The 144179-nt window shown below is 36.8% G+C and overlaps 2 protein-coding genes across 13 annotated transcripts; one reads left to right on the forward strand and one right to left on the reverse strand.

Annotated features, from left to right (window-relative positions):
* Window positions 1-5700: 5700 nt before the first annotated feature.
* CDC40 (cell division cycle 40) lies at window positions 5701-49181 on the reverse strand. Of its 2 annotated transcripts, none has more exons than XM_019735041.3 (15): window positions 48932-49181; window positions 39775-39861; window positions 33240-33369; window positions 27411-27494; window positions 26398-26537; window positions 25214-25310; window positions 23761-23900; window positions 22864-22938; window positions 20818-20863; window positions 18639-18740; window positions 17524-17639; window positions 17132-17265; window positions 9820-9896; window positions 8213-8357; window positions 5701-7249 (listed from the first exon to the last, which is right to left on the reverse strand). In XM_019735041.3, the coding sequence occupies exons 1-15, from the start codon at window positions 49118-49120 to the stop codon at window positions 7072-7074; spliced, it is 1740 nt and encodes a 579-aa protein (XP_019590600.1). In that variant the 5' UTR covers window positions 49121-49181; the 3' UTR covers window positions 5701-7071. The 2 variants fall into 2 exon arrangements, with proteins under 2 accessions (XP_019590600.1, XP_019590601.1); XM_019735042.3 differs by lacking the exon at window positions 48932-49181 and adding an exon at window positions 33922-33980.
* A 465-nt stretch (window positions 49182-49646) lies between these two features.
* Window positions 49647-99233, forward strand: WASF1 (WASP family member 1). 11 transcript variants are annotated; one of them, XM_019735043.3, is made up of 11 exons: window positions 49678-50123; window positions 50835-50975; window positions 51741-51822; window positions 81507-81667; window positions 86203-86337; window positions 90622-90775; window positions 91865-92009; window positions 93546-93718; window positions 95348-95527; window positions 96883-97511; window positions 98364-99233. In XM_019735043.3, exons 4-11 carry the CDS (start codon window positions 81535-81537, stop codon window positions 98519-98521), a joined length of 1707 nt encoding a protein of 568 aa, XP_019590602.1. In that variant the 5' UTR covers window positions 49678-50123; window positions 50835-50975; window positions 51741-51822; window positions 81507-81534; the 3' UTR covers window positions 98522-99233. The 11 variants fall into 11 exon arrangements, with proteins under 11 accessions (XP_019590603.1, XP_019590602.1, XP_019590607.1 ...); XM_019735048.3 differs by having other exon boundaries at window positions 91865-91982; XM_074333425.2 differs by lacking the exon at window positions 49678-50123 and adding an exon at window positions 50189-50401 and having other exon boundaries at window positions 91865-91982.
* The last annotated feature ends 44946 nt before the right edge of the window (window positions 99234-144179 follow it).

Raw genomic sequence — 144179 nt, forward strand, 5'->3', positions numbered from 1 at the left:
ATTGACTCTGATAGTTTTCCAAGAAAGTGTGCAGTGAGGGAGGGGATGGCTGCTCATGGAGAAAGTGCCTCTGGCAGTGCACGAATTGGGTGGTGCAGGTTCCCAGCTGAATCAGGAGAGTGGAGCAGTGGAACTCACCAGACCAATCAGATTCAGATTTGGCCTATGGGGGTGGGCTCAACACAGCAAAGATGGCGCCTGCCTGCCAGTTGCATGGAAGACCTCTCACCAGGAAAATGCTGACTGTCCTCCAGCCCTTCCCCCAAAGCCACATACCTCAGTCTGCCCCCCAGATTGTGTCTGAGGCCTCGCCCCCAGTCACCGTCCCTCCGCTGGAGCCCAAGGTGAGTGCCTGTGAGCGAGTGAGTGTATGCGCGTCAGTTTAAGTGGTCGTCTGCATTTCCCGCAGCCTTCCTTCCCCCACCTGAATGGTGGGAATCCCGTTTTTCACAGCCAGATGTTGTGGGGGCTCCTCTTCCTGGCATCAGTACCCTGGGCTGGGGAGTTTGGTGTAGGGGGGTCCATTCCTCCTATGAGTCTCAACATGGCTGCTTTATATTTTTAGTTATAGGATTTCTGTTCGGCTAGACTTTAGATGGTTCTCCAGGTTGATTTTTCTATAATTTAGTTGTAATTTTAATGTGTTCACAGAAGGACACAGGCACAGTGTTTATCTACTCTGCCATCTTGGATCTCTCTCTACCCTTTTCTTGACATGGTCGTTTATTGGCATGGTTGTTTTTGCTAAGCTGGAGATCTTTCTTGACCTTGGGGACTTGAGAACTATATAATAATTGAATTGAACAATAATAATTGAAGGCTCAACGTTTACTAGAAGATATCCTAGGATATTAAACATCAATCTTTGCTTCTCATCTCTCATTGTTCTTCCTTTGTACCATTTCCCAGAAAACAAACGTTTTAGTCATTGTGTAAAAACCATACTTCACAGAATATTTTTAAGAATATTTATGAGAGGAGGAAGATATGATGTGAAGCTATTTCTGCCGAAGATAGGGGTTGGTAGTTCTACAAAAATTATTAAAACAGTTGTTGTTCAAAAGTAAAAGCCAGAGAAAAGTTATTGTGTTCTCAAGACTATTTGGCTGAAGTATGACCAGGTAACACCCGTGTGAACAGTTATGAGGTGATGGGGCCCAACTCTAACAGAAGAGGCCATGAGAATGTCTTTAGCTATAGGTTGTTTTACTAAAGGATGAAATATACATGATCTAAATAGGTGTTTCTTTTAAATCACCTAACTCAGAGCAAGCTGGAAGCAACAAAGATTTCACCAACCTGACAGTTTAAAAATAGACAACTAAGTGGCATTATGTAGAGGAGGCAGGATAGTAGGATGAAAAGAGAAAGATTTTAATACTGCTGCTAACCAGCTGCACAATACCAAGCAAGTCATCACCTTTCTTGGCCTATTTCTTTACTTAGGTTGGAATATTAAATTTCTAAGGTTACTTTCTTCTAGATTGAAAATTTCATTGTTCTGAGATTTCATGATTAGAGAAGGCTTAGACAGTGGTAGTGCAATTTCTTGTTTTGTATGCTATTAAGGGAAGTCTTAGGATAAATTCAGAACCCAAATGATGTGCTTATTCGGAAAAAAAAAAGCTCAAAGATGAATCCATTATGATGGCTCTCTGTCATTAAGTGAAGTGCTCTCAGGAAAAATACCGTTTTGGATAACACATTTAAGCCCCCATGGTTCTAAAAACTGGAATGTTTCCAACTACACTAGTTGATACTTGTTTTCAGACTGTCCTAACAAAGTGACAATATCTGAATACACTAGATTAAGTAACTATATCTATGGTGATCCTTCTGTGTGTATTTGTGCATGAGAATATATATGTATGCAGACATATTTAGATACAAAGAGCTCAGAGAGAGCCTACAGGCAGAGGTAGAGCAGGAACCTCCATGCAGTAGTGCCAGGAATTCAGTGTGAGAGTGATGGCGAGAGGCCTGAATCCCTAGAGAGTAAAGGATTGGGACTGAGCCACCTGCAGCAGTGGGACCCTTGAAGGGCTACAATCTTAGTGGAAGAGGGTCCCTAAAAATCTACTCCCCCAGCAGAAGGTAGCCTATTCTTGATGTAGCTCTGGGAGAAAATAAGTTTTTCATGAGAATTTGAAACCTCTGGCCTGTTAAAGGACTTGAATTTACACTAATTGTGAGGAAAATCATATGCTGAGAAACTAAGATTAAAAAGCTGGTCCTAGTGGGTGATACCTCAGGGATACGTGGCAGAAGCAAATGTAAAACCATGGGGGTTAAACTCAGGCTACAAAGGATTTCCTCAAATAAAACAAGACCCACTTAAGATAAGTGGGTCCTAATAAAAAATTACAACTGAAAAGGAAATGGCCCACAATGAGGTAGAGGGAACAGATACGATAAACACTGGGATTTTCAGCCCAAGAATGTGAGATAACAGAATAGCGATCATAAAGAAAGTGTAATATAAATTATTTAAAATGCATGATAGAATATATACAAACCAGAAGAAAACAAGACATTTGAAGAACAGGTAGATATTAAAAACACAAATAAACCTTCCATAAAGAAAAATGTCATTGGAAGAAGTTTAATGAATTAAACAGATTAGACACAGATGAAGATAGTAAAGTGAACTGGAAGATAAACCTGAAGCAACTACCCAGAAAAATATAATCATTTATATTCTATACATGAGATATCTTACGAATTATTTGAACCTGAGCATACCTTTCAGAAGACGAAGCAGTAAAGTTGACTATCTGAGCTAATGTGTGTAAAAAGTCGTAGTAGAGCTTACATGCACTATGGCAGCTGTTAGTCACATATTGCTATTGAGCACTTAGAATGCGGTTAGAGTGACCGAGAGACTGAATTTTAAAATATATTTACTTTTAATTACTTTAAGTTTAAAAACTTCTATTTGATTCAATTATTAGAAAACTCTTAGGTATGTTGGGAACAACTCAGGCATGAAACTACATTCTTTGAAACAGATAAAAGTATTTGATGAAAATTTAGTGTCTGAATTGAAATGTGCTGTTAAGTGTAAAACATACACCAGATTTCAAACACTTAGTATGAGAAAAATAATAATTTTAAAAATAATTGAATGTTGAAATATTTTGGATGCATTATTATATAAAATATTAAGATCAATATCCCCTGGGTTTCTTAAAAATGTGGCCATTAGAAATTTAAAAATTACATATACGGCTCACATATTTCTATTAGACAGCACTATACTAGAACATATACTTAAACCCAAAATTTTTGAGACTTAAGTTAGTCCTTTAGATCTCAAATGCCAAAGGTTGGAGAGTTGGGAGGAGGAGCTAAATAATTCATTTGAAGACAGCTATTGCAATTATAGGAAGCTGAACATGCAAAGCAGTTATCTTTTTCTCTGTCACTAAAAATAAAACCATTCTAAGGACTCTGGCTGCAAGTCATGACTTCTTTTCCCTTAAGTTCCAGATAATGCATTTTGCAGTGTTCAGGTTGAGAAAGTTGTTCGTACAATTTATTAAAGTGACTATGAATATGCAAAGTATACATATACAGATGGTGCCAAAAAAATGTATCCACGTTTTAAGAAAGGAAAAAACTATATTAAAATTGTAATACTCAATATTTACTGATAACAAAAGATCAATCCAAGTCACAATTGACTTCTGCAATTACAAGAGGTGCTCAAAGTGGTTACCATCAGCCTTATTTTAATAGTTTTTTCCTTTCTTAAAACGTGGATACATTTTTTTGGCACCCTCTGTATATAAAATGTATATACATACATACATACATACATGCATACACACATACATGCATACACACACATGCATGCATGTGTATGTATTTTTAGTTAGCTAAATTTTGGAGTTTACATGTACTAAACAGTGTAGTTTCTGAAATACTCAAGATAAACTCAGACTCGACTAAACTGATTCTCATCCTTAGTGTGCCTATCATCTGAGGATATTGCTAGACCTGTTGAATTTAACCCAGTGAATGAATATGTTTTTAAAATTTCAGTCTTTTGTTAGTCCATTCATTTTATTTACCCATTGATCAAATAAAAATTGGTAACATGAATTTCGAGCCAACTGCTGTGACAGAACCTTCTTTCCATTGATTGGATCTTCTCTCCTCCTTCTTAGATCTTAGTACTTGCCTTGTTTGTACTATATTTAATCAATTATTTTATGATCTACTAAGAAGGAATGCTGTCACTTAAACTATGACGCAACACTGATTTGAAGATGTAGCTCCATTTAAAACGTACGGCAACTACGCATCTGTGATGCAATATCACAGTAACGTTCCGTAGGTCTTACTTTGAGACCCAAACTTTATACTACAGATGGTATCTTGACCCGGATGTCACTTCACACTTCTCTTCCCCATACCAGAATTCATTATGGGCCCCCCAAGTAACCTCTACTTTCTTCTGAATTCTCGATCTCAGGAAGCAACACCATCTCCAGGTGATTATGATGCAGGTGGTTCTCAGTCCACATGCTGAGAAACACTCTGCTCTTCAAAGAGAGCCTCTGTGATTGCTGCTATTTCACTGCCAATGTTTTCTTTCAGGTAACTTACAAAATCTGTACATTTTTACAAACATCTGGGGACATCAACCAGCCTCACAATGCACCCTCAAGACTTACTCTATACTTTTCTACAGAAGTGTCTGTTTGATACTACTTCCTGTTCCTTATCTTAAAACTGTCTCCTTGTTTAAGACAAAATGTTCCCAGCTTGTGCTTCAGTATTTAAATATTCATTCAATTAAAATTTCACTAAAGCATCACTTTTAGTTTGACTTTTAGGAAGGAAATATGTCCTGGGTACGACAAAAAAGGTTGCAGTAAGGAAAAGGAGTCAGTTGGTAACCACTTAATTTCAGTAACATAATTGAGACTTGTTTATGCTGGAAAAGAACCCCACTCACTTGTGCACTCTAAAATGAGAGCAATCACGACACTGCCACCACTAAGTGAATATGGAATGTGTTAAACTTAATCTGTATGCTCTGAGGGCTATATCCTATATTTTATTATTTAAGTAGAATAAGCCCATTAATATACCATAATTAATATACCACACCCACCTCTAAAGCCTCATTTCTCTCCATAAAATCTAAATGACCCATTTAAAATCTGTCAATGGTTTAATTTGGTGGCTCATCAGAATTAAGACTTAAAAGGAGACTAAGAATGAAAATTCTGATAACATTTTCTATAAAAAAACACTTTATTTAAAAATATGATTTTTTTAAAAAAAGACTTTTATATACAGTTGCTTAGTTTAGAAACAGTCAAAAAACACAATAAAATAAACTCAGATTTAGAAATTATGATTTGTAGCATACAAAATACTGGTGCTGAACAAAACAGTTAAATATATGATTAATCCTTTCATTACTAACCAAATGTGATTAATTCACATTTGTTAAACCCAGTGGTTGGGACTAAAGGAAAGGTCTTATCTGAATTCTTTCCCCTTCAGGGAATGGCAGCCACCCTTTCTTGCAGGTACAGAAACAGCAGCATCTAGGCAGTGTATTCTTATTTCTTTGAGTGCCTCTGTGTCCAAAAACATAGCTCTACCACTTATATTTTGTTTTTCTATTTTCTCCTTTGAAATTTATTTATATGTGGCTATAGCACCTGGTCATCTATGCCAGGCTTTTTTTTTTTTTTTTTTTTTTTTAATTTTCTAAAATGGATGTTCTTAAGGACAAGAAGCATGAGCTGCTATTGATAGCATAGGACTCAGAGCTAATGCCCTTAGGATATGAACACTCAACATGATTTTTGGCTCCAAGTCAGCAGCTATGAGCCAATCTTTTGTAGCACGGTACTGACATATTTCACACCACATTCAAACATCTGATACAGATTTGCAATCAAACAGGAGAAATGGCTTGTCAAACTAAAGTGCTATTAGCTACTATGTTCAAGAGGCTATCTTGACTTCACAATCCAAAGTTTAAAAAAAGTTTTTTAAAAAGTCACTGCTTCTCAAACTGGGGAACCCTAGTCATTTTCCTGGAATGTCAATTTTACTCAAAGATTTGGAAAGAAGTTTAAGTTTCTAGTAAATTCTGTCAAATACATTCACAAGCCAAATCAGAATTATAAAACATACAACTTCAAAGAAATTGCAAGTTAATATTTTGAACTATGCCCTCATACCCTATCTCCTATGAGGAGTATTTCAGTAGTAACATTTGTGAAGCAATGACCTAAGAGACCCTGATTTCTGAAAGTGTATCAGGTCCTTACCGATAGTAAATACAAATAATACGCAAAGTCGTGAGTTCTCTTGAGTTCCATCTTCAAAAATAACATAATTCTCTGATTACAAATAGTCCTGACTATACTGATCAGGAACAAAGTCAAGGAAAGAACTCTGGACTGATTTGTATTTTACATTGTTTAATAATTAGTGGAATGCTACAGTCAAAGGTTGCTGGCTTACAACTAAAAATACACAACATGTGTCATAAAAAATAGTGGAACTCCTGAATCCAATAGATTAGAACTTGACCCACTGGAAATAATGAAAGCAGTAATTATGGGTGGTGTTACCCTTCTTTCAGAGTCACATTAAATTATATCATCCCTGTTCCTTACCTCTTTTTGTTGAAGAGGTCTAAGTACATGGTACCTTTCTGAGTTATTTGTCTTTAATTATATTACCTCCTTTAGAACCCCCAAATCCACTAGGGATTCTCTCGACTCCAGAGGGATCCTTTTAGTATGTCACGGGGGTAAGCCCAAACTGCCTGCCAATAGTAACTACTTGTCTAATAGGAAGTCGATGGTCATTCTCTGTATAAATAATATCTATAAAGAACAAAATAAAGTTGCCAATGAAATCATATGAGCCAAACTTACAGCTTTTTTTTTTTTTTTTCAAAACAAGGTGTCAACTTTGTAAGGCCATGTAAGGAAATGATAATCTGTAAATCAAGTTGCCATCCAACACATTTAATAATTAAATAGTTAAATATGATAGTGGATCAAAACGATCCTAGTTTAAGGATTAATCTCATTAATCCCACAATTTAATGAGACCATCCCAACCACATGTTATGACTTTAGATGTTTCATGAGGATGCCACACGGCTCCTATACACACTTTTTCATGAGCTTTAAACCGACTGTAGAGTTTTGTGGTCTTCCAGTCCCAGATGTTTAATTTTCCATTTCCATCTCCTGAAATCACATAGCTAAAATAGGAAGAAAAATTCAAATTATTCATACACTTTACACTGAGGAAGCAGAGGAAGAACAGAGAAAAATCAGTGTGACTATATAACACTCAGAAGAACAAAGTAGAGCATGAAGCAGTCTATAATTTAAACTTCTACCAAAAACCATCCCCATTGAGCACCAATCTAAAAGTGAAAAATTATTTTTAACTTGGAAGCCTGGGAGACCTAGGGGCCACATCACAATCGCTCTCTAGACAGTCAGAAACAGTGCAGGGGAACCAATTTCATACAGAGCCAGCAAACACATTTAGACCCTTTTTACTATATTAGACTCTACCACCTTCATAACTACTTTTTGGCTCCAATATCTTTTGAATGCGTCTAAAACGACTCAGAAGAAGGAGTCTAGGGCCCAATTACCAGACCAAACATACAAGGTTACAGGGATTTCTGAATTACTTATACCTATATAGTTGAGCAAAGAATAGGGGGAATAGATGCAGAGTTTCGCTATTAGACTCTAGATTTCACAAATCTAGTGTGACCTAGAAATATTCAGAAGCTGGGTTTGAGATTTCAGCACAGAAAGGCTATAGTGAACTTGTTAACTTCAACAATGCAATACAGAATTAATTCTTCTGGGGCTCATTCAATTACAGCAATATAGTGGTTATACTCCTCTAAGCCTTGCTTAAAAAAGCAGAGAGAAAATAAGGCATTGCCTATGGAGACAGGGATTTGTATGTGGTGAAAGGGCACAGGACTAAGTAATATAAGGAGATGTACTAAAGAACTTAAAAAATGTCAAAGGTAGTTTTCATAACTTTTTATTGCCCTTTTATTTGGCATTTTGACAATCTGGGTAGTTCTCACATAATTACATATGTGAAAGTGATATGTAAAGTGTTACTATTTGTACAATAGTAGTTTACATCATCATATTTAAATATGAGAGTACATGAGAAAATTTAAACTTACCTCATGTCTGGTGAAAAGTCCACCTGACAAGCATAGCCTGCAACCATATGGCCCTTAAAAATTTTTTTCTTATTTAATCTAAATCTGTTCTGTGCTCCAAAAATTAAGATTTGGTTGTCCATTGATTGGCATGCTAGCCATTTCCCTGTAAATTCAATAAAGGAGGTATTTTAGAAAAAGACAACATTTTAAAAAGACTTTTCATTTTAAATACATTCCATCATTAATATATTTTGTTCCCAACTACTTTGTAAGAGTAGGAAAGTAAATTTATCATACCACCTATAAAGTATTACAAATTTGTTGCTGGGAAAAGGTATTTATACATATGTAAAATTACATGAGCAAAATCTATTATTTTATCATTGAGCACTTTTCATATAAAAACATTTTGTTTAAATATAAGGATATACAGAAATTCTGAGTTTAATGTTAATAGAACTAAACTAAAATTTTATGAAATGAAATTAATATGTAGTATTATAGACAATAGAATAGGGAGAAAAGAGTTATCTATGTTAATTATGGAAAAAGGAAAGATCAACTTTAGGTTAAGAAAACCTAGGATTATTAACTAAAACTATACAAAAAAAATATGATTAAAAAAATTTCAGTAACTGTTGTTGAAAGGCCACATTGGTTTTATCCACCCAGAATTCACCAAAATCCTTCGAGCCTAAACTAAACTGCAGTGTCTTCTTGTGTCCTATATACCTGTGGACATTAGCTAAGGGAATGATACTAACAAGTCTGAGTGGGTGAATGGCCTCGTTCAAGATGGGCACAATATTTGGAATGAATGGTTTAAAAATACAGTATACGAAATGTAGATGCTGTGACAAAGTATGCAACATGGTGATAATCAAAATAGACCCAGTTGGGTTGCTCCTCTCAAAAATCCTAGGGCATCTGACAAGATCACCGACTTGCCTATGGCAGATAGCCTGATGGAAGAGCAAACGACTTCTTCCCCTCCCTTCCTTGCCCTGCACTCCTAGTAGCATGTGTGCTAACAGTGGCCTGGACGGCAGTGGTGCCCAAACGTGAAATTCTCCACTTTAATTCTCTCATGCAGAGCTCCAATTATATTAGTGTGCTGTCAGTACCCCAGCAGTACAAATTACCTGTACTTGAAAGGCAATGCGTTACTGAACAGAAAACAGTATTAGACTTATCTTTCGTATGTTTGCCTGAGAAAATCTTTTATAGTGAATTGCTAAGGTGTTCTCATTATGGGGAAACAGACCAAAATTTTATGTACCCTGAAAGAAAAAGAGCTCACAATAAACCACTACATGAGTTGTTGAGCAGGATTCTGTTGGAAGGAGAATTATTTTTAAAAACTTTCTCAGATGGAAATCCTTAGACGCTCAGTCAACATTAATTGCAAATTATTATTATTATTATTATTTTTTAAAAAACAAGAGACTGGGTGAGGATTCACCTATGAAAACCAATGATTATTTCTAATAGTTAAAAGATTTCCTTATACAAGTATGGCACTGTGACAGACTTCTCCTTGGAGGGAATGGCCAAGTTTCTTTTGAACAGAAATCACACCATGTCTTAGAAAGTAATTTAAAAACACATTCTGTCTACTAACTCACCATTTGGAGACAAAGTCACTGCAGGCATTGAGTGCATACTGGGTTCTGCTATATACTTGAAATCCACAGGGATATCCCTAAAAATTAAAAATAACATATCAGAATAAGTAACTTTAAAAAGTACCTTTAGAAGAATTGTCTCTGAAACAAAAGAGATACTCTTGAAATGATATAGTTAATAAACCTTTCATGAAACTTCCTGGGGGAAGGAAAATCACAAAATGACATTCTATTGCTTAATATAAATCTTTTAGTTCACAAATGATTTTGTGATAATTATAACAGTGTCAATGATTTACTTTTTTTAACTCTATTTGATTTAAACTTTGGTCTTTATGTTTAAAAAAATCTGTTACTGAATGTCCCTTAATAATGAGCTCATCTAAAAATGTACTATGGTAGGCAGAAGCAAGATGTCTGAAGAAAGCCTACAGGGAAACATTCTTATTCTACCTGCCAGTCAGCTTTAACTTTCCCTGCAAGCAGGTGAGGGTGCTAAGGCGCCTTCAGCAATGTTACTGAAGGGTAAGCAAAGCTCAATAGGAATCTGCCAGCAGGTCGAGCCCCTCCAGAAATGATGAGATTTCAGGAAAGGTAAGGGAGATTAAGTGCTTGGTATCTGGATAGCTTCTGTTTTCAAAAGTTACAGGTAAAATACTCCAACAAATGTGTAGGTGCAAGAGAAAAAGCATTAAAAAAATTCTCTTATGAATGATACACAGGATAAAACAAAAAATCTAAAACCTAGTTGCCTAAATCTAGAATCATCAAAAGTTCAAAGTGCCTTTTCATTTTTAATGTTCTCTATGATAAAAAAGTCTTTAGTAATTTTGAAGGATTTGTCTTGTTGCTTTTCATGATACACCAAAAAATGTTTTTTACAAAGTGTGTGTAAGAAATGTAATCTGATGTTATCGCAGAATATAAAGCAGCAATTTCCATTTCAAACTATGGTTCAAGTTCCAAGACTTTGATTAAATGGAAAATATAATACCAACAATAATAACTTGCCTTTAAGTAAGGATTTTCTCTATTCATTTATCTATCCATCCAGAAGAAGAAAATGATTAGAAAAAAACTCTACCAGGGTCTTCGTAAGAGGAAAACATTTTAGGTTTAACCTGGGGAACAGTATCGTTGATCAAATCTCCAACCATTTACACATCTAAGGTAAAAAAACCTGACATTCGGAATGACCCAATTGTATTGAAAAGAGCCTCAATCTGAAAAAGGTTCAACTGTTTGTCCCTCCTCATACTTATTATTAGTGGCTAAGTGCATTTTCATAAGTGCATTATTAAAAGTGCATTTTCTAAAGTAAATTACCCATAATCCAGTTTCATATCAATGAAAGTAAAAAAAATTTAAACAGATCCCTTATTTCAAGAACTCTTGGTACAATGAGCTCTAGAACAAGAGATGAATCTGAATACTTTGTGAACTTAATTATTATTAGTAAAAATGTCTACTAGACAGTTTTATTTAATAAACAACACTATTTTCTAATTATAACAGAAACTGTAATTCAGTATAATAAACTGAATTTGTAACTTATATCTTACAAATAATCTTCAGTCTGGAAATGCAATCACTGAAAGTACTCTAATAAAAATCTGTGAAAATTTAAAGCTAAAAGATAAATAGTATCAACCTCTGTAAAATTTTCTTTTAAAAATACTTACTATTGGGAGAAAACATGTCAATGACATCTTATGAATTCAGTCAATTAGAATACTACAGGCTGCTCAATATCTAATTATAATCTCTTATTCGCCTTTAAAACTACTTAGTAATCCCGTGTTTTCCTGAAAGTAAGACCTAGCCGGACCATGAGATCTAATGCGTCTTTTGGAGCAAAAATTAATATAACACCCAGTCTTATTTTAATATAATATAAATATGATATATAATATATATAATATAATACTGGATATAATATAATACTGGGTCTTATATTAATTTTTGCTCCAAAAGACGCATTAGAGCTGATGCTCTGGCTAGGTCTTATTTTCGGGGAAACACGGTCTTAGTTTGGATAGCATTCAGAAAACCAAGTTTCCTTTGGTTTGTTTTGTTGTATCATTGTGCTACTCTAAGCAGATCTAGTGTATAAAAGTTTGACAAATAACACTTGTCTGAAGGTCTCAGTGATAATTTTCCTACTGTTGGAGTCAGTTTTCACTTTGAGGTGGTCAGAGACTCCCCTTCTCTCCCAACCAAGGTGCCAGTATCACTAGTAATTGATCTCAGGGATGGCTGTATGTAGTGAAGACAGTTCCAGGGATCCTCAGGTAGTTTTGCTTCCTACTTGTCTTGATAGCAAGACTGATCCTCACATTTATTGCTTACTGACTAATTAATCAATCGAGATACAAGTTATCTTCTCTCCCCACCAGACCCTTCATTCATCTAATTAACCATCCACACGATTAAGAACTCAAGTTCTGGATGGTTAATGTAAGCGTCGTGGTGTCCACAAAGCAAAAACCTATAATAGAAACACAAAAGATAAAGAGACAGGAATCAAAGCATACAACTACAGAAAATCATCAAGTCACAAAGAGAGGAAGAAACAAAGGAACTATAAAACAACCACAAAACAACAAAATCTTAAGTCCATACCCATCAATAATTACTTTAAATGTAAATGGACTAAATTCTCCAAAAGACATAGAGTGGCTCAATGGATATAAAACAAGAACCAACTCTATGCTGCCTATGAGACTCACTTCAGTTTTAAGGACTCACATAGATTGAAAGTGAAGGGTCAAAGATACTCCATGTAAATGGAAACCAAAAGAAAGCAGGAATGACTATACTTATATCAAACAAGAGAAACTTTACCCAAAAACTGTAATAAGAGACAAAGAAGGTCATTATATAATGATAAAAGGGTCAATTCATCAAAAGGATGTAACAGTTGTAAATATTTATGTACCCAACATCAAAGCATCTAAATATATAATGCAAATATTAATAGATCTGAAGGGAGAAATAAATAGCAATACAATAATAGTAAGGGACTTCAAGACCCCACTTTCAACAATGGATAGATCAGAAAATCAGTAAGAAAATCAATAAGGGAACATTGGACTTAAATGACATGTTAGACCAGATGGACCTAACTCTCATATATATATACAACATTCCACCCAACAGCAGCACAAGACACATTACTCTCAAATATACAAGGGCATTCTTCAGGACAGGTCATATATTAGGTCACAAAATAAGAATAAGTAAATTTAAGAAGTTGAACTCATATCAAGCATCATTTCTGACCACAATGGTATGACACTAGAAACCAATTACGAGAAGAAAACAGGAAAATTCACAAATATGTGGAAGTTAAACAACATGCTACTGAACAAGAAATGGGTCAAAGAAGAAATCAAAAGGGAAATAAAAAAATTTTGAGACAAATGAAAACAGAAACACAACATACCAAAACTATGGGATGCAGCAAAAGCAATTCAAAGAGGGAAGCTTATAGTGATAAACACCTACATTAGAAGGGAAGATCTCAAATAAACAACCTAACTTTACACTTCAAGGAAGTAGAAAAGGAAGACAAATAGCCTAAAATTAGCAGAAGGAAGGAAGGAAAGATCAGAGAGCAAATAAATGAAACAGACTAAAAAGATAATAGAAAAGATCAATAAAACTAAGACCTTTTTTAAAAAAAGATAAACAAAATGGACAAAAATCTGGCTAGACTAACAAAAAAGGACAAACGACTTGAATAAATAAAATCAGAAATGAAAGAGACATTACAACTGATAATATAGAAACACTAAGGATCACAGGAATACTATGAACAATTTATATGCCAACACATTAAGTAACCTATAAGAAAAGGAAAATACGTAGAAATATACAACCTACCAAGACTGAATCATGAGAAACAGATTATCTGAGCAGATCAGTAATGACGAAGGAGACGGTCAAACTGATAAACTTTTCAACAAAAAAAAGTACAGGACTAGATGGCTTCACTAGTGAATTACACCAAACATTCATAAAATTAGTATCAATCCTTAAACTCTTCCAAAAAACAGAAGACGAAGGAATACTTCCAAAGTCATTTTTAAGAGGCCAGCATTACAAGCCAACATCCCTGATGACCACAGATGCAAAACATTCAACAAAATATTAGCTAACCAAATTCAACAGTACATTAATAGTATTATATACTCTGACCAAGTGGGATTTTCCTCTGGCATGCAAGGACACCTTTGAATATATGCAAATCAATATATGTGATACACCACAATAACAAAATGAAGGATAAAAATCATATGATCATGTGAATAAATGGAGAAAAAATAATGGACAAAATTCAACATCCTTTCATGATAAAAAGTCTCAACAAACTAGGTATAGAGGAAACATACCCATACGTGACAAGCCCACAGCTAACATCACACTCAGTAGTGAAAAGATGAAAGTTTTTCCTCTCAGATCGGGAAACAGACAATGTTATCCACTTTTACCACTTTTATTCAACATAGTATTGGAAGTCTTAGCCAGAACAGTAGGCAAGAAAAAAGAAATAAAAGGCATCTAAATCAAAAAGGATGAGATAAAATTGTCTCTGTTTGCAGATGACATGTTATATATAGAAAATCCTAAAGGGTCTGCCATAGAACTGTTAGAATTAATAAATAAATTCATTAAAGTTGCAGGATGCAAAATCAATATACAAAAATCATTTGCATTTCTATACACTAACAGTGAACCACTGGAAAGAAAAATTAAGAAAACAATCCCATTTACAAAAGCATAAAAACAATAAAATATCTAAGAATAAATTAAACCAAGGAGATGAAAAATCTGTACATTGAAAACTATAAGTTATCTGTTGATGGATGAATGGATAAAGTGTATTTATATATACAATGGAACATTATCCAGCCTTTAAAACAGGAAATCTTGCCATTTGTGACAACATGGATGAACCTGGAGAGCATTAGGCTAAGTGAAATAAGCTAGACAGAGAAAGATAAATAATGCTATTACTACAAAAAAAAAGACAAATTCATAGAAGCAGAAAATAGAATGGTGGCTGCCAGGGGCTGGGAGGATAGGGGAAAAACTAAGGCTAGTAAAAGGGTACAAACATTTAGTTGTAAGATAAATAAGGCCTGAGGATCTAATGTATAACATGGTGATTATGGTTGATTGGTTCATACTGTACTGTATGAAATTTTCTGAGAGTAGAACCTAAGTGCTCTCACCAAAAAAAAAAAAAAAAAAAAAAAAAAGGTAAATATGTGAGGTGAGGGATGTGTTAATGAACTTAGTGGGAATCCTTTCAAAATGTGTATATGTATATCAAATCATGTTATACATTTTAAACATATTATGCTTTTGTTTGTCAATTATACAGTAATAATCCTGAAAAAAAAAAGTACTCAAAGTCTGGAATCATTTTGATCTGATCCAAAATGCCTACTGTGCCTGGCACATAGTAAGGGCTCAATAAATGTAACATCATTAATAATTCTAATGATAATGATTTCCTTAGATATTGAGTGCCTACTATGTGCCAGGCGTGCTGGTGCTGGGGACAGATGAAGAGTAGACGCAGGTCTTTTTCTCATGGTTAAGACCTTGTCAGGGAAAAGGAACAAATAAGCAAGTGCTAAAAAGCAATGGGAAGCAAAGGGTTGTGTGGGACGAGAGAGAAGAGGCACCCATTGTCATGTGAGGATTGGTTAGGAAGATTCCAACACCAAGTGAGGACTCAACTGAAATGTAAAGAATGCCATCATTTATAAGGACACAGTGTTGACTCTTAGGAGTATTTCTTAGCTCTGAAAAGGAAAAATGACCCTGCTAACATCACCCCTTAATTTAATCAAAATACGCTGCTGGCCAATGCTCTAATTTAGAATACATACATGTGTTCTTAAAGCCCTGTAACTGGTATGTTACTGAAATATTTACCAATTTCTTGAATACCACTCCATATTTTAAAATGGAGCTAAAATACCATTTAAAGATAGCAACGTCTAAAAGTTCAAGTATAATCAAATTGCTAAAGTATATCAACTAAACAAGTATATGCATGTTTATTCTCCAGAGTATTGTGCAAATTGGTCTAAGGGGACTCAGATCTTAGTTATAAGGTAGGCTCAACTCATGGACCTTAAGGATGATGTGAAGACTACATATAATATATAGTCAACTCTTCCTTTATTGGGGGTAATTTGGAGGGGTGTTCTGGTGGTGAGTGTGGAGAAAAATGCAGTTAAATTAAATTTTCAATTACCCAAATTGCCCTGACAATGGCTAGGGACTTGCCCAGCTCCACAGAGGAATTCAGTTTCGGGAGGAAACTACTGGCTGTAGTTCAAGGCTTCCTACTTCTTGAAGCAGAACAAATTCTGGGGGTGGGAAGACATATTTTCTACTCCCTGCAAGGCTGTAATCACAACTGAACTGTGCTTCATAACTGACTATCAAGACAAGCTGGGTTCCATTCAAACATTCATTTTAACAAATTATGCATTTCTTTGGAAATAAATTATAAAACATCATCTATGACACTAAGTGAAATTAGCTTTTAATATTTCTTGACTTTTTAAAGTAGTTTTCTTTTTCTTTAGGAAAGCAAAATTAATCAGTATATTCTGATTGTGTTCTACAAGTAAAAAAACATTTGTTTTCTCTCATATGCACTATAAGTGACAGGGCACAAGCGTGATGAAATGGGGTAATTTTCAATATTGAGGAGTCAAAATGTAGACACTGAAAAAATTCAGAGATTTTTCAGTGTTTTCTTTGGGTTGGTTCTGAGGCCAGGATCTTATGCTCAAACTCTAGTGTAACCAATATAGTCATACATTCGTGGCCCCTACGTTGGTCATTTTGCAAAGATGAATAAGACACCTAATAAAGAATGTAAGATTGCACTATACAAACTTTTCCCCAGAAAAACGACTCAAAATACATACTGTGTTTCCCCGAAAATAAGACTGGGTCTTATATTAATTTTTGCTCCAAAAGATGCATTAGGGCTTATGTTCAGGTGATGGCATCCTGAAAAATCATGCTAGAGCTTATTTTCCGGTTAGGTCTTATTTTCGGGGAAACATGGTATCCTTTAGATAGATTATCCAAAGACTAAGAAAAATAGCATGTTTAAATTTTTATTTCCATATTCTGGATACTCCAATCGTTATTTGATGGGCAAAATCACAGTTGTGAAAATATTCAAATGGCTGCATGTTATTGGGCTTTGTCATTGGTCACAAACTTTTAAATTGCTTGCTTTATATAATCAGATATTCTACTGATAGAAACTCACCATTCCCAAACTCTCAGGCTCTTGTCATCAGATGTGCTCACAAACCTCCTGTTCTCATCAACAAAAACAATGGTGTTGACAGCTCCCAAATGCCGATCATATTCTTGCACAATTTCTCCACTTCGAATATCCCACTGTATATCAAACAAGAGAAGAGGTAAAGACAGAAGTGGAGCAGATTTATGAAAACAAAGATTATAATTATGGAAAGTAGAGAGAGGAAAAGATTTCCAACATCATCTTTTTATGAATTTATTGTTTTCTACCGAGAATAGAACAGCAGCAGTCCCTAAAAGTAGCAAACATTACACAAGCTGATATTTCTTATTCCATTCCCTGATACAACACAAAGTTCATGAATCTTTAAAAATATTGTGAAAAGACTTACTTACTTGCACAATCTTTTTATCAGACATCCCAGCCACAAAGAGGTTTTGCTTATCTTCATCAGGATTAAATTTGACACAATAGGGTACTTTTCGGTTTGTAAATCTTGATATACACTGCCCTAAAACCAAAGACCCAAGTTAAACTAGGCAAAATAAATCTGACCACTTAAAGACAACTCAGGGATTAAGATCTAGAGATAATCAGCTTAATAAATTATGAGGAAAGGCAGCCTATTGCTTGCTCTTTATTGTAAACCACATTGTTCCTTTTCATGGGGATTTTATGATTAAAAATTTTTTCAAAAGTAAATCTGTAAAATCAATTGCAGAATAGATACAACTCTCCAGTTGATTATGACGTGCAGCCAGAGCTGAGGACCGACTGCTAAAGAATTTATGAGAAAGGGCTTTGGCATTAGAGACCTTGGTATGAACCACTGGGCCATTTACTAGCTGTGTAACCCTACAACACTTATCACTTTAAGCCTCAGTTTCCTCATCTATAACAATAACAGTACTTATCTCATAGGGATATTTTAAGGATTGAATAAGATACTGCATATAAGCACTTAGCATAATGCCTGGTAAACAGTAAGTGTTCAATAAATATTAGTTATAATCATTACTCTTAAAACTCAGCAAGATGAAAGATGGTTTTCTAATTACATAAAATTATACTAGCCAAAACATACTGATGCAATATATGTTTGTAAATATATAAAACCAACTGGACCTTGGAAGTTTAGACCTACATTTTAATCAGTTTGGGCAATTAAATTTAATTCTGTTCATCAGACATGTATTGTGCTTCTATTATGTGCAGTGCAATGTGCTAGGTGACTTAGGGGTACAAAAAGATCAATTAAACAGTCTAGAAGATTTCAAATTTCCTTATCTATCAATATGTCTGCTTTATCAATTGCATTTAGTGGAAACAAAGTTTCACAGTCAAAGAGCTATTCATATAGCTGAGTTTCAACTCTACAAACATTTTGTGATATAGGCTAATGGTCAAGCATACGAGAATTAGCAGTTAGAGAAGGTACCCTTTTGCCACGTTTCATTTAAAAATGCAAATGTGTAAGATACATATGTATTAAGTATAAGTGAGCTCTTACCTGTCTCAGTGTCCCACAGCTTAAGATACCTGTCATAGGCTGCGCTGAGGAACTGCGTTCCTGCAGTATTAAAGCAGATGTCCCTAACAGCTTTACTGTGACCTAAAGGCAGAGACAATGGAAATGGAGTATCTTCTTGTAAAACACAAACACCATAAGGAAAACAGCATTAAACAAGTGTTTTTCAAGCCACACCGTGAGTCCAAATCACTGGAACCCAATCCCCTGAATTTACTGACTCAGAATAGGTTATGCGTGGGTGTGGGAATCTAGGTGGTTTCCACCCTGCTCCTCCTGCAAAAAGCTCCTCAGGTAATTCTGATGCATGACATTTAGGTAAGAACCAAGAGAAAAGATCTAACTTTTTTATTTTCAAGTCTGTTATGGCAATCTCTTAATATGTATAACTGATGACCAAACAGCTAAGAATTTAAAGAAACAATAGGCCAATGAAAGAGAAACGACTGGTGACATTTTGGAGGTTCTCTCAGATTACTCACAAGCTTGAAGTAAAAACAGTGACCTACACCTAACATTCATGAAAACTGTTCATTAGTTGTGTTATTTGTGTGATCACATTACCAAATTACACAGAATCTCAGAGACAAAGCCTTTCTGAAAACAAATATTAACTTCTATTTTGTTTCAAGATGGCATTTTGACAAATTAACTTTAAGGTGCAAGTCTGAAATCAATCCTGCCAATCAACTCTTTTGAAAAGTACAGAGACAAATAAAACGTGGCTAAATAAAAGCAGAAACTTTCCTGTTTTTCACTCCACCATGACCAAGACTGCCAAAGTACAATTAATTGTGTGAAACATGCAGGGCACAAATGGTGAACCGTATACAGCCGCCCTGAGCCAGCACCACCCATCGACTCTAGGCAGGCACTATGTGCCGTGGCAATTAGGCCCTTATTCTATAGCAGGAGTCCTAGTCAGAGTTGCTATCATCTTCTTCAGGAGGAAATTTTCAGTTTTCCACTGAAAAACTGTCTGCCACTGCAGAGGAGACAAATGGGGACCAAATCCACTACATCTGCAGCAGACATGTTGTTTCCCTATGTGCTGCTGAGAGCCTTCCCATAAGTCTTTCCTTAGGCTGCTCCAGCATCTTGGGCAGTATTTATTTGTGCACTGAGGTCCTAAAATCATAAAACACTACAGAACAGACTCCCACTTTGATCTAAAAACAGAGGCACAAAGATTCACACAAATAGTGTTTCAACACAGTACAGTTAAATTTGGAAATGTAACTAGCTTTCACATGAAATCTGACGAAGACAATAAACTATTCTCTATGAAAAAGGCTAGATTAGCCCAAAGCAGTCCTTTCTGGTGCTCTTCTTTCCTTCAAGGAGTTCTATCAATCTCTTCCTTTCCTATGCTTTAGTTGCCAATTCCCAGCCTCTCTTTGAAGCTTAATATCTGGCTACCTAATTGCTTACTGGACATTTTCATCTCAATATCCGAAAGGCAGCTCAAATTCAACGAGTCTGAAACCTCACCATCCTCTTCTGTTCCCTCTCTTGGTGAATGACACCACCATTCATGCAGCCACCTGGAAGTCACCCTAGATTCCTCCTCACCCTTATCACTCTCATCCAGTTACCAAGACCCACTGATTTTAACTCTTGATTAATCCTTCCCCTCTATCTCTGTGGCCTTAGTTCAGGCTCTCACCATCTCTAACCCAGGCCAATGGAGTAACCTGGTAATTCATTCCTCTGCCTCCAGGCCTGCCCCATCAAACACCCACCACACTGTAGCTGTGATCTTTGTAAACTTCAAATCTGATCATGTTGCTTTTCTGCAAGAGCTGTTTAATGGTTACTTCCCAGCATCGTCAGGATAGAGTCTAAAGTCCTTTATTAATGGCACACAAGGGCCTCCATACTCTGATCCCCCTTCTATTGCTTTTCTTACTTTCACCTCTCACCATATCCCTCACACTGGCAGTTCTGGAATATATGTGGTTCCCGCAAAGCAGCATGCTTTCTCATACAACTTCTACCTTTGCTTCTGCTGCTCTCTCTTCCCCGTTCTCTTTTTTTATCTGTGACTAAAGCCAATGAGACTTTATTTCATATTAGTGTAGTAAAATTATGGTCAATGATGTTAAAAAGTTTAAAAAGTCTTTCCAAACAGATTTACAGTCAGGGAAAAAAGAAATATTACCAATAAATGTTCGCAGACAGCGCCTGTCTCCATAAACCTCCCATAGCTAGGGAAAAAACACATAGAAATATTAAATTTAATATAAGACTTTGATAAAATGACAACTTTCAATCAGTACCAACAGTCATAAGCTATGTGTATGCATACCTGTGTACAGGGGATTTAAGCAAAGGCATTACACGTCATTAAATATACTGCTTGGCACTGCTAGTCTGTGTTGCACTATTTGGGCTCATGGACGGATGGATACACACACGGACACACACACACACACACACACACACACACACACACACATACACACACACACACTTTAAAGCTAAACTTTGAAACCTGATACTGAAAGATACATCAAAATATCACTAGGACTTAGAGCTAATACAGGTGATTTTTATTTTCTTCTTGTTCTTTTCTGTATTTAACACATTTTCTATGATAAAAGTTTCTACTTAAAGAATACTGTGAACTACTTTTAAAAGAATTAAATACTATTAAAAATGCCATGGTTATAACATTTTGGTACTGCAAGTTTTTTGTGTTTTTTTTTTTAACTTTTCTAAAGTAACAAGTATTATAGAAGCTGTATTATGAAAATGAGGATCTAGACTACATGTAACAGGCTCATTATTCTCATCCTATCTAAAGTGAATTAAGACGACAGCTTTAAAACTACCTTTATTCTTGCCAGCCTCACATCTAATCCTCAACAGTGTTGCTAGTCCTCTAAAATAGAAAGCATTTCCTGGCCACCCCGCATCAACGAGATCATCTCAGTTCCCACAGCACACCAGGCACGGACTTCTGGGTGCTGGTCCTTTTCCTGTGATTGTAGTAGTTCTTTTGTGTCTCAGATGTTAGACTCCAGCCACCGTAAAACTTGTAGTTTCAGCACACACCATGCTAATTAATGTACTCACTCTTCTCAGACATACGCTACTCTCTAAGCCCCTTTACCCAGTTACCTTCCTAGTGAGGTATACTTCCTCTTTGAAACCAGAACACCTGCCTCCATAACCATCATTCACATCATAATGAAAATGCTAATTAAGGGACAGTGCCTTAATAATTTTTTTATTCTCAGCCCCTTGAACATAACAGATACCTGACAAATGTTTATAGAAGTGAACTAAACTGAATTCTATGCTTTTTTTAATTGGTCAAAGAGACCTTAATCTCAATTAACATAGTATGTATAAAGTAAAAGTTAAAGGAAATAAGGACTTTTACTCCAAACTGTTGGCCTGTCATCTTAAGCTAGTACTAAGTACAAATGCCTAAATGACTGTTCTCATAAAAAAAGAAAAAAGAGGTCTTTATATATTGTTAATATCCATGAATTAATTTACAAAGGATAAAATCTTAACGATTCAACTTTCCAAGCCCCAAGAACACTATAGGGTTGCTATTTATTGACCATCATAATGATCAAGAGATATGAAACACAAAACAGAAAAGAACTATTATTTCAGATTTAAGGTTTTTTAAAAGGCTTTCCCCGTATTTAAGTTGACGTGCATTGGCAACTGAAATTTTCCTACCACATACTCTACAGCTGAACATCACCTAGAGGTGAAGCTTCCTGAGATTATAAAACATGGGAGAAGAGTCTGGGAGCATTCCTGCCACTTGGTGTCTACTAGCATTTATAAGGAAAAGGATGAATTACATTATCTACCCTCTAAAAGTCGTACCTCTATGTGTCCTCTCTACCTCATAAGGTTCTGAGAAATGAATGAAATTTACATATACAAAAGCCTCAAAAATTCATTGTTAATGAGTAAACATTTACGTATCTAAAGCCAAAGTGATTGATTACATTCTAATCAGTTATCTAAGCTCACTAAAGAGCCTCGCCAACTGGACCATAGAGCCATATTTGAAACAACTGGTTTGGAAGCAGTTCCTAAATTGTTGCATTCACAGGGCCTAAGAGAAAACAATTAGCCTCTAATTACCTAACAAACCCAAATTTATTTATAATTAACCAAACAGACTTAACCAAAGCACTAGCTTTGTAGCACTCTGACTCTATTACTGCACACTCACCTTAATTTTACAGTCCATGGAACAAGACAGCAATAAATGGCCAGAGAGGGGAAACAATCTGACTGCACTGACGCCCTATAAAAAGGTATTACAGTTATCAATCAGAAGCACTCTAAAACCAGCTAAAATTAAACATAAGGAAAGGACAGTATATTTTTAAGCAACCTAATTTACTATTTTTCCTCATTCCAAAAATCATGCCTCAGAATGATCTTCATTAGTATTCCAAGAGCAGCCCTACTGACACTTAGCTTCTGAAGATTTTTTAACCTTTAATATTGACTTCCTCACCCAAGGGAATCCTTAGTCAATCAGGCTGCGAACGCCCCATTCCTCTCCCTTCTTTCACTCAGTCCCTTTGTTCTTTGCTAAGAGCTAGACACTGTCAGTTGGACTAGTGCAGATGACAATGATTATTAACATCAAACGTTCTCAATATCTTGTCTCTGCATTACTTTAAATACTATCATAGTTTATAAACCAGGGAATATCTAATCTTTGAAGAGTTATAACCTCAAGGGCTAAGGCAAAATTACTGAAGCTCTGGTGCCAGTACAAGCACATTACTCACTGACTTGGTGCCCACAAGGAAGCAGGTTGTGGCAGGAACTTAGAGGGAAAGGCCAGGGCTACCATAAGGGGATAGGACACCAAATCCTAAATTCTTATGACATTGCCAATCCAGGGGACCTTGAAGACCAGGTCATCACTTGTGACTAATAGGTGTGGGTACCTCCAAAGCCTATCTCAGGTTTATCTTCAGTTCACCTTCTCTGCTCTATCCTGACTTCCCTACACCTTTACCTGAAATAGTAAATGTTGCACATCAATAGCTGAAACTTTATGTTAGCTACATTATTCTACATCACAACAAACAAAAACCAGGGGTTTGCTTACCTTTGTGTGTCCGGACCACACATGGATTTGCTTTTTGGGAAGATAACACTTCTCAGGTGGCACAGTTGACCTCAGGTTAACACCAACATCCTGAGGTATGTGAAGATAGGACCTGCCTTGATAGTCATACATTTCTTTAACTGAAACAAGAAGGCAAAGGAAAGCAATGAATACAAGCCATAGCCATGAAACCTATAGCGTTAAAATGACAACAAACATTTGTTCATAGAGGTATTATTCCACGTTAAGATTTAGGAAATAACACTCTGATGCTAAGACCAAGACTGGCTAAAATTTAGTTGCCTGAAATCATTGCTATTGTTACAATCAGAGGTAGTGTTTTTGAATTCCTAAATACCCAGAGAATATTAGACCTCTGGATAAGATCTATACTTCTTTTACCCAGTTACAGATTTTACTGATTATAAGACTTTACTGTAGTATAATTACAGTGAGGGAAGAAAAAGAAATACTTGGGCCTTGTAAGTCACAGGTAAAGAATCAGAAGCAAAACAGCATAAGAAGGAAGTTAAAATAAAACAAAAAACATCAGCTATTCTTTTTCCCTGCTTTCCTCTTTTATGCCCTTCTGGGCTCCTTTTCCATTCTCCTTCCCACTGATTTTACAATCAAGTCACTTGTGGGAACTAAATGACATAGTGTAAATAAAGCATTTAGTAGCATGCCTGGCACAGAGTACTAAATAAATGTTGGCTGTTTATTGTTATTATGGCTGCAAACACCACAGTACTAAATGGACTCCTTGGAGATAGAACTGGAGCTTGAGAAACCAAGTAGAGCTTCATCAAACCTAAATATTTGATATGTGATATAACATTAGAATAATCAATACTATCAGTACTGAATTATTCTTTGTAGTTTCAGATAATCACTACATAACTTCCTAAACATAACTAATTATTAATGAACCACGTGCATTCTAGAATATTTATAATTTATTTTGGTATATATGCATTTCCTTCCATAAATCAAAATAAACATGAGTCTTAATGTCCAATTTATTCACATGGAAAACAAAGTTTATTCTTTTAAAGTATAATCCAGTAACTGTAAGGAAAACTGGAGAATATTTGATTTGGGTTAAAAAAAAAGGTTAAAATGACTTGGGTAGTATTGACACACCAAAAAGGGTCAACTCTGTCTTAGGAAATAGCATGTCGAACATTCAGATTTCTTTTTTATCATTTTTAAAAACTCATCAACACCAAAAAAATTATCTGTGGCTATTACTAATCATGCTAATTTTTCTCCCTTATTAGAACATAGAAGAGTTTGTTGTAATTTCTTAGAGATGTAAATTGTCCAATACGATTCTTAATACAATTAATTGTAGCAGCTGATTAATAAGGGCAATCAATATTATATGAACAGAGAACAGAGTAAATATCTTTAAGTTTATCGTAAAAATGAAGAATCATAAAAAATATATTACCATGTAAGATTGTCTTTTCCTCCCCAGGTTTCTCTTCTTCCTGTTTGCCTTTTTTCTGCCTCTTTGCTGTGATTTCATCTAATTCTTTTTGTTCCTCCTAAGGAAAGTAAGGCGTGAACTTTGAAATGCATGCTCTAGAACCCCATCACAGCCAAGTTGGTTATAAACACTTTATAAATGAGGTCCACTTTTTGGTGAAGCAATAGCTTCAAGTACGTCTCCCAGGATAACGTTCTCAATGCTTCAACTGATTACAAAATAATAATAAACACATAATGGGTACTAGTTAATACTTTTAAACTCCTTTTATACAAAACCCATCCTTTGAAACATGGAGAAATATATTTAACATATTATGCTAATTACACAAGTGAAAGGACAAAGCAATTAGAAAATCTAGTACCAGAAGGAAACTGAGTTTCAGCACACAATGTTGTTCTTCAGTAAATAGCTTTTACACAGTCAGAAGGATATAAGCAATGACAATAGATTTGTGAACAACTTTTATAGGAGGAGCAGTGGAAGGGAGGTGGGATAGTAGCAAATCTTTGTAATAATGAATAAGTCAACAGATGATGTCTAAAATAAATAAATAGCATATATATTATTGAGATATATGGATGTAAGATACAGCTAGAATATAAGCTTCATGAGGATAGAATTCTCTTGATCTAGTCCATTACTGTATCCCGAAGATCTGGAACAGTGACTGGCTCATGAAACAGTGGGATTAGGAGGTGGGGAGGATCAGGGTAGGGGTCTGTAGTCTTACTTTATAAATTTCATAGGTTAATTAAAAAAAAAACCACACAATATAGATATATTACTTTAAAAATTTTAAATAAATTAATAAATAAATAAAACCTATATCATTTCTACAATCATAGTAAAGCTGATTCTTTAGGTACTAACTGAACATCTGATATCGGAAGAGCAGCTACCATGGCAGCCTTTTATGAAAAACTGTTCAATATTGAACTGTAATGAGAAAGTATGGAAGAAAATAAATACAAGTAAAAATATTCCAAAGGAAAACAAAGAAACTATTTTCTCAATTAATCAAGGCAGAGAAATTTTGATGAGTCATTTGGTTCTCTAAGGAAATCTAAAGTTTATTAATATAGATATCCTTCATAAAGATATAGCATATATCTGAACTGACAATGAAAGACATCAAAGCTTACTTCTGAAGGTTTGGCCACATCTTTTTCATCCACATATTTTGCCCAAGGTCCCAAGAAACCATCAATATTAGATGCATCATTTTCTTTGAACTTTTTCCTCTTTTCTATTTTCTTTTGACCAGTTTCAAACACAGTTAAACCTATATTTAAAAAAAAAAAGACATCTCAGATACAGATCTTTATCTAATGAAATAGCAGCATATCTATAATTTTACTTTATATGGTTAAAAAGGTGATTGCTCATGTGACTAAAGATTTACTTAAAAATACAAAATAAAATCTGTATGCCTATGCCAGATACAACTCATGTTATACAAAAAGGGATTCAACCTTCTAGACAAAGTGTTCCACCACTATTATATTTTGCAAATTCTAATACATGTAAAGAAAAGACCCAATAGGCCAATGAGCTTTGTGACAAGATAGCATTTAGATATAAGACTTTGCCTAATAATAATAAAAAACACAAAATGAGTATGAACACAAACATGTATTTTGAAACATATTCAAAAACTCAGCCTTCCAAGCAAACCTTGGAAGACAGTCTCCACAGACATGAATGACATTTTTCTGCTGTTAAAATGTAGCTTTACATTCGTGTTGAGAAATAAATTGCTAAAAATAGCTACACATTAATAATTTACTTAATGATTTCTACAGGGTTGGCACTGTGCCAAATACTTGTAACAATTCCCCCAAATAAGTACAATTGTCTTCCCTACAAGGTTGTAAACCTAATAAGTGGCAAAAGCAAGCTGTAAAACTAATAGTTCTAAACTATATTGTTCTAAACTGTATCACTATTGGGAGCATTTGAGATCTTGCTTCCTGGCCTGTTGTCAGTGTGGGCTCAAATAAACTTTTATAAAAACAAATAAATAAACAAAGAATCACTGTTGTCTCAACTTAAAAAAAAAAATCAAGGCTAAATAGAGTATTAGTTTTTTCCTATTGTCTAAAGTCACTTTTCAAGATAGTAATTATAGGTATATATGCCATTTCAAATAAATTACCTTGATTTTTTTCAGCTTCTTCTACAGAACCTATATACTTAGTAGCCATTTGATGAGTATCTAATGAAGGGTCCAATGCATAACCTGAAAGGAAAGAAGCACAAATTACTGACTCCATTTTTTCCCATTTACAATTCATTTTAATTCTATACATACTCCTTTCATCCCAAGGTGTTGAAAATAGTCCCTAACTTAGGACAAATCCTTCTTTCCTGAGCTATGTTTCTCTTTAGCACAATTAACGCAAATCTCAGGCTACACCATGAATGACTTAGCAGAATAAGAAGTATGCTAATGACTTTAGCATACTGACATTATAGTACTAAAAGCCTCTCTGGCCAAGCTATCACATGGCTGTCTTAAACTTTGTAAGAGCTTAAAAATATACGTATACCATACATTCAGAAGTTCAGAAACTCTTTCTTTTTAGTGACAAATAATACATGGCTTAGTTTATCAAATTATATAAACTCCTACTGTGTTTCCCCCAAAATAAGGCTTAGCTGGACCGTCAGCTCTAATGAGTCTTTTGGAGCAAAAATTAATATAAGACCCGGTCTTATTTTAGTATATATATAATATAAAACTGGGTCTTATATTAATTTTTGCTCCAAAAAACTCATTATAGCTGATGGTCCAGCTAGGTCTTATTTTCGGGGAAACACGGTAATTAATTAAAAAATAAGAAGAATCACATAAAATCTAGCTGTTATTTTGAAAATCCCATTCCCAGTAAAGACAGTCTGCCCTTCCAGTTTTGAAATAATATATTTCTACTTTATAAATCATTATTTATATTGCCATGGTAATAAAAGTAAGTAGGGATATCTACTAGCATATAAATATACTCCTTCAACTAGCGTATGTAGTTACATGTAAACGTGGTCTCTAGTGGTCTATGGAAACTTAAGGAAAATCTGTATTAAATCAGTTTTTTCTCAAGTGGGGGTGCTAACACGATAAATGCTTGGTAAAATCAGTTTGAATAATAATCTAGCGTATTCACAAAAAGAACTAGACCGTTAATCAGTGTATGGTCTACAACTCACGTGAACAACCACGGAATACATAAAAGTATGGGCCTGTTTTCTGTTTTAAGGGCACATCTTAGTGGATGCTATTAACATTTTAATTTTCCAGCTAAAGATTAAAAGGAACTGCTTTGGGGAAACAGAAAACAGTTTGTCATCAAACATAATTTTGAAACAAGCTAAGGATGTAAGTGCCCAACTCACCCTCATGATATGCTTAGAACCAACAACCTGGCTACTAACTCATTTGCATATAGTATTTTTCAATATTTAAAACATGTTCTTAGCCAGAGAAGAGAGGCTGACAGCAGAACAACATCTTTGGAATAGAATCTCTGAAATCATAGGTTCAAACCCCATGAGTCATTTTATCTTTCATCTTTTTGATGTACAGAACAGTGTTCTGTAAATGATATTTTTAAAAAATGAGACTATATAAGGCTCATATAAAATTCAGACAACATACCATAATTAAAAATCCCCATCTCAACCATAATGTATCTAGAATATAATTCTATCTTGAAGGAGATTTATGTCTATATAAATGACACTACATTACATGTTTGGAGGGATGGAGTAGGAGGCAGAGAGGGAAGGGAGATCCCTGGCCCTTCCTGTTAACTGTATAAGCACCAATCCCCAAACTCTCTGGCCACAGTCTTGTTTCTGAGAGGAACTTTTTCTCATCTCCTTTCCACATCCTCTGTGGTAAAATCTTTACTGGTACTATCACCATTACCACCACTGCCTCCCACCCTAGGTAATTAGGGCATAATATTATTTCCTTTTATGAATAAGAGAAGTTAAAATATTTAGCTCTACGTCTTACTAGAAGTCCGCCAGTGACAGAATAAGATATGACTCTAACATTACAAAACTTCAGTCCAATCCGTTTTCTACTATCCTAAGTCTCAAATAAATGGATATACCTGTATTTCAGTTCTGAAATATTCTCATTCATCTTTCTGAACCTATTTTCCATTTTATCTTGTTAATGGAGTTAATGTTTACTTTCTTCATTTGTAGTCTTATTTGAAATGGCTATCAATTTTATTTTTTTTATCCTTAAGATTATTAATACTAATATCCAAATAGGTGAATCGGAAGAGATTATAAACAATTTGCAAAAGAATGGTCACAAATACAGGCATACCTTGAAGATAGTATAGGTTTGGTTCCGGACCACCGAAATAAAGTGAGTTGTAATCTTTTTGCTGATGGAGGGTCTTGCCTTTAATTTGTAAAAAATGCAACATTTATGAAGCGCAATAAAGTGAAGCGCAATAAATGAGGTATGCCTTTATATAGGTTGAAAAACCTTCAACCTCACTAGTAATCCAAAAGAATAAAATTTAAACAAAGATAAATAATATTTTGTTTATGAAATAAAGGAAAAACAAAGATAAATAATATTTTGTTTATGAAATAAAGGAAAAAACAATCATGGGTCTTAGGTAAGGAGAAATAAGACTTTCATACATAGTGGTGACAGTAGAAGTTGGGAGAATTCTTTTGGAAAGCAATTTCACAACACATAACAAAAGATTAAAAAATTTTATATTCTTAGACCTACTTCTGGGAATTCATCTTAAGAAAATAATGAAAAGCACTCAAAGTTTTATGCACAGATATTCAGCACATTACAAAAAGCATTTTACTGCAGTTTAATATATACATCATCACATTTTTAACAGTGAAAACTGGAACCAACTTGAAATCTAAATGATACAAGGAACTTTTACATAAATTATGATATCTTCATTCAGAGTACTAAAATCATTTAAAAAGGTTAATAAAGAGTTTCTAATATTGAAGTAACTTAGTTCCTAAGTTACTAGGAACTATAGTGAAACTAAAAGTATTTACTTTAAATTCTATTCCATAGACTGGTGTAGAGAAAATTCTGGGTGAAAGGAGAACAAAGAGAGGAAATCTCATTGAGAAGCCCCAAATAAGACCAGCAAGGGAGCAAGCAGGCCAGGAATCTCAGAGAAAAAGGGAGGAAAACAGGACAAAAGGATTCACACAAACCACTGAAAGACTGAGAAGTCAAGAGAAATACCATAAATAGGCGCTAAGAGCAAAACTGTGTAAGTAAAATGGGACGATACGACAAATGAGACTGAGACCATCTTCACCGATAAGGAGTCTACAGGTGGGTTCTGTGATACACTAAATGTAGTATACAATAGAAACTTCCAGAAATAATATACTTTGATTATAACATTGCTACAACTATTTAAAAATGGGGAGGGAGGGATAGTAGGATTAATATTTGTTCTATATCCCAGCAGAGTTATAGTGATAAATATGAGACTTAGGTAAACTGAATTCATGTGCCATCTCCTTTATGTCTCGTAGATAACACCAGTGTAAGACTGAAGGTTTGCTCCCTGGTACTTTGCAAATGAGGGAAGGTAACACAGAGTTCTCATAGCCTGACATTCCATGTACCTGAGTGAAAGAAAACTCTTTCTCATTATCTGAACGGAATCACTTTCTGAAGTTAGACAAGAACTTTCTATGAGAAAATTATAAAACTTTTAAATTAACAAGCTATACTTGCTTAATACTTGGGGGTGAAAAAAAGAGAGACTGCTAAAACTGAAGTTGATTAACTAGTTTATTAATTTAAGTTCAAACAAATTGCTCTCAGTTCTAAGATTATTATAAGGGAGACAGACCACAATTTTCTTAGTTTTGCAACTGGCCACTCCCTCTATTCCAGGTTGCCTAATATAGCATAGCCCGGCACTCATTTTTTTGTCTTTAATTCACAAAATACTTTCAACCTGTATTCTAACCCATCCACCCTCCTAATGGGAGAGGCAAAAAACACAAGTTATTAAAAAAACAAAAGAAGTCCATTTCTGAACCCAGGTCTAAAACCAACTGAATAATTTTAAATGCTTATTCTTTTCTGTAGGATAATTTAAGAAGGAAAGTAGGTACCAGCATAAGCTTAATCGGACTTTTTCCCCCTTTTGTTTTAAAGGAGATTTAAGCTATCTAAATTATTGCTTAAGGCCCTTCTAAAGTCTAAGAAAACAAGCAAAGTCTTTAAATCTGTTTTATTGTAAGCTAAAATATAATAAATTCATGATGCAATAAAGTTGACTGATTTTAATGTGCTCCATATATATTTACATGGGATCCCTTATACAATTAATGGGTTCAATGCACTTACAACCTTTTTATTTCAGTGAAGTCTTTTAGGTGATTTTAGAGGTGTAGTCTTAGTTGTGATGTTTTGCACACAATGATAACCTTGCAGAGGTGAAATAATTATCTAATAAATGACAATCGTTTTATAACTAGTTTCTAAGAATATATTGTGATAAATAATTAAACCTCTAAAGTAATTTTTACAGTAAGTCTGTTTGCATTGCTCACTAAACATTACAAGAGTAGCCTTCCAACATGAGAATAATATAAATTATGATACAACCAATCAATAGATATTACATAGCTTTCAAAACTGTTAAGCTTTGAGACTATACTGAAAAACGCTTATGATAAAATATTGAATAAAAAAGTGAGATGCAAAATTTTCAATTTAGAAAGATTAAGCTCTGTAATACAAACATGAATAGGAAAGAAGACTTGGAGGGATAAAGACCACAATGCTGAGAGTAGACATTTTAGTTTAGTGGGATTGTAGGTAAACTTTTTCTTCTCTTTCCTAAATGTTTAAAATTTGTTTATATTACTTTGTAATGAAAATAACTGTTACTAAAAAGCATCAGTGAAAACATAATATTGTCTTAACTTTTTTTGTCTAATGGTTAATGGTTAATGGAAGTTAATGGTTAATAGGACAGAAAAATTTGTTTAGAACTTTAAAAAAATTCTACCATAAGAAATAAAAGAAGGAGGTATTAGAATTCTAACTGCAAAAAAAATTTAAAAAGAGACAATATTGCTGATGTCTAAAATGATTATTAAATCTATTGTAAAAATAATTCAGTTTTCTTTTTCAATTATTCTTTTGGGAAAGAAACATCAGCACAAGTGATTAATTCATAAAGACGATGACTACTACCACAGGCATTAAAAACATTCTCATTTACTTTGCTCATCCACCCCTACCAAAAAAACTCTTTAAAGCAGATGATCAGTGTGTCTGTCAATTTATATAGATTATAGGAAAAGAAAAGATTATAGGAAAGGCACTACCAAACATGGACAAATCTGATAAAAGTGACAGGGACCTATGATCTGTGGAACTTTCAACAAGGGCATTACAAAGACCATATTCTTTTAGAGGGGATTCTCAGCCTTGCATATACATTTTCTTATGTCCTGCTATTGATAGGACGTAATTATTTTACACAATAAATTTGTGGCCATTCTATTTCCTGATGCCCTTCGGTGATTAATAGAATACTTTTCAGTGGTACGATCTAAGAAACAGAGTAAGGTCAACAAGTGTATACAATAAAAAAAAATGCAACCTCTTAATCTATCCTGTTATTTACTAACTTCAATGGAAATCTGTGTATAATGGATATTTAGTAATAAATGTTCATTATCAAGTACAACAGAGAGAATATTCTATTTTTAAGACCACAGAATATTTTTAGTACTCAGAAATCATAACAGATTTAGAATGACAGCTAAAAATTATTTACCTTCCCATTTATATATTTATAGATGTGTATAAGAAAACACACTACCCTTTTTAAAGGAACCCAGATTAACAAATTTAAAAAGTTAGATGATACAATAGATTATCTCACATACACACAAACACTTCTAACAAAGCCAAACCTGAAACTGTTAAGTCTAATCATCTTACCATATGTGGCAAAAGTTCTTCTTTGCTGTTCAAACATAAAATCATTGATATGAGCTGGTTCAGCATATCCAGAAAGCATATTTCTAGGGGCAGCCATTTGCTGTGTCCTAAAGGGATTTTCTGGTCCAAACTGCAGTGTTGTAAGAAAAAAGAGAGGGGGGGGGGGGGAGAGAAAAACTTAAAATTCTGAATGTGTAAGGCTAAAATTACTAGAATAATATACAACATACAATATATTTTCAACTCTAAATCATCAGGGTCTATTAACCTATTTGGGAACACACTCACTTCACTTAGCTCAGTACAATTGGATGATGGCTGATTAGGACTGCTTATCAGCCCCTAGGACAGAAGGAGGGGAATGTATAATAGCTCACCCCAGTCTACAGGTGGTTATTTAAATTTAAGTTTATCTAAATATTCAGTTCTTCAGTCACATTAACCACATTTCAAGAGCTCAATAACCACCTATGGTTACTGGCTACTATACTGCCATCATGGGAGGAAGCGCTACTTGACAGTGTTGCTCTAGATAATTGAGATTTACTATAGTTTGGTCTAAACAATGATTTGGGGAATTTTGGGTGACTTATACTGATAATGGTACCATGATGTAATTAAAAAATATATATTTTTCCTCTACTTTCTTCAAAGGTGGAGACCTAGAATCCTCAATACTTACCATAGTGCCTGGCATATAGAAAGCAGTAAGCAGTATTGAAGAAAAGATTAATCAGAATCCTATGGGGGGCAAAAGATAGTAAAATAGACAATAAAAGTAAAGTGCTTGAAAAAGTCCGTAGGAAAAGACATTATAAATGTAAATAAAATTTCTCCACTCTGAAATGTCACACTGTAAGTCCTACACAAAATAGCACCATTATTATCTATTGTTTACTATGCTTTGAGCTTCTAGAATGGCTTTCCAAATGTTATTGGATTTGTACAAAAATCCTGGAAAGTTAAAAAAGAGAGGTATTTATTTTCTTTCATATGCTAGAAATGAAGAAAAAAGCCGAAGATGAGGTATTTTACCTGCTTTAGAGTCAATAGTTTTATTAACTTGTAGAATCAAGGCTAGAATAAATCCTAATCTAGCATTCTATTACGTAATATTCCTTAAATTATACAGTCATAGACTCTAACTTTTAAAAAAATTGGGTAAAAAAGCACCTAGAATATATTCTGTCAAGTGCTATTAACTTAATGCTTTTATTAAAAGTATTGGGAAAATCCAACTCCTTTCTTTTTTGTTTTAAAATAAAAAATAAAATGAACTTCTCACTTTGGAAATAGTGGAATTAGACTGAATATTTTTATTTGAACTCTGGAAGGTCTGCTGTCATGATGAAACATTTTGACATTAGAACATCTTATGTCACTACCATTAGAAACCACCTTTTCTATGATAGGTTTCCAGAGCCTAAATATAAATTATTGATCTTCTCTTAACCAGAATGTTGCCATCTCTAAATATCTACATTATATTATGCACTAAAATCTGAATTTAAATTATGTTAGATTTACCTTAAAGTTTTTTCTGCTTTAGAAGAAAATAAATTACAAAATTTCTTTTTTTTGAGAGCTTCCATTTCTATCTTTTAAATAAATTCAATCTTAAAAAATCTGATTTATATATAAGGCTTTTATTACTATTTATTCTAAATTATAATAAAGGATAGTACAAGACTTTGCAGCCCATATTAGTTCTTCCTTTGCTGATGGGTGGAAACAAAGGGGAAAAATCTAGTTTGCTGAATGCTGGAATTTACAGTTAACTTCATTCAGTCATCAAATTTATTACAAAACGAGAAACACCTATAAAATTAAAGATAATAAAATGATGTAAAAGTTTCCTAGATGCTCTGCCTGCTATAGTCAGCTACCATTGGCAAAGCAGCATGTGATTATTTCTGGGGAGAAAAAAAATCCAAAATGATAAAAATCCCCATTGTTCTCATTGTTACTCCTATCATGTCTAATAAATTACCAATTGTGCTTTTAATTTCCAATTTAAAAAAGGAAAACACAATCTCCATCGTCTTGTCTTATTAAGATTTTACAAAAAGAGAACAATTCTCCAATAGGCCACACATATCAAACTGGCTCCATCTTTTAAAGAAAAATTCTCAGTGTTAAAGAACTTTGATTTCTATATAAATACAGATCCATATATTACAGTTAAGTATATGTCACATGTGTTGCTATTCTTAACTCAGTCTAAAAATTTAAATATGCTTATGTTGTATACATATTTAAGCTGAGACAACAGAAAAAAATCTCCTAATGATATAGGAAGCTGCCTGGGGGAGGATCCATCTGTATGTCTGGCTCACCTAACTGCCTGCTTACTGGCAGTTATCGAAGCTGACCTTAAAGACATTATGAAATGTCAACAGACAAAGGCAGAGAATGTGATTTAGTAGGACTCAGCTCTTCCCAATTGCCCAAAAAGTGTCTCCCAGATGTTTCTGGTCTCTGTGAATATGCACCTCTTTTAATTCTGGGTTAACCATTAAAAACAAAACAAAGCATATAAAAAACACACAAAACTAATTTCTAAATACTCTTTTCAACTTCTGGTAGTTAACTAAGTTCAAGCATAAATTTGTATTCAAATGATTAAAAAATATATATTCAAGTTAATTAGGTATGAGTATTTAACAGTTTTTAGCTAAGACAATATTAAAGTACAATTACAATTGTAATCTTTCATATAAAAATATACACATTTAAGTATTAATTCAAATCACTACACCCAAAAGAATACATGATTTTCCTGGGAGAGGTATCTTTAAATCTTTCACTTGAGTGAAGTAAAGATTTTATTAGAGTTGGAAGAAAAGTATTTTTAATTTGTGAAGGCACTGGTTGATAAATCTAAGAGATCTGCATATTATGAGGCAGTGATTCTCTAAATTCTTCAGTAGGTACAATATTTGAGGATCAATGTCTTAGCAGTATATCATAGCATTACAGGAATTAAGAAAATTTATACTAGTGAAAACTGATGAGTATATGAAATCATAATCGTAAGTTCTCATAGAAAAATAAAACCCAAGTTAATTGAACTAATAATCACACTTAAGATTGTTGTTAAATTTTTCATTAATTTTTATTGCAGTCATCAATGTTTAAAATATTCATAAACAAATTTTAAGGTGAGAAGAGTCTGTTGATTAACTGTTTTCTACAAATTTAGAAAAGATCACCACAATGCAATTTTACTGATTGAATACCTCAATCTTGTAAGACATAAGCACAATTTAAATATTATTAGTATAAGAATATTTTATTAGGGCTGGTTCTATAAGCTTGGGCTTTAGCTCCCTCATCTATAAAATAAAAGAGCTGAGCAATATGATTTTTAAAGTTCATTCTAACATTTACAGGCACCCACACAGCCAAATTTTTAACAGTAACTGTCATTTTTTCCCTATTAAATAACTTTTACATTTTTTCTGTTCCTAAAAGTACTATTATTTTAAGTCTGAAAATTTCCCTGAAGCTTATGGGTTTAATATGAGTCTAGAGAAGCTAATAAATACACTTTTCTCTAAGTAGATAAAAAAACGGATTGAGTGAAATGAAGAAAATGATTAGACTAAAACAATGGCTACTGTCTTCAAGTTCTATCTATAAATTTGAGAAAGCTTATCTAGATAACTAGGTAGATACTTTAGGAAAAGTCCATGTAAGGGAGAAGCGGTATTCTATAAAATAAAATAGCCAATTCAGTTAATTTACTGACCTAGCAGAATCAAAGGCATAGGGGTATACCCTGCAAACCCCACAATGGCCTTCAAACTGGTCTTCCAGTTATAGAGCAATTGTTAAGTGATCAGGACTCAAATCTGCAAATCTGCGTATGTCACTTGCTGGTTGTATAATCTGAGACTTGGTTTCCTTGCTATAAAACAGGGATTAGGTTCATAGGGTTGTAGTGAAGACTAAAGGAGGTAAGTTATATGAATATATAAATCCCTCAGCATGGTACCTGGTATAAAGTAATAAATGGTAGTTTTATCTCATTAGCTTCTATCCCTGTTCTTTTCCATCATGCAAACCCTTACCAAATGAACCCTTCCACAAGTTCAGCTTTAATTATGCCACTTCATTAAAAAATCTTACAACTCTATTTATCATCTATTAAATTAAGACAAACTCTTACCTTGGCCCCCTGAGAGCGCTGTGCAGTATTACATAAACTATCATTCTAGTCTTATGTCCCTGTTCTCCTCTACTGATAACGATTAAAACACTCCTGTTCTTTAGATCTTTTATGATTTGGCTCATGCGGTTCTCTTCTGCCTGGAATCTTTCCTCATAAAAGCTTCCCTAGCCATCAATGCTAATAATAGTAATATAAATAACTATTTATTAAATGCTTACTCTGTGCCAGTTTCCTAAGCATATCATACATTATCTCATTTATCCATATAACTCAGTAAAGTAGAAACTATCTTCATTTTACCTGTGAGAAACTTAAGATAATCCAAAATCACACAAGATGTAAAAAGAGGTCTCTTTAATTCCAAATCTCAGGTTCTTAACCTGGATTGTATTGCTTACTTTAAATACCATTTCTTTCAGGGAACTTTTCCTAATCTTTACAATCAGATGCAATCTCTCCTTAAATCTGAATAGTACTTTAGAAGCACTATTGGAAATAGTCTGCTTTCTTTTAAAAAAATATACGTAGCATATCATCTCTGATAAACACTAGCTTGAGGAGAGGGGTTATCTTGTTTCTAACAGTGGATTCTCCAATATGGGAAGTTGAATTTCATCTAGCAAAGTTCCTCATAACACCTTTCCAGACTTTGCCCAGTTATACAGACCCTAGTCATAAAATTCAAAGTTAACAATATGTTATGTCACAGACAATTCATTTGGCAACCAGGAAAAATTGTAATTTTTCACTTTTCAGTCTCATCATACTTTTCTTAAAATTGTTGATGAGCATTGAGGTGTTTCTAACATAAACTAATGTGTGTATTTAATGTGACGCTTCCTAACATGAAAAAAGCCTAGCATATTAAAGGATTGATAATCCCACAAAGAGAACAGGCCTACTGCCTTGTCATATCACCACAAAATAATCTTGACATTTTAAATTTTCTTGAATTTTTGAAAACTAATTACATAACAGTATTATTAGTTACACATAGGACCTAAAAATTTAAGAAAAACAAACTTTATAGAAAATACATACACTGACATAGGAATGTTACACACATTACTTCCAAATCTTCTCATTTTCTGAATTCAGTGGCCCTATTTCATTGAAGTACTTTTCATTTAAAAAAATCATAAAGCATATATGTAATACGTAACCTCTCTTCAATGTGCTGGCTAAAATGGTGCCAAAGAATACAGGGCTGCCTGTAGTTCAACAGAATAGAAGGATTTAAGAAATAATGAAATAAAATGTAAAATGTACCACATTTCGGAGCATAAGAATGAGATTTTTCTTACACCTAGAGAATGGCTAGGGCACTGTCTAAATACTAGCACTGACATCGTTGGCTGTGTTACACATTTCAATTGCCATATTTTAAGTGACTACAGAAATCTAAGTAGGCAAATTATGTGAAACAGCTTTATGACTCTGCTTTATCAAAAAACCCCAAAAAAACAAAAAACAAAACAAAACTCAATGACTATACACTAAGAAATAAAAAAGATTAAAAAGTACCTCTTTCTCCACCAAGATGCAGTAAGATTTGGTTCCTCACCTCTATCTTTAAAGTGCTTCTTAAAGATCCAGCTACTAAAGGCCTTTTTTTATTTTATAGTTGACCATTTTCTGACATCTCTATTTTGTCAATCAAGCATTCTTTTTGCTTTTTAAAAGGCAAAATATCTAGAAATTTAATCTTTTCTACAAATGTTCCTAAATGGACTATTTTCACTGTTAATGTGTTTTTTTTTATTTTTCCATTCCTCACCTTCTTTAATGCTTTCATTACCATTTATCATTACCATCATGTGGAAAAAAGAATCCATCAGATATCTTACTCAGAGCAGGCAGTAAACACTGTGACTACTTCCCAGCAGTGACTCAGTCTGGCAGCATTTGTAGCCAGATGTTTTGTAATATACTGTGCATTGATGATGTTAACACACCAAATTCTTTTTCCCTTATGGTTAATTTGTAATACTCTCATCAATACTGAGAGGAAGATGTTACCTAAGTTCACATCTCAGAATCAGATATTTTGAGATTTCCTTTTTCAAAAGACATAATTCTGTGCTATCAGGTTAAGTTGTATGTTGGTAGATAAAAATCAGTGGATTTTTAAAAGTATTCGCACAAAAGCATACACACTATTTAAACTTTTGGAGAACAGAAGGACATGTTTTCTTTTTCTTTCTCGATTGAGATACAGTTGATAGATACTAGTATATATTTTCTAAAAGTTTAAATAGTATACTTTCGTGAGAAAACTGAACAATTCACCGTTTACCTCCCTATGTGTAATTTAAAGACTTGAGCAAAAGGTAGCTTGTTAAATATAGTATGTTTTCTCACCTCAGGAGCAAACATTGTCTCATAGGTAGGATTATACTGAACCTCTTTGACAGCAGGGTCAAGGTGAACGCCAGTCTCCAAATCTTCCTAAAAGAAAACCAAATGAACATTAAAGATCTGACAAGTAACTGTTTTATTTTAAAATTACATTAAGGTCACACTAGCCATGTTAACACCAATTTTATGGTTATTGCATTAGTGCCATAATTAATAATTCTAATAATCAAAGACTAAGAAAAGTAATGTATATAGAGAGATCAGAACGCATAACAATTTTTTCCTTTCAAAATACTGACTGTATCCCATCTGAACAAATTTAAAATTTCTAAGTAAGTTAATATTACTCAAAGGCTTAAATTAAGAGAGTCCAGCCCCTCTTTTTTCTTAACTCAAAAGACCTAATCTGGTTCCAAATTCAGGAGAAGCACGCTTTCTTTTTTTTTTTTTTTTTTTTAAAGATTTTATTGGGGAAGGGGAACAGAACTTTATTGGGGAACAATGGTCAAATTGTTGTCCTTTCAATCTTAGTTGTGGAGGGTTCTGTTCAGCTTCAAGTTGTTGTTCTTTCAGTCTTAGTTGTGGAGGGCGCAGCTCAGCTCCAGGTCCAGTTGCCGTTGCTAGTTGCAGGGGGCACAGCCCACCATCCCTTGCGGGAGTCGAACCGGCAACCTTGTGGTTGAGAGGACGCACTCCAACCAACTGAGCCATCCAGGAGCTCAGCGGCAGCTCAGCTCAAGGTGCCGTGTTCAATTTTAGTTGCAGGGGGCGCTGCCCACCATCCCTTGCGGGACTCGAGGAATTGAACTGGCAACCTTGTGGTTGAGAGCCCATGCTCCAACCAACAACTGAGCCATCCGGGAGGCAGCTCAGCTCAAGGTGCCGTGTTCAATCTTAGTTGCAGGGGGCAGAGCCCACCATCCCTTGCGGGACTCGAGGAATTGAACTGGCAACCTTGTGGTTGAGAGCCCATGCTCCAACCAACAACTGAGCCATCCGGGAGGCAGCTCAGCTCAAGGTGCCGTGTTCAATCTTAGTTGCAGGGGGCAGAGCCCACCATCCCTTGCGGGACTCGAGGAATTGAACTGGCAACCTTGTGGTTGAGAGCCCACTGGCCCATGTGGGAATCGAACCGGCAGCCTTCGGAGTTAGGAGCATGGAGCTCTAACCGCCTGAGCCACCGGGCCGGCCCCACGCTTTCTTTATTCAGCAAACCTTATTAGATGTATACCCCACGACACTGCTTAGGGACTGCAGAGGAACAGGAAGTGGCAGGGCCCGTCTTCTACAGCCTCACTCCACACAGGAGCCAGTGTGACTCTTAAAATATTCGTTAGATTGTGTTACTCCTTTGCTCTACACCTTCCCGTAGCTTCTCCACTTAGCGTAAAAGCCTAACAAAGGCTCACAAGACTCATTATAAGTTCTAAGGGAGTACGGTGTTCCCATTTTTTGTCTTCCTGTACAAAACATGTTTTCATACAGGTTTAATTTCCATATTTAACATGTTATAAATATCTTCAATTCAATTAAGACATTCAAGTTATAGTTTGAAATTTATAAGGAAGTTACACATGATCTCTGAATTATGTTTCAGTCAAACTGGAATCACAAAATCGCTGTTATAAAATGAGGTATTCGAATCTAAGTGCTTGAGAATTTACCCTCCACGATGCCCGTCCTCCCATCCGCTCCACTACGGCTTCTGTCTTCATCGAGCCATGTGTCTGTGCTCACTTCACTCCAGCCTCACTGGCTCATTGCATTTCACCAAAGGACATTCCTGCCTCAGGACTCGGGACTTACTGTTCCCTCTTCTTGGATTGTTCTTTTTTTCCTGAATAGCCACAGAATTGTTCTTCTTTCAGGTCTCTGCTCATTTTTCCGACTCTCTCCTTACCTTCCTTTCATTACCGCCATTATACGAGTATTTACCATCATCTGACATACATATTTATTGTCTACCTCCCTCCACTAAAATATAAGCTATACGAGTTGGATTTTGTATGCACAGAGGTGTCCTCAATTGCTAGAACTATCCCTATCATATCACCATCTTTATTCTGTTTGCCTCTTGTTGATGGTAGGATACATCTGTCAACACAATGCAAAGTAATATTGCAAAATTTGCAAAGCAGGTGGGATATCATGATGTTGAAGAAACAATGCCATTGACAAATGATCTGGTAGAGTTAGACCAGCTAATGACCCAAGATTAGAAAACTGACAAGAAAAATACAACAGGCACAGTTATTGTTCCAAAATTTTACGTCTTTTAAAACACCCTTCACAAAACAGGCAACTTCTCTATTTCTCAAAGATAAGAGTTCTTTAGGTATGACTCCCTTAAACTTCCTTCCTAACTAGTTTCAAAATTGTCCGTATCTTTACCTTATCTCATCGTGACTTCTATTTCCACCCCAAATTTTTATCTGCAGCCTTGACCACGCTCCGGGCCTCTGGATCCATACATCTAACTGCCCACTGAATTTTATTAATGGATGTTCCACCGTGTGACTCTTTGCTATGTCCACAGAAGGTATCATTCTCCATGACTCCACGACTTCACTCACGAACAAATCAGGCACCAAGTCTTACTGATTCTACCTCTGAACTATTTTCTCCAGTGACTCCACTCCCACCCTCCCTTCTCTCCATCCGGGTCACCACTATCCTAGTTCAGCGTGTCCTCGTATCCTGCCTGGTTGATTATAATACCTTCTTATCTGGTTTACTGTATCTCCACTTTTGCCATATTAGACTAATTGCTGATTTTTAAAACTATCAAGCACTTTCATGCCTTCTGTGCTGCTGGCAATGTTACTATCTTGTTCCTTATGCATTTCCTTTTATTATCTGATAATATGTCATCTTACTTTCCCTGATATCTTTCCCCCTCCTGGCTCAGGCAAACTGTTTTTTTATCCATAGTCCTCAGAAATGTTTTACATAACTCCTTACAGCACTGGGGATATTATATTATTTGTTGCACATGACCTTTACTTACATGTTATATCTTCACTGCCTAGCAGACTGCAGGGCACTCAGCACATGTTCAACAAACATTTGTTAAACTAAATTGCAGAAAAATCAAATCCATAGAGAAATTAAATAGAATGCAGTCTGACCAAAATCACTGAATTTGGTAATTATGTCACAAAAAAGCCTTTGCCAGAACAATTTTGGTTGTGGGGTGGAGTATGGGAAGCCAGTTGCAAAGGACAGAGGTATAACTAAGGATTTAGGAAAACAAGACAGTAATAATTTTTACTCTTTCAAGAAATTTGGTGATAAAGAAGAGAAGAAGAGATGTGGTGCCAGACTGTAGGATTTTCAGGGTGAAATTAAGTTTGTTTTTTTTCCCATCTGTAAGAAAAGACGAGGTCCAAGATTTAGTCACTCATCATAGGCTAAAGGAAAGGAGCTAGTAGGGAGAAACACGTGAAAAGGACGGCGTAATCAAAGGTATGGTTATCCTGGAAGAGAGGGGAGGGGAGAACCCTGCACACAGTTGGAAGATGAGCCTTTGAAAAGAGAAAGAGCTCTTCTCTGAGACGAAATAAAGATGACAAAGATAAGACCAGGTGATGGGTGACAGGCCTGTGGGAGATGTTGGGATCACACTTATAACCGATCATTTTCTTTTCTTTGTGTAGTTAGGGGCACAGTCATCTTCACAAAGCAAGTGTGGTAACTACAGATTCATTTGTTCAATCAGTAAATACTGATTGTGTGCCTACTATGTGCCAGGCACTGGTTCTAGGCCTACAGACATAGACAAAGGTCCCTGCCCTTGTGGAGCTTATATTCTAGTGGGGGAGACAGACAATAACTAATATAACAAATAAGTGAATTATACAGTTTGCTAGAAGAAGGTAAGTACTATAAAAAAAAGTACTTAACAGCATTAGTGCTGGGACCAAGGTAAACATGTTATTTCATCTAATCCTTACGATACTTCTGTGAGGTATTAGCAAGATTAAGTCACTTACCCAAGGTACTGATAGAATAAATGAGAAGGAAAAGAATTTAAAGTAACCACAATGAACTATGTTACAGAAACCCAATTAACAACAACCAAGAAAACAGCTGACAGAGAATCAGTCAGGGTTCTTAGTTGCAAGCAACTGAACCCCTCATGGGCTGATTAAACAGTATCCAATCCTTCTGAGTTTCTCCTACCATTGCCAAGAAGGGTGGAGGATCAGCTTAGGGAGATAGGCAGAAATAAAGGTTGAGTACCCAGGTGGCATCACAACTCTAAATCAATCATATCACAGAACAGTGCAGTGAGGACAACCGTTCACCATTCCTGAAAGCCACTGCTAAACTGCTAAGGCTGCTGCCACTGGATGCTGCTGTTGAAACGACCAGCATTAGGAACTAGATAATGTTGATCGCCACTGCCACTTAAAAACATTTCCTTGCTTCTTTGTGGATTAGCTTTAGATTAGAATTTAGGTGGATGCATTTGTCTGGATGAGCCCAAGCTACAGTCCTACGCCTTATCTCAAGGGAGCTTGGGGGAATGAGAATCTGGGTTTTCAGCTTCTGAAGGTAGGAGTTAGGGAGGGATGTTCTTGACATTAAGACTCGTAAGAAAGAGGGTTCAAACGCTGGGCCACCTAAAAGATGACACATAGATATTCCCCTAGTATGCAGCATACTAGAATCTTCATTGATCAGAGATAGTATCTTGCCTAGGGCTCAGTAACAAAACCCAGTACTATAAAGTTAAAAGGTTATATACAAATTGCTTAAACTGCATAAAACTAAATCATATGCTTTATCTCTTAATATTCAACTCCTAGTGATAAACTGCTTAAAATACCAAGAGGCTTAGACACATTCATATCCCCCAATGGATTGTACAGAATACAGTTGCTAGAACCACTTTATAACATGGTTTACCAGATCTTTCCAATAAGGGTATTCTAAATTTGAATTGTTTTGAACAGAGTACCATGAGATGCCAAGTTTTAAATTCAAAGTACAATTTAAAAAGAATTACTCTTTATATAAGCAACAGTGGCAACTAATAAAAAAATAGCTAGGTCCCAGTCTCTGGCTACTGCTAACATAACAGAGCCAGTTGAACAACCCTCCAGAAAATAAAGGGTTATTAATTTTACATTTAATTAGAAAAACTTGGACAACACCACAATCTCGTTTTAATACCCATGAGGAGTTCAATAACAATTAGGCGCGCAATTGAAATTACCGCAAAATTACAAAGTTTTAATTATCCATATAAATTAAAGTGCAGTAAGTGACGGGCACGATATGGGTCAAATAAGTTTTAAAAGTTGATCTTCTGTTGATTCAAAGAAATTTGAGAACAAAACTAAGTATTTACTTTCTAGTCCTTTTCACATTTCTCACTGTGTACAAATAAGTACACAGATGTGGAAGCACCTTATAAACTACAAAGCAGAACACAAATATTAATCATTATTATAAACTACTTATCAATTTATGGTACATTTTAAAGGGTGGTGGAAGGAAGGACGGAAGGAAGGAAAGAAGGAAGGGAGGAAGGGAGGGACAGAAGAGGGAAAGAGGATGGAGGGAAGCAGGGAGAAAAAAAGATGTGACAGACTATATGTGGCCAGCACAGCTTAAAATATTTACTATCTGGTCTGTACTGGTTTGCCAATCCCTACCCAAGTATATGGTCAATTAAAAAAACACGTTTTATTAGTGCTTGAAAAAAATATTATGCATTGAGTATTATGTTTTTATACCCTTTAGTTTGCTAATTTTGTTGTTTAGATTTTCTGTGTCATTATTGGTATGTATTGCTTTTTTCTAAATCAATTATTGAGAGAGATACATTAAAATCTCCCACTGTAATTGTAGATTTGTCAACTTCTCTTTGTAGTTCTATCAATTTTTGCTTAAATATTTTGAACTTACTTTAGGTTCATACGAATTTAAAATTGCTATATACCTCTTTGTGAATTGAACCTTGTATTTGAGGAAATGATTAAAAACATTGCATGAGCTGCCAGAATCTTATTAGTCACAATACAATTAGTCAAATACAGATGAATGTATTTGCATGCTTCACACATCTCCCTTGGTCATTTTTCTATCGTTACATTTACTATGTGTAAGTTTTTTTTGCATATAAGGAGGAATTGGTTCACAAACTAGCAATGATCAATGTCCCTTACTCTATTATCATAGAGCCTAGATCACTGAGAGGGTCTAGCCCCAGCTCTGCTTCCAACGGACCTCTGGGACCTAATGTAACCTCTCCTAGATTTTCTTGAAGTGATTGAACTAAGTGAGTTCTAGAGACATCCCCCTCACCCCTACCCAATCAATGTACATCAATTCTCACTGTACATGCTTTTCTTAAGATCATCTTTTTTACCTACTCTTTCACTCATTTTCTCACCATATATTTCCTTTAATCTTCTGTAATAGGCATTGGAGACATGAAAGAGAGCAGATGCAACAATCTCTGGTTCCCAGGGCCTCACAACAGTCCAGGGAAAAGAAAAAGGTTAACACATTACAGCAATGTGGTAAGTGCTATAATTGAGGTATGAAAAGGTGCTAAGGTGGACAGAGGAGGAAATGTGCATGAGACTGAAGAACAGCAGAGTTTGGTTGGGGAGGCGGAGAAGGAAGGCACGAAGCAAGCGATTTCCAGGCAGAGAGACAAGTTTGGGCAAAATCTTAAGAAAAAAGAAAATAAGGCTTTTCAGGCCTTTGCAGAGATTTCAGCGTGGGAGAATGGCAGGCATCATATGTTACACAAGGAACTGAGAAATTACCCAAAAGGTAACTTGGTGTCTTTGGGCAGGGAAGTGATATGATAACATTGGATTTTAGAAAGATCACTCTGAGTGCACTGTGAAGGAAAGAATGGGCTATGGAACTGGGAGACGAGAGCAGGTAGAAAGACTAGTTAGAAGGTTATCATCATTGTCCCGAAGAGAAATGATAAGAATCTGAGCTAAAAGGTGACAGCAGAAGAGCAAAGAGATTTGATTAACATCATGGCACCATAATGGGCAGGACCCACTACCCAAAAGTAGTGGTGTTGAGAGAAAGTCAAGAATGACTCCTGGGAGAAGTAAGGAAGGTATGAAGCCTGCGTCAGTGAAAATGAAGAGGAAGGAATTGATTTGAGAGAAATGAATGAAGCAGAAATGTTAGAACCAGCTGAATGACTAGCTTCAGGGGCTGAGGAAGAAGGAAGAGAAAAGGAAGACCCCTCTATTCTTGGCTTAGACTAATGGATGGGATCATTAATCAAAATGGGAAAAACGGGTGAAGTAGATTTTGAGAGAAAGAAAATGCATTAATTTTTCAGCACATTGGACTGGAGGTGCCTGAGAGCCATTCTGAGAGAAGTTTAATTGTTGTGGAGCTAGCAAGGAGTTTACAATTGGAAATAATGATAGTGATACTTTACATGATTTATGACGTCTTATGACTCCAAGAGTTTTCCCAAGAAAACTAGGTTGCTTTGGGTTAAGGAAAACATGTAGTGAAGCGGGAGAGCTCCAAAAAGCTGAGCAGTGAAAAGAATGAAGACTCCGGAGGTTGCGGAAGGGGTTTAAGTTTGGGGAGTTTGTTTTGTTATAAAGATAGGCGGATTCTAAGCATTCTTACCAGCTGTCCATTAGTAAAAACGTGAAATTTACAAGTAGCTCATTAAACAGGGGTAAAAGACTTAAGTTATTAACACTAGACTTGGGACCATCTTAACTACACAGGAATGTTTGCACACTGCCTCCACTCACTACATCTTGAGCTTCTGCTCACCCTCATTAGGTTCTATGGGGCCTATACTATCAGTTGGTGGGTGCTCTCCTTAGGCTCTAGACACTAATCTTCCCTCAGTTCTGCAAACACAGGAAACCCTGCTATCTGAAGGCTTGCTGTCTCCTTTGTCTGGAAACTCATGCCTTCGCTTGCACATGGCTGGCTTCTCGTTTTTCAAAGCTGCTTTTTCAGAGAGGACTTCCCTGATCAACTTCTCAAAGTCGTACTCCTACCTTATTCTCTATCACAGCGCTCTATGTGTTTCCTTCACAGTACTCAATCCAATTTGTAACCACTTTAATTGCTCACATTTCACTGGCTGCCTCTTCTTTCACTAGAATGTATGTATCATGATGGCAAAGATGTCTGGCTTGTTGGTTTCTATGTCTTCAGACCTTAGAACAGTTCCTGGTAAATAACATGTGTTCAAAGAAATAGTTGTTAAATGAATTATATAACCCAATTTCTCCCTCTATCACCTTTCTCGGTTGGGATCATGCAGCACACTGGTTCTTAAATCCAAGGCCTTTTCTCACTGTGGACATACCAGGGGTGCCAAAAAAATGTATACAAGTGGATACTTTGGTCAACCGTTGCTCAAGCAGTACCTAGTTAGTAATCAGAAGCATCTGGATGCTGATGGTAACCACTTTGAGCACCTGTTGTAATTGCAAAAGTCAAACGTGACTTGTATTCATCTTTTGTTATTGGTATGTATTATTACAATTTTAATAGATTTTTCCTTTCTTACAATGTGTATACATTTTTTTAGTACCCTTGATATACAATCAAAAGAACTAACATGTATTGCACTTTTAGTAGATACCAGGCTCTATGCTATAAGCTTTATTCGCATTTCACTTCATTTTCACAATAATCCTCTTATATAGATAGGTGCTTTTAAAAAATCTCCATTGTACAGGTGAGGAAACAGGGGAGGTTGTATAACTTGGCCAAGTTCACATAAGTGGTGGAGCTGGGATCAAAATCTAGTTCTGACTTCAAAAACAAAGCAAAGCCCGGCCACTACTCACTTCAAGTGAGGGCGCATACTCTAGTTTGAGAAATCCTGAGTTAGCTTTTCTTATGTTGTGAGAGTACACACACTCTATCTAGGCCACATCCTAATCCATAAATTCAAATTTCACTCCCTGTTCCCACTTGGTTTCTGATGGCGGGAGCGGGGAGCAGTGGAGGGCTGCCTTGAGCTTCCAGCTCCCGGCTTCTCCCAAGGAAGATGCATATGGGAAGAAGAGATCCAAGAGTTAGTGCCTTATCTCTCAGCACGGAGGAAGAGGTAACCCGGGGCCTAAAAGCGACTGTCAGATTTTGGAGCAGAAGCCAATTCCCGAACCGCATCAGAGGCAAAAGCGCTTACCTTAACTGCCACCTCCGGAGCCGAGTCCACCGCCACTGCCAGAGACGGTTTGGCGGAAGGCGATTTAGTCAAGTGCATGAGGGAGTCGGCCGCTGGCAGCGGACACCGTCCGCTCTCACTGTCCGAGTCCGATTCGGACCCTGAACCCGAACCATAGGAAGCTGCCAGAGCCGCAATCGCAGCCGACATGACGGCAACACAACTTCGGCGGAGACCAGGCCCCGGCGGAAGAAGAAGCGGCTCCCAGGTCCTGACAGATTGCCATGGCACACATTATTTACTTCCTTTGCTACGATCATTTATGACATTTTTAAAAAATTAATAATATTATAATAAGTACAACATAACTGAGAATTTGGAAACATTTCTCTAAGGACATAGAGAGAATTTTAATAGCTTGTAACTTTCAGGACCTTCCGACTAAATTAAAGACTACGAGTTCCTATGTACCTTGCGGCCTCGAGGTCCTACACTCCTCGCGAGCAGCGCGACGGGAAGTGGGAGAGGCACAATGGGAAATGTAGTTTGGAGCGAGGGGGCGGGGCGGGGCGGGCAGGCATCTCTTTGACCCCGCCCCTGAATTGATGGTTCATTCAATTGGCTACCATCTTCCCTCATTCCCTGGTTTAGCACAGTTCTCTCTGTCCCCCTCCCCCAAACTGAGGATTGGGCCATACCATAAAAACCTCAGGAAAGGGGGAGAAGATTGATATTCATACCCGCAGATGAGTAAGTGGGCGGAGGCTGTTTTCCACCACCGCTGAACCTAGGCACTGGGGTCTGAAGAGGAAAGCGAGGATCTTAAGTGGGAAGACCCCGACTGGGGGAGTTATAGCTCCTGGTGGGAAGGATGGGAGGTTAGCTGGCGAGTCTAGCGGTCCCCCCTGCTTCAGGCGCGGGTCCCCGCGCCCAGTTGTGGAGGAGCGCGCGGGGAGGGGGCGGGTGGGGGGCGGCGGCGGCGGCTCGCGGTGTTGTTCGCTCGCGCGTCGAGCATACTGTGGGTCCGGCGACCGGCGGGCGCCGTAGGCGGCGTTCCCCGTGGCCCCATCCCCCGGCCACTGCTCGGAGCAGGTTCCACCCGGGAGCTTACTCTCTCGGAGGCTCTAGGTGGAGTCCCGGGAGCTGAGAGGGACCGGCGGCTGCCGCCGAAGCATGAAAAAGGGATAAGGCAGGAGCCCCCCAAGATTTCACGGTGAGCGCGAGTCTCTCAGGAATTGTTTTTTGGGGGGAGAGGGTGCTGGGGAGGAACTCTTTCTCACTGGCCAGAATGGAGAGTGGTGGTGTGGTGCTCTAGCCCGGCAAAGGTTACGGGGATGGGCGCGCCTCCCCCGCGATGGCCCCCACCCCCATTCGCGGGTTCCAGAGCTCCCGCCGCCCACCCGCCAGCCGGGCTGCGTGCCGAGGGCGACCGACAGCGGCCGGCGGGCGCGCAGGGGTCTCGGTTGCAGGGACCGCCTGAGGCTGCTCTAGGTGGGGAGACTGCAGGGCTCACCTGAGGTGCCACCGCCTGAGCGCCCGTGCCCTGCACCCATGGTGCACCCCCGTGCCTCCTCGCTGTCGGGGAGGCTGCAGCACGGGGTGGCGGAGAAGCCCCTTCTCGCGCTACGTGCCCGGGCTCTGTAAAGCAAGCTTATGCGTTTGCGTGTTTGCGCCGCGCTTCTGTGTCTAAACACATAACGGTAAAGCGAGTACGGGGAACCCTTTCTTCGCCTGAAGAGGAAGCGAAGCGGGGCGGTCGCCTCTGATGCCTGTTAATGGGGGGGGGGGGTGCCTCGGGCAGAGTTAGGGAGCCGCTCCCTGGGCTCCAGTGTCGGTCGGACTCGCCCATTGTGCCACCCAGATAATTATTCAACTATGCAGCATCCATTGCACCTTTCCCATTTTTCTTTTCCCCTTGCTACAGCGTGCCCCCTAGCTTCGGTACTCTGACGCCTTCTCTTGCACTTGCGGATGAGGAACTGGAGTAGTGATGAAAAGAAAGCACCCTGACCTGAACATTCACAACCTGCTCTATAGCCGATTAGTTAATCCCCAGCTAGACTAGGTACATTAAAACGACTTGGTCTAATGCTGTCCTTTTTTGTATAAGGCGTGTCTTCGATTATATTTTAAGTTTTTTCTTTGGTGTTGGATTCACGTATTAGCTAAGTCTTATTTCTGTCCAGTAATTTGTGTAATTGATTTATTGGTTATTCAGCCCGTCTAATGTTCTTAAAATTAATTTGTATGGTAGGTAACTTTCATTTTTCTAACGTTGATAGCACTATATCATAATTACAAATGCAGTTTCAGTCTTTGAACTCTCAGGAACAGTTTTTCTCATGCTCTAAGTTTGTTAGGAAAAGTATTTTTTATTTATGTCGACTATTTGAATAAAGTACATGATATAAAATTTTTCAAGCTTTGAATAAGAAAAGTTTTGTGTTTATTTTCAGTAACGATATTTGATTGCTAATCATAGCCTTCAGTTGAATGAAAGGAAGCATTTAATATTTAAGATGGGGTTTAACTACCATAATGTGCATTCCCTAATTTATCTAAATTTTATTTTTTATTCAGTTCTTTTCTTTGCAATATCATGTATTTAGTTATTTGTTACAGACTTTTTTAAAATCATTTTTCTAACTTCTACAGGATGGGTATTTTTACATGATCCACCTGAAAGATGAAATATTTTTTGAAAATGGAAGAAACAACTGTTGGTTACTTGCTCTTATGTTAAAAACTTTACATCTCATTATTTTAAAATAAATGATTCACTACCAAATATAAGTGTTTTCTTTTTGTTTTTGTAATTCTCCCTTTCCAGCTCTTCTTGCTTAAGCTGGTTGCCATAACCCTCTTGATAAAACGGAATTGCACATAGGCATTGCAGAGGCAGTTGTTTTAAGGTACGGTAACTGTTTCATGGCACTTGGAAGTGGCGCACATATAATATAATTTGATGGTGTAAGATCAGTTGCTTGGTTAGAAAATGACCTTGCATTTTACAAAATGGACACCTTTGTGCCTTGGTTTCCTTATATGTAAATGGAGATAAAAATACCCATTTATTCGATAAGTAGTATACGTAAATTCAGTAAAGATGTTTGCATAATGCTTTTAAAGAAAATTGAAATGTTTTAGCTGATGGATGATGACAAATATTTCGGTGTAAAATAAAATGAAAAAATGGCATTGGGATTTTCCGTGACATGTTAGAATGGCTGATTTATCAACATTGGATTTTGCTTTGGAAAGGTATGGCCTTAAATTGAAGATTGTTTCCCATCCATTAAGGATTTTTAATAATTGCAAATTCAATAGGTTTTATAGTTAATATGTACTTATAAATGTAGGTGTAGTTAACATTGATGAAAAAAGTTATATGACGTGGTAATAAGCAAGTAGAATATTGAATTAAGTTTGCGAAAAATAAAATCTCCAGAAAATATTAAGGCCTTTTTCACCAAAAAACTTATAGCTGACACAACCCAAAATACATAGTTGTGCTCATTTGTAGGTATGACATGGAACTACTTTATTTTTCAGGTTTGTAAATAACCATATATTCAGAGACAATGTCTGACTATTGTGTGATACTATACTTACACATTTTGCTTTATTTTTATAATACTCAGGTCTATCATTTCCAAGTACTTGCTTTTCATTATCACAGCTTTTGATTTCTTTATTGAAGGATTAACTCAGTTAATTTTCATAGCAAAAACTTAAAATGTTAATATTAGAACTTTTACCAAAAACAGTGCTTTTGGTTACTTTGTGGGGACACTTCATATAGATAAACTATTCAAAATCTTTAAAATTACTATTGGATGGTTCCTTTTGAGAATTAATGTGGTTACATTTTAAATGTTTTCTTAAGTGACCAACCAAAATTCAACTGTCATTGTTAACTTGGGTAAATACAGTTAACTCAAGATTTTTCTAAGCTATTTAGGGACAGAGACTGACTTAATGTTTACTGTCATAAATCTAAAGATGTTAGCATAGTGTTTAGCAAATAGTAGAGGCTTGTTTTTTTGTTGTTGTTGGACAAATAAAATGAATGAGTAAAAAGTATCCATTCATTTAATGTACCGAGTAGAAATTTAAAAAAAGATTTAAAAAAAGAGCCTTTGAATTTTAATTCATGAAACATTTAGCTTTATCTCAAGAGAAAAGACAAAAATATATTTTGAGAGCCTTTGAATTTCATTTACCTGTTCAGATATAATTCCTTTACCCGTACTTTTTTTTGAACTAGCACTAGCTATTGCATTAGGTATGCATTGTTAAGCTTCCGTTTGTGAAATAGTCATTTTCTTCTTACCTGTTACAGTTCACTTCACTTCATGAAAATGTACGTTAAAGATATTCTTTGTTTTTCCTAAATTAGATAGAAATATGTTTGATTCTTTTTGACTTTGGTTTTCCAGTGACATATTAATAAAAAGATGTATGTAAATTATATCCTGTGCTAAACGTGCCAAAATACCTAACTTTAAAAATAAATGGCTCCTGAGGTGGAGCTTTTTATAAAATGAAGCTTTTTATGAAATGTGTTTTTAGTTAACACATTTAGCTTCTAATTTTGAGCTTTGTGTATTGTGAATTACTAACTAAAATGAGATTGATTATACTTTAAAACTTATAAAATGGTTTACAACTTGGAACTTACTTTCTCAGAAACAAGATGGTTAGTGGTTAGATTCACAGACAGCCCACCAAATTTAACATAATTTACTTGAATTAGAGGATTAGGCTAATAATACTAGAGAATTTTTAAATTATATTAATAATAATTGTTATAAACATATTGAAAGTATCTGTTATACAGTGTACAACAATATTTCTATGGGAAAGTCCATTTAAATCTGCCTTGAAAATCTAGAAATATGTTTCTCTTTGTGTTAGACATGACAACATTATTAGGAGCTTGTCCTCCAGCACCCACTAGACAGGGAGAAGAGGATCTTCCATGAGTGGTGCAGCCTGCCAGCATCGGGGGCAAAGGTCAGAATGAGAGAAACTGGAAGGAGCTAGGCTCTTCTTTGTGACGTTGGACAAGTCATTTTACCTCTCACACAAGGGCTTTGCTTTTCTCAATGGGAATGTAGATGACCTCTGTGGTTCCTTTCACTTACAAATGAAATTCAAAGGCACTTAGAAGCTCAGTGTGACTTTTTCTGAGAGTTCATTTTCCCTTTCTAGTATAACTGTTTATATACTTCCTGTAAGGATATTTCTCCTTTCTGGATCTACCTCTGAAAAGATTACAGTCTTAATCTTCTCACTTGCCTATTCTTAGAAGCTAGACTTTTTAGGTTTTTAAAGGAGTGTTTTTGTTGTGGTGGTGGTTTTTATCTCTCTCTTTTTTAATTCCCAGCACCACCAAGAAACGGAATTAAGACGGTTTCTTTTGTTTTCCTCTTTTGAATTACCAACAACCTATAAGTAAAGTCAAGGTAGATTTTATTTATACTTTAGAGAAAGTTCGTATCCACGGAATCTCCAGAGATTTTTTTATAAGGAAAATTATTGGACCTATAGTTGTGCAGTGGGTGTATGAAGGTAAAGAGATGGAATATGGCCTTGGGAGGATTGTCAGATAATACTAGGTTGGTGTAAAAGTAATTGTGGTTTTTGCAATTATTTTTAACCTTTTAAACCACAATTACTTTTGCATTGACCTAATATATGGGGTATCTTGTATTTTTATTTGCTAAATCAGGCAGCCTTACCTTGGGTGCTATAGAACTCTGGGCTTGGCAGGAGTATGGGTGCTGTGGGGTTGGAGGCAGAGTGAGAAAGTGAGTTTATGAATTCCTTGAGGACAGGGACAGTTTTGTTGTTTTGGTTGGTTGGTTGGTTTTGCTTTGCTTCATTTTTGTGTTTCCAGTATTTCTTTAAGTAAAATGGGTAGTTGAGTGGATACAATTGCTATGGAATAGTAGGTAAGTAATTTTTAGGAAGGTGGGAAGATCAGGATGCTGTGAGAAAAGGGGTGATGAAACAAACACAGCTATGTTTGTCATACACATCGGCATATTTTGTAGGTTTTCTTTCTTTTTTTTTAAAGAAGAGTACATGAATTTAGTGCATAGACTGTGCTTCTACTTTGCCTGGAATCTTAAGGTTATGGTGTAAATCTTAAGTGTTTCTGCACAATGCAGCACATTTGTGTTTGAATTTGTTGCATAACATAGGAACCAAAAGTATGGTTACCATCACATCATCTAAAGATTTTTATGCTACTTCTGGGGTTGAAAGGCAGGCTGAAAGATGAGGTGTAGATCACAAAATCTTGGAATTTTTGCAACCGAATGGTTTAAAAGAACAGTAATCAAAATTAGAATTGTTCTGGAAAATTTGGAAAGCAGATTGCTTTAAAATAACACTTTAGCCAAGATGTGCTACACAGTCCCCTGGAGAAGCAGAATGGCTTCCCACATGGCTGTACTGCTCCTGCCTTCATAGTGGCACCAGTAATAATCCTAATAAAGCACCATTTTTTGAGCTCCTGTTATGTGCTGGGCACTGTACTAGGCGTGTGAGGTTTAATCCTCACAACAGTGAGGCAGTATCATTCTCATATTTATGAGGTGGAAACTTAGCTTTAAGCACTGACTGCTACAGAATCTTTCCCAATGCCAGCGAGAATTGAATTGCCCAGTCTCGTGATCACTCCTGACTCAGGCTTCTTCTCGATATAGGGAAAAAATGGAATTATTTTGATTTACTTATTAGGTAGCAAAACTGGAGGCACGTGTTGGGGACTGGTGCCAGAGTTCATGTGCAGATAAGAATAGTGTCCCAGATTACCATCCATGGAGTTGAGTGAAGGGGCTATATCATATCTTTTCACGGAGCATTCAGTTATTTTGCCAGCAATTTGCATACAATCAAAAGTTTACTGAATTGATTAGTAGAGAAACCATTACTTTGCTTTAATTTAAACATCTCAAATCCTGATTTGTTGTTCTTACTAGTTCAAAGAATGGATAAATTTTCTTTTGGGGGAGAATGGGGAGTCTTGGATGATGAATTTGAATTTGGGTTAATGAGACCTTGTGTTTTGTTGTCTGGCAGTCTGGTAGTAGGGTTATTTGTGTAAGTAATTTAGGGGCGATAGTTCAAGATTCTGGAACTAGATGGATTTAAGAAGAGAAGAGAATAAGAAAGAACTGGGATATAACAAAGCTGTTGACTCCTGACAATACTTACAGAGTGAGAATTAAACAGAGAGCCAGATGAGCAGAAGGTGTGGTCAGAGAAGATGCAGTGCTGCCTTCTGCTGTGACTGTTTTGTTGGGACCAGGAGGTAAGGCCTCGTGGTCCGGGGCAGTTCTCCTTTGAAGAGGAAGGTGAAATGCTAGTGAAGCAGAAGGGAAAGAAAGCCAAAAGTATGCTGAGGGTTTTGAAAATAGAGGAGAGTGAAAGGGTAACAGGAGTGTGGTAAGGACAAATAAATTTTATAATGAGCAACTGGATTGGTAGGATAGAATATTAGGTCTGAAAGGGACATTTCAGAGATGGAGTTCTTAGAGGTGGAACTTTTTAAGTCTGTTCAGATACTTGATGTGCCCAGTAGTAGAAGTGAAGGTGCTATCAGGTATCATAAAACTCACAATTTTCATTGTCAGTCTAGTCTTGGAAATGAATGAAATAAAGCATGTCTCTTAATGGATGCGTATGTAAAGGATTTAGTTTCGTTCATTAGCATTAAAAAGAAAATGTAAATTTCTTTTTTGTAATGTTACACTAAGTACAGAAAGATGACATTAATGACCTGTCATCAGTTGAATATGAATTTTAAAATATATTTCTTGTAGTAGGGATGGATTTAGGAATTCTCCAACTACTTTTAAATTCATTAAATTTTCTCATTAAAAGTCTGTTATGTGAGAGGTCATAAAACTGCTGGTTAAAACAGTATTTTCTGTAATATCCTTATGGAGTCTTTTTTAGGTTAAAATGAGATAATTGCTATAAAGAGGCTTTTGAATCAAGTCTATACTAATGTAAGATATTACTGTTACAGTCCCATGGGATCAGGACCATAGTTAAGGCCCTGATTTACATTTTAATGAAACATTTAGTGTGGTATTTAAATATTTCTAATGTAATAAATGAATAGAATAAATATTAAGTATTTGTCTTGGTATTCATCAATTTAGCTTTATTATTTTTAATTTTTAAGTGACTCCCTATACCAGGAATATTGAACTTAAACTAAAGAAAGATGGTGATGGTCTATTGAAAATTTTCACGTATCTTTTTAACATTTTTGTTTCTGTTTGAATCTGTTTTTCATCTGCAGCTGCCTCCCCCAAATAAAGGTAGAATTATCTATAATTGACTTTATTTGAGAATGACAGTGAACCATACAAGTTCTTTAAGTTAGATAGATATAGGTGTATATCTTTAAGAAAATTAACATGAAATCACTAGTGAAGTGAATATGGATAAAAATAAGAAAAAAGGTCCAAGCACTAAGTCTTAGAGTACTCTAAAATGTAGATATATAGAGATGAAAAGGAGAAAGGAGGAAAGCCAGGAATTTGAGGTCTTCTGAAAGCCAAATTAAGAAAATGGTTTCAAGAAATGAACAACTGTATCAGATACTATTCAGAGGTTGAGAGAAGAGGCCTGAGAATTAACTACCAGATATAGCAGATAACTGACCTTGGTGAGATGGTTTGGTATAGTGCTGGAAATGAAAGCCTGAATGGGACAGACTTACGTGAGAATTCGAGGAGAGAAATCAGAGAACTCATTCAAGGAATTTTGCTATAAATGAGAACGGAGAAATCAGGGTGTATGTGTGGGAGGGGGGAGGTGGTAGGTAGAGTGGCTGGAGGGAGAAGTGGGACCAAGAGAGGTTTGTTTTTGTTGATGTTTTGTTTTTTAAGATGGATAAAATTATAGCATGTGTCTATGCTGATGGCAGTGATCCAGTAGGGGGAAAACAGTGATGCAGAAGAAAGAAAGGATAATTAATCTCTACTGCTTAAGTAGGGTTTGGGAACTGGTTTGGAACTTTGCCACCATGTAAAGTGCTTTCTGTGGAGAATTTTTTGACTCTGACATAGGCAAATTACAAATGCCTAGTAACCAGTTCATCTACAGTTTTATAGTTGTAGATTATTTTTTGGTGATGGGATGGGAATTGTTAAAGCCACACAGCAGTTTTCCATTGTAATAACTGCATTTATTTTCAAGTCAAGAATAGGACTGTAATATGTTGACAGAAGATAGCAAAGCTCACTGATCTACCTGAGTTTGTTGGCATTCATCCATTAGTCTAAGATTTTTTTGCTTACATATTTCTAGAAATGTTTCTGAAAAACCTACCCTCTTGCACATTGAAGTTTATGTCTAATATTAATATAAATTTAAATCATGTGTGTCTAATATTACTATCATAAATTTAAATCATGTATAGCTGGTAGAAAATAATAAGCATTTTATTGCATGATATGAGTATTGGAATAGTTAATGCTATTTGATTAGATGGATTTGTGACAGCTTTATTTGATTATAATTGGCAAACAGTAAATTGTACAACTGTGTAAGTTTTGACTTACAGATGTGTTCCTAAAACCATCATGACAATCAAGATAATGACCCCCTAATCCCGCCCCAAATTTCCTAGTCTTCTTTGTATTGCCTGTATCTTCCTACTCCTACCAACACCAACCCCTATTCTTGGCAACCACTAATCCTATTTTCTGTCACTATATGTTAGTTTGCATTTTCTAGAACTTTATAAGGAATCATACAGAATATACTATCTTTGTTTTGCTTCTTTCACTCAGCATAACTTTAATTCATCCATGTTGTCACATCCATCATTAGTTCATTTTATTGCCGAATACTCTTCCGTTGTATGAATACTATTCCAATGGATAGCAGTTTGTTATTCGTTCATCTGTTGGTGGACGGACATTTGGGTTGTTTGCCAGTTTTAGCTATTAACAAACACAGCTGCTATCAGCATTCCTTGTACAAGTCATTGTTTGGACATATGCTTTCATTTCTTCTAAGTATTTAGAAGTGGAATGGCTGGGTCATACAGTGGGTATATATTTAGGAGAAAGTGCCACAATGTTTTTCAGAGTGCTTATTTTACATTTCTACTAGCAAGGTATGAGTTCAGTTGTTCAACATCCTCGCCATTCTGATTTCAGCCATTCTAAAAGGTGTATGGTGTATCTCATTGTGGCTTTAATTTGCATCTATCTAAAGACTAATGAATGGTGTTGATCATCTGTTCATAATGTCATTTGTATATTTTGTGAAGTACCTGTTCAGATCATTGGCCATTATCTATTGGGTTGTTTTCTAATTGAATTTTAAGGGTTCTTTATTCTGCATACATATGCTTTATCATATATGTGATTTGCAAATATTTTCTCTCAACCTGTGGATTCTTTTCATTCCCTTAAAGTGTCTTTCAAACAAACAGAAGTTCTTAATTTTGTTGAATTCCAATTTAACTATTTTTTCTTTTATGGATTGTGCTTTTGGTATTATATCTAAGAAATTTTTGCCTGACCCAAGGTCGCAAAGATTTTTCTGTTTTTTTTTCCTGGAAGTTTTATAGTTTTACATTCTACATTTAGTTCTATGACCCATTTGTACATGGTGTTAGTTAGGTAAGGATCAAAGTTTTTGTATTTTTTTAAATATAGATATGCAGTTGTTATAGCACCATTAAAAATAGTGTCCTTTTTCTATTTAATTGCCTTTGCACCTGTGTCAAAAAGCAACTTGACCACATTTGTGTGGGATGACTTCCATTCTGTTCCATTGACTATTTGCACACCAATGCTACACTACCTTGAATAATGCAGCTTTATAATGAGTACCGAAGTCAGGTAGTATAAATTCGCCAATATTGCTTTTCTTTTTCAGAGGGTTATGTATTTCTTCTTGAGTAGTTGAATCTTTCAAGTAATTTATTCATTTCATTCATATTTAATTTATTGGTATAAATTTTTTAAATAATATTTCTTAACCTTTTAATATCTTTGGAATCTATAGTGATATCACTCCTCTCATTCCCAAATATTGCCAATTTGTGTCTCCCCCACCCCGCATTAGCCTGGCTAATCAGTTGATCAGTTTTATTGATGTTCTCATAGAACTAGCTTTTGGTTTCATTGACTTTTTTTTCTCTATTATTTTTCTGTTTTCTATCCCATTGATTTCTGCTCTCATCTTTACTGTTTCCTCTCTTTTGCTTACTTCAAGTTAAATTTGCTCTATTTTTTCTAGTTTCTTGAGATGAAAGTAATTGAGACTATTCATTTGAGATCTTTCTTCTTTTCTAATAGAGACATTTTATTGTCATGTTTCCCTCTGTGTACCTTTTGCTGCTTCCCTCAAATTTTGATTTTTTGTAATTTCCATTTTTTCATTTTCATAAATTAACTTCTAATTTTTTCGTTTTTGTTCTTTGACTTGGGGCTATTTAGAAATATGTTTTCTGGTTTTCAGATACATGAAAATTGCCAGATATCGTTCTGTTATTTATTTCTAATTATATTGTGGTCAGAAAACATACATCTATAGGACTTGAATCGTTTCAAATTTATTCTAACTTGCTTTATGGCACAGAATAAGGTCTTTTTTGGTAAACAATACTTGTACACTTGAAAAGATGTGTATTCTGCTGTTTGGGGATAGGATTTTCTATGAAATTCAATTAGGTCAAGTTGGTTAATAGTGTTCTTCAAGACCTCTATATGCTTATTGATTTTCTGCCTACTTCTATCAATTATTGAAAGAGAGATGGTGAAATTTCTGACTATAGCTGTGGACTTTTCTGTTTTTCCTTGAAATTCTGTTAGTTGTGACTTTTTTTTTTGAAGCTCTATTTATAAGGTGCATAAACATTTTAGATTGTTATATCTTGATGAATTGACTCCTTTATTATGAATAATCCTCTTTATCTATAGTAATATTCTTTTATCTAAAATCTACTTTGATTAATTAATATAGTCACTCAACTTTTTTTCCCTTAGCATGATATATCTTTTTCCATCCTTTTAACTAATCTATATCTTTATATTTAAAGCAGATTTCTTGTAGGCAGCATGTGGGTGGGTCTCGTTTTCTTTAATCCAGTCTCATAACCTCTGCCTTTTAATTGGCATGTTCAGATCATTTATAGTTAATGTGATTATTGATATTGTATTGATAATGTGATTATTGATTATTGATATGGTAGGGTTTATATCTACCATTTTGCTATTTGTTTTCTTTTTGGCTTAATATTCATCAATACCTTTTATCTCCTTTTTTGTCTTTTAGATTTAGTAGTTTTTTTAATGCTTCCATTTTGTCTCCTTTGTTAGCTTAATAGCTATAACTCCTTGTGAAATTTTAGTGTTTGCTTTAGAGTATATTTCAATTATTCCAATGTTAATGTGTTAGATTTAAGTAATCTAATTAATTCACAGATTAATTTGTCCAGATTTCAGATTAAGGCCTTAATATTACGTCACTTTGGGCTCATACTTACTTGCGCTTTGGAGTCATGGCTACGTGGATTTAAATCCCAGCCATGCTACTTATGCAGTGTTTGATTGCTTACACTTTCTGTCCCCAAATCTTCTCATTTATAAAATGGAATTAAACTCTTCATTGTTTTGTTGTGAGATATAAAGCATTTAGAATGGTAACTGACAGACAGTAAGCACTATAATTGGTAACTATTTTTATTAAAAATTATTTTGATGAAAATGTCTTATGGATTTTACCTATTTTGACATCTTTTTGCTTACTTTTTTGACCATCTTTTAAAGTACTTATTACTTCTTTAGATTAGTTACTGGCCTTCTACTCTTCAGCTTTCCCAATTTGAATCAATCCTCCTGTCAACTTAATCTTTTTCCAATGTAACATCAATCATATCACATCATTTCTGTGTTCAAAACTACTTCCACCCACTGCTCACTTCCAGAATTAAGGACAAACTCTTCTTCCTGACAAGCATCATAGCCCCTTGTATCTGTCTTCAACTTGTTTTCCATTCTTTTCTTTCACCACATTTCTACTTTTCTACTTTTACTCTATATAGTCCAGTTAAACTGCACTTGTTTTTTCCCCCCACATATATAATATAGTTTTCCTGTCTCTGAATTTGTTGTTTTTTATGTCTGTGAAAAATTTTTAGTGCAAATTACCTGTTGTACTGGTGTTCACCTTATATAACGCTAGTCTTGTATTATTTTGGGTTATACAGGTCCAAAATTTCTTATCTGTAGTTCTAAAGCAGAATAATGTCCTCCAAAGATGTCCATTCCTCAATCCCTGGAACCTGTGAATATGTTACCATACTTGGCAAAACAGATTTTTGCAAAGGTGATTAAATTAAGAATCTTGAGATGGGGAGATTAGCCTGGATTATCCAGATGGGCTCAGTGTAATCACAAGGGTCCTTATAAGGGAAAGAGGGAGGCAAGAGAGTCAGAGATGTGAGGGCAGAAGCAGAGGTCAGAGTGATGGGATTGCTGGCTCTGAAAATGAAAGAAGGCCAGGAGCCAAGGAATGCGGGCAGCCTGTAGAAGCCAGAAAATGAAAAGAACAGATTCCCCCATAGGTTCTCTAGAAAGAGCCCAGCTTTGCAGCAACCTTAGCTTTAGCCCAGTAAGTCTTCTGACTTACAGAACCGTAAGATGAATTTATATTGTGTAAGCCACCAAGTTTGTGATAATTTGTTACAGCAATAGTTGGAAACTAATACAGTAATAAAACCTGACCTGAACTGATGTGAGGGTATTTATAGTCTTAATTATGTCAATAAGTATAAATATTCATACATTTCACTGTAGAAATCATGTTGATTATAGAATGCTGTCCTAGATCTTGTGGAATGGTTAGTAAGTATACTAAGTATATATACTGTACTATCTTTCTAAAAATCTTAGAAATTCTAAATTCTGAGACATATTTGTATACAGTGGTATCAATACAAGGGTTTATGAACCTAGAGTCATTTACATTAAATAATGTTTCTTTCCTGCTAAAAGATTATAAATTACATGAGGGCACAAATTGAGACTTACTACTCACCTCTGTGTCTCCTAGCTTAATGACTTACAGGTCATTAATTGACCTTAAGTTTCTGTATACATTGTGGGAGTATAAACTTGTGGGAGACTTGGAAACTACCCACATCATCTCAGATCCTAATGAGGGAGATAAGACATGTATTGGCTCATGAGGCACTATAATGTAAGTGACATACAAATAGTACAAGAGAAGGACTGAAGTAATCTGAAAGTTCCACTAACGAGGTGACTTCCTACTAATAACAATGACCACCATTTGTATAGCACTTACTGTAGTAGGCTCTTAATGTGCAGTGTTAAATCCCCACAAAGATCTTATAAAATAGATACTAAGAGATTTTAAATAATTCTCAATCCTAAAGGTAAGTAGATTGAGATTGGGTTGATTCTTTCGAGAGAATGGCATGAACCAGAAGTCTGTGATTGGACAGCAGGTACATAATATGTTCAGAGAATTAGATTCTTTTTAAGAGTGTATCTATATAATGCTGTAGTATATCTAAAATATAGTTATTTATTGAATAAAATGTTAACTGTTAGTCTGTCTGGTTTCTGGGATTTGGAATGATTTTTATTTTTATGTAAGTTGCTATTTTCCAAATATTATCCAAGAAACATATATTGATTATGTAGCCGGCAGCAATAAATGTTATTTCACCATATTAAAAGACGTGGTTATTTCACCACATCACTATGTGTTGTTTCTGAATATAGTTGGGAAAACACTTTATTTGATGCTAACTGTTCAATGTAATTTTTAAAAATTAGTGCACTACCTAAATTTACTTCATTGTACTAATTTACATGCCATATGGACATGTTATTTCACTTTAAAATAACTGACCTTAGGAATTCCTTCCCTCTTTTCAGCTGTCTGCAGACAACCATTATTAAAAAATCCGTTTCAACAGTTACTGCTTTTATGCCAGAAACAGTGTAGTTCTGTCTTTGGAACTATACTGTGTTTGGAAATTAGTGTATACATTGCATTTCTGTATATTTCAACAATGTAGCATTTAACCTGAGAAGTGCTCCTGTAGAGAAATAGAAGAGGTGGGAAAAGCCTCTTGTGAAAAGTCACACTGGCAGTGATACGATTATCCCTGTTTCCAAGTAGCAAACTACTAATCCTAGATACTCCAGGCACATAGGACCTAGGTTTTATTTGTTGGACAATTAATAATCTAAGGTGATGGTAACAGATACTTATTTTTAGGTAATAAATTTTATTTTCATGTTGAATATTGACCCTAGAGACATTTTCATTTTCATTCTCTGCTGCTGTTAGAGAATAAGCCAATATGGTGCCATACAAAAAGTAGACATTGATTATTTTGAAAAGTATTTTTTGAACACTTTCTATGTAGTAAGCAGTATGCTAAGTATGGGACAGTAATGAGTGAAAAACTTTTCACTTTCATGGAACTTAATAGCCTAATAAGAAAGATACAACAATAGACAGACAAGTAAATATGCACTTATAAATTGAAAACACACTATGAAGGAAACAAATAGGACAGTATAATGGGATAACAAGGGGATCTATTTAAGAGGTGTTAGAAGGCCTTTCTGAGCCTTGAGAAATGAAAAGGAGCCAGTGATGCCAAGAGGAAACAGTGTACAACGTCCCTGCAGTGGAAAAGAGCTGGTGTGACAGGAAAGAGGGTAGTGTGACGAGCACCAGAGAAGGTAAGGATGGAAAGGTAAGGAGGGCCTTACAAGCTACAGTGAACGGATTACATTTAGAATATGGAAGCTACTGTGAAGGGTTTTACACAGGAGAAAGAACATGATCATGTTTAAATTTTAAGAATATCACTGGCTCCTCTAAAAGCAAGAATGGACACAGGGAGATAAGTGAGTGTCAGTTATAGTCTGAGCCAGAGATGATGGTGGCTCGATCCAAGGTAGTGTGAGTGGAGGTGGAGAGTAGTGGACGGACTAGATACATGTTTTGAAGATAGGATCAACCAAGTGGAATGAAAGCTGTGGGTGCTGAGTAAAGGGAGGAGTCAAGAATGACTGACAGGCTTCTGACTCTAGTAATTAAATGCATATTTGTGAATATCTTTTCCAGGTGACTTCATTTGTTGACTTTTATATTATTAGCTCTTGGAAGGTTTCTAAAAAGGAATGTACAGCTTTTAAAATAGTAGATCCCAGGAATTTTAAGGAGGCCATCTTAATATGGGAGAAAACTTTTTAATTAAGTTTATGAGAGCAGATTATCTTGCTGTATCTTCAATATTTAGTACAGTGACTGGCATAAGCAACAGGCTTTTGGTAGAAATTTGTTGAATGAATTCTTCTCTTTGAAAGAAAAATAAAGTTCCTAGAATCAAACTGAAACAAGATGACTCCTGTGCCGTGTAAACTGCTTTTTTAAGTTGACCACAAGTGAATTGTTAGGCTACATAGACTGTGCCAAAATAAGCAAGTAAAACATCTGAAGTTATAACATAAAATATTGTTTTGTATGTGACATTATTTAGATGCTACTTTGTGGAAATGCTATAGAACCACTAGGATCTTGTAATCGATTTCTAGACAACGTAGGATGATACAGTGGAAAAAAACATTGAACTAGGTAGGAGCTAGAAAACCTGATTTGCAACTTCGACTCTGCTATGTATAAGTAATAGTATTTTAGACTAGTTACTAGCCTCCCTAAACTTGAATTTTCCCGCATATAAAATAGGAATAGTCTATCTCCTGAGGACTTTTTTGTAATGATTTAATGTAATGATTAAATATATAAAAACATCGACATCTACATGTATATAGCATTTAGCCAAGTGCCTAGCACTTAGTAGGAGTTATATTTCCCTAAAAGACTAATGCAATATCTAATATATTGATCTATGGTAGTTTGCAAAACTTACTACAATAAGCCCCTCCTTGACTTAGCTCCTCCCTCCTTTAAGTCCTGGCTTGAATAATAAACTCAGTGAAAGTAATGTTTTATGAGTTCTGAGCCTGGGCCTTAGGAGATCTTGCATGTTTCCACATGTAATCAAGTCTAGGCGAGGCAGATAGATGATGAAAGATCAATTGGAATAAAGATAAGCCATCCCAGCCAAGCCATCTTAGGCCAGCCAGTCCCGACTCCCTGGCAGCTGTCCTTAGGCGCATGACTGAGCACGGCAGCCACGGTCAGCACAGCTGCCCAGCTGAGCCTGCCCTAAATTGCTGACTCAGAATTGGTGGTTATTTTAAGCTACTAATTTTTGATGTGGTTTGTTACATAAGAAAAGCCAACTAATAAGATCAATGTGTTTAATAATCTTACTAAATTATGGAAAAATAGAATTTATTATAATGATTTACCAGATATTCAAAACAGTATTTGAATACTTTTGATACTCAAACCATTTACATATACTTCTCTTATTTCTAATCCTTAAAATAACTCTGAATGATCGCACAGTTAGTTTGATTGAACTTACGTCTCCCTGACCCAACGTCTGCTCTGTCCACTATGCCATGTTGCTTCTCAAATGAGATTATTTAGAAATGTTTTATAAATGTTTAAAAACCACTTAAAGTGTAACTATAGATGAAGTTAATGCAACATGCTGGTAGTAGGTCTTTTCAGATTGCAGAGAAACTAATAAAAAATAAATTAAGGAAAGGTTCAGATTTCCTTAGGCAATGGAGGTTTGCTCCAAAGTAGGTCTCCAGAGTAGGGAAGTAACGAGGCTGAGTAGATACACAGCCCCCCCCCCCCCCCCCCCCGGGTCCTAGTGTTTATAGGATAAGGATTTACATCAGATTATTCAGGATGCAATAGCAGCTCTAGCGACCAGGTTTTCAGTGTTTGTTGTGCATTAATATTACCTAATAAAGAATTTCAGTTTCTCACTGTCTTCCCTGACATTATGCATTGGGGCAGTATTTTGTGACATGTCGCTTTGTAGGAGATAGACCTTTTCTATGTCTTGTCATATGTGGCTGCTTTTAGATCCAGTCCAGTAGTTGTAATCAGATTAGCAAGTTTGATTTAATTGAAGGCAAAATAGTACAGCTCATTAGTTTTACTTTATGCAAAAATAATTTCATTTCTTTAGAAGAGGGTTTTGTGCTGTATCTTACCTCTCACAGGAGAATACACCACCCCAAATCTTAGTGACTTAAAGCAACCATTTTATTTGTTCTTGATTCTGTAGGCCAAGCAGTTTGGGCTGGGATCAGCTGAGCAATCCATCTTGTCAAGGTCACTCCATGGCTGCAGTCAGTTACCTGATGGCTCAGCTGCAGTTGGATAGTCTATGAGGACCTCACTCACGTGTCTGGCAGTTTGTTCTGGGTGTTGGCTGGCCCATGTCTCTTCTGGAGTTGATCTGAGCTAGTCTGTGGAAGAGTTCTAAGAGCAATTGAAGGAGCTGTGAGGGCTCTTGAGGCCTAGACTTGGAAGTCACACCGTGTCACTTCCACCACATGATACTGTCAAAGCACACCACAGGGCCGACCCATATTCAAAGAGTGTGGAGATCAGGTATTAAAAAATTGCAAAGAAAAATTATGGTCATTTTAAATCTATAGGTCCTGAGGCACTTAAGGTTGTCTAACCTGGACAATACTTGTAACAATGCACAATTATTAAAAAATTACCACACAAAATGGGCTTGGGTTATTTGGTAGAAGTAAGGAAGTCATAGCCCTGGAGGAATGTGAGAGGTGATAAAAGGATGGAGACTAAGGTTTTTACTTTCCTTAAATGGCCTGGAATAGCCCAGAGAAGTGTTGTGTGTAAGGAGGGATCCTCACAGAAGAATAGTTTCGCAGTTTGTATCTTTTTTAGAAGATAGATTGCATGTAAGTGAACTTTTTAGAACTCTGAAAACTGGATCTCTTTTTTTCTGTCCTTCATCCTGTGGTATAAAAAGGAGGTGGAAGTATACCACTGCTTAAGTCTCTAAGGCAATTTAATGGAATGTACTTTTAGACTATTAGGAGTGTAGACACAAAGATAAGTCTGCATTTTCATTACAGAATTGCTTCTTGTGATACTGTGATCTAATAAGAAACATATAGTTGGTCTTTGTCCCTGATTCCTGGTACAAAGCTCCTAAAACCTTGAATCTGGGTTTCTGAGTCTTAAAAACTAACATTCAGATTTGATTATTGATTATAACCAAGACAGTCCATCTGAAGATTCAACAAAGCACTTTCCTACAAGCATATGCATAATGGATCTGTGGTCATGCAAAATAATAGTTCCTAGAAGAGAAGGTGGCTGAAATCCAGACTATTACTATTTCCTTTCATTCAAATACTGTCCTTTAAAATGAAAGAAAGTAATTGCAATAATATTAAGATAAGTGTAGCCCTTTACCCTTGGAAGATTCCTTTACAAGAGATACTTTGAAAATTTTTTCACGCAAATAGTAATAAGCACTTTTGAGTTCTTACTTGCTATGTACCAGGCTTATGCTAACCACTCTCATTTAATTCTCATAAACAACCAACTGAAGTAGGTAGTACTCGCCCCAGTAGAGAGAGTAAGTCCTCAGCACAGTTTGTAAGTGGTAGAGCCAATTTCAAACCCATCTCCTCTGTGGTCAGACTACTCCTACCCACTTTTGGAACTGCCTTTTAAATTTACAGATTAAGTAACCTAGTAATATTTTTGCCAAAGGACAAAATAAAAATGTTTTATCCAGATAGAATATTAAATACCAATATTAGTTTATTATTTTAATGTATGTGACACTAAAACTGAAAGAAGTTTTATCTCATGTTGGCTTTCTGGTGTCTGGTTATTCTTTGAGCCTTGCTTTCCACAAAATGAGGAAGCTAATATTCTCATTGTATTCTGGATATTCTCTGTAAAGACTTTACTTTTGGTGTATAAATGCAATCTGAGAATGATACTGGTATTTAAAAAGAACATTATACTCTTAAATCCATTCAGGGTGAAAGGGTTAAGAAATATTTTGGTCAAAATGAGAATTCAGAATAGGAGAATTATTGTAGGGCATTATTTTTTTCTCATTAGTAAACCCTCTTTATAGTCTTTCTCCCTAGTTTCCTGGTCCATCAGTTTCTTTTCGTAAGCATGAATCTGCTTTCCCAGCCCCCTTAGTCCCTGATATTGGCTTACCCCATTTTGACTTGGTATTTCACCAGTTTTTCTCATGACTGTTTCTCTTTTCCCAGCGACACCCTTTGATACCCTTTTAACTTTTATTTTACACTGCTACCGTGTTTCCCCGAAAATAAGACCTAGTCGGACAATCAGCTCTAAAGAGTCTTTTGGAACAAAAATTAATGTAAGACCCGGTCTTATAGTATAGTAAAATAAGACCGGGTCTTACAGCAATTTTTGTTCCAAAAGTTGCAGTAGAGCTGATTGTCCGGCTAGGTCTTATTTTTGGGGAAACACGGTACATACCTACCCATCTCCTTTTGTAAAAACTTGGCCTGTCCATTTGACATGTGTTGTTTCTTGCTTCCTTTATCACTAGAGTTCATGACTCTTGCTAGGAACCCAAAAGAGGAGGTAGGATGTACAAGAGCTAAGTCTTCTAGAAACACTGTACTCAAACTTCATTGTGTATTCTGATTTCCTAGGGATCTTGTTAAAAAGCTGATTCTGATCAGAAGTTCTGGGGTGGGACTAAAAATCTGCAGTTTTTCCAAGTTCCCAGGTGATGCTAATGCTGCTGATGCCGGTGTAGGACCACACTCTGAGCCAGCACCACCATAGAAGGTCTAAGCCAGAAGGAAGTGCAGCGGGTCCTTGAATGATGTCATTTCAACATTGAAGAGATGCTATAGGCACCTCACTCTTGATTGTATCAGTTAGTCTATGGTAAAATTGCTATCATTGCGTATTGTTTTGCTAAAAGTTTCTAGAACCTATTGACAATGTTAAGTGACAATGTATATATAGTTAGAAAAAAATATTGCCTTAAAGGAAACTCTTAAGTGATGATATTATAATAGCTCCCTAGCCCCTTCCTCCCATGTGAGGACACAGTGAGAAGACAGCCATCTACGAAGTGGGCCTTCACCAGATATCTTGATCTTGTACTGCCTTGATCTGCCCTAATCTTAAGCTTGCCAGCCTTCAGAACTGTCTGAGAAATAAATTTTTGTTGTTTATAAGCCACCCAGTCTATGTCGTTCTGTAATAACAGCCTGAACAGACTAAGACACTAGCTGGAGCAGGAAGAAGTGGACAGTAGACAGACATCTGAAGAGAATGCCTTTGGAGTTCGTAATATTGCTAGACCCCTCTTAGGATTTTTTGAAAATGGTGGTAAAATATACATAACATAATATTTACCATTTTAACCATTTTCAAAGTATACAATTTTGTGGCATTAAATACAGTCACATCTTTTATGACTTTTTAAATAGATTTTATTTTTTATAGCAGTTTTAGGTTCACAGCAAAATTGAACAAAAAGTACAGAGAATTCCCACATACCCCTCACCCCACAAATGTACAACCTCCCCTTCACCATAGTGGTGCATTTGTTACCTTCAGTGAACCAACACTGACACATCATTACCACTCAAAGTCCATAGTTTATATTAGTGTTCACTTTTGGTGTTACATGTACTGGAAATTTTGACAAATGTATGATGACATGTATCTACCATTTTAGTCTCATGCAGAATACCCAAAAAATCCTCTGTGCTCTGCCTGTTCATCTCTCCCTCCCCCAACCTCCTCTGTCAACTACTATTTTTTACTGTCTCCATAGTTTTACGTTTTCCAGAATGTCATATACTTGGAATCATACAGTGTGTAGCCTTTTCAGATTGGCTTCTTTTTCTTAGTAATATACATTTAAAGTTCCTCCATGTCTTTTCATGGCTTGATGGCTCATTTCTTTTTAGCACAGAATAATATTCCATTGTTTGGATGGACCATGCTTTATTCACCTATTCACCTGCTGAAGAACGTCTTGGTTGCTTCCGAGCTTTGGCAGTTGTGAATAAAGCTGCTCTAAACATCCATGTGCAGGCTAGTGTATGGACATAGGGTTCCAATTCATTGGGTAAATACCAAGGAATATGAGTGCTAGATCATATTAAAAGGGTTTTTTTTTAGGTTTTTAAACTGCCAAACTGTCTTCCAAAGTGGCTGCTCCCACCAGCAATGAAGGAGAGTTTCTGTTGCTCCCCGTCCTCACCAGCACTTGGTGGTGTCAGTTTTCTGGATTTTGGTCATTCTAATAGATTTGTAGCAGTATCTCATTATTTAAGTTACAATCTCTGGTTACATTTGATGTTGAGCATCTTTTCATCTGTTTATTTGCCATCTCTACATGTTTTTTGGTGAAGTGTCTGTTTCGATCTTTTGCCCAATATGTAATCAGGTTCGTTTTCTTACTGTTCAGTTCTTTGTATATTTTGGATAAAAGTCCTTTTTCAGTCTTTTGCAAATAATATTTTCCCAGTCTATGGTTTTTTTCTTTTTCTCTTGACAGTGTCTTTTGCAAAGCAGAAGTTTTTAATAAAGTCCAGCTAATCAATTGTGTTTTCATAAATCTGGTGTTATATCTGAAGTTATTGCCAAACCCAAGGTCATCAGGATTTTCTACATTATCTTTTAGGAATTTTATAGTTTTGCACTTTATATTTAGATCTATGATCCATTTCGAGTTAAGTTTTGTGAAGGGTGTAAGGTCTGGGTGTATATTCATTATTTTGCATGCGGATGTCTAGTTGTTCCAGCACCCTGTTTTTTAAAAAGATTGTCTAGATTATCTTTATTGTATTGCCCTTGCTTCTTTGTCAAATATCAGTTGACTGTATTTATGTGGCTCTGTTTCTAGGCTCTGTATTCTGTTCCACTGGTCTGTTTGTCTCTACTTTTGCCACTACCACGCTGTCTTGATTATTTTAGCTTGAAGTTGGATAATGTCAGGCCTCCAACGTTGTTCTTCCCCTACAGTATTGCATTGGCTATTCTGGGTCCATACAAAGTTCACATCAGTTTGTTGATATCAACAAAATAACTTGCTGGGCATTGATTAGGTTTGCTTTGAATCTATAGATCAAATTGGGAAGAGCTGACATTTTGACAGGGTTGAATCTTCCTATCCGTGAACATGAAATACCTCTCCGTTTAGTTCGTTGATTTTGTTCAATCAGAGGTTTGTAGTTTTCTTCATATAGACCTTCTCTATGTATTTCGTTAGATTTATAACTAAGTATTTTGTTATTGGGGGATGTTAATGTAAATGATGTGTGTTAAACTTCAAATTCCAATTGTTTATTGCTGGTATATAGAAAAACAGTTGTGTTTTACGTATTAACTTTGTATCCTGAAACCTTGCTTTGTTAATTACTTCCAAGAGGTTTTTTGTCTAGTGTTTGTGATTTTCTACATAGATAATCATATCATCTATGAATAAAAACAATTTTATTTCTTCCTTGTCAATCTGTAGGTTGTGGACCCAGAAGTGGAATTGCTGGGTCCTTCTTTGTCTCTTGTTATAATCTTTGTTTTGAAGTCTATTTTGTCTGGTGTGTTACTACCCCAGCTTTGTTTGTTTGTTTGTTTGTTTGTTCCCATTTTCATGAAATACATTTTCCATCCCTTCAGTCTGTGTGTGTCTTTCAATCTGAAGTGAGTCTCTTTTGGCAGCATATGTAAGGGTCTTCTTTTCTTACGCATTCAGCCATGCTGTGTCTTTTGATTAGAACATTTAAACCATTTACATTTAAAGTAATTGTTGATAGATATGTAGTTATTGCCATTTTATTCATATTTTTGATCTTTTTCTTCTTCTTATAGAAGTCCCTGTAACATTTCTTATAATACTGGTTTGGTAGTGATAAACTCCTTTAGCTGTTTCTTCTCTGGGATATCGTTGGGCAATTTTTGTCTGTTATGATGGTATCTTTAGTTGTGACCTAAGAAAATAGATTAACAATTTTTTTTAAATTGCTTATTTTATGCTTTAGCATAAAATATAATTTACCTTTCTTGTTAAATAAAAGGGTTTCACCCTCAAATAGGCAAGTTCGGCAATGATAGATTAAAAGATGTAAAGTATATGCAATTCATTTTTATGCATTTTTTTATTTCTTTTAAAAAGAAAATGTATCATTTGTAGTATTTAAAAATTCTGATTTTATTTTTGCTTGCTAAATAAATTATAGCTTTTAGCATTGAGGATTTTTTTTCACTTGTTCCCTATCTGACAAAGGATTCTACATTATAGATGGTGTTGGGACCTCTATAAAACAATCAGAAATCAGGCAATTTTCTTAGGATTTAGGAGATGATGTCCGTAGGTTTTATTTTACTTTTTGCCACAAAGACTTTGATAGTTGAGTTAGATAAATTATCATTAGAATGATGAAGGAACAAGACAAATAAGAAAAAGAATCCAGCATTGAAATTGAAGTAAAAGGGAAGGCTGAGGAGAGTTTTTCCTCTCCAAAAAGCTTTTGTATTTTACCTAAAGGCACTATTTTAATCACAACAAAAGCCATTTTTCTTTTGAGTTTAGTATAATATTTTGAAACTATTTTGTATGCTGTGTAACATTCCTCTGATCAAAATTTGTGTGACTGCTGTACCCTGACACTGACGTAGTCCCTAAAGATGCAGAAATGAATAAGATATGATCCACGTTTGCTCTTGGGAGAGCGAAACAAGCAAGCCTGTGATTCCACAATACAAACAATAAGGTATCATTTTTCTCAAATGTATTCCTTTTCTATGCACATAGAAAAGAGTAGCTCCTTAGAATTATAATTAAATAGTTGCTTTAGTAAGGTGTGTGTTTGTGTGCGCGCATGTCCTCAGCACTCAATAACCTAAAGATTTTTTTTTTTTTGCCTTCCTACAGTTTATTGTTTTGTTCTTTTCTCTTTTATCATCAAGTATTGAACATCTTCTGTTTTCTAGATCTTGGAAATGCAAGCTGAGTTAAGCACAATTTTTGCCTCCTAGGAGTGCTCATTTGAGCATAGACATCTACAATACAGAAGAGTGTAATTGTTAGTATTTAGGTAGATGCAGACACAGGTCAGAGTTGTGGGCACCAAAGAACAGATGTTTACATCTGCCTGGAAGATGCAGTAATGCTACAGTAAAGAGGTAATGTGTGAGTCTAGTCGTGAGCAATTAAATATTCTCTGTGAAGATAAGGAAGGGAAAGGCATTCTAGACAGAGAACAGCATGAGAAAAGGCAGGACTGGAAAACAAGGTGTGTTCAGCGTGATTAGAGGAAAAGGTGGAAGGAGTGTAGTAAGAAATGAGGCTAGGAGACGTGGCGGCGGGAGGGGGGCACTAAATCCTGAAGAACTTGGTATATTATGTTTGGACTTTATTCTCACAGCCGGGAATCATTGAAAGGTATATTTTATTTTGTTTTTGTTTGTTTGTTTGTTTCAGGAGAATGACATTACCAGATTCAAAATTTTGATAATATTCTTAAAGCTGTGCTGTAGGATGGATTGGTGGGAATGGTAATATAGATAGAGTGGCAGGGAGAAGCTGCTAGAGGAAAGACAAAGTCTGGTCCAACCAAGTGAGAAATGACTGGGGTTTGAATTAAAGCAGTAGAAGTTAGAATAGAAAAAGAAGGGTAGAATATGAGAGATGTTAATGAGATAAAACTAGTAAGGATAATCTCCTATTGGATACAGGTAAGAACTGTCATGATGGGGCAGAATTGAAGATGATGCCTATATTTAAAGAGGAAATATAATGAGTTTAGTTTTGGACATACTGAACTTGAGGAATCTTACAGAACTTCCAAGTACAGATGTCCTGGAGACAGTTGCAAATATGCATCTGCAGCTTAGGGGACAGATTTGAGCTGGAATTACGAATTTTTTAGGTATTCAACAGATATATATTGAGCATATTTTTATGTGCCAGACATGTACCAGGCACCCAGCATACTATGAGGAACAAAACACACAATCCCTGCTTTATAACTAACACAGGAAAACATAAATCAATCACGAAGATATATAATTTAAAACTGAGACAAATGCTGTCAAGAAAAATCCTAAGTTGCTATTTTAACAGAAGGAACTGATTTACTCTGGGACTAGAGATCAGGGGATGCTCTCATTTGAGCTGCAATCTGAAGAACAAGCCAGAGTAGGGAAGGGAGGCAATGTGGATAACAGGAGGGTAAGTATCCTGGGCAGAGGGAATGTCAGCATCATGCTAATGAAGTACTTAAAGATGATCAAACTGGACTATTGATGCAAAAATAGTAAATACATAACTATGTTATGAAGTGACATGTCTGAAACACAAGGATACAGCAAGGTTGAAAGGAAAAGGATGAGAAAAGCTAATCATGAGAATAAAAACTAAAAGAGAGTAGTGGGTATTGCTATATTAATTTCAAACAAAATAGACTTTTAAGCCAAAAACCACATTACTAGAAATGAAGTGGGAACTTTATGATTAGTTTACTTAATACCATAGTCTCAAAATATGTAAATCATATGGAGAAGTTGACAAATCTGTGATCATAGTGGGAGACCTTTGCACATATCCTCTGATAGAACCAGATGACAAAAAAATCAGTAAGTCTATAGAAGATTTGGGCACAATTAGCAAATCCAACTCATGGACATATACAGAACACTGCAACCAACAACAACAAAATATATGTTCTTTATGTGTAATTGGCTATGCTGGGCAGTAAGTGAAATATAAATACATTTTGAAGGATTGAAATGATGCAGTGTATTCTTTGACCACAATGCCATTAAGCTAGATATTAGTTACAAAAAGATAATAGAAAATCTCCATATGTTTGTTAATTAAAATAATATACTTCCAAATAATCCGTGGATCAAATAAAAATCACAATGCAACTTTGAATGTATTTTGCAGTGAACAATAATCAAATGATATCAGAATATGAGGGACACAGTTAAATATATGTTTAGAGGGAAATTTATAGCTTTAAAACCACATGCTTGAAATGAAGCTGAATATCAATAAGCTAAGCATCTATATATGTATATTTTAAAATAACAGCGTATTAATCCCACAGAAGGCAGAAAAAAAGAAATAGTAAATCAGCAATAATGAAATAGCAAGCAAATATACAATAGTGAAATTCAATAAAGCCAAAAATTGGTTTTCTAAAAAGACTAGTAAAATTGATAAACACTTTCTGATATAGAAAAGAAAATAGAAGATGCAAAATTAATTATTGTAATAAAATGAAAAAGAATATAATCTTATAGGCAAATTATAAGATTAATTTGATGTCAATAAATTTGAAATTTTAGATGAAGTGGATAGATTCCTAGAAAAAGCAACTTATCAAAGTTCATAGAAGATATAGAGAATCTCAAAAATTCTATGACAATTAAAGAAAGATAATCCATAATTTTAAACCTTTCCCACAAAGAAAATTTGAGGCTAAATGGTTTCATAGGTAAACTATACCAAACTTAAGAAAAAAATGCATATTTTATACTAATTCTTCAAAATAGTGAAAGGGAATATATCCCAACTTGTTTTATTAGGCCAACACAATTTTAATACAAAGCAAACAAAAAGCCTCTCATGGACGTTACATGAAAAGGAAGATAATGTACAAATTTCTCTTATGAACATAAATGCAAAAATTACTAAGCGTAATAACAAACCAAAACCAAATCTAGCAATATATAAAAAAAGAAATTTCCCTATTTTGAGGTCAGCTGATTAGCAACCTTAATTACATCTGCTATCTTAATTTCCCTTTGCCATGTAATATGACATACTTAGAGATTCTGTGGACTAGAAAATGGATATTTTTTGAGGGCCATTATTCTGCCTACCACATATATCTCAACCAAGCTGGGTGTATTCCAAGATTGCAAAGTTGTTTAACATAAAAAGAAAACCAATGTAGCTAACCGGGTTAACAATAAGAGTTACCTGATCCTTATAACAGACGAAAATCATTTGATAAAATCAATGACTTGATAAAAACATTCATGATTTAAAAAATAGCAAACTAGAAATATATAGGAACTTCCTTAATTTGTTGAAAGGTGCCTATAAAACAAAGCAACAGTAACTGAACACCCTATAGCAGACATCTTGTGAAATGTTGAAGGCTTCCCCTTTGGTTCAGGAAAAAGACAAGAACGCTTGTTATCATTACCTTTATTTCACATTGTATTAAAGGTTCTAGCTAGTATGATGGGGCAAAAAAAAAAAAAAAAAGATTAGGAGGAGATAATCATTATTCACATATGATAGATTATGTACATTTAAAAAATCCAAAATAATTACGGATAAGTTAGTAGAGATTAGGAAAGTCTCTGGATGTAGATCAATGTTCAAAAAAATCTATTTCTGTATATGCAATAAAGAGAAAGTAAAACATGCCTTTCTAACATCAAAAAATTATCACATATATACCAATAAATTTAATAAAGGATGTATAAGACTTCTTAAAACCGTAAAACATTAAGGCATTTTTAAAAACCTGAAATAGTTGGAGGGATACATTATGTTCATGGATAGGAAGATACAGTGCTGTATACGTAGATATCAGTTCTCCCCACTGTAGATTAAGTACAGGTCCACTTAGATTCCCAATAGGGGTGTGTGTGTGTGTGTGTGTGTGTGTGTGTGTGTGTGTGTGTGTAACTTGATAATCTGATTCTAAAATTCATATGGAAATACAAAGGACCAAGAATGAATAGAACTTTTTTGAAGAACCAGGTAGAAGGGCTTGCCCTATTGGATATCAAGATTTGCTGTTAGGTTGGTGCAAAAGTAATTGCAGTTTAAAAGGTTAAAAATAATTGCAAAAACTGCAGTTACTTTTGCACCAACTTAATATAAAGCTCCATTAAGATAGTGTGTCATTAGCTCTAGGTAGACCAGTGGAATAATACAGAACCCCAAAATGGATATATATGTATGTATATATATTTCTCGATTTATGACAAAAGTGCCACTGTAGGTAGAGCAAAGGGGGAAAGACTGGTCTTTTCAATAAATGGTGCTGAAACATATTTTAAAAAGTGGACTGCTGCCTCACACCATTCACAAAAATTAATTCCACATTAAAGATTAAAAGTGCAAAATGTATTTTAAAACCTATACTTTCATATTTATCCTAAAAGGAAAAGATTGATAAATTCCACCATATTGAGTGGAATTTAAAAGACATCAAGAGAGTGAAGTAAAATAGCAAGTGACACAAGAGAAGGTATTTGCATAATACATAACTTCTGTTGGCTCATAGCCAGTGTTCCTACAAATCTGCCCTAATACAATAAATGATAAATGGAAAGTGGGTAACAGAATTGAATAGGCATTTCTCAAAAGAGAAAAATCCAGAAAATCAATAAACATATGAAAAGGTGCTTAAACTCATTAGTAACTTGGGGAAACACAATAATTTATCACAACATACCTATAAGAATAGCTAGAATTTAAAAGTGGGCAGTATCAAGTACAGAGGGTGCCAAAAAAAAATGTATACACATTTTAAGAAAGGAAAAAAGTATTAAAATTGTAATACTCAATATATACTGATAACAGAAGATGAATACAAGTCATGTGTATAGGTGTTTTGGGCACCCCTGGTATTAAGAATACAGAGCCACAGGAGCCAGTTACACAGCCAGAAGGCGTATGTGTTGGTACAGTCGCTTTTGGAACAGTTTGACATTCATAGTAGCCTCAAACTGAAAACAACTCACTTATATCAACATTAGAATGAGTAAATAAATTGTGTAATCATACAGTGGAATATAATACAGCAATAGAAATAAACATCTTACATCTACATAAAGCAACCTGAATGAATGGTACAATCAAATACAATGTTGAATGAAAAGGGTAAGACAAAATACTTATATGATTTCATTTACACAAACTTCAAAAAGCAATAAAAACTATAGTGTTTAGAGCACCTGCCTAAGTGTTATAATAAAAGTATAAAGAAAAACAAGGCAATGCTTATCAAAGTCAGAATAATGGTTATGTTTGGGGAGGAGGAAAGCAAGGGGTAATTGCAGAGGGAACCAAAGTGTGAGGTTTCTGGGTCCCAGGCGATGTTTTATTTCTTATGTGGGGTTATGAGTGTTTGCTTAAATCATTGAATTGTGCAATTTTGTATACTTTTTTTGTGTTTCATATTGTACAATTTTTAAAAGGTTTTAAAAATGTAGAGAATGCTGAACAAACAGGTTAGAGGAGACAAATTTCATGCAAAAGTTTGTTTTTAAAGAATGTTGGTAAGTAACATTTCAGTGCAATTAGATTTATCTAAAACTTTTCATTTGATAGTCTAAAGCTCAGTAAATAACAAATTACTTCCTTTAGTAAACATTGTTGCTAGTAGGAAAGTAGGCAGTCCTCACTTTGCATGATAGTGTGGGACCAAAAATAATGACCATAGAAACTAAAACTGCAGAGACTATTTTGGTAATCAACAGGAAAAATTACAATGGTTCCGTGATCTTTAAAAAAAATCACCAAAACATGAAAAACTCCTATGTCAGTTATAAATGCATAGAGGAATGAAAAAAATAGTAAAACATTAATTTAGTATAGCATAATATAAAATATTAGAAACAGAATTAAAGTATTTTATTTCTTTGTAAAAACTTATCAAGAGTAGTTTGAACGTGCCTTGCCTTCTTGTATAACTTCTAATAGCACAGCTATCAGAGAGAGCATCTTTTCTGTACCATGGCAAATTGTCTTACTCCTTTCTACATTTTATTAGCTTTCACTTTTTAATGTGGTGAAATAGCTCTGAGTTCTTTTTAGTGTGAAGTTTTTTGCTGGCATCACTGCCTCTGGTACATCTTTTAGTCAGAACCACTTTCCTCAATTACGTCAATAAGTTTGCCTTCACTAATTCCTTTGACTGCATATCTATAGTCTCTCAAACAGTGGCAGTGGTAAACAGTCCCACAATCAGCTAGCTATTGCTTCTGTTACTCCACTTACATTCAATTTGAATTTCATTATCATTTTTTTAGCATTATTATTTTTTGTTTCTTTGCTACACTTTTACTTTGTTGACCAGTTCCCTTTTTCAGTTACCTATTTTGTAAAATTTCACATGCATTTATCACTGGAAGGTAAGAAGGTTACCTAGCTCTTTGCTTTGCTGTCTATATGCAGATTTAATCACAGATAAAGAGTGACCAATCACCAACCTACTTCAAAAAAAGTAACGTGATTGGTCACTGATCATATCAACATAGTGATGTGTGAACTGAAGTGCTAGCAAAAAAGTTTGCATTTACACAGTTACTGACAGTTAATATACTGTGGTGAGTGGAATTGGAACCACGTTGCTGGGGGACTAGTGTTACTTAACTGATAGTTGAAATTTGTGCCTGTGGGAAGCCTGAGAAATGAGGACTAATTCAAAGAAGGTTGAACTCTTTGATCAATTAAATAAGATTTGGTTTGTTTCTATGCGATTGAGGATATAGAGGTACTTGAAATACTTGATGTCTGAGCTATTGAACGTCTGATACATTTTATGTAGAAATGTAAATTTGATACTATTCCAGTTGCTTTAATCCTCTTAGGCACTTATTTAGAGAGGACCTTTCACACCAACTCTAGAACAAAACCCCTAGTTGTAGTACGTAAAAACAGTGGTTTCAGGAGAATAATAGTGATGGTGATCATAAAATCACCATGAAGCAGCTGACATTGAAAGTAAGGGTTTTGTTTTCAATGTTTTATATAGTATTGACATTATAATAGTTGAAGGTGAAAGAAAGTTAAATCAGTTTTCTTTTTCTGTCTGACTTGTTTCGCTCAGCATTACTCTCTCAAGATCCATCCATGATGTCACAAATGTTCCTATATCATCTTTTCTTACCGCCGAATAGTATTCCATTGTGTATATATACCACAACTTCTTTATCCATTCATCTATCGAAGGACATTTTGGTTGTTTCCATGTCTTGGCCACCGTAAACAAAGCTGCAATGAACATTGGAGCACACGTGTCTTTATCTCTAAATGTTTTCAGATTTTTTGGGTAGATACCCAGGAGAGGGATTGCTGGGTCATATGGCAATTCTATTCGTAATTCTTTGAGGAACCTCCACACTGCCTTCCATAACCATGTGATTTCACTGATATGTGGTATATAAACCAAAAACAACAAAAGAACAAGACAAACAAATGAGAAACAGAAACTCGTAGACACAGACAATAGTTTAGTGGTTGCCAGAGGGTAACGGGGGCGGGGGGTGGGGGGTGGGAGATGAGGGTAAGGGGGATCGAATATATGGTGATGGAAGGAGAACTGACTCTGGGTGATAAACACACAATGGGATTTATAGATGATGTAATACAGAATTGTACACCTGAAATCTATGTAATTTTACTAACAATTGTCACCCCAATAAATTTAATAAAATAAAATTTAAAAAAAAATCAGTTTTGATTCATTTAGTCAGGTGATTCCATTTTCATTGTCTTATACTAGCAAATATTTTATTAAATGTGAAAGGTAAGTTCTCACTGTGTTGGTTGAGATTGAATAATGTTAATTTACTATTTGGTGTCCTGCAGGTGAACTGGCACAGAGGTTGAACTCAAGATGCCATTAGTGAAAAGAAACATCGATCCGAGGCACTTGTGCCACACAGCCCTGCCTAGAGGCATCAAGAATGAACTGGAATGTGTGACCAATATTTCTTTGGCAAATATAATTAGACAACTAAGTAGCCTAAGTAAGTATTTTTATCTCAATTGAAATTATTACTCCCAAACCAGAATGTTATGCTTTAGAATGGTAAGATGATGTTCTTGGTTATTAATATGGGGGTAGAGTGGGGAAGGGGGATATTTGGTGAGAATACAAAATTATTCCGAAAAATGTCATTTTAAGTAAAATTAATTAATGAATTTTAGAATCATTTCTTCTTCCCTTGCATGTTTCCTCTGGGAAAGGGAAATAAGGACAGAGTCTTAGGAACAGAATTACATGATGGATAAGAATTACTGAGATGGTTTTTAAAATAAGGTTTGATCTATGAGAGGTAGAGTCAGTGTTATACTTTTGCTTGCTTGTTATCGTTATTTACCTTTTAGAGGCTTTATTTGTATTTTGGGACACTAGTATCTCTCTTTCCATACATTTTATTAGCCTAGGGAAATATTTTTATCAAATATCTAAAAGTGAAAGGTGTGGGATAGTCACTAGTCAGGATGAGGTTAGTCAAAGGAGTTGTCTGAAGGACATTAGGATGTCAGTGAAGAGTCTGATATACAGCCTGACGTGAAAGCAGCAAGTAAACCTGGCCTCTGATAGACAAAAGGCAAGCAGGTTGGCCAGGTAATAAATAAAAGGCAATGGAAGAGGCATGTAGGGGAGGAGGAGACAGGCCGTGTGTTCCCATTATGAAATTACAGAACAGAGCTGCTAAGTTAAGGAAGTAAATTTAGAATAATGGGAAATAATTTATTTAATGTTGAAAATTAAAAAAAAAATCCAGCCTATTGAACTGAAGGATTATCTTTTTAATAAGACATTTATATTTCATTTTAAAGAGAAAACAAGGTGTTTTTGGCCTAGATATATTCTCTAAATCATCTTAGATTTATCTTTTCCTTTTAACTTTTGTCCTTTCTTTTTATAATTGAGTACTTCACAAGATAAAGAGAGAGGTTGTTAATCTAATTTGTTTCAAGTTTGAGCATTTGGACATACACTTACATAGCTAGAGCAACATAAAAAGTTATATTTGAATGCTCGTGGTTAGAGCACTAAATTTCTACTTATTTCAAACTTATTTCAAATTGCCTGTGAAATAAGTTTAAGAATAAATGAAAAGGCAGTTTATTTGAATTTAAGTATATTCCATGTCCCTTTTGGTGATTATCTTTTTCACGTTAGTTATTGGCAATGAATGACTAACATATTATTGTTTACGTGTATCTTCCTTGGGAAAATCGATATAGAATATAGACAAGTCAAAAGAAGAGTCCTAGATATTGTATTAACATGTGATTAATTATATCATTTAAAGACATTTGCTAACTTTTTTGTGTGGTCTAGCACTAATTGAATCTAACATAACATGACTTTATATAGAATTTACATGTAATACATATACCCAAGTACTTCAGCATGTAAATATTAAAATGCATGTGTTAAGGGTATAGAAATGACATTAATAAATTTGGTTAAAATATTTCTTAACATTAATGAATTTTGGAAAAATACTGGCATCTTGTTTTAGGTATATTCCCAATATATAATTGAGAACTAACAAAATAATTAAGGGTGTTAGTTTGCAGTACTAACTCATTTCTTACATAATCTAAAGATGAAAAGTTAATGAATTTTCAAGCTGGTTATAGTCCAGATAAGCAATACCTATCAGCAAGCACATCATCGTGTGGTAGTCAAACTCTGAAAATAAACTACATTGTAAATAACTAAGTTAGGTTTTGGGTGCTTCCGATTTGGTATCAGACTATATAGGCATTTTGTAAAGTTTGTAGAGATTCAAAACCAAAGAGCAAGGTGTAACAATAGTTTACCACCTTGGAATTAAGTTCTCTGGCAGCTTTCCCACTTGACAGTGGAGAACCTGGAATTAAATTTAAAAGGCCCCTAGTTGGCTAGAATAAACAAACCCATGCACTAAAGATGCACATAAAATAACCTGTTGATCCTCTCTCAGAACCTGTTGACTTTTGCTTTGATAGTTCATACAGGTTTGATGATCTGGTTTCCAAATATTTTTGCTTCAGAGCATTAAAGGGGGAAGTATGGGGTGGACAATAGAAGCAGGCCTACTGAAGCCAGCCAAAAAGAGGTAGTTTACAGCCAAGGAAGAACTTGTATAAGGGAAGGAACAACATAAACACTAGAAAGAGGCCATTTAATGTAAAAGAAAATATTCTTAGGCTAGAAGCCTAAGACCCTAATTAATTTTTGTAATTAGTTCATGACTATAAATCCTCAAGAAATGGTTAAATTATCTTCAATTTTGTATTCTGCTAAGACAAGGAAGCTTAGAATAGATTTTATATCCATTTCCATCAAAAATAGTCAAAATAATAAATGTATTAAATAATATCTGAATTTGAAAATTTGGCTCCAAAATGGCTCTAGGCAATTGAGATTTTCACTTTGGTACTATCGTTAGCATCAAAAGTAGTAGAGAACACAGCAGTGAAAGTCAGCGGAAAGGGTCAGCATGGCTTGGGGCTGAACTTCCTCCTGACCTCTTCCTCACAGAATTGTACGTCCAGTTGTGTTTTTTTTTTCATAGTAGAACATATTTGTTTTATAATACATAATTACTAAAAACTGAGAATTCACTTTATATAAATTTCTTCTGCTATACCAAAATTCTTTCCTATTTTAGTGGTGTCTTACTTTAACAACCACTGGAACTCTTAACCACCCTGAGGGATCTTTTATCATTCTTTCTTCCCAAAGCCTTTCTCTTATTGAATTTTGTCAGTTCGTGCTGCAAAGTTGAGCTGATAAAGCCTACTTCTTGTTCTCAAACATAGGAAATTAGACAGATATCAAGGTAGATTGATAGAAGGATGGATAGATTGGCTCAATAAGACTAATTGGATGCAGAGATAGATAGTGGACAGATACTTTGTTGTGGGATAAAGCTATGTGGTTCTTGTCCGAAAAGAGCATACCCCATTTAGTTGAGTTAATATGATAAATACTGAAACCATTCTGAATCGTGTCATATACCGGCCTTTTCCTCCCCATGGGATGTTTCCCTTATCTGCCAGAGAAACTGTCTCTGGAAGTATCTCAACACCAGGTCACACCCAAAAGTTAGGTGCTTCTTTCTCTGAGCTCTGCGGCTCTTATTTCATATTATAGTAAGAGCCGCCTGTTGCTCTCCTACCCTGTTTCAGGTACTCTGCCGGCCCTTTGTTCACTCTGTCTCCTTTTCTTATAACTTCTTAAAGCAGATGTTTTTATCCCTATTTTATAAGTGAAGAAATTGATACCAAGGTCTCAAAGCAAATGGGGCAAAGATTTATTTATTAAATTGCTTTTTATGTGTTTAAATGTCTGCTCAAAACTCGTCAAGGAAGAAACCTAATCATTTCATATTTCCAGAGGTACAATGTCTGACGCATAAGACATTTTCAGTCAGTTCTGTTTAAAGAAGTGAATGAATATATACAAAAAATATATACAAAATTATCCTTTTTCTCTTAAGTTCTTTTTTTTTTTTTTTTAATCTTCTAGGATAGGAATTTTATGTTTTACTTTTTGTTTACTTTTTTTATTTTATGTTTTACTTTTTGTATTTAGTAGGTACACCTACCTGGCACAGGGTGAGCCCTCAATAAATTTTTGTTGGTTTAACTGATAATATATTGAAATGCTTTGGAAAAAAAAATGCAGCGTTATTCAAATATAAACTGGTAAGATTAATGAATTCATTTAATAAGTATTTAGTACTTCTCTGTCATAGGAACTGTCTTAATAGAGCTTACTGTTGCTCTAGATTTAACCTAGATGGTATCCTTGGGTCTAAAATGTCTTAATTTATGAAGACCGTTGATCTTTTTGTAATTCAGAGGTATAGATAGTAATTGACTTGTCTTTATATTGTAAGTATTCCTTAGTTTATATGTTGTAAATGCAGTTGAATATTTTTTCACTGTAGGTCTTCTAAAACTCCTTTTAGAATAGGATTATTTTGGTTTAATCTTTTCAGTAATGAAAATTTACACGACTAGAGAAATACAATAATTTTAGATTTATGATTTTTTTTTTTTTTTTTAAGAAACTGGAACAAGAGAGAATTAAAATATCTCGCATAAATTTTCAGAATCTGTTTTGGGCGTACCTGAAACAAGTCATCTAGTAGCCTTATGAAGAATCTTGGATTTTGCCACTTGGCTTGAAATTCAGTTCTAGTGTAGAGTATTTATGAATGCTGATTTGGGATTAAAAGATGTATTATTTGCATGTACTTTCATATCATAATCTTCCCTAACCTTCAATAGGTAGATAGATGTAGATAAAGCTAGGTAACACAAGTTACCTAGCAGGAAGTGGTAGAGCTAGTATTTAAAACCAGATTTCCCAGGGTTTGTGTTATTTTCTGACCCTGTCATAATTGGGTTACCTTAGGCTAGAGTTTAAAGTTTAAATTAGTTTCAAAAAATGGCAAATTCATCAGGACAGCACTTTTAAATGTTAACTTGTCGGATATTTGTCTCTGATCACATTAAATTTTATGGTATATGTTTCATTTTTGCTTAGGTAAATATGCTGAAGATATATTTGGAGAATTATTCAATGAAGCACATAGTTTTTCCTTCAGAGTTAACTCATTACAAGAACGCGTGGACCGTTTATCTGTTAGTGTTACACAGCTTGACCCTAAAGAAGAAGAATGTAAGTTTATTCATATTATATTTTCTTTCAAATATGTATTTTAGGTTAGATGAGATGAGTGAAATATTTAAGAACAATATTAAACACAAATTTATTACAAGTCTTTTCTACCTATGACCATTACAGCCACTTGCATGTTCTAATAGATCAGTGTATTATCTTTAAATGTCATTAGCATGATGCTCCTGGCTTTTCTTTACTCATTTTTTCTTTTTACCTCTTATTTCTGTATACTAAATGACTCTTAAGGTCTTGACATAAAAAATTTTTTATCCAGACTTTTCACTGTTCTCATTCTCTTTTCTCCCTTACAATTTACTTACGTACTTTTGTCTTAGAAATAAAAATTATTTGAAAATTACTTGAAATTCTTAGTAAGTTGAAATTGATTCTGTAAGAATGTAATTTTTAAAATACGCTTTTGTGTGTGCATGTTAAATTGCGAACATCTGATCTAGTTATTTGAATGTTACTTCCCACTTTAAATGAACATTTCAAAAAAAAATTGAAATTCTCATTAGGGCAAAAATGTTTTATACTGAATATTAAACAAGGGATATCAGGTTAAAAAAACAAACAACAAAAAACCCACATCATAGGCTGAAATAATGGTAGAAACTTCAGTGGTAAAACAATATTCCATACTTTGATAGAGTATATTGAATATTAATGTTTCTCAAACTCCTGTCTGTTTTTTTTAAACAAAAAAATGGAACTATTAAGTATATAATTTTTACTCATCCTAGAGAATTATTTAATATGAATCTTTTATAACCCTTCAGAAAATATTTTTTGTTGAATAACATTTTTAGTATAAACGCAAGTTATATAATAGATATAAACTTGAACAATAAGTATATTAAAGGTTATCACTTCAAAAAAGCAAAAACTAGAATATAATGATAGATGTCTTAGTGTTTGAACCAACTTCTTTTGACATAACCTAATTTAATGCCTAAATAAGGAAGAGGCAAATACTTAACTATGCTAAGCTTCTACTGCTCGCAAAGATAAAAACTCAGGTCTGGTTGTGAAAAAAAAACAAACAGTACCTTTTTTAAAAGCAGTTTTATTGAGCTATATTTCATACACCCTACAATTAGCCCATCTAAAGTTAAATTGTACAATTCAGTGGATTTTAGCGTATTCACGGAGTACACCATGACCACAGTCAATTTCAGAACATTGCGTTGTTGCAAAAGAAACCCTGTACCCATTAGCAGTCACTCTCCAGCCCCCCTTTTCCTTAACTTCTAGCAATCACTAATCTACTTTCTGTCTCGACGGATTAGCCTGTTCTGGGTATTTCATATGACTGGAATGATACACTATGTGGTCTTCTGTGGCTGGCTTCTTGCACTTAGCATAATGTTGTTAGTATTGGTTTATGTTGTACAATGTATTTGTATTTCTGTGATGACTTATGATGCTGAGCACCTTTTCATGACTTATAAGTCATTTAGAGACAGGTCACCCAGTGGGAAGTGGTAGAGCGTGGATTTAAAACCAGAAACTAAATGATTTATCAGCAATTTGTGTATCTTATTTGGAAAAATGTCTTTTCAGATCATTTTACCATTTTTAAATTGGTTTTTTATTTATTATTATTATTCTTGAGTTATCACAATTCTCTATTCTGGGTCTAAGTCCATTTTCAGATAATATGATTTGCAAATATTCTATTCTGTAGGTTTTTCTCAATGGTATCCCTTGAAGCATGTACATGTACATTAATCATACTTCTTGAAATTCTTAAAATCATTACAAGTAATGAAAAATATTTTATGGCCATACTTTCAAATACATCACTTATATCCAAAATTTCTTTTTTAAATAACTTAAACATTTAAGTTATAAATATGTGCCATCTAATAATACAGAAATACACAGGCAGTAGGCAGTTCTTATAGTAACTGAAATAAAAATTAACATTTAGTTTCAAAATACTGTTAAATTTTAACAAATCTCTTAACATTCCCATTAAAATTGAAAATACAAATACCAGTAAATAAATTAAGATGTGTTTAAGTGTTTTTAAAAAGTCCTAGTATACTAACAACTATCAGAATTGTTTATAGTTCCCTTTAAAATTTGTAGAGCATTGGGTAAGAATTCAAAATCTAAAAGCTGAACTGTTTAATTTGAAATTGTTTTGGGGATGTTGGATACAAGGAATTTTCAAAGTTATTTAACCTAAACTTTTATATTCAGTGAGAGTTCAAACAAAATAACATTATGATTACAATACCAAATTATAGAGTGTAATGTCAATATTTTTGTTTTTTTTAATTGCCATTTAATAGTAAGTAATGGTGAGAACTACCAATATAATTTAAAAAGTATGTAAATGATGAGTTTTAAACAAAGGCCCGTACAATTATATTTAATTCAATTATGCTTATAAACATATTGTGCTAATTTACTGTCATATATAATACTGTTTAAATAATACCAAATGTCATTGTTGACAACTGGAATTGGCTTTGTCACAGTGGTCTGTTAACAAATAAGACAAGTGATAAATGAGAGGAGTTGAAGGTGAAAAAGTGCTTATATTTTACATGGTTTTTACATCCTAAAAAAGTTTTGAGAGAATGAACACTAGGTTCTATCTGGTTACATACTAAGATTAGTAAGTGGGATGGGAGAGTTGCAAGAATTGATCCATTTTGATTATAGTAAGCAGAGGCTACTTCTCACAGGAACCAGAGGAGCAGTGTGTGGTCTTGTGGCAAAAGGAGCAACTTCAAAGTCAGATAGATCTGAGTTTTCTGTTCTGACTTTACTGCTTATTAACCATGTTACCTTGAGCCAGTTATATAATACTGTCTAGACTTTGTATTATGTTTAAAAGTGGAATAATAATTCCTATCATTGAATTATAAAGGTTAACTAAAATAAAAACTAATGAAATCATATAGCACATATAGTATGTAACTCATTGAAGATCTCTCATACTACTTTTTAGTAATAGTAAGAAAAAAACTTTATGTCTTTGGATTTTATTTTGGTGTTTTTTAAGTGTGGAATTGCTAGGAACGCAGCCGTGGTGTGACCGTTGCATTGGCAGCCTCACTGCTTCACCTGTTCCATAGATCCAAGCGTTTATGTTGAGTGAATTTTACTTGTGAGGATGATAGAGATACTAGTCTAGGGAGAAGAATAATTTAAGAATTGTTATTATTGTTTAGTACTGACCTTGCTATGGTATAAAGCATTTATTTGTATACTTAAAGCCATATTAAATATGTAAGAAATCACCTAATTTTTTTTTAATTAAAGTTTATTGGGGTGACAATGGTTAGTCAAGTTACATAAGTTTCAAGTGTACAGGTCTGTAATATGTCATCTATATATCACATTGTGTTCACCACCCAGAGTCAGTTCTCCTTCCATCACCATATATTTGATCCCGTTTATCTTTATCTATCACCCCCCACCCCCTTCACCGTCTCGTAACCACTAAACTATTGTCTAAATCACCTAATTTTTTAATACCAGGAAATCACTCCAAGCATTAAAAATGTAGCATTTTGGTATATTTCTTATGTCGTCATGCTGCATATTGCAAAAGAAAATGAGTAAATGAAGTTATTTTAAATCATCATATATGTGATGGGGCTGTGCTAGTTACTGGAGGTGCTAATGTACAAGAAGTGTGAGTCTTCAAGAGCTTGTAGCTAAGTAGTAATCCTTATGGTACAAGACAAAAGATATATGAAATAAAGAATAATATAGATTGCCTAGTACTTGAAAACATTTTCTTTACTGTAAAGTTTATTTTAACTTTATAGTATATTTATAATATTAGTAGTTAATACAGCATAGAGGTCAACAGCGTGTTTAGCCCAGAATGTCACTGATAGCTAAGTAATTCCTTCAGTGTTGTTGGCATAAGCTAAATAAAAGTAATAAAGGGCGATAGGGGAAAAGTGTATAGAAGAAAGGAAGAAGAGGATGTAGGTTGGTGGGGGCTGGGGATGGCAAGTAAGAAAAAGAAAAAGATGTATTTGGTGGAAAATACAGATGGGTTTCAGGTGTCATTGGAACCTTCTGATCTTTAGAAATCAAAGGCTGCATTAAAGCCCACCTGATTGGGAAAATTAGGTATAAAATGCTATGCGATATAGTGATAGAGCATTTAAAATACAGTTCCTGATTCATAAGCCGCCACCGTCACAGCCTCCTGAGCAATGCTGACTTTTAAACAATACAGTGTATGAATTTGTTCTTGTTAAGTCATCTTAATAAAATAAACAAAATACATTTTGATTTTTGTTTTAGTGTCTTTGCAAGATATAACAATGAGAAAAGCTTTCCGAAGTTCTACAATTCAAGATCAGCAGCTTTTTGACCGCAAGACTTTGCCTATTCCGTTGCAGGAGACATACGATGTTTGTGAACAGCCTCCACCTCTCAATATACTCACTCCTTATAGGTCAGTAGGCTAATAAGTAAGAAGGCTGGTTATTTATCTCACACTTCAAGTTCAAATAGGCAGCAGTCTACCTTTAAATGCTAAACCCCAAACATTCTTTATTTCACTGGGTTTTTGACCAACACAGAGAACCCTTCTTATCCACAACCTTTAGAAAACGTTTGCTTTATCCACTAGGTGAGCTCCAAAAGCCCTGGAATACAAAAGACAAGGCTAATTCAAGGGAGTCGTTTGGACAAGTGTTAATAAGAAAAGCCAATGGCAAACTTATTACTACAAAGAGCCAAGGAGTTGTTATTGTCTTTTTAATTTAATTTCTAATCAGATGGAAAATAAAAAATAAAGAGCTCAAAATTCCACCACACTAACAAAAGTAAACATTGCTTTTGGTTGTTTTATCTACTCTTAATCTATATGCATTAAATTTACATAATGAATATGTAGTATCTGTTTTTAAAATGTTTTTTACCATTTAAAATAAAATCTGGAATTATTCAGGCTTTTTATGAAGTTCTTTCACATGATTTGTTAAACAGGTAATTTAAGATGCAGAACACATATCCTGAATAAAATGGTATTCAGTTAGTTATTTGAAACTATTTGTCAGTATGCAAGTCATTTAGATATAAGTAACTTACTATAAGAATGACTATTAGGTGATATTTTGCAGGTTTGGTAAGATGATAGTAAGTAAATTAGAGTATTGGCAGAAACCTGGTACAGTGTCTGTATTCTAAATGATATTATTGTCCCTTCAGGCTTTTACCTTAGGCAGAACCATTTGTAATTATTGGAATTTCTCAAAGGACTTTTAGAAAACTTGGTATTCAGCAGAATTTAGGGATGAAAATTATCCACCTGTACTTTAAATTATTAACACCAATTCTGAAAACATCTAGTTTTCCATTTTCATTAGTTTACTGCCCAACTTGTGAGAAATGTTTTATTGGTCCAGTATTCTAATTAATTTTGCCATAATTTTTGCACATGCTATATTTTATTAATGTAAGAAAAACATTTCAGTAAAGCTTTCTATTCTGATTGCCTAAGTTTATTAATATATATTTTAATTGATACTTTATATTTCAGAGATGATGGTAAAGAAGGTTTGAAGTTTTATACCAACCCTTCATATTTCTTTGATCTATGGAAAGAAAAAATGTTGCAAGATACAGAGGATAAGAGGAAGGAAAAGAGGAAGCAGAAGGTATTGCAAGAGATTCAAAAGATTGAAGTTAGTTTTCATGTATTTGTTTTGTTGCATACATAGAACTTTATTAGTCCTGTACTTTGACAATTTTATTTTATTGGGTCCATATAATCAAATACTGAAGTCTTTATAATCGCACAGAAAGATCAAGTCTAATTTGAGCAGAGGAGCAATTATAATGTAGTGTGAGAAGTGCCATAACAGAGGTGTGCTTGGATGGTGTGAGTAGCACAAAATAACATTTGTTTAGAGGACAGGGTTGGCAAACACTTGCAGCAAAGCTTACAATGTATCTTGAATAGCAGATAGGAACTAAGTGGACCAGGGAAGAGAAAGGCATTCTGGTAAGAAGGAACAAAGGAATGTTGTGCAGATATTGGTAAAGCAAATTAAGCTAATATTTTCTAACTGCAGAGCATATCCGAAACATTTTGGAAAGGCTATTCTCAGTAAATTCCTGTTATCCGCTGTATTGTTTATTTGCCGCTTTCTGATAAAGTTCACTTGGATCTACTTTATTCCATGTTAATGATAAATAGAAATATAGAAGGAGGAAGCAATGTTGGATTTAGGTAGAGTTATGAAGGAGGGAATATCGGTCTTCATCACCCCTCTGTTTCTCCTGTAGCTATCTCTACTTTCCCGCTTTCCCCATAATGCCCTTATTAGCTTAATTAGACAGTACCCCAGTGCTCTAGCTGGAGTTTGCAAACTGGCGACTGGCGGCCCAAACTACTCCTGCAAGCAGTGTTTTGTTTCCCAACCACAGTGGTCTTAAAATGTTTGAACTGGAATGCTTTAAAAGGACATGCCTGTCTAATTCACAGCCTTCCCCATCTTACACCCTACTCTCTTCGTTTATGAATGTCATCTGCTTGGCCTTTTTGGGCATTTCACTCTGTTGTACCTATTTGAGACCTTTCTATGCTTTTTCCCATGATTTAAGAATTGTTCCATTTTTATTATAGACAGCAGAGGCTACTTCTGACAGGAACCAGGGGAGTCATGTGTGGTTTTGTGCAATACCACTATTTGTTTTATTTTTCAAATACTCTGTTTTCTGCTGAGTAACACACTTAGTTATAATGGATTAATTAGACAAATGGATTTTTTTCTAATGCATTGGCCAGCTAATTGGTGACTTCTCAGATTACATAACCTTAGTAAATTTTCAGGTTTTGGTTCGAGGTAGACAGTGCCATTAATGGTAGAAATTTCACTAATAGCAAAAACTGAAAGATGTCCCAGAGTTGGTGAATCATTTTCCATCTGAAAGGACTTTCTGACCTCAAATTTTGTTACTTAGGCATACTATTTTTATCTGGTGCCTCAATTCCAATTAGAGATTAAAGAAACATGACAAGAAACTGGGATTACAAGCAAGCTAGCTAAGATTTAACTCTGAAAGTACAAATGAATTATGTCTGTGTTACTTTGATTATATTATGATTGCATTGTCTTTTTCAATATTGATGTTTGAATTTTAACTTGATTGTTATAACCTCCTTTTAAAAACCTAGCACTTCAGCATTTGGCTTTGTTTCAATGCATCTGTTACAGCAGAAAAATCTAGATCGTCCTCATGAACCTGAAAAAGTGCCAAGAGCACCACATGACAGGCGGAGAGAATGGCAGAAGCTGGCCCAAGGTCCAGAGCTGGCCGAAGATGATGCTAATCTCTTACATAAGCATATTGAAGTCGCTAATGGCCCAGCCTCTCATTTCGAAACAAGGTCTCTTTTTCTTTTGTTTGTTTTTTAACAAAATTGATGATAAAATACTGGCTTTATTTCCAATATCTACGCCTGTAAGTGTTAGGTCCTGAACTGTTGAACCGCACACCCTGTTGTGGGTATAGAGACGATTCTGCAGCCTTGAGCACGATAAGCCGACTGAAGTCTAATCCTGGGCAGATCACTGTCACACCTGGACTTGGCTCTGGTTGTTTTTAGAAAGAGCTGGTTGGAGTAGGTGACCTTCAGATGATCTTTCCTACACAGTCTCACCTCCCTCTCAGTATTTCAGGCAGTCTGCTAGACTCCCATGGTAGAGGAATGAGGTCTGGAAATTTTTTTTTTTAAGTATTATTGAATTATATATCACTATATGTAAAGTAGGAGTTGAGACAGGATTATATTTTGTTCCTTTTTCTTTCCCTTTCTATGCCATATCTATAACTTCCTTTCTCTGCCACATCTCCCACCTCAGATATATCAGGACTTGGAAACAAAATTACTCATCACCTTTTGCAAAAGTATAGACTAGGTCCTTTTCCTTTCTCAGTAGCTAGGGGCCCTGTCTAAGTAACACGCTGCCCTAACATCTCTCTGTGAAGAAATTTATTTTTGTATACTTGATTGGTTATGGTTATTATATATATATAATAGTTACTGATTTTTGAATGGAAAAGAGCTTAAGGTTTTCTTTTGAATAGTACATGTAAATTATTGGGACATAAGTGTGAAATAGTTTGGCCTATTTTAGGAGTAATATACATCTAAGACACTATTTATGTGCATTACTGAAAAAAGAGACTGAAAGAATTGAGATTTTTTTTAATGAATAATCTATAGGCAAACATTTATTTCTACTACTGTTAAGTAATTGAAGTATTTAGCTGACCCAGTAGTGTAAATATATTATTTCTAACTTGCTTTGTGCACATTTTTTAAATCCACCTTTGTCCCCAGCATGCAGTACAATCAGTAAATACTTACGTCTTCACATGCTCAAGGTACCTAAAAGTTTGCTCTAAATCTGATCTTAAGTCCCATGTTGCTGTATTACTCCACATACTATTTTCTGAGTACCCTTGCACCTTTGAAAACACCAAAAAGATAAAAATGATGTAGTTAACCATCTCAGTGATGCTGGGAAGCCTTTCTCCCTGGGTACAAGGCGTTTGGAAGTCATTTAGATTTAAGAAAGCGACATGGTGGTAGAAAATTCCAGTTTTCATATTCTAGCTTTTTGTCATTGGCATCTTATTGTAAAGAAGATGAAACAGAGGAAGGTAGCTTTGAATGCAATTTACTAAAAGTTAATTCTTTTCTTGTTTATAAGATTATATATGTAATACTTTTCATCCTCGTAAATTGAATTAGTATTATATTATAAAATAACAAAATAACTGAACGTCATCATTAATGAACCTGAATCAGTAAGTTAAGTTTGCATTGTGGGCGGCATTTTTTGTTTTAAAAGCAGGATAAATGTAATAAATTCCTGAAAGAGGTTTTTTAAAAGTCAGTGAAATACTGACATTCGAAGGATAAACTTCAACTCTTTCACTTTACTCCAGTAGAACACTTTACTCCAACAATAATTCAAGAAAACTATACTGATATTGTGCATTTTTTTAGGCCTCAGACATATGTGGATCATATGGATGGATCTTACTCACTTTCTGCCTTGCCATTTAGTCAAATGAGTGAGCTTCTGACTAGAGCTGAGGAAAGGGTCTTAGTCAGACCACATGAACCACCTCCACCTCCACCAATGCATGGAGCAGGAGATGCAAAACCTATACCCACCTGTATCAGGTAAGTTGGGACAAGCACTTGATGCTTTATCTCAGGGGTTGGTAACCTTTTTCTTTAAAGGCGCAGATAGTATGTATTTCAGGCTTTGTGAGCATACGTTTCTGCCACAACTACTTAATTTTGCCATTGTTGCGTGAAAGCAACCATGGACTATGTACATGATTAAATGAATATATTTCTGTTGAAACAAAACTTCATTTACAAAAACAGGGAGTGGGTCAGATTTGGCCTGTGTGAGGTAATTTTCCAGCCTCTGATAGGAGCTGACACATTCTCTTGGGGAAATTTAACTAAGGAGAGTTTAAAGATTAAAGTGTGTTTCATTTTATTATAGCTTTGTTATGAGGAGCGGCATAGCAGGTCCTTGAATAGTGTTGTTTGTTCAGTGCCGTTTCATGTTGATGAGATGCTGTAGGAACTTAACTCTTGTTTGTAGCAATTAGCCTGTGGTAACATTGGTTTCATTGTACATCGTTTCACTTAAAGTTAGAACCTATTGACAGTTTTAAGTGAGGGCTTGTTGTATATTAATACAAAGTAAGAATTTTTATAATGTGGTAAGAGACTAAAAAATGGGAACCAAAGGTGTGATTATAAGTGTTAATTTGATATTAGGGGAAATACTCTAAAAATTTGAGAGAGAATAGTAGGCTCATAATTTTTAGGAAAGCTATTTTGAAGTTTTTGTCCATTGATACCCAAATTATAAAATTTGAGGGAGAATAGGATCATAATTTTCAGTAAAGCTATTTTGAAGTTTAATTTTGTCCATTGATACCCAAATTATAAATTTTTAAAGAGAAATAGAGATCAGCTTTACAATTTTCAGTTAAAAATATCAGCCTTCTGTCTCTGATTTATTTGATGTTTCATCCTCAGGAAGGAAGAGGGCTGTAAATTTCCTTTTGTGGTTTGTGATTAGTTGTCATTGATTTGACTGAAATGACATATGATGACTCTTCATATAATATAGCATTATAAATACATCATTGTGTTGGCCACAGGTATTGCTACAAATATTGTAATATGATAAATGTTGAGCCATTACAAAGAATTATATCACTGTATAAAATTGAGCATTTTACTTAATCAAAGTAAGCATAAAATGCTTGAGTGGATATGAAAGTTGCATGAGAGGATGAGACCATTTAGAATTTTACAAACCAAAGTACCACTTGTTCATTTTCTTGGTGTAGTTTTAGTTATTTCATTCTAAATACTGGTGAAAAAAAATTTAATTTCTATAGGAACATGTTAATGCATCTGCCTTGATATAATTACTGACAGTCGTTTATATTTTGTGTGCTTAATCTTTTCTCTTTTAATAACTTGCTAGGATCTCTCTATCATTTCAGTTCGGCTACAGGTTTGATAGAAAATCGCCCTCAGTCACCAGCTACAGGCAGGACACCGGTGTTTGTGAGCCCTACCCCCCCACCTCCTCCACCACCTCTTCCATCTGCTTTGTCAACTTCTTCATTAAGAGCTTCAATGACGTCAACTCCTCCCCCACCAGTGCCTCCCCCACCTCCACCTCCAGCCACTGCTTTGCAAGCTCCAGCAGTACCACCACCTCCGGCTCCTCTTCAGATCGCCCCTGGAGTTCTCCACCCAGCTCCCCCTCCCATCGCACCTCCTCTAGTACAGCCCTCTCCACCCATAGCTAGAGCTGCCCCCGTCTGTGAGACTGTACCCGTTCATCCGCTCCCACAAGGTGAAGTCCAGGGGCTGCCTCCGCCCCCACCACCGCCTCCTTTGCCTCCACCTGGCATTCGACCATCGTCACCTGTCACAGTTGCAGCTCTTGCTCATCCTCCCTCTGGGCTACATCCAACTCCATCTACTGCCCCAGGTCCCCATGTTCCATTAATGCCTCCATCTCCTCCATCACAAGTTATACCTGCTTCTGAGCCAAAGCGCCATCCGTCAACCCTACCTGTAATCAGTGATGCCAGGAGTGTACTTCTGGAAGCAATACGAAAAGGTAATTTTCTCAGGGCCACTAAAAGCATTCTATTGTAGCATTAGAAATTTTCTAAATATTTGAAACAATAAGGTTTTCCTCACTTACAACATTTTAAATGATCATGTTTTTACACAGATGGTATCTTTAGAAAATAAAACTATGTTCAACTTATATTTTAAATCATTTCTAAGAAAATATGACATTATTACAGAAAATTAGTTAAAACTATATTATGTTTAGTATGTATGTTAACTCCTTAAAAAACCATATTTTCTTCAGAGTTAAGGCTGTCCATTTGGTGTCTCAGTGACACTTGCTCTAGCAGATACCTTTAAAAGATTAAGTTTCCTCCTTTTGTAGTTTAAAAAAACAAAACAAAACTTGACATATTTATTCATTTATTCAGCCAATACTTCCTAAGAACTTACTATATGCAAGGCACTAACAAGATAGAATGAATAAGAAGAGTGCTTTTTCCTCAAGTACTGGGGAAAATAAAGCCACAGAAAATATACTCAACAATGTTTATTTTATTTGATAATAATAGATGTAACAGAAGAAAAGTATCATCTGATTAACTTTTTAGGATCTGGTGAGTAGGGAGGCACAATAGATCATAATGGTTTAATAAACTGTAAATGTCCACTGAGGTGTCTGGTAAGTTTCACCAACTAATATCACAGGTGATAACGTAATGAAGAAATTACTGTCTCTCTAAACATGATTCCTTCACATTCTTTTTAATACATCTTGCTTTTTATTTTTCTATTAGTATTTCTTATGTGTATTTGATTTTACTCCAGAAAGATTAATAATATCTACTACTTAATATGTTGGTTTACAATGAATGGTTTGGATTTCCTATATCAGGTATTCAGCTACGAAAAGTAGAAGAGCAGCGTGAACAGGAAGCTAAACATGAACGCATTGAAAATGATGTTGCCACCATCCTGTCCCGCCGTATCGCTGTGGAATATAGTGATTCAGAAGATGATTCAGAATTTGATGAAGTAGATTGGCTGGAATAAGAGAAATGCATTGATAAATATTACAAAACTGAATGCAAATGTCCTTTGTGGTGCTTGTTCTTTGAAAATGTTTGGTCATTCCAGTGTTTTGCTTTCTTTTCCTTAAGATAAATAATCCTTTTTCCTCCATAATTTTTGATTTCTAAGAAAACTATTAGCATACATTTCAAACTAACTGTTTTACAGTGGCTTATCTTTTTTATTTTTCCCTGAAAAGACATAATTTGGTCAAATAAACCACTAAGTATTAAGCATGGACAGCTGTTGTTAGAGTAGCAGATTCTGTTTTTTGATATATCTTAATTGTGCACTTTGTGAATTTTAATTTAAAGAAAGCAACTAAGATTGAACTCTTGAGGGCAGCTGTATCTATTAATGAGCCTTATTCCATTTCTTGATGTTTTAAAAGAAGAAACACTGCCTTGATTATATGAATACACTCAGAAAGTACACTTAGCTTGTAGTATTGAATTCTCTTAAAGGAATGCTTGAAATTTTTTTTAATTATTGTTTTATTGTTTTTAAATATTTGCCTTATTTGAATGTTTAGCAGTACCCCCTTCCCACTTATATATTGTGTGGTATGATTTTGCTTGCCTATAAAAATTTAAAAGATTTCCATGTGAAATACTCTGACATAAACATACATGTAACTTACATAACTGTTAAGAATAACAGTCTGATTTAATAAATGGTTCATTTTAAAGGTTAATGGGTGTTGTTCTTTGAATAAAACTATTTCTGAAAGTTTATCAACAGTTTAGTTAATACGTAGATAGTAAACAAAGATTTTAAAAACCCCTTATGCTGTGTGATTTCCTCTTAATTGTACAGATTCATATTGTCCAGTGTGTAGGATAACTTTTATATCTTTTTTTTTTTTTTAAGTTTTTATTGGGGAAGAGGAACAGGACTTTATTGGGGAACAGTGTGTACTTCCAGGACTTTTTCCAAGTCAAGTTATTGTCCTTTCAATTTTAGTTGTGGAGGGTGCCGTTCAGCTTCAAGTTGTTGTCCTTTCAGTCTTAGTTGTGGAGGGTGCAGCTCAGCTCCAGGTCCAGCTGCCGTTGCTAGTTGCAGGGGGCGCAGCCCACCATCCCTTGCCGGAGTTGAAACCAGCAACCTTGTGGTTGAGAGCCCACTGGCCCATGTGGGAATCGAACCGGCAGCCTTTGGAGTTAGGAGCACGGAGCTCCAACCACCTGAGCCACCGGGCCGGCCCCATTTTTATATCATTTTTTTCCCTAAGGTCACAAGATCAATATTTTTCAACTCCTTATGCTCTTAAATTAAAATCTCAACTTGCTGTCTAATTTCAGCACATCTTGACTTCATTTTAACATCATTCTTGATACTATTTTTGCAATGATAAGATAGTTGCTAGTATTTGCACAGTCTAGATTCAGAGATGGAGGGGAAGCAGCATTAGTATCAGATTATTTAGTGTGAAGAAAAGACTAAATGATGTGTTGGTAGCTTGACTAAAAGTGACTGCAATCTTTATCCTTGCCTCTGTCCGCTCCTTTTGCAATGCAGTTTCCAGTTCCTTTCATCAAGAGGGGTTCTAATACAGCGCCTTGACTCTGAGACTTGTTTTGGCTAATAGCATATGGCAAAAGTAGGCTCAGGCTAGCCTGCTAGATCAGAAACCACACGCAGAGAGCTATCCCAGGTGAGGCCGTGTTAGACCAGCCAAGCGCAAGCTCATGTGCTGCCTGGCTCTACACAGATGAGCAAGCCTGGGAGCTAAGATTAGCCCAGCCCAGGAGAACTGTTCAGCTGACCCATAAACTCATGAGTAAAAATAAATGCTTATGGTCTGACACCTAAGTTCCGAGGCAGATCATTTCTCATAGTACTATTGTGGCAATAGATAGCTGATACATGTGGTCATTGGTAATTTGATAATTTGGTGGTTATGTAGGCAGATAAGTAATGACGTGTAATCCTTGTATAATAGGAATGATGAACTAAGTTCTATTGTAGCAATACAGTTTGGACATAAAAACATTTCCTGATGGCTCTAATCAAAAAGATTTGCTTTGCTCTTTTGGTAGCTTTGCCTAGAACAAGAGATTGCACAGCCATTTGAGGTTTCTTTCCAACCTTACAAAAGTGTAGTGTTGAATTCAACTCAAGAAAATATGGCACAGTTTAAAGTTTGTCTTTCTAAGTATGCTAATGGTCAATTGGCGGTACCTAGTAGATAGATTTTATAAAGCCTCGATTTTGTAGCTAGATACTAAACCTTAATGGGACTGGAATTGGAGCAGTTAAGGGTGATACAAAAGGAAGTGGTTGAAGATTTCTTAATAATAGAAGCAGACGTTTTTGTAAAGCCTGGCAGTATGTATCCTAGTTTATGATAGATTTTTGTTTGTTTATTTTTTACAACATTCCTGGAAGAAGAGAAAGTGCCCACAGACTGAAGAGGCCACATATGTAGTATTTATTTTAAAATCAAAATAACCTTTCAGTGTAGATACTCAAGTTAACTTGTTGAGAGAATTTTTAAACAAATCATTCAGTGGTCAATTTTAATATCCTCGGAAGAATGAAAGTTACTGGGTAATGACTCTCTTTTTCTCGTTGAATTATGTTACTATTCCACAAGGTCATGCATAAGCATAGAGTCAGAAAAAATGGATTGTGCATTGTGGGGAAATAATTGGCTTGACTGGTTTTGGTTGAAGTCACCCATTTACCACCATACTAACAAATCCAATGAACACTCTTTAGTCCCTAATTTATTTGATCTTTATTCTATGCATACTCTACCTCCTTGAAACTGTCAATCCCTCTGGCACGTGTATGTGTGTGTGTGTGTGTGACAGAGAGAGAGAGAGAGAGAGAGAGAGAGAAAGAGAGAGAGAGAGAGAGAGAGAGAGAGAGAGAGAGAGAGACTGCCTTCCCCTTCCCAATACTGGGACAGGAGAAGGGGAGGGAAATACCTAGCAGCAGTAGAGTTTGGGATGAAATTCAGTCATTGTGGAGGGAAAGGGAGTGTGTCTATAACTTTTCCTAAGTAAGGGATGTTTGTAAGCTGCAGATTTATGAGGCATTTTAAGCTATAATCACAGCTTTTTATGATTTATGATCTATTTGGGCAGATGAGATATGGCTTCTGAAGCATTTTCACCTTATAAATATTTACTAAAAGATAAATAAGAAAAATGTTCATTTGGGTTGTGTTCTGTAAATTATGAAACACCTCCCTTTATTTCCACTTTTAGAAAGTCCTGCCCTTCAATAATCATCGCACATTCATATTTTCATGAAGTCTCCGATCACCACAACAGGAGTTCAGATTCCTTTTCTATTTATCTAACTCTTTTATTATAAGCTTTCTTCAAGAGATACTTACATCATTTTGCATCACAGTTATTACCTGTTCGAGTTTGACAAATAGATTATTCACAAGACAGCCAGGACCTTGTCTTAAATTGGCAACTCACAATATCTCTTCTTAAAAACAGGTTCAGAAGTACCTCTTTTTATTCTGTCCAGTGGGGCTCTTAAAAGTTATATCTTCCTAGACACTGCTCCTGTTTAAAAAAAATTTTCCCCACTAATCTCAGTAACATAATTGACCTAAAACTAGTCCCAATTTCATCAAAACTCTGTGTGTGCGTGTGTGTGTGTGTGTGTGTGTGTGTGTGTGTGTGTGTAATTTAAGAATTGGCTTTTTTGGCCAAAAGGTGGAAGGTGTTAATATTTCTGAAGTCATTTTTTTTAAGACAGTAAAATTGATCAAGTTGTTCTAAGTTAATGGAAATTCTCATGAATTGCTTTCAAAACATAGCTTTATCTTTGCCCTTAGTAAACATACTACTGCTTTTTTATTTTTTTCATTTTCACTCTACATTTATCTTGACCCTAGCTTTTTAAAAAACTACCTCCCCAAACTGGAGCAGGTATAAAATAAATTATTTAAAGCTCCTAAATAGTTCAAGAAATTCCTCCTGAAACTCATGATTTCTGTATTATTTACTTAGTAAAATGATGTAAACGAATCAATGCAAGTTATTAATCATGCAATATTAGGATTTAAAGATCACCTTGCTGTGTTGAACTAATGAAAATGGTATTTCTAAATTGTGTCATATAACTGTAATTAATAGAAATCATTGTACTAAAGCCAAACAGAAGGCATAGGACCCTTGTAATACAAAGAATAAGTCTTTTCCTTGCTTTATTCATTGCTGTACTAAGAACAAGTTTATTTATGTACTCCATGACTTGGCTGTAGAATACATCAGTAATCTCTGTTGCTTTTCAAGCCTGACAACCAGGCTCTGAATAAAGAATGAATACCAGCCTTGAATGAACATTTCAGGCACTTTTTTTTTTTAACAGACTAGTTATCAATACCTTTTTCTCATTATTGTAAGGCCAGCTGCTCTGACTTTTTTTTCTTCTTTAGAAAAAAAATTTAAACACAACTGAGCGTGTATTGAAGTCATCTTCCTCAGGATATTTATCGTTTCTCCTCTTTCCTATAATAGACCATTTTTTTAGTGATAACAGTATTTTATCGTATATATAAATATGTTTCTGTGTATGTGTGTCTGTTATACCCAAAGATTTCTTGATATATCTCTATCCATCCTGCCTTTAGGCTACCTTTTCCGGTCTGCTATGCCTGATAAAGGGTATTGATGTCTTCAGGAGTAATAAAATTTCTCATCTACTTTTCTGGCCTGGAAACAATCTAGAAGACACAAGAGCCATCAAATCACAACTTGTCTTCTATTATAACAACTTCTAATATTTTTTTCAGTTTATTTTTTTTAAGTTTTTATTAAAATATAGCTAACGTACAATATTATATTAGTTTCAGGGGTGTACCATAATAATTTATGTATATACCTAAAGAAGTGATCACCATGATAAGTTCAGCAACCATCTGACACCATACCACGCTATCACAATAGTATTGACTGTATTCCCCATGCTGTACATTCCATCCCCATGACTTACTTGTTTTATACCTGGAAATTTCAACCTCTTATTCCCCTCACCTTTCTTTCCCTTTTTTATTTTTTCAGTTACAGTTGACATTCCATATTTTATATTAATTTCAGGGGTACAGCATAGTGGTTAGACATTTATGTAATTTAAGAAATGATCCCCCCGACTAGCACCCACGTGGCACTTTACATAGCTATTACCATATTATGGACTATATTCACTGTGCTTTGCTTTACATCTCCATGACTATTTTGTAACTCCCAGTTTGTATTTCTTAATCCCTCCACCTTTTTCACCCCGTGCCCGAACCCCCCTTCCATCTACCACCTCAATAAATCTAATACCCATTTAACACCAAACATAGTTATTACAATATTATTGACTATATTCCTTATGCTATAACCTACATCCCCGTAACTCTTCGTAACAACCAATTTGTACTTCTTAATCCCTTCCCCCTTTTTCACCCTGCCCTCAGCCCCCTCCAGTCACTCCCAACAAATCTAGTGCCAATATGACACCATGCAGGTATTACAATATTACTATATTCCTAGTGCTATACCCTACATTACTGTGTAACAACAAATTAGTGTTGCTTAATCCCTTCCCCTTTTTCATTCACCCTTGACCACCCCATCTGACAACCATCAATATGTTCTTTGTACATATGAGTTTGTTTCTGTTTTGTTTGTTTATTTTGTTACTTGGATTCACTATAAGCAAAATCACATTGCATCTGTCTTTCTCTCCACTCAGCACAACACCCTCCAGGTCCATCCATGCTTCCACACAAGGCAAGAACCCATTCCCTTCCCTGGCTGAGCAATATTCCTCTTTATCCATCAATAGACAGACACACAGGCTCCCTCCACATCTTGGCCATTGTAAGCAATGCTGCAATGGACATATGGATGCACATGTCTCGTCAAAGTAGCGTTTGGGTGTCTTCAGATAAATACCCTGAAGTGGGATTACTGGGTTCTTCTTTGTTTCTTGTTATAGCCTTTGTTTTAAAGTCTGTTTTGCCTGGTGTAAGTACTGCTACCCCAGCTTTTTTGTTTTGTTTTTGTTTCCATTTTCATGAAATACCTTTTTCAATCCTTTCTGTCTGTGTGTCTTTCAATCTGAAGTGATTCTCTTGTAGGCAGCAAATATTATAAGGGTTTTGTTTTCTTACCATTCAGTCCTCCTATGTCTTTTGAGTGGAGCATTTAATCCATTTACATTGAAAGTAATTATTGATAGGTATGTAGCTGTTGCCATTTTATTCATCATTTTGATTTTTTTTTTCCATCTTAAAGAATTCCCTCTGTCATTCTTTGTAATACTGGTTTGGTGGTGATGAACTCTGTAGCTTTTTCTTGTCTGGGAAGCTCTTTATCTGTCCTTTGATTATAAACAATAGCTTTGCTGGTAGAGTAATCTCAATTGTAGGTCCTTGCTTTTCATTGAATATTTTGTGCCAATCCCTTCTGGCCTGCAAAGTTTCTGTTAAGAAATCAGCTGACAATTTTATGGGAGCTTCCTTATAAGTTACCAGTTGCCTTTCTCTTGCTGCTTTTAGGATTCTGTCTTTGTCTTTAAACTTTGCCATTCTAATGTAATATAATGTGTTTTAGTGGGATTCTCTGCACTTCCTGGACTTGTGTGAGTATTTCCTTTGGAGGTTTGGAAAGTGTTCAATCATTATTTCTTCAAATAGGTTTTCAATCCCTTGCTTTCTCTCTTCTGATGTGAATGTTGTTACATTTGATGTCGTCCCAGAAGTCTCTTAAACTATCGTAATTTTTTTTTTAATTTTGCTTGCTGTTGTGATTGGGTGTTTTCTGCTACCTTGTCTTCCAAATTGCTGATTTGATCCTCTGCTTCATGTAGTCTACTGGTGATTCCTTCTAGTGCATTCTTTATTTCAATTATTGTATTCTTCATTTCTGACTGGTTCTTTTTAATGGTTTCTATGTCCTTTTTAGTGCTTGCTATCTCTTTGTTGAAGTTCTCGCTAAGTTCCTTGAGCTCTTGTTCAAAACAATATAACCATTGTTTTGAACTCTGTCTCTGGTAGGTTGCTTGCCTCCATTTCATTTAGTTCTTTTTCTGGAGTTTTTTTCATTTGGGGTGAATTTCTTTGTTTTCTCATTTTAACTGCCTTCCAGTGTTTGTTTCTATGTATTAGATAGATCTGCTACGTCTCCCAGTCTTGGTCAGGTGGCCTTATGTAGTAGGTGTCCTGTGGGGCCCAGTGGCACAGTCTCCCTGGTCACCTGCTCTGGGTGCTCCAGGAGTGTCCCTTGAATGGGTTGTGCATGCCCTCCTGTTATGGTTGAGCCCTGATTGCTATTGGCATGTCAGTGGGTGGAGTTGACCCTTGAGCTGACTGGCTGTGGGGTTTGGCCACGTCCACAGCTTACAGGCTGCTGTGCAGGAGGCTCACCCCACTGAGTGGGATTCACCCCAGCAGGCTCTGCCTGTTGCGACCACCCTTGGGTGTGCCACCTGTGGGGCTAATTGGGTGGTGTTCTACTGTGGTCTGAAGTCAACCTCCAAATATCTTGATTCTGGAGCCCCTCGGGAGGGGCTCTGGTGCAGGCCCCGGTCACCCACTGCCTGTGATCAGACAGGGACTACCTGGTAGGAGCTACAAGACAATCCACAGTTATTTGCTGCCTGTGCCAACCCTGGAGGTGCGTGGGAGCGGCCACACTCTGAACCAAGGATGTCTGTCATCAGTACCAGGCCTGGGGTATGTCACAAAATGCTAGGACACCCTGAGGCCTGCTGCCACTTACTGGCTACTGTAAGGTTCAACCACTGATAAAGCCTCGTGAGGTATGCAAGGTGGGTAAGGCGGTATCTCTGGGAGTCACTAGCATCAGAAGCGTTGTGGTTACCAGATTAATGTAGACTGTGGTTTGGTGCCAGTGCTGAATCTGGAGCTACTCAGCAAAAGTCGCAGAGCACACTGTGGCCAATTGCTTCCCACCTGGGTCCTGCAGACTGGGCCTGGGGCCCGGTTTGTTTCTTAGTTTTTTAAGAAAGTGCAATGCAGCCAGGGCTGGCTGCTGAGAGAACATGCCTCCAGCATTGGGGGAGTTGGGTGGGGTTGTTAACAGGGCGGAACCCGGAGCTCATCAAACCAATCAGATTCAGACTTGGCCATAAGCGTAGGGGGCAGGCACATGCAGTTAAGATGGCGTCTACCTGTTGGCCACACAGGAGAAGGACGCCTCTCAGGGAAAATGGTGACTGTCCTCCAGCCCTCTCATTGAAGCCACACACCTCAGTTTGCACACCCGTATGACTCTGAGGCCCTCCGAGTTACTGTCCCTCCGCTGGAGCCCAAGGTGAGTGCCTGCATCCGAGTGAGTCTGTGCGTAGGCTGTTTAAGAGAACTCCTGCATTTCCCACAGCCTTCCATCCCACCCAGATGGTCGGAATACTCACTGTTTTTCACAGCCAGATGTTGTGGGTGCTCTCTTCCCAGCACCAGTACTCGGCTGGGGAGGCTGGTGTGAGGCTGGGGTCCCTTGCTCCTCAGGGGAGCTGGGGTAGGGAGGGAACCTCCGTGTCCGAGATGCGTATCCATCTTGATTCTCAACCACCACACGGAGGTTTGGGGCCTGTTTTGCGTCTCCACCCTTCCTACCAGTCTCGATATGGCTTCTTTATATCCTTAGCTATAAAACTTCTGTTTAGCCAATCTGCAGATGGTTCTCCAGGTTGATTGTTCTCTAATTTAGTTGTAATTTTAATGTGTTCACAAGATGAGGCAAGCAGGGTGTTTACCTACTCTACCATCTTGGATCTGCCTCTAATATTGAAAGTACCTGTTTCTTACCTGTGAAACTCTGAAGTGTTGCACTTCTAAGTTTAAAGAAAATCTATAGGAACTATTTATCTAGACCATTCCAGGTAAAGGAGCACGTCTTTAATTACGAATGGTTAATTTTTGTATTTATTTTTACACATATCATTTCTTTTTATTTATTCAACAAAAAATTTTGTTGCCTGCAGAGTTAATCTGTTGGTACTGGGGCCATACCAGTGAAAAGACAGAGCCCTACTTTCTGAGCATACAGATAAACTAACAAAGAACAATGAATGTTATGTTAGGGACGCTCATAGCCTAGAGACCAAACAGTCTAGGAAGTCAAGAAAGGCCTCCAGAAGGAAATGACATTTAAAGTTTGAGGTGGACCTGGGCAGGCAAATGTTGAAGAGGGTGGACAGTCTCCTAAGGCAAAGGTGTGTGAATGTCTGGAATTGCTTGATGTAAAGTATGCAAGGCATGGAATAACTAGAAATAAATAAGAAAGGTAAGCAGGAGAAAATCATGAGAGGGCCTTAGGAACCATATTAAGGAGTTTGCATTTTATTCCATGGGCAATAAAACTGAGGAACTAACATCAGAACAGCATTTTGGAAAGGTTTTTTGGCAGCTACAAAGTGGTAAATAAATTAGAAGTAAACTTGGAGGTCAAGAGACCAGTTAGGCTGTTACAGTAGGTGACATAATAATTAGGGATGGTGGTAACAGAGGAGCTATGTAACAGGATAGATTCAAGACAGATTTAGGATGTGGAATCCACTGGACTTCATAATTGGAGAGGAAAGAGTGAAGAACAACTTCCAGAGTCCTGGCTTACTGATAAAAGGACCATTGGAGGAGCAGGACTGGGGGAGTGTGTGATACAGTTTGGGACATAGGCAGGGAAAGGATCACTGACGTGGTTGGATGGAGGGATTAATTTCGTATTTGTGCAAGGGAACGTCTTCTGCAGGAAGGAGAAAAGGGTGGCTAAGTAAGCAGATTTGGAGGTCTGGTGCCAAAAAGTTGTGAAAGTTTCCTTCTAATGGCATCCAGTATTTTCTCTCTGAAGTAGATGACACTGCTTCTCAGGGTGATTGGGGAGCAGAAGGATTGTCAACATTTTTAAGAAAAGTAAGATTTGAAGGAGTCATTGTGAAAAATGGGAGAGCTTTCCAGGGAAATAGGAAATTGTCAAACAATCTTGAAAACATTGTTGAAATTGGTGACTGGATTTTACAGTGGGTGTCCAGTTTGCAATGTGTGATTTTTTTTTCCCCTAGCAGTCAGACGACAATTGCCAGAAAGATAGAGTTGGATTTTGACTGTATTATGGGATGGTAGGACTATCTCTAGGGAAGACTGTCAGATCTCCTTAGTGTCTTAGTCCCATGATTAAACTCACATGTTGAAGTTGTTCTCATCTACCGTATTTTGCTGTGTATAATGCACACTTTGTTACCCAAATTTGTGAGGGGAAAAATAAGGATGCGTGTTATACATGGGTAGTACTAATTCTGTATCTATATAAATGTTTTTAACTCTTATTTATGTGTAAGAGGTAAAAGTGTAACTCTAGAAATCTATAACGATATCCGTATGCAAAATAATATCCTGGAATGCGATATTTGGTTTTGTTGAACTTAACAGCGAACTTGCAACGATGAAGAGTTCTTGGCCTTCTATGATGCATAAATTTGTTACCGGTACAGAAAATTTCTTGTACCTTGTATCTGTTCTTGTGTTTTGTAATTATTTGTTACATAAAATTTCCTGTACCATAATATGTTAAAAAATATATGCTACAATTCCTTTATATTACAAAAAACAAGTACCTAAATGTAAACAAATACAAATTTGAATTGAAAAGTTAAAATGAAAGATTTTTTTTCCCCTGAAAGTTTGGGCCAAACACATGGGTGAACATTGTACACAGCAAAATATGGTAATTTTCCATAATGCTAGTTTGATCTCCTTTTCTTATTAAGTACACTCCAGTTGGCTCTCCTGGGTTGTCAAATCATGCAGATGAATATTCTGTCTTTTTAAGACTACACGCCACCTCCCCTAGGCTCACATCATCTTGGTTTTCTTGCTACTTCAGTTTACTATGCAGTTCCTCCTTTTTATCCTGTTACACCTATAGAATATCTGCCCTGTTCCCATTTTAATACGTTCAACTACCTTTATTCTGTTACCTTTCAGATCTAGAAATCTTCTGAGGATTCTGTCACAGTTAATTCTGCCACACGAAGGTTATCTAATTCGGAACAAAGGAACAGCTAGGGGAGGCTCTTTGGGATTTGACTTTTTATCCCTTTCATGTCTAAGTTATCTCATCTGCCTCATTTACTTTGTTGGCAGGAATTCACTTTCTTTTGAAGACACTTCTCTCTGCTCAAAAAATAAATACTGTGCTTGATTCTGTTAATTTTGTTTTTTAGAACGTATTAAAACGAGGCCAAATATTTAGATTTAATCCTGGATTTGTTAATTTTCCACAGCTCTTTTGGCAATAAACTGTTTCTTTACCTTTAGCCAACTCATCTCAGATGCCTGTGTCTGGCCAGGAGCCTCAGTAACGGCTTCTGGTTACTTCAACGTGAACTGCTCACCATTATGAACAAACTAAGTCAAAGAGACGGGCCTACTAACCAAGTACTAAGCCTTTCATCTGATATCAAAGACCAGTCCATTCCTTTTGTTTGGTTGTTTAATCTTTTTTATTATAAAACATGCATGCATAAAAGTGCATACAATTTTCAGCTCAGTAATCTACTACAGTGTGAATACCAATGTAACCACCATCCAGGCCAGGAAACAAAATATCCCTCCAGAAAGGCTCTCTCATGCCCCCTCCTATTGACAATTCAATTCCTTCCCTCAACTCCAACTCCAAGGGTGACCACTCTCCTAATTTATAATTATCACTTCCTTGCTTCCATCTAGACATTTTACTACCTAAGCATGTGTTTCTGAATATAGCAGTTTAATTTAAACTTTATGTTAATGGAATCTTTTGGTATGTACTGTCTTGTGTCTGACTTCTCAAAATTTTGCTAGTGAGATTCAACCATGCTGCTATATGTAAGCTGTGCTGTGTTTATTTTCGTTGCTTTATAGTTGTCTACAGTACAAATACACCACAATTTATCCGTTCTACTGTTGATGGATATTTCAGTTTGCAGTTTGGGGTTTTTACAAATAATACTGATGTGAACATTTTTTCATATGTTTCTTATCCATGTGTAGGTATTTCTGTGAAGTGTATACCAAGAAGTGAAATTACTAAATCATAGGATATGCATATTTTAGCGTTAGTAGATAATGTGAAACAGTTTTCCAAAGAAGTTGTACCAGCTGACACTTCTACCAGCAGTCTGAGAATTCCTGTTGCTCCACATCCTTGCCAGCCTCTGGTATTATTCTGTTAAATTTTAGCGATTCTAGCACATTTGTGGCAGTGTCTCATTGTGGTTTAAGTTTTCTTTTCCCTGGTTACTAATGCAGTTGAGCATCTTTTCATGTGTTTATAAGACATATCTTCTCCCTCTCTGTGGCTTGTCTTCTCACTTTAATGGTGCTCTTTGAAAATAAGTCACTAATTTTAATGTCGTCCATTTATCAATCTTTTTTTATGGTTAGTGCTTTTTGTGCCCTGTTTAAGAAATACGTCTCTATGCCAAGGTTGAAAATAATTCTTCTATATTGTCCTCTAGAGGCTTTGTTTTTTACCTTTCACAGTTAGATTTATAATCCATCTGGAATTGAATTTTGTGTGCTATATGAGGTCAGGGTTAAGTTTCATTTTGTTTTCATATGGGTATCCAATCAGTTAGCACTGTTTATTGAAGACTAACCTTTCCCCACTCCTCTGCAGGGCCAATTTATCAAAAATACATAAACATACACAAAAATAAGTATACATATGTATTTATGCTGATATATGATGATATGATATAACTGTATCATGATGACAGTACAGACACACACAAATACATGAGTCTATTTATATACTTTTTCCTGTTCCCTGGTCTATTTTTAACACCAGTATCACAGTTTTTAATGATTATAGCTTTATAGACAGTATTGATAATCCAAGAAAGCATGCGTGTCCACCATATTGATTTTTAAGACTATCTTTACTATTCGTGGCACTTTGCATTTCTATATTAAGTTTAGAATCATATTGGCTGCTAACAGATTGGACATTTAGAGGCAGCAGTAGCTAGATTGGGGAAGCCCATTACATCATCTTCATTTCTGCCCCTGTGCCCACTCTGTTTGTGTGCCCTCATGTAAGTTTGCCTGGCCTTAGCATAGCAGACCTCCATCAACTGAGCGTTTAAATGTCTCTAGAACTCTGTGCCTCTGACGAACGGATCTTTAGTGAGCTCTCAGTTGTATCTGCAGTTCCACAGAAAGAAAGGCCCTTTTTGTAAGCAACCAAACTAAGCTCTCACCCAGAGACTTTAACTGCTTGTTAACAGCCCTCATATTCTCATTATCCCTCTGCAAAGCATCATGGTAACTTGGCAATAACCAGCCAAACCCGCTGTCCTTTTAGGCATTGTTCTCTCCATTTCATTCAAGTGCCTGCATCATTACATGTGTTAGGGCAGTCACCTCCTCAGGATGTTTTTTCAGGTCACCACTGGTATAATCTTTAGCATTTTGCCCATGACCCTGTGCCAGGGACCATCCATGACCACACACCAATCAGCATGGCATTCCTTTTTGCCTACCAGGTCATAAAAATGCCCGTCCAAAACTCCATCCTATCACTTGTGTTCTGAGTCCAGTGCTGCCATCACGTGTGTTAGTGTAGGTCTTCTGAGATGCATATGCCAAGACAGCATTTATTGAGGGGAATACCTCTGAAGGAAAAAAGGGAGTGGGGCCAGAGAAGGCATGTGGAGAACATTTAGGTGGTGGAAAGAGAGGCGAGAAAAAGGAGTATTGGTTGAGAAGTATCTTAGATTGCAGTGTTATTCTAAGAAAGTTTTGACCAGGCCTACGGGGAGTCCTCGTGCCAAAGTTGCCTGTTAGAGGAATGAGCCAGTATTGCTAACCCTGCTGTGCTTAATCATTGACCAGGGGCAGCATAAGGTAAGCTGGCCTTGGCGTGAACATAATAGTAGATCCAGAGGGCCAGCAGCGGGGACCTCAGTCAACTATGCTCCCCCCAGCAGGAGATCTGAATGGTGCATTTTTATAGCCAACATAGATTGCTTTGGTGCCTTTGTCAAAATCAAATGAATGTATGAGTGTGAGTCTATTTCTAGGCTCTCTATTCTACTGGTTTATTTGTCTGTCCTGTGCCAATACCCCACAGTTTTGATTACTGGTACCTTTTGTAAGTCTTGGGGTCAGGTACTGTAAACCCTTTAATTTGCTTTTTTTTCAAGATTGCTTAAGATATTCTAGGTTCTTTATATTCCCATGTGGATTTTAGAATAAGCTTGTCAATTTGTACAGAAAAATTGCAGGGGGGCGGTGGTGAATTTTATCTAGAATTGCATTGAATCTATAGCTCAATTTGGAGAATTGACAACTTAACAATATTTAGTCTTCCCATTAATGAGCATGGTCTGTCTCTCTAGGTCCTCTTGAATTATTCTCAGCAGCAGTTTGTAGTTTTCAGTACAGAGGTTTTGTATATTTTCTGTTAAATTTATTTTTAAAGTATTTTGTTTTTGACAATATTTAATTTTTTCACTTTCCAGTTGTTTGCTGTGAGCATGCAGAAGTACAATTGAGTTTTGTGTATTGACTTTGTGTCCTTCAAACTTGCTAAACTCACTTATTAGTTCTAATAGTTGTTTTGTAGAATCCGTAGAAATCTTTATGTTAACATATTATCTGTGGATAAAAACAATGTACCTTTTTAAAAATCTACATGCCTTTTGTTTATTTTTCTTGTTTTATTACCCTGTCTGAGACTTCAAGTGCAATGTTGAATATTAGTGGTAAGAGCAGACATCCTTGCTTTGATCCCATCTGTAGTGAGACAACATGTATTAAGTATAATGTTACCATTAAGTATGATGTTAGCTAACAGGGTTTTTGTAGATGCCTTTTATCAGTTGAAGTTCTCATCTAGTCCAAACTTGCTGAGAGTTTTTATCTTGATTTGGAGTTGCATCTTGTCAGATGCTATTTCTGTATCTGTTGAACTGGTGATATGATTTTTCTATCTTCTATTAATATGATGAATTACATGGATTGATTTTTCAAACATTAAATCAGCCTTCCTAAAATAAGTCTTTGCTTGATCATGATATTTTTTGTATATTGTTAAATTTGATCTGCTAATATTTTATTAAAGATTTTTGTATCACTGTTCAGGAAGGTTAATAGTTCTATTTTTTTGGAATGTCTTTGTCAGATTTTTCATATAGGAAAAGTGGCCTTGTAAAAGTGTTTCCTCTATTTTCTGAAAGAGTTTGTGAAGAATTGTATTTCTTTTTTAGATGTTTGATAAAATTCACCAATGAAACCATCTGGGCTTAAAGTTTTCTTTGTGGGGTGGTTTATAATAAGAGATTTAACTTCTTTAATAGATATTGGGTTATTCAGATTTTCAATTGTGTACATTTCTTCTGTGTTATTGAATTTGTTGGCATAAAGTTGTTCATAATATGTCTTTATTGTCCTTTTAATGTCTTTAAAATCTGTGGTGATATTTGAGTTTCTTTTTATCTTCCTTGGAATCCAAAGGACTTCTTTAATCTGTGGTTTGATATCATCCGTTTTGGAACATTCTCAGTCATGATTTCTATCAAAAGTTATTCTGGCTTAATTGTTTTCTTTTTATCCAGGACCACCAATTGCCTACATGTTAGACCTCACTGTCTCCTCTTTGTCTCAGTCTTTGTTCTCTATTTTCTATTCTTTGTCTGTGTTTAATTTGGATATTTCTCTTAACCTCTGTAGTAAGTCATGTAATCTGTGTTTAATCTACTTTTATACCCATTGAATGTGTTGCTAATTTCTGTTATTCTAGAATTTCCAATTTTTATAAGTTGCTAGTTCTCTGTCAGAAATTTTAATCTTGTCTTTTATCTCCTTGAAAATAGCAATGATAGTTATTTTATAGTCTGTTTATCTATATATAATTCCAGTACCTAGAATTAATCTGTATACATCAAATAGCCTCTGTTTCTAATGTTGGTTATTTCTGTTGATTTTCTTTATGTTGTCTTCTCTCTTTACGCTAGTTATTTGTGATTATAGAAATAATTTGAAGGCTTTAAAAAAAATGATATCTCCTTCCAGAGAGGATTTACTTCTGCTACTTCCTGGCCCAGTAATCAATATAGGATTACCTCAATCCAATTTCAGGAATGGAGATATTTCAGGGTTGAATTGCAGTCCTTTCAGAGGATGTTTACTTCTGATTCAAACTTACTCCTAGGGTGCAGCCCTTTAGGGTCCAAACCTAAAGAGCGGAGGTTTACCTGACCTCCTATTGGCAGTCACAGATTCTAGTTCCTAACCTTCTGGCACCATGAGGATGTCAGAAATTCTGCTTATGTTCCCGATAGCCCCCTCAGGAATCATTAAGCTCATCCAAGAGAAAGTAACTGGGCCATCAAATTCCCCAGATCTTGGCCTGGAAATTCTTTACTATCTTGTTATCTCTCAGATGCTTTCAAGCATATATTTTAGCTAGTAGTTATTATTATTTTGTCCAGTTTTCTGATTGTCCACAGCAAGAAGGTAGATCTAAATTGCCTGGTACCCCATTGCCAGAAGAGATTGACGCGCCCAATCTCTTTTTTTATTCCTTTATCAAAAAAAGGGAAATTAATGTAAAGGCCATTTTTGGTATTTATGAAAAGTAAAACTTAATAAACATTTTTTGTCTTGAGCATGAGTTACATAAAATGCAGTTTCTAAATTTTAACTGAGTTCTTTAAGCTCACAGTTAAATTGCTGTGAAACTGCATGCAGCTGGATTTAAAGACACATCAGAAGAAAAAAGAACTGTGAACAATCCATGTTATTTTTAACTAACAAAAGGAAGTGTTGAAAAGCATAGATACAGAGGCTTACATAAGTGGAGACGGTGCATCCCTGGAGTTTTCTGAAAAATGAGAAAAAGCAGGTGACAAACCTGTCGAATGGTTTCCCATTTACTGCTTTGGGACTTATAGGATGCTATTTGAAGTTATACAGCTTGTAAAAACGTCATCATAAATCAAAATCCTCTAGTGGCACCTTACTTTGAAGCATTTTTGCTTCAGAGAAGAATGTGTTCGTTTGAAGCATTTATTTATACTTCCAATTCTATGATAATTTTGGTGTTTGTAGAATCTTTGTTGATTACAAATGGTGCCCTAACAAGGATTGCTGATAATACCTCTGCCAGAGGATAGAGACTGTCTTACTCATCCTTCTGCTCCCAGCTCTTGGTATAATACATGTTTGTTAAAATGAAACATTACTGATCTAGAATCCTTGAGAAATAGGTCATTCTGGATAAATCTCCTTTTCCGATAATTAAGGGTTAAAATTGTATGTAATATAAAGGAAGTATTACTATTACTACCATTACCACCACCACCACCACCACCACCATCCCACCAACCACCTGTTATTTTTGTGCCAGACACTGTCCTAAGTAGTTTACATTCTTTATCTCATTTACTTCGCCTGACAACAGGATGAGATAGGAACTGGTATTATATCCATTTTTCAGAGGAAGGAGCTGAGGTTCAGAGAAATTGTGACTTGGCCCATGTCTCACAGCTCAGAAGGAAGAGTCAAGCCTGGATTTGAATCCAGTCTGTCTGACTTCAAAGCCCACGTCCTTAACCACTGTTATTACTGAAAGATACCATGAAATTTTCTACCTTTTTAAAAGGAATATTTTGGACATTCTTTCCATTAAAAAAAATGATACTAACATAGCACTTATCAGAATGAATTATAATTATTCAATTATTCGTTTGTATTAATATCTCTTATATTAGACTGAGCATCTTGTTCATTTTTGTGTCCCCTGCCCTCAGTAGAGGCCCTAACCTCACAGGAGGCCTTCAGTAAACGTTTGTTAAAATAATGAAAGAATGAGTGAATCAGTACAGATGGAGATTGGTGCATAAAGTTAAAACGGTAGTGTTTCCCGACTTGTACTTAGACTTCCTTCTTTTGAAAAGAGTTCCAGGTGTCATTTTTCTTTCTTGCTCATTTCTTTTATTCCACAAATATTTATTAATAGTTATTATGTGCCAGGCACATATGACTATTATGTGCTTGTAAAGAAAAAGACCACATAGATTTAAAGTAGTTTACAGTCACTTTCTCATAAAAGAGTGAAGCTAGTACAGCTGCACCTCTTACGAAGGGTAAGAAATACCCTTACCATAGAGAATTTTCTGGCTCTAAATAAAATCCTCTGCTTTACTGTTTTATTATGTTGACTTGTCAGCGTGATCGATGCCTCATTAACACAGTGAATAAGCAGATTACCTCTTGAAAGTTTCTATCCACTCTTCCAGTTCACTTGCATTATTAGTTCATGGAGTGAGGAAAAATTGCCTACCAGCTCCCCGGTGGTTATTAAACTTGGCTGATCATCAGGTTCATCTATGGAACTTTTACAAACTTCTCAGCCATTTTTTTCATCGAATATTTATTCTACCCTCTTTTCTCTCATCTTCTTGGATTCCAATTGCATATACGCTTGATAATTTGATATTGTGTCACAGCTCTTGGATGCTCTGTTTTGATACCCACCCTCGCATAGCTTCTTTTCTTTGTGTTTCAGTTTGGGTAATTTCTGTTGCCTTATCTTTGAAGTTCATGGATGGATTCTTTCTTTGGCTTTGTTGATTCTACTAATGTCAAAGCCTTCTACAGCTCTATTCCGAGGTTTTTTATTTCTAGCTTTTCCATGTCATTCTTTCTTATCATTTCCATCTCTTTGCTAAAATTTCCCTTCTATTCATGCATGTTGGCTACCTTTTTCATGAGAGCCTTTCACATAGTAATTATTGTTGTTTTAAAATTCCCTGTCATTCCCACAAGAATTGGTGCTGTAGGTGGTGTATGTGATGCTTCTCGTCTTCTCGTTTTGTCATAACAGTTCTGAGATAACAGAAAAGTCCAAATCAACATCCTGTTTATAGTTAGATTATTAATAGATACCTTATAATCTTTTGTTATAGTGGAAGGTATCCTTTTATTACATATTCTAAATGCTGATTTTTTTTTTTTTTTCAAAATATTGGTACATTTCCGGCAACCTTGCTGATCTTGCCTAATAATTCTAATAGTTATGAATCTCTTGGATTTTCTATGCCAAGATTATAAATCATTGGGAACAGGCACACTGTCTTGTTAACCTGGTATCCCTGTCATAAACACAGTACCAGGACAAAGAAAGTGTCACTAACTGTTTTGTGGAATGGCTAGAAGCCCTATAGGATTAAAAAGTAAAATATTCTGGATTTAAAAAAAATAAAAACGTTGAGCATGAGAGTGTCTCTGTACCTTTGAGATCTTGGGACCAGGAGAGAAGTTTTTGAGTATTTGAGAAACTAAATTAGATTCGTTTCATTGTGAAATGGGAACCTTCAGTGAGATCTCAGATTCAAAGAAGGGGCAAGATATAAATGGCTGCAACTAACATCTGGGACAAGAAAACACCTCAGAGGAAAGCAGTCCAAAGCAGGGCCAGCCACCAAACTGCCATCCCACACAGGGCAAAAGGAAAGCTCAGAGAGGAGGCCGAGGGAAAGAAACAGACAATACAAGTAAGAGAGACGTTTCCCATCCATCTTGGGAGGTTCCAGCCTCCTTATTTGACAGGGAACTGCCCTCTGCCTCTACCCCTTCTACTTCTTAATCAAACATAAGAGCTTGACCGAGCTATACTTCCCTTCCCATCTGTTCCTATCTGCTATTTTCCTAAACAGTCCGTTCGTCGTTAGCTCCATCCTGAAAATGCTTGGGTTATGACTGCTGACCTGCCCTGCGCTACTCATTAGCTTTCTAACTATTACAGAGAAGGGACTCTGCTGGCAGACTGTCCTGCGTGACTCTTGTACTCCAGCAAGTCCCTGACCACTCTTTGTCTGGGCCATTTCTCAGGGTTGTTTTTGCGGTGAGCCACCTTGAGGGATGAGGTAATGTCTCCCTCCTGACTAAGATCCAACTTGCTCGCTTCCTGCTTTGAAACAGAAGGCACCCTACGCTCAGCATTGCTCTCCTGTAACGTGACTTACTATGCTCCAGGTCCATCGACATCTAGACCCATTCACATCACCCCTGGGGCAGCTAGAGCTCAGGGACCATTGGGAACCTCTGACACTTTGACTACTGCTTTTGCTATGAATCATAAAGTGTTGTATTTCTTACCCAGTGTCTCATGTCTTCTGTCAGCATCCAGGAAAGCAGCTTTAAGTAGGATGAAATCTCAAACCCTTAACAGTTCTTGACAGACTGAACTCTAATCATTCAGCCAACCAGGTTGTTTGGGACTTGCCTGCAATGGGAACCATCAGAAATGGTTAAATTTTTCCTCTTTGTTATCAGCTTCTCGCCTCTCTACTTCATTGCGAGAATATTCAGAACCAAGGCTGGAAGAAACACTTTCTTCCCTGGAAATATGGCCATATATAATCTCCTGTAAATAATGAAAGATAACAGCCAATATCAGAAGTGGAACTTGTTACAGGGTCTAGGCCTCGGGACTCCTGTGTGCTTGGCTGGAAACGTCACATCTGCCCCTTTTCCTCTTCTCTCCTCCGGCCCTCTCTCGCCCCTAAACTCCAAAATAGGGGATTTAAGAGTGTATTTTTTTTTTTTGTACTGTTTTATTTGGAAGTAATTTCAAACTTACGGAAAACTTTCAAGAATAAGGATAGTACGAAGAACACCCGACCAGATACCTCTTACCCAGACTTACTTGTTAGTAACATTTTACCTAATTTCCTTTATTATCGTGTGTGTGTGTGTGTGTGTGTGTGTATGTGTGTGTGTGTGTGTGTGTGTGGGTGTGTGTTCGTGTTCATTCTTTTTTAATGAACCATTTGGGAGTAAGTTAAATACATTCGGCTATTTTGAAATAAGCTTACCTTTGAGGTCCACCTTTTCCCAAATTCCATTCCACCATGAGTAATGTTAACCGGAAGTTGCTAGGTACTCAGAATGCTTTTATTATCTTGAGAACTTAATAAGGAACGTGGTGATTGAGAGTTTGGGTACCTGGTAGTTCTCAAATAAAATGACTATTTTCACTCACAGGAATATTATGATACTTTATATCATAGTTCCACATGTATATATATATATAATAATTTGTTGTCTTCAAAGCATGATTTTTAGAGGTACCATTAAATTTTTAAAATTTCATTCCCTCTTTAGGATAAGATATAATTTAAAGTTTCTTGGTTTCTACTGTTATTTGGAATGTATGATTTTTAACTATTTACTTAATAATTTTCTCAACTATTTTATGTTTGTGACGTATGATTTGTATTAGAAAGCTACACCAAAGGAATTCTGACTATCTCAGATTGAAAACACTTTGCAAATGCTAACACTCCACAAATATTATTAATTATGGCTTGTAGTGACTGCACATGGTACCAGTCTTATATGTAGAAAAAAGAAAAGTAGCTTAAAAAAAGGTACACGTGACCCAGTTAATAACAGATTTTTTAATTAGCTGGGCTTCTGTGCACATGGTGTTGACACCACTTTCATCCCTGGTAAATAAGGCAGCAGATATTCTCTGAATATTTCAATGAAAAAATTCAAAAATTCAGGACTAATATTAATGGTGGTTATACTTCATTAAAATATGAATTTATTATTGGCCAATGGTGATTTATAATACTGGGACCTGAAGAGAGATGAGCAAAAATCATAGCCGGTTTGCTTATCCCAGTTTAGAAACTTCAGTGCCCGATCCACATTAATTCCACAGTTAGTTTTAAGAAAGAAAGTAGCTGGTTATAATTAGGATTGAAGTTTCCTACTGTGACTTGTGCTTGGAACAAGAGAGAGTGTCACATTAACTTAAAATGACAGAGGCTATCTTCCTAAGAAAATAGAACCGGCAACTTCTTACCAGAGTTTCACGTTGTGGGAAGGCAAATAATAAATGATTCTATCAAAATTTCAGCTACCTTTAATAAAGTTACATATATACATATACATATACATATACATATACATATACATATACATATACATATATATATATATATATATATATATATATATATATATATTTGAACTACCTTGTTACAGCAAAAGCTGGAAGGCATTTTCTTTTTATATAATACATAAAAATTACAAAATACATAATAAACACCCACATACTCTCTATGTAGCTTAAGAAATATACAATAATCAAGGCAATTGAAGCTACTTGTGTTCTCCCTGCCAGTTGTAACTACTAACATGAATTTAGTATGTTTGTTATTTCCATGCATTTATTTAAATTTTTATTACTTATGTGTATATATATATGTGACTATATATACTTGTATTCATACTTATTTTTATGCATATATATGTATATGTAAGGATATCTCCCCCCAAAATATATGTGTGTGTGTGTGTAAATTCCTAAGAGCTATATAGCATTGTTGTGCATAGCTTTCAAACTTTGTATTCATGGTAGACTATGTTCTTCTGCAGCTTTCTTTTTTCTTCAACAATATGTTTGTGCGTTTCATCTAGTGTAACATACGTGACTCTAGCTCGTTCAGTCTCACTGCCAGAGTGTTCCAAGGTGGGAATAGAGTATAACTAATTTATTTTCCTGTTGATGACATTGACGAGGTTGAACCATACAACATTTCTGTTTTCCCAGGAGAAGAAGATTAGCTTTCTGACTTGCTAACGTGTACATGAATGATGTGACTCACGAAGGATGGCTTTCCCTGATATGCCTTAGCTATTCCAAGGACAGAGGCAGGGAATGCAGTGACAAGCAGGCTTTTCAGAGAAGATGTGGGTGTAGAAATACACTCCTGGGAACCAGAGTGAGGTCATTTTGAATAGAGGGAGAGGCTAGGGGCACTCAGCTCACTGCTGGAAGAACCCTGACATCAGGACAGGGGAGAATGAACATGAAGGCTGGCATGTGCCAATGGAGACGGTTGGCTCTGATTAGTACATTAGGTAAGGAGCTGGGGACCCAGGGCCAGGAGAAAAAGGCATGTTGGTAATTTTCTAGCAGGGCCCAGAAGACAGCAGGCACTTGGCCTAGAGAGCTAGGAAAGCAGGCCCAGGCAGGGAAATATCCTGCTCCTCAGAAACAAGGACAGCCTGTCTGAAAGGAGAAAACCTAGCATGGGGTTAAATAGCCCTCAAAGTAGGCAAACAACCCCTTCTTCTCGCCCTTCCACCTCCAAGGGCTGAAAACTAGGAGAGGGACTCACAGGGTGGTCTGAACAAGACAGTTTAATCTGTGTCAACATTTTGAGTTACACTAGATTTACCTTGCACTGCAGTAAAGATTGCAGCCAACAATAATCATGCTACGTCACAGGGAAGGGGGAAGGCATAGGGGTTCAGCTATGAAAGAACAGAGAAGAAAAATCTCATACGGGAGCAGACTGCTTAGGTGAAATTTACCTTGTCCCTGTTTTGGGGAGGTTGTGGGGAGAAGGGCTTCTGAATAGCAGGTGAAAGTAAACCAAAGCAAATGATTAGACCTTGACAAAAGGGCAAGAGTTTGGGGGAAAGGGAGGGCATGTCATGGGACTTAGGTTTTATCACAAGGGAAAAAAATACATTCAAGATAATCATAATTAAGGAAGGGAACATGTAATGCTTTTTAAAAATTATTATTAAAGTTTATTGTGGTGACAATTGTTAGTAAAGTTACGTAGGTAATGCTTTTTTTTTTTTTAGTTGAAGAAACATTAAGATTCTTAAAAATCTTATAGGCGAAATCCCAATTATGCAAGTATAAAAATATAGAACACTTGGATGAAATTTGCCAAAACATCTCTAAGTCATGAAAGGCTCATATTTTTTTTACAAATAGTATGCATTTTCTACATAAAAACATTTATTTCAAAAGTGAGATTTATTTTTAAAAACTGTATTTAGGGTTAAAAAAAAGTCTACAGAAGACCACACTGATCCTTGGGTGAGAATCACCAGCTAGGGCCAGCTGTGTGTAGGGTGTGTGTGTGTGTGTGTGTGTGGAGAGAGCGAGAGAGCGAGAGAGAGAGCGAGAGAGCGAGAGAGCGAGAGAGCGAGAGAGCGAGAGAGAGAGAGAGAGAGAGAGAGTTTACTTTTGGTACTGTCCATTCTCTCCTTCCAGAATAGATTTCCCACCTCACTCCCAAGGCAGCCTCCATCTCATCCCACCCCTTCCTTATTACCGCAGCGTTACCGCTTCCGTGCTATGCTGTGCAATGCTGGCAATTCTGCAGCGCCCTGACCTCACTGTGTCCCACCCGTGAAGCTTCATCCTTCTCTCACCAACAGGATCTACCCGTCCTCTTCCATGTCCCCATGGGGCTTAGACACTAGCAGTAAGCTAACAAGCTAATCACCAAAAAGATTTATCAACTAATCATTTATTTTATTACTGATAGGATCTTTAGCAGACGATATTAAAGAATGGAAAGGCTGAAACCAAAAGAATGATAATTTAACAGGTGATTTGGCAGTTTCAAGTAAGTTTTAGGCCAAGGTTTCCTGGATGCCTGTCAACTCATACCCAAAAGCTGAGGTTGTGGATTGATTACACAGCTTTATGTGTTTTGGTTATCTTGTGATTTTAATCCTGAGAGAGAGCCTGTAAACAGTATCTCAACAAACACAGCTGTAGAGGAAGGAACACGGTGCTTAATCCAGCTGTGGCCAGCTGGGCAATTTCAGACCTACTGTTGCATGTTATGTGACCCTGAAGAACTATTTGTCTTTGGTAAAACTCACATTGTCCTAGATGTGGCCTTTTGAGATCTTTGGATAAATGAAATTGTGCCAGGTATCCCATTATCTGTATGAGATCTAGTCTTTCTAGACATAGGATAAAAGAACTATTAAAGATTAGGTAACAGAGAATTAGATAAGAAACACAGCCTTCTCTGCACTGGTTTAAAGGTAAAATACTCCAGTTTCTTGGAAAGTTGATTGAAGGAAGAAAATATATACTATGTATGTAAATTTGTTTAATATATTCTCCCAACTTGAGCTACCTTTCAGACATAGTTTATGTGCTTCTGTAATTCATCAACAAGATTTATTAGACCTCTAACATTGGTATTTGATTCAGCCTTATATTTTTAGCAGGAAATGATTTGTCTTCTCAGAGAAAATATGCAATCTCTGGAGTTCTTTCAAGTATGCCCTATTTCTACACCTAAAAATAATGCTATCAAAGTGAATTTTTTATCAACTGCCATACAAACTGTCTTGAGTTTATATGTGGCTTTAATTTTGATGTTCGTTCGCTAAGCTAAAAAGTGAAAGTACTAAACTTACTATGTTTCTTTACTGGGGTCCTGCTGAACTCCACAAAGATAGAAATTGTTCAAAACAATATGGAATACAAAATTTCCTCCTGTGGTATTTTAGAAAAAGCTACCTTAGTTAAATGCCAAAACACAGGATGTAGTATTTAAATGATAATACTTACTAATAAAATATTGTCAACCGCCCAATTTAAATTCTCAAGAATACTGTCACTTTTCAACAGATCAACAAACATTAATATTTATGTGGCAGGCATTTTATAGAGAGGGAAATCACCCATCATGAATATTCAACAAATATTTGTTACAGCGCCACAGTGAAATAATAATAAAACATCATAATGAAAAAGACCCATTCATTATTTTTTCAGATGTTCCTAAGTCCTCAAAGGTGTCAATTTCTCCAAACCCTGAGGTATCACAGATCTGCCTTCCATTGAGATGATATATTCAGATGGACCTCGTAGCGCCTTTAGCTGAAGAATCTAATATTAACCTGTCATATATAAAAGAGGTGTATATACTTTGCATATACATTTTTTAAAAAAAGCAAAAACATGATGTGGAAATATTCCTACATGGTATCTTTTAACTGCATGTCTCCATTGTCAGGCATGCTTGCTTGAGGCGGAAGTGAGAAGTCATTGGCTGAGTTCAGTTGTAACTGAATCTCTTGCCAGTGGACAGTGTGACCATGAAGGGATATAACAAGGGTTTATGTTTGCCCTGATGGGCAATGAGAATTTAAAAATGACTCTAAAGAGGCCCCTGACATCTCTGCCACTTAGTATGTGGCCTAACTGCTATAGTCCCGTGCCACATGTGAATGCCATTACTAGACCTTGCAACACCAGAGAGAAACTCAAAATGGTTAAAGAAAGAAAGAAAGAAGCTAGATACTGCTCTTTTTCCCCTTTGGTCACATTTTGGCAAACACATTAATTGCAAAATTGAATGCCTGCAAAATCTGAAGTAATGTGAATTGCTTCAGTAAAAACACTAGCAGCCAATCCTCAGATGGCATTAACCATATGCCATATACTGTTCTAAATGCTTTATATGTATTATGTCATTTCATCCTCACAACCACCCTGGAGGGTATTAATATGGCCCCCATTCTACAGAATCCAAGGCACAGCAGGTTAAATAAAAGTCTTGAGGTCACCTAGGTAATGATTGGCAGAGCTAGGACTGAACCCAAATAGCCTGGCTCCAGAGCCCATGCTCTCCACCACGACACCATTCTGCTCCTGAGAGTGGGAACATTTCCAATGTCAGTTGCCTGGAGGAGGTGAAGCAGTAAGTGTCTCCTCTAGCTGGACGGCTGGCAAACCCAGCTGGATTGGCACTGGTGACTGTTGTATGCCTGCATTATTGAGTTCCTGGCTCTGGTCTGAGTATGCTTGCTCACGATAACAGATCAGCTGTTTCAGTTGCATTCAGCTTCACTGGGGAGGTGGGGAATTGTCTTTTCATAAGAGCAATGTGTCTCCACTAAAGCTTTGGATGTTGTAGTGGAGTTTTTGTTCTTCTTCAACATGACATTAAACAGTACATAATCCCAGTAAGGGAAGACCTATATGGACCACAGAAAATCCCAGCAAAACCAACTGTCAGGAAATGGGGAAGAAACTTATTCAACCTTTATTGTTATCTTAAAAAAAAAAAAAAAAAAAAAGGATGGCTAGAAAGTAACTTTGCACCTCACATGATAATAGGCCGAAAGCTCCGTCAGGAGGCAATAGTCTGTTCAGGCAAGAAAAGCTTTGAAATTAAGTGGTCCCAACAGAACAGAAGTCGCCTTGTGATTAATCAGTGGTGTGACTTGAGGACTACCAGCGCATCTGAAAAATTAACTCTAGGACCTATTAATGCCACTGTTGTAGGTGCATTCTTTTTTATCTTAAGGCTTTATTTCTTCATGCATCTCCTTTTAAAATGTAGCACCCCTGGGAGAGGGCACGGCTTTTGCCTTTATCAGCCCACACCTGATACTGTTCATCACTTTAGCAGGGGTTAGATGACAGGCAGCCAAGTGGAAGAATAGCCCCTGGAATCAGGCAGAAGAGTGCAGCAGAAAAGGTGCGGAGGGGTCGGAGACAAACTTCATTACCTCACAGATTTTCCCATGCCTGGCTCGCCTCCGAAATTTGATGAGTACAGTATTCAACCTAGAAAAAAACAAAGCTTTTGAGAGCCCGTTACAAAGAATGCCTGTTTAACAGTGATCCCACCATTCTTCTCGTTGCTTGAGTTTAAAACCTTAGATTCTAAGGCGTAGAGAGTTGTGCACTCCTTTCTCTCCACTCCCTGAACCAAGTCACTTATCAAGTCGCGTCACATTTCTTTGCATTGTCTCTTCTATTTACCCCTTCCTTTGACTTCCAACTTTTAACATCATAGCTTAGACCCTTGTCATTTACCTGAATGGCGAAGTGAAAGGTTACTCAGGGTGAGCATGGATCATACATTCCTCTGAGATGTATAATTCCCAAATGAGGTCAGGAAGCCTCTGAATGGCCTGCTATTCATAAACATTGTTTCACCTTAACTGTACATTCAGGGCCACTTCGCAAGGAGAGGCACTTTCACAAAGAAAGGACAGAAAGAAAATCCTGAATAGGGCGAAAGACCCAAGAGGCTGAAAGGGGTCAGGGACTCCGGAGGGAAGGGAGGGACACTGAGACTTGAAGAGCTCTGAGAAAGGAAACGAGCAGGACACTCTAGGTACTACTGAGCAAGGAACTCAGAAATATGATCATGACGACTTTTAAGGTTCTGGATCCTCTGAGCCATTTAAGATCCTCATTCCGCTTAAAAAAATACCCAAAAGAACAAGAGCCTGCACTTAATTTTGAAAGAAGTTTCTGATCCATCCATACACAAAATACTTGCTTTTACATGCATAAACCACCATCTCTGCAAAGACACCCCAGGAACTGGAAACTGGTGGCTCCAGGGAGGAAAACTGAGAAGCTCAAAGGTGGGGAATTAGGGTCCCTCATTTTTTATTGGTGTGTCTTTCGAATGTTGTAATGTGTGGATAAAATATCTTTTCAAAATGAACAATAAAGTAGGGAGAGAACACTATCGAAATACATGCTGCTCCACAAGCTGTTCTATGCGGACTGAGTACTTCAAACAAGAAAACAAGGTCAAGTAAACTCCCTGGAGAACTATGAAAAGGAAGAATGGGGTACATGGGGAACCTGTGATTCAGGGTTAACCCAACACTGGGTGTTTAAGCAGCCGAAGACCTGATTCTTTCAAGAAAATACTGTAAAAATCTCTCTCCAATTAATTATGGACATGACAACCTGACAAAGTCCCTAAAACGTATCATTCTCCATGTCATGTTTTTGCTGAAATGCCTTCAGTGGTTTTTGAGCTTCCAGTGGTTTTGGTGATGGGTGGGTCCCAAGTTACGAGGTGTTTTTTTGTGTGTGTGTGTGTGTTTAAGTTCCTTAGATGATTCTAATGTACAGCCAGAGTTGAAAATCATTGCCCCAATCTAAAAGCAACCTTAACTTCAAATGTCTGTGGATGGCGTGAAGGAGAACACTGTTTTAGGTCTTCGCACGTGGGAGAAGATGCAGGCACCTCAGCAACAGCTGTCTGTAGACCCATCTTGCCGTGGATTTGTTGGGAAAGAACATCATCGCTGACAACCAGCAGCATCCGGTGAAACCCGGATTGGATTCTGAATACAAATGCCAAGTAAAATGTTAGTTTAAAAAATGGATGGTAACAAAAGGTTAGGCTTAAGTCTAGCATGAAAATGTATAAATCTAATGCATGGGAGATGCATGCAGGTGCCCCAAACTATTTTTAATATGTTCCTGGACAACAGGGGAGTAAGGCAGGCCCAGAGTCTAATCAACATTTTGTCGATGGGGAGATGTCCATTGACCAGAATCCACTCATTGAACAGCCCCAGTAAGTGGCCAAGAAGAGAACTGATGTCAGCTCTACCACTGCCTGGTGACGTGGCTACGGACAAGTCACTCAGATTCTCCTGGCCTTAGTCCCTCCAGCTGCACTATGAAGAAAGGTGTTCCGTGGATGTCCCTGCTGTGTCTGATGCTGTGGGGGAGCCCTCCCCCACCTCACAGCGGTTGGGAGTGTAGGATCTGGGTGGACAGCCAGGTTTGCGTCCCAGCTCTGCCACTCACCTGCCCTGTGCGTGACCTTGGGAAAATTTCTTAACCTCTCTAAGCTTTGGTTTCCTCACATGTTAAATTGGGATAACAATAGTACCTATTTCATAGTGATGCTGGGAGGATTTAACGAGAAATACACATAAAACACTTAGCACAGTGACAGGTAATAAATAAATGACTACTGTTGTTATTCCATGTATAAAATCGGAAGGTACCACAGACTAAGATAGAGACCATCTAAGCCCATCCTCTTGTTAGAGATGAGGAAACTGTGAGCCAGAGGGGTGACTTGTTCAAGGTCACATATTTCACCTTGTGTCTTTGGGGATTGGGCCGTGCGGGCAAGTCCTGGCTGCTCGCCACCAGCACTCTGTCGGGAGAGCACACAGTAATTAGTCTCTGAATGTGGCAACATTAAGGAGCATAGAGGATATACTCCATACCCGTTTTAAGATAAGTATAATTACTCATTGAGAACAGAGAAAAACTTGGTTAAAGGTACTTTGTAAGTAGACGCCACATAATACTTTGTAGTGAAATAAGTAAAACGGAAAAAAAAAATCCTAATAGAAAAGGCACTTAACCTGAGATTTGTTTTAATTAATTCTCCTTTTTAAAGGATGCTCGAGGTAATTTCCCCCGTTGGTCTTACGTTTAGCAGTCAGTAGTCAGGACTGGTTCCACCATAAAACTTCCTTGCTGCCCACTCACAGGGGCAGAAATATCTCACTGAGATCTTGCAAGCCACTTGGAAAGGACAGGGAACATAGACCCGTACCTGCACCCTGTCCCATCCATTGCCTGCTGTGTGACCTCGGCCACGTCACTCAACTTGTCATTGTCTTAGCTTTTTCATCTTTAAAATGAAGAACTTCAACCAGTTGGTCTACAAGGTCTCTTCTAGCAAAGAATGGAGAGACCATGCAGGTGACTAAGAGCTCAGTGCTGAAATCAGCCTCGGGTGTTCTCCTGGCTCCACAGCTTCCTAGCATTGTAACCTTGGGCAGGTCATTCAAGCTCTTTGTGCTTTGGTTTCCTCATCTACGAAATGAGACTACGAAAGATAGCACCTTACAGGATCGGCGCAAAGATTCCACAAGTGAATGTCAAGTGTGCAGCAAATAGTTACTGCTCAGTACATGGTAGTTATTATTAAACATTCTGCAATTCTGTAATGGTACGGAAGGAATTTATTTGTTTGTTTGTTTGTTTGTTTACATAAGCAACTAGAAGAATTCTTTTGGGAGAGACCCCTGTATTGGGAGGGTGCCTGGGTGAGCGAGCTTGGGGCAGGCGAGCCCACAGGACACAGGGTGGGAGGAACAGTTTGTATTTGCTCTTGGAGTAGAGGAGTGTGTATCTCCCTTGGGGAGAGAATAAGTCTCTTCTAGTTCCCGAATCCCCCTGTTCTAATTCTATCCACTTTCCTCTGTTAGCTGAATTTCTGAAAACTCTTTTATACCAGAGACATGGGAAAAGTCTTTTTATATCAGTGCTATGGTTTGGCCCCAGATGTTTTTAATTCTCTGGCAGACTAAGTTCGTTTATCACCTGATCTGTTCAAGGAGGCGGGTCATTTAGCCACGCAATCGAAAGTAGTTTAAAAACCGTTAAACCAATACATGTCACAGCCAATGTGTTCTTCAAATGTACAGTTGTTCTCTTTATTGATGTATTTATTCATTCATTTACGAACGTTTGCTGCTCACCTGCCATGTGCCCGGCACTGTTCTGAGTCCTGGGGGGCGAGGGGCAGGGGAGAAGCAGTGAACTACAAAAAAAAGCCCCTGTCTGTAAGAACCTCGCAATCTACCAAGGGAGACAAATTCCTATGATAATAAACACGGTGATTAGTGTGGCAAAGAAAAAAAATAAAGCAAGATAAAGGGATAGAATGGAATGTGGCGGTGGGGGTAAGTAAAATACCCAGCGAGGGGCTCTAAGGAGAGAGCAGAAACGTGGCTGGAGGGAATGAGCCATTCCAGGTGTTCCAGGCAGAGGTGACAGCAAACAGCAAAGAGAACCAGTGTGTCAGGAGCAGAGTGAGCCCTGGGGGAGTGGGCGAAGCGGAGGTTGGAGAGGTGGGTGCACTTGATCATGTGGGGCCCAACTCTGGCTTTTATTCTCAGTGTGACTGGAGAGTTTTGAGCAAGGTAGTGATGGGAGCTGATGTGTGTTTTTAAATGATTCTGACTGCCATGTGGAGAATAGGCTGTAGGAAAGAGCAAGGGAAAAGCAGAGAACTCGGGAGGCCAGGGGTGCGATCCAGGTGAGAGATGACGGTGGCTGGATGGGAGCAAAGAGCGTGTGGGGGTCTCATATTTGTGGTGTACTTGATGGTGGAACCAACCATCGGCCACGGGGCGGCTGTCTGGGGCGTGCTATGTGTGTGGTGCTTGCTAGACATCCATGTGGACATGCTGAGATGGAGGTGGTATGTCTGTCCAGAGTCCAAGAGCAGCAGATATAAAACTGAGGAGTCACCGGCATGCAGATGGAGTGAGAAATGACGCTGATGAGGTCTTGTAGCGGTGGAGGTGAAGGAGAGGGAAGGGCTTCCAAGGCTTGGTCAGTAGAGTTGAGAAGGAGAAGGAAGGTCTTGCGAAGGGGAGTGAACAAGAGCAGCCAGCAGGGTCAGAGGGGAACAAGGAGTGTGTTCTCCGGAAGTCAAGTGGAGGAAATATTGCAGGACAGAGGTAGCAATCAACTGAGCCCGCCGCTGTGGTGACAAGAGTAAGCGGAGCCTGAGTCCCTGTAATGTGCAGCTCACCAGGCCCGATTTAATGTGAGGGCTGCTTCCCCTCTGCCCAGTTCAGAGACTGTGTCACTAAAGGTCACGGGGAGCCTGGAGTGGGGAACCTTTGTCTGACCATATTTGAGGAGCTCCTTTTGCTCCAGGCTTTTACATGACAACGATAAGGATCCGAGGAGAAGAAATGAGCTCCCTGTTAGGGTTTAACTATCTGCAATATGCTAACAGGTAAACATGTTTAACGACATGGCCACAACTACAAAAATCTGTCTAATAGGTGGTGGGGTTCTGGTGTTAACTCCAGTCCTTCCTCCCTGTGGGATGGGTGAAGCCTTCTGAGGGAAATACCCTGACCCTCTCTGGGTCCTGTTGTCTTGGTTCTCGAGAGTGTGCGCTGATCTTCTTCTGTGTCCCATGACAGCTTACATCAGAATTGTCACAACTGGGCTGATGTATCCGTGACAAAGAATTCTCATTCTGTGGGCGAGCGTTCAAAATCCATTGTTCCTCAATTGCGGTACTCTTTCTTGTTCTCTGCTTCATAGACCCGCGTGGTGCCGGAACTTACGGAGGTTTGCTTTCCTTCGTGTGCCCTTTGGGTCGCTGGCCTGCCGTCTCTCCTGAATGGTTTCTCTCTCCCTGCGGTGTGACAGTGGGAGGGCTGACAGGGCCTACCTGAGTTTTGGCACGGAAAGAACAACTTCTAAAGCAAGTTGCTATAGTTACCAAGTCTTTCCCCATGGCACAGCAGTCACTGACTACGCTCTTTTTTGTGTTGTTCTGTCAGACGTTCTCTTTGGGTACAGCAGGTTGGGGTTTTGTTATTAAGCGTTCATGCCCACTTACGCGTGGGCTGCACAGAGTGAGGAGCACAGTGACGCTGTTATGGGGAGCACACACATAAATCTAAATGCCCACGCATGCATTTGCAAGTTTGACACGCCTTAAATCACACATAGTTTTCAACTAGGATTCCTTGTACTGAATCCACTTCAGAAGGTTTTCTCACAATACTAACAGATTGTAGATGGAATCGTGTTGTACATGCCAGAGAAATGTTTGCTTCTATGTTTCTGAACACAAAGTACTCACGTTTCCACAATTCCTTTCCCAGTAATTCTTTTATATCTCTAGGAGGAAAAACATAGAATAGAAGTTGATTGTAGATGAAATGATTCATTCATGAGCATTTTTGAAAGTTAATGTTTCAAATCAGACCCAGTGTTGAGCTTTTTGTGTTGTTTGTGCAGGACAGTAATTACTAGAAAATTGTGACATTTGGAGACTAATTGAGATCCTCTCTTATCTGACAGGCACAAATGTTCTAAGTAGAAATGTGGAAAACACATGCAGTGGGTGATGAACATTACACAGCCTTTGTCCTTTCCTTTGCTCTCAAGGAAAACGCACACACAGACCACAGACCAGAGCTGTAGTTAGTTCAGCGTCACAGTGCAGGTGTGGCGACAGAGCCGTGATCCTGGAGCTCCCTTCCCACGGCCTCCTAGCCCCGTCCTTTTCTTCTCAGGCCACCTTACCTGGCCAGCCGCAGGCACTTCTGGGAGTCAATAGGCCACGGCCCACTCTCTGAGCTGACTTTCTGGCTGGAGAGTCTTTGCTTTGTGTTTCCCTCTGGGCTGCATTGCTGCAGTGGGGCTGTTGGTGGCAGCCTTGGCTCTTTGACTCCCATCACTCCTGCCCTCCAGCAGTTGATTTGGGGAGCACTTCCTCTGTATGAAGGTGTTAGTCCTAAACATGGATTAAAGTCAAAGACAGGAAGCCTTTCCCTGTCCCTGCCTCTGAGGACAGGGAAGGCCTCAGGAAGGGCTGCCCACAGGAAGGCCAGCCTGGGGACTGCATAAACTACAGCATGGAAAAGTGACTTGGAAAAAAAAAAAAAAAAAGATAGCAGCTGTGTCTCTCTCTTCCGCAGGGGTGGGCTTCTGTCAACTGTTTCTGACTGAGAAGTTCATAAACCACAGGTGTGATTCTGAACTTCGGAACAGGTTTCTCCAGAGACAAGCCCAGTCAGAGCAACTTCAGCAGGAGGGGAGGTACCTGCGCTGGCTAGCACCTTGAAAGTCCCTCAGGGCTGTATAAAGGCAGACAGCCTGTGTCCCCCAGCCCCTCACCACCAGGGAAACCTGGCCCTCTGGCCCTCTTTCCTCCTGGACTTGCACCCTCCGAGCAGAATGGAGCCCCTCTGTCACTCTCCTATCCAGGCCACGTGCCCTGTTTTTACCTGCTCACTAGTTCCCAACTATCTGCCACAGGCCCCTATGCTCCCTCCCCATCTAGGAAGGGCCGTGTGAGACCCAGATTTCAAAGCACTGGAAGAAGAGAAGGAAAAGACTAAATTGGTGTCCTTTGAACCATCACTTCTGTCTCCTGGGCCCAGGAAGGCCTGCAGGCTCTGCTTAGGGCCTCCTGCCCAGCCCTGCAGGCCAGACGCTCTCTAGGCAGGAGACATGCCAAGTGTGGGATTCGCCGCATTTATTTATCTTCTCTCCGGGATGGCTATCCTGCACTACCTGTTTTTCAATGTCTGAAAACCATTATTCCATATGCCTTGTCTGTTTTAGTAGGTGTTTAAAGCAGGGACTCACTCTGGTCCCTGTTACTTCATTGTGGCCAGAAGCAAAGTCCTCTTCTTCACGAAATGCTTACTTTTCTATTGGGTTCCATGACCTAACATTCCCTTACTGTGTCTTCTGCTCTAGAAGCTTCTCTTAGTCTCTCTTGCAGACTCAAGTTTCCTCCAGTCAGCTAGTCCTCCATCACCACAGCCTTCTTCTCTCCGCCCACTCTGTAACTGCTCCCTGGGTGAACTCGTCCGTGCCCGGGGCTCTGGTAACCACCTAAATCACCAATTATACCCCTAACCCAGATCTCCTGGGACAGATATCCAACTGCCTCTTTGATCACACAACTTGAATGTCTCTAAATACCTCAAACTAAAAATGTCTGAAATGTATTCACTGTCTTTCCTCAAACGTAACCCTCTTCTTCCTGTAGAACCAGTTATGAAACCAAAACCCATGTATCTTCCTTAACACCTCCCTTTCCCTCACCCCATGTCAAATCCACTGCCAAGTCTTGCTGACCCTTCTTCATAAAGATCTCTGAGACCTTTTCCCTCCTCTCCGTTTGTACTGTTCTCACTCTGGTCCAAGTGCTAATCATAATTGGTCTCCACCATCGCTTCCTATTTTGTTCTCTGCTGCAGCCAATAGTGATTTTTTTACAAAATGCAACCTGATTATTTCACATGCCTGCTTCCAATACTTTAAAGACTTTCTATTTTTCTGCTGTTCTGGCCCCTCTCTTGCCTCGGCTCACAGTCTCCCCCCTGGCCTTTCAGTCCTCACAGGCCCACACTCTCTCTGGCCATGGCTGTCCCCTTAGCCTGGAGTGGCCGTCGTCCACCTTGCCAGCTCCTCCTTCAGAGTCAGCCCAGCCTCCATGTCTTAGGGAAACCTGCCTCGGTTCGTTCCCATGTTACATGCTGTCATGGTGCCGTGTGCCTACCTTTCTTGGTCCTTGGCACAAGTATTGCTTTACTTCTATTTGTCCAATTCTGTGATTAGTGTTAGTTTTCCTCCCTACACTTGGTAAGTTCCGTGATTGGGTTTTTTTAGATTATTTGTTTTTAAATTTATTTTTCAGTTATCGTGGACATATAGTATTATATTAGTTTCAAGTATACAAGGTGTGATCAAAACATACAGTGAAAGTTTAAATAAAAAAATTGTTGCAGTAAGAGACACATTGCCATTAATCCCCCTCAAAATACTCCCCCTCGCTTCAAACACAATTATTCCATTGTTCTTGCCACTTTCTGAAGGAGTTCTGGAAGTCCTCTTTTGTGAGTGTCTTTAGTTACACTGTCGTGGCTGCCTTGATGTCCTGAATCGATTCAAAATGTTTGCTTTCATGGTCATTTTGACTTTAAAGATGAGCCAGAAGTTGCACGGTGTCAAATCCAGTGAATAAGGGGGATGAGGACACACCGTAATGTTTTTATTTGACAGAAATTGCCGTACCTGAAGCCAGGTGTGACAATGGAGACTTTCCGTATAACATACTGTGATGGTTTTTAAGTTGATCTTTCTCCTCACCATCATGTTCCCAGTCTGATGCCGGGCTTGGCTCCGGGTTGGGCCTCCAGGAAGATTCTGCCAAGCACATGCGTGCAATGGCGGGTGTCCAGGAAGCACAAGAGCAGCCCAGCCCCACAGCCCTGGGAGGGGCCCAGCAGAGCAAGTGCTCAGACTTGGGGTACACGGACCACAGCAGGTGGTGGACCGGACCACAGCTCCTCCACAAAGGCTAGGAGCAGGCGGACTAGCCCCCTGCGGAGGCTGGGGTACCCACAAACTGCTGTGCTTCTGACGTTGAGAGTGTCCTCTCTGTTATGAAAATGGCAGAACTCTTTTAAGCTTTTAAGGTGATCCACTCAACTTTCTTATTCTGCCAATATTTTAAGCCAGGCTTTCCCTGGCTGCAGTTTCGTCCACTGAGCAACAGCACAGCTGTCCCAGACCCCCCACCTTTTCCTCATCTGCTCCAATACTTTTCCTGGTGAGAGAGAAATACCAGGAAAGCATGGGGGCTGAGCTGGGGCCAGGTCGCAGGGGACCGTGGAGTCACACAAGAGTCCCTCAGTAATTCAGCATAAACTGAGCAACACAGTGTGTGCACATGAGCACCTCATGGTTAGAAATCCAGCAGCAGGTTCTCAGCACTTTTTCCTTCATGCCAGAGCCCAGCAAGGTGTTGCTGTGGGAGAGCCGCAGGCCCTCTGTGCGATGTGGGGTTCAACTCACAGCTCAGGGTGCCTTTGTGGCGTCAGGCAGGCCCAGTGTTTCTGCTACAACACAAACAGGAGCAGCTCTTTAAAAGGTTCTAGGCAAGGACCAAATAGGTTTACACTTAGAAAACACTTCAGCGTGCACCGGGTGAATGTGGGCATGAGGGGGAGGGAGAGTGAGAGAATACGTTATAATGAAGGCCTCAGAAGAATGGTTATAGCTGTGCTCTGACAGTAGATGGCATTTATTCTTAAAGCATGCATCAGCTCCTGATTCTGAATTGGAAACTGAAAACCAGCACTCCTCTAGCTCTGGTCTTTTCAGAAATGGGGGCGGAGGACAAGAGGTGGGAGTCAGGGCATGTGGAGGAGACCTCATGGGGGCAGCCATTCCTGGAGCTTGGTTGGCAGCCCCTCCTCCTCAGGACTCTGAAGGGGAAACACAGCCTTAGCTCTGAGGCGAATGCCTTCAGCCAGAGCCCCCTCTCCCATCCCTGGAGCCTGGCACTCTGTTGCTGAAGTTGCAAAGGCATTTCAAGCATACCTCTGTGGCTGTGGTTCCCCACTCCTCTTTGGGAAGTTTTGGCATGAAAGAGATGGTAACCCTGGTGCAAAGTGTGTGTGTGAGACAGAGAGAGAGAGAGAGAGAGAGAGAGAGAGAGAGAGAGAGAGAGAGAGAGAGAGAGAGAGAGAGAGAGAAAGAAACTACAGGTTTGGGGCATCATGCCTGGTAGGGAGGACCTGGGAGCTAACAGTTGAGTGAATTGCTCCACATTCCTGCCCCAATGAGGGCCAGAATCCCTCAGACCAAGAAGGCTTGGGGAACAGAAATATTTTGTAATCAAACATCAAGTTTCTCATTTGCCCAAGTTACTTCAGCAACTAGAGCCTTAGTTTCCATGTCTATAAAATGTGAATATATGTTGTGTATCTCTTGGACGTGTCTTAGGAAACCAGACTTTGAGGCAGAGATCTGTGTGTAGGAAGTTCCTTGAAGAATGCCCTCCAGGGCCAACATGTGTAGGGGAAGGGAAAGAAGCAGGAGCGAGAAAGAGCTTTTGTGTTTCAAACTTGTTTAGGGAGAGTAGGCAGGATGGTCCCAGACTACTGGGGATGAAGGCCTGTTTGGAGATAAGGAGATGGAAATGGTCTTGATTTTAAAGGAAAGGGGAGAGAAATTCCCTACAACTGAGAGAAGATCAGTAGACATGGATTCTGATTTGGGAGAGTTGGTCTCATCCCACTTCTATTTAGCACCCCCAGAAGATGGGGTGTGCATTTCAGGGGAGGGAGATTGTACATTTTCAGTTGTTGCTTTGAAAAATCTCCGAGAAAACCCCCTGGGCTGGTGCCTGGCCTAAAGATTTAAAGATGAAATGTTGACCAAAGGCTTTGCCTGATGGGCCAACAGCCCAGCGGAGTCAGTAATGATTCCGTGGTGCCTGGGACTCTCCATCCCAGGGCGCCATCACTTCCCTTACTCTTACACTCACTGGAGCTGACCAGTCTAGTGTCTTTGGCCTTTTCCCAATACATATTATGAAACAGATTAGAGGAAACATTAACAGGTAAAATAAGGAGAGGAAAGGAACACAAGCTCACAGCCAAAATGATTGGAGAAATACCACAAACAACAAATAACAAACCGACAGACTGCATAACATATGCCATTGGGCATATGATGGACCAAAAATTTTAAACAAACACTATAATAAATACATGTAAAGAAATGAGGGAAAATATTAACAAGAAAAAAAAATCCCCAAAAGAACCAAGTAGAAATATTAGATATGATAAAAGTAAGCTATAAAATAAAGAACACCGTGGATGGGATAACTAATAGGATTGATTCAGCTAAAGAACAATTAGTGAGTTGGGAGATCAGACTGAGAAATTCTTCCAGGATGCAATGGAAAAGGGTAAGATAAGAAAGAAAATAGGTATTAAAAAAAAATAAAGCTGAGAGAAATTGAAGACAGAGATAATGTCTACATCCACAAAATTAGAGTCCTAAGAAAAGAGAAAAATAAAAACAAGAAAAGGCAATATTTGAAGCAATAGTAAAGATACATTTTATGGTATTAAACTATTATCTGTTAATCAAATGTAAGGCTATAATAAAAATATTCTCAGACATAGAAAGCTTCAGAAGTTCTGCCACAAAAAGACCTATATTAAAGACACTTTTGGAAGAAGTATTTAAATAAGAGAAATAAATCCAGACAATGAAGCAAGAGTTATGGGAAGTAAGACTGATCATATATCTTGGTAAAGTTTACTATTGTCTTAAAAGCTAAGATGGGAGAAGATATATTTACATAATGTGGTAGAATAAGAAAAGTATTTGGTTGTTGTCCCCGATTCCTGGTAAAGAGCTCCTAAAGCCCTTGGAGTTACCTGAGTGATAAGGTGATAAGAACACACTCCTGGCAGGTGCCTACGTAGCTTCAGGATGGGGACTGGTGGCCAGAAAGACCAATGCTTGTTAGAAGCTTGGAATTTTCAACCTTACCCTCCAACTGCTAAGAGGAAAAAAGGGGCTGGAGATTGATTAAATCGCCAATGCCCAATGATTTCATCAATTATGCCTATAAGAGTATGTAACGAAACCTCTGTAAAAACCCCTAAAGATGTGTTTGGGAAACTTCCAAGTTGGTAAACAGATCCACACGTTGGGAGGTCGGTGCACCTCGATTCCACAGGGGCAGAGGCTCACTCCTGTGCCAGGGGTCTTGTGGACCTTGCCCTGTGTACCTCTTCATCTGGCTGCTTATTTATAACCTTTATAATACACTGTAATCGTATAGTTCCTGATTTCTGAATCATTCTAGCAAATCGCTGAACCTGGGGTGAGGGTTTTGGAAACTTTTCACTTTGTAGCCACGTTGGACAGAAGCAGGAGGAACCTGGCAACCCAGTATTTGTGACTAGCATCTAGGTGAGGGCAGTCTCGAGGGCTGAACCCTTAAATCTGTGGAATCTGACTAACTCTGGGTAGTGTCAGAATTGAATTGAACTGTAGGACACCCCGCTGGTGTTGGAGAGTGGGAGAAGTAATTCTGGAACACACACCATGTATTTGATGTGTGAAAGAAAATACCCTCTCACATAGTAGCCCAGAACTAAAATTCTATCAACATGATATAGGTGACAGAGTGGCAGAAAGCCCAAGAGGACATGCGCTATAGTAAGGGAAGGAGATACAGACATCACTGCTTTCAGGAGAACAACAGAGATAAACAGGAGTATGGGTCTTAAGGTCAGCCACCATAAGGACAAAAAACAGAACATGCCATCTTAATCTTACAGAAGAAAACTTGGTATATCCCCAGTGGAATTTAGAAATAGAAGAAACGAGAGAGAGAGAGAGAGAGAGAGAGAGAGAGAGAGAGAGAGAGAGAGAGAGAGAGAGAGAGAAGCAAGAGAAAAATAAGATAGTGGAGACAACATGGATTGACCTTGAGGGCATTATGTGAACTGAAATAAGATGGAAAAAGACAAATACTGTATGATCTCATTTATAAGTGGATTAAAAAAAGACAACAACCCTCATAGATACAAAGGACAAATTGGAGGTTGCCAGACAGGGGTGGAGGGCTGGGGTGGGGATTGGTGAAGGTGGTCAAAGGTACAAGCTTCCATCTATACAATAAATAAGTCTTGGGAATGTAATGTACAGTAAGGTGACTATACAAAAATTAAAAAATAAATAAGATAGTGGAATTAAGTCCTAATATAGCGGCAAAAATGTTAAACTCACCAAAGGCAGAGTGGATTCCAAAACAAACAAAATGTGATAGAACAATATGTTGTCTATAAAAGACACACGTATGACAAAAATACAAAAATTGACAATAAAGATAGAAACATATATACCAAGTAATTATGAACCAAAAGAAAATTGTGAGAATATCGTATCTTACAAAATAAGAATTTAAGGCAAAAAATATCACCAGGGACAGAGGATAGACTTCATATTTGCATAAAAGGAATACACCCATAATAAGCAATATACCTAATAAGAAAACTTCAAAATGTTGCAACCAACTGAACGAATTGCAGAGAGAAATATATAATCTTAACAATTGTAGTTGGAAAAACAGATTGATCAAGTAGATTTAAAAAAGCAGAACTATCAGAGACCTAGCAATAAAATTAAGCAAAAATTTATTTTCAAGCACATGTAAAACATTTACAAAAATAGATAATGTTTTAGACAACAAATTAATAATAAACACATTCAGAAACTAATTAGAGAAATAGAACTAAATCTCTTATTTCAGGAAACAAAATAACATACTACTAAATAACTTTTGGTTAAAGAGAAAAATCATAAAGGAATTTAAGGAATACTAGAACTACAGTGAAAACTACACATCAAAATTGAGGGATCCAATTGAAAGTTTAAGGAAAATGTGCAGCTTTAAATACAATGATCAAGAAACCAGAAATGTTAGTAATAAATTAAGTGAGCAATCAACAAGAGAATTTTAAAAAGAGTGAAAAGAAAATGATTATTAAGGCAGATATCAGTAAAACAGTGAACAACAAAAAATGATTGACAGGATTAATAATTTTTTTTTCAAGTACTAACAAGACAAATCTTTGGCAAGATTTGGTTTAAAAAAAACAGAAAAGACATAATTTTAAAAATACAGAAGAAACAGTGTAATACTATAACAGAAAGATCAAAAGAGAATGGAAGAGCACACGGACACCTGTCTGCCACTAAATTTGAAAGCCTAGCTAAAACAAATGAATTCATAGAAAAACACAAAATGTTATTATTGGTATAGGAAAACTAGAGACCTTGAACTCAATAAGTATTAAACAAATTGAAAAGGATGTCAAAGACCTACCTTCTAAAAAATCCCAGGCTCAGTCTCACAGGTGAATTTCACCAGACTTTCAAGGAGCAGATATTCCTGTCTCCTGTAAGTTGTACCAGGAAAAGTGAAAGCTGCCTAGTTTGTTCTATGAATTTAGTAAAATCTTGATTCCAAAGACAGAAGATAAAGAAAATTATAGACTCATTTCACTTATAAACATAGATATATAAGCAGAAAGTAAAATATTCACTGAATACAGTGAATATTTATACTTTATTAAAATTATAATACATCAAAGTCAAGTAAGATTTATTCCAGGAATAAAAGGATCAATATCAGCTCAACATCAGAAAATTGTGTAATTCCCCACATTCCACACATACAAAGAAGAATTATATAATTATCACAATCTTTGCAGAAAAAGCTTTTGAAAAGGATCAATACCTATTTGTAATAAAAACTCTTATAAAACTAGGAATAGAAAGAAACTTCCTGAAGTTGATGAAAGCTTATACATACTTGTACTTGTACATAATGGAGAAACTTTAGATGCAGTTCCTTTAAGATACAGATTTTAATACTGCTAACATTTCTAATACCCTTAACACTGTCTTACAGAATACTAGAGGTTTTTTTCCCTTTGGAAAGGAAAAAAATATATGTGAGTAAAGATTGAAAGGGAAGAGTTGAAACTTTCATTATTTTTTAGTAGATATAATTATCTTTCTAGAAAAATCAACAGGTATAATTATAATAAATTATTAGTAATAAAGATTCAACAATGTTGGTGAGTAAAGATCAACCTATAAAAATTAATAGCATCTCTTATACTGTATAATCAAAATTAAGACGCCATTCATAATAGAAACAAAAAACTATAAAGTATCTAAGAATTCACTTGACCATGTCTATGTGACACATCTGTGGAGGAAACTTTAAAACTGTTATAAAAACCATAGAATATATAAGTAAATAGAGAGAAAGTCCATGCTGTTGGATGGAATGATATGATATTATAAGGATGTCAGTTATTCCTCAAATTAAGCTATAAATCAAATGCAATTTCAATCAACATTCCAGCTTAATTTTTTGAGGAACTTATTTAACTTACTGTACATTTATATGAAAGAATAAAAAGATTCATGACTAATCAACCTTAAAAAAAAGAGTAAAAATAAGGGAGGGGTCTAATACTATTCTATCCTGACATACTACAAAGCCATTATTAATTTTTTAAAGTGTAATTTTGTAGTAAGAACAGACAAAAAGATCAGTGGAACAGAATGGAGAGCTCAGAGACAAATCCAAGCGTATGCAGAAACAAAGGACAGAGGTGACACCACAAATCAGTAGAGAAAGGACACATTATTTAGTAAAAGGGTGTTGGGAAATCTGCTGCACTATACAGAGAAAAATAAAATCGGATCGTGCCCAATGCCACATCCCCAGTGGATAGGAGATGAACTAAAACCCAAAGAAGCAAGCACACTAAGTCAAACAATAACAGGACAGCTCAGCCTAGTGTCATAAATCATTTAAAGTAACTATTGTCCTCTGTAGGGTTTTTTTTCTTATATCCATCATATATTTTATGCTGAAGTATAAACTCATTGACTTATTTTGTTCTCTGGAGAAGATGCTAACCCTCTCTATGAACACCAATGCGTTTGACTTTTGGTTTCAGTCACTCCAGTGTTTCCAGACTGAGGTGACTAGTGTTTGGGACCGAGCCTGGCCCCCTGGGAGGCAGAGCAGCACCCCCACCCGCCTGCACAGACGGCTGATCTTGAAGGCTTTTCTGTGTGTCTGGATCCATGAATAAAATGCAAAGTGCTTTGCGAAGGGAATTCTTAGTAGATGCAGCCTGGCCCATCCTCTGGATGTCAGCATTAGTCGGAAGGCAGCCAGCAGCTGGACAAACAAGGAGAGGAAAAGAGAGGATTAGGAGGGGAGAAGGAAACTGAACAGCCAGTGAAAACACACTGCTGCCTCCTCACAATTTTTTCTGAGGCCGGTTGTCTCCCACTGAGCTTCAGTTGCATGTGAACTGCCCTGTCTGTCGGCTGTGGTTGCCCCTTAGTCAGGTGGTTGTGTAGGTAACATTAATCTTTTCACAGATTCTCTGGGACTCTCCTTCAGCTCCTCCGTATCTTATTTCCTTGAATTGACAGCTCTGGCAAGTCACACTGAGGTTTGGTGGGTGCTGAGGGGAGCTCCCTGGAACCCCAGATTGTACTGCTCTTCACGTATCTGGTATTCAGCTTGCTTGCCTACTCGGTCTCGGCCCTGATGAGAGATTTTGGTTTGAGATGTACTGCTCCCTCAGTGCCTTGTTCAGCCTTATCTGCACCATCATGTTTATTTGTGCCTGGTCCTCGCTCCCAGACTCTTCTCTCACTTTCCTGGTTTTGCAATAATAAACTACGTGACTCCCCTTTCTCCCACGCTGATATTTACTGCCTCAACAGAACGCTGGAGACTCTCCCAAGGCTTTTTCAGGGGTATGGGTGTAGAAAAACACAGCTTTGTATCTACTTTTTTGCAGATTGTTAAAATAATGACTTTTATATTATGAATGCCATTTTATGCTCTGTAGAAATAACTAGGAAAAGTCTGTGTGTCTTTTAGAATTCATCAGTTGTGAATGTGAGTTCATTTGGCAGAGGTCTGCTGGGGCTGGCACGTGCCAATCGTGAACACCCACGTCTGCACTCCGTGCCATCACAGTAGCTTGAACTTGGCCATAGTAGGAGTATTTATACCAGGGAAACTGGCAAAGGCTATATACATCAGGGCTTCCTGCCCCCAGAGCGGGCTGTCAAATACCAGCATACCACTGCTTTGGGAGCTGTAGGGGGAGCTTAACAGACTAGGAGAGACAAGACAGAAACTATGAAAAAGAGACTCTCCCACAGGGAGAATATGTCTCAAATTCTCAAGTCACGGAGTGGGTCTTAACTAAGAAAAGAGATTTGCTCTTGGCGAGTGTGGCTAATAAATCATTCTGACTCTGAAGACTGGAGTCTGAGGCATAGAATAACCAAGCCCGGTTCTGGGATAGTACACCTGAGAATGCGTTAGCTGAAATACCTAAGGACGTTTTAAAAATCATGGATGTGTTAGCAAGAGCACTGGTATTTTGAATATTTTACAATATAAGTTTCTTATTGTACTGCCATAATTTACAATTGACTTTCTTATTTTAGCAAATGTGTAACTTATATTTTTCTTTTAAGATGTAACAAATCAGGACTGTACATATACCTCTGAGCTCCCTTAGTTCTTCCATTTCTGTGGCTGACAGTCCAACCCACAAGGCCCTGTTTTACCAGGAGTAGGAAAAGTCCTAACTGGTACCACAAACACTCAAAGCCTAAGGGCCAGGTACACAGGTGTCCTGGGCAGTAAGGAGGGTTCCTGTGTGCTGCCAGCCAGTGGTTGCAAGCTCCTGTGGGTCTCGGGGTGATGGGCCCAGGGGTTCCTCGTGTGAGGGGAGGTCGGGAGGAAGCAGCAGCCAAGGGTGGTTTGGGCACAGCCTACCCTCTGCTTGAAAAGGTGGGAAACCATTTGGGTAAACGTGGGGAGGATAGATGCACAGCGTCTCTGCGGTCACTCTCTCGCTTTGAGGCACCCCTTCTCCGGCCCGGTGAAGTGTTGCCCTGTGGTAATGACACCCTGGGGAAGGCCTCACAGAAAGCTCTTTCTATTAATTTTCTCTAAGTAGGACTTCTGCAATACAATTTTTGATGTTAGCCTTAGTTCAGAAAATTCACTTGTAATGTCCTTGCCATTACGTGTTATGAGACGCCCGGAACCACATGGTGGTGGGGCCGGAAGCCTCCACTTTCCCAACTAGCAGAAGCCTGTGGTGTGA

This window comes from Rhinolophus sinicus, chromosome 2, assembly GCF_057876585.1.
Source record: "Rhinolophus sinicus isolate RSI-liver-muscle chromosome 2, RSI-T2T, whole genome shotgun sequence".
In the NCBI taxonomy this organism is placed as follows: domain Eukaryota; kingdom Metazoa; phylum Chordata; class Mammalia; order Chiroptera; family Rhinolophidae; genus Rhinolophus; species Rhinolophus sinicus.

Excerpts from the sequence above, each read along its gene's own strand:
- CDC40 (XM_019735041.3), bottom strand. The coding sequence starts at position 49,120 with ATGTCGGCTGCGATTGCGGCTCTGGCAGCTTCCTATGGTTCGGGTTCA. Across the intron at positions 33,370-39,774 it reads AGACAATGTTTGCTCCTGAG|TTTGGACCAGAAAATCCCTT; the intron begins GTGAGAAAACAT and ends ACAACACTGCAG. Across the intron at positions 23,901-25,213 it reads GGAAAAGACAATCTTACATG|TTAAAGAAATGTATGACTAT; the intron begins GTAATATATTTT and ends TTCTTGTTTCAG.
- WASF1 (XM_019735044.3), top strand. The coding sequence starts at position 81,535 with ATGCCATTAGTGAAAAGAAACATCGATCCGAGGCACTTGTGCCACACA. Across the intron at positions 93,719-95,347 it reads GCCTCTCATTTCGAAACAAG|GCCTCAGACATATGTGGATC; the intron begins GTCTCTTTTTCT and ends GCATTTTTTTAG. Across the intron at positions 95,528-96,882 it reads CCTATACCCACCTGTATCAG|TTCGGCTACAGGTTTGATAG; the intron begins GTAAGTTGGGAC and ends CTATCATTTCAG.